Source organism: Squalius cephalus (assembly GCF_949319135.1).
Source record: "Squalius cephalus genome assembly, chromosome: 22".
NCBI classification, from domain to species: domain Eukaryota; kingdom Metazoa; phylum Chordata; class Actinopteri; order Cypriniformes; family Leuciscidae; genus Squalius; species Squalius cephalus.
The window spans coordinates 15,404,882-15,549,060 of NC_137143.1; the positions used below are offsets into that span (position 1 = coordinate 15,404,882).

The window sequence follows — 144,179 nt, forward strand, 5'->3', positions numbered from 1 at the left end:
ACACAATCCTGTAAGTAATCTCTGATATGACAGCTCTGGGCACCATCTCTCTGTGAAACCTCATGTCTGGGCTCTCCAGAGCTAAAGCTGACCGTAACGTGAGCAGGAATCCGTGAAGAGTGAAAAGATAACATGGTGAAAGTCGGGCCACATCCTGGAGAGCGTTGTAAAAGGATAAGGTGAGCTCTGCTATTTGATAAAAATCAACCATCAGGGGTTTGTGCTGATCTATCTCTTGAGATAGCTCCTTGATTTCTGTCTCAAGTTCAAGAGAGACACTCTGACATGTAAACACGTGTGGAAGGAACTCAGGGTCCTGGAGAAGTGGTGCAGATGCATGCATGACATACTCAAGGAAATCTGCAATCATAATAAAATTGAAGTTATGTGCTGTTAAGAATATTTCATAAAGCTTAGCTTTCCAAAAAAAGATCTAAACTTCTTGACCAGCCAAACTTGTTTTGAAAAAGTTTATGCTGAAGCATCTGTTTTTTTTTGTTTTTTTTTTGTTGTCTGTATTTGGTGATGTTGTTTCCACAGTTCTGAACACTCAGTCTGCATCAGTTCTGTCAAAATAAGGTCCCGAACTTCAGATGTGCTTGGAGAAAGATCAATCATTTGAACCTCCTCCAGGAAAGAAGTGTGAATTTCTTGCAGAAAATGTGGAAAATAGTTGATTAAAAGGCAACACCTTACAGCACGGGTTTTCAAACTAGTTCATTGGAAACCCAAAATGGTGCTGGGGGTCTATGTAAATATGTGAATGGGAAAAAAATACTTTTTTTTCTTTAGGGCTGTCAAAGTTAACATTTTCACTTAAGATATTAAAATACATGATTAACACATTTATAAAAAATTTGATTAATATCAATTTATTCTATTGATAATACCAGTTACTTAATAGTAAGAAATACATTTTGTGAAAAAAATATTGCAACTATGGGATGAAAGGCAATATTCTCTGTAGAACTGATTTTTGGACTATATTAATTGTGAAAACACTAAATATGTTGCTTTTCAATAATTTAATTAATATAATATAATTAATATAATATAAGGTTTAACTTTATTTTGATGGTCCCATTAAAACATTATCTTGACTATAAGTAGCATTGCACCTACATGTCTACTAACTCTCATTAGAGTGTTAGTAGAGTATTAGTAGACTGGTAGGATTAGGGTTAGAATAAGTTAACATGCAGTTGCAAAGTTTCTTATAGTCTGTAGGATGTCTGTTGGGGGAGCATCACAATATAGAAATTCTCTTAATATATCGATAAATGAAAATGTGGTAACACTTTACGGTAAGGGTACATGAATTACCATGAATTAATGTATAAATTCATGCATGAATTATGCATTCATTCATGCATTAATATCTCATGAATCATCAGGAACTAACACGAGTTCAACGTTTTTCATTCATGACTTCATGGATGAACAACATCTTAATTAAAACATTAACTAAGAGGAGTACATCATCATGAATTATGATTGATTACGCATGATCATGATGTTTTCTTTGTTCACAGTTATGCCACCATTAATATCACATCGTTCATCAGTGTTTCAAAGGACCTAGTCATCACTTTAGTTGAGGGGCCACATACATGATGAATTCATTGATAGATAATGCTTAGTTAATGATGACTAAGACAGACCCCAAAATAGACCAATCACAGCTCATAGCATACAAATTCTGTTGACATTCAAATACAGTAGTCATCATTAACTAAGCATTATCTATCAATGACTTCATCATGTGTGTGGCCCCTCAACTAAAGTGTTGACTAGGTCCTTTGAAACACTGATGAACAATGTGATATTAGGGTCATTCTATGAAAATGTCAATTTTTCTGTCCCTAGCCTTTACAGAAATATTACACTTAAAAAACAATTTAGGGTTACAATTTCTTTACATTTTAAAATAAAACAATATGTTATTTGAACAATTACACCTTCTTGAGCCATCAATGTGGCAATATTTGATTTTTATTATTATATAGAATTCCAAGCACCACAGAAGTGCTCGTCCCCACAGTCATGTACAGAGGGAAAATGCTTTATTTTGAGGTCAATAACAGATTTTTACACCATTTAAAATACAATAATGTATACATAACTATCAAATATATTATGTAAATGATATATATAAAAAAATGCAGAATGAATATTATCAAATTTATAATGAAAGTAGTGGTCCCCTGGAGTTGTCACTGGTGTTACCGTTAAACAAAAATCTCTTATTTTGAAATAAAAATCACACTGATGACATCACTTGACTTCCTTCTTCCAATTTCCTGAATATCTATGACTATGGCCTCTTTTCAGTTATCAAAAATCTTCTCATTTATCTCATGATTTCATATGAAGCTTTTAGTTGAAGTCACTGGTATGAGTTAGTATACCATGATTCAACAACATGTGGTTTGTTACCTTGCAGCAGCCATTTTGTAAAATGAATTTTTCATGAAAATTGTCACTGGTGTTACTGTCACTGGTGTCACCTTTCTTATGGGTAACACCAGTGACTCCCATTTATAGATAAACTTTATTCAGAGCTATTCATTTAGATTATATGCCAAATGTAACAATTTAGTCTCATCTACTTAATTATAGTTGAAGAATAATGATCTTTGGTCTTATGCACATAGACAGTATAAGAAGTGGACAGAGCCATCTCATTGGAACTCAGTTGAGACAAGTGAAGCCCATTTTTAGCGATTTTTTAGGACTTCCTGTTGTGTTTGCGAAGGACTCAATAATCACACCGTGTAGCTTTGTTTATGTTGCCGTTTATCAACTGACGTGAAACTTACAGTATACGACCATTGCCGTAAATCAATGCCATAAGCTTTAAAGGCACAGTAACCTGTCACTCGCAGTGCATAACAAAACATAGTCCAACGGGACTCAATGCTGAACATTTTCAGACATAACATTTTCCCCCCACCCCCCTGGAAACTGTAACATAACTTTTAGCCCACATTCCCCAGTGTCACTATCACCCTGTCACATAGTCCCCATGCCAGACAGGCGGGACCCTCATTCTCTGAGGGCGTGCTGGCCGTGAAACGGCGTCAAGCAATGCTGGTGGATTACCCCCCAACCGGTTAGCTCTTGGCATAGGCTGCCAACCCAGAGCCGCTGCTGTCGACAGAGGTGATGCAGGTGCTGAGGGAGCTGCGACTCTGTGCAGGCGGTTTGAGTGCCAACGAGTCCCATTCTCCAGTCTGTAAGTGGCCGGCCCCAACTGCTTAGTCACCCGCAGGGGCTCTGACCAGTATGACTGCAGCTTATTTTGGCGGTGGAGGTGTTTGATCCTGACCCAAACCCCTGGAGAAAGTGAGGGGATCTGCACTCTGTGCGTGGCATCAAACCTCTCTTTCATCCGAGCCTGCGAACCTTTTACCTGAGCTCTGGCTCCCTGGAGCCCTGGGCTCCCACGTGCAGGAGCTGGCTCAGCTCTCAAGCAGTCCAGTGGTCGCTTTAGTTCACGCCCAATCATGAGCAATGCAGGTGACACTCCCGTGGTGGAATGCTTGGATGCCCGGATGGTCAGGAGAGTTTGGTTGAGTGCGTCGCTGAAGGTCTTCCCTTCCTCCAGACAGGCTTGGATTCCATTTTTGAGAGTTTTATTCAGTCTTTCCACCCCCCCCATTACTCTCTGGGTGATACACTGCCGTCCTGATGTGCTTGATGGACCGTACCGTGAGGAACTCCGTAAACTCTCCAGACACAAATTGGGGCCCGTTATCCGTTGTGATGACACTGGGGAGGCCCCAGCGCCCAAACAGGTTGTCCAGGCGGTCGATGATGGAGTGAGCAGTGATGGAGCTCAGCTGAAAAACCTCTGGCCACTTCGAATGAAGGTCGTGCACAACCAGCAGGTAGCGAGCGTGAGCCGGTGCCCCGTGGAGTTCTCCACAGAGGTCGACCTGAATATGTTCCCAGGGTGAGGACGGCCAAGAGGTCGGGGTGAGAGGGGCTGTGGCAGGCTGACCAGTTTTCCCACTCAGGAGGCAGCAAGCGCAGTTACGTACCAGCTCCTCAACATCAGAGTCTATGTGGGGCCACCACACTGTGTCACGGCAGCGCTGCTTCACCTTGACCACCCCCAGGTGCCCCTCATGCGCCATGTGTAGCACTCTTGACCTGAGAATTTCCGGAACAACCGCACGGTGGCCACGGGCCAGGCACACCGCTCCCCAGCAGGAGAGCTCGTTGCGGAAACGGTAATAGGGGAGCAGCCTGTCATCCACTTTGGCAGGCCAGCCGTCCTGGACGTAGGTACGGAGAGTTGTGAGGGCCTCGTCAGCAGCTGAGGCCTGCTGCAGCTCCGCCAGAGTGACTACTGAACTGAGAGGCCAATGCAGGATGTGGACCCAGTCTTCGTCGCTCTCTGTGTCTGATGTCACCCCGCCTGTATCTTTCGTCACCGACACAGCTCTAGACAGGAGGTCGGCCACCGTGTTGGCCCGCCCAGGCATAAACTCCAGACTGAAGTTATACTGGTTCAGCCTGTCAGCCCACCTTAGCAGTCTCATGGGCTTGTGCCCCGAGCCTTGTGTCGCCAGCAGTGCCGTCAGTGCTTGGTGGTCTGTGCGGATGGTAAAAGGCCTCCCATATAGGTAAACATGCCAGCGTTCGCATGCCCACAGGCAGGCCAGGGCCTCCCTCTCCCCCACCGAATACTTCTGCTCAGCTGTAGTAAGTGCCCGGGAGGCGAAAGCCACCGGGCGTTCCACCCCCTCTTGAGTCTGGGAGAGCACAGCGCCTAGCGCCACCCCGGAGGCGTCGCAGGTGACCATGGTGGGCGCGGTCAAGCTGAAATGGGTCAGTGTGGGTGGGGACGTGAGCTGCCGTTTGATGATGCGCACAGCTTTGTGGCAGGCCGGGGTCCAGTCCCACGTAACATCCTTCCTGAGCAGCCGGCGCAGGGGGGCCGTTGAGTCAGAGTAGTGTGGCATGAATCTGAGGTAGTAGGCGGCCATCCCCAGGAAGGAAGACAGCTGGGATGGCGACTGCGGGTCTGGTAGGGACAGAATGGCCTCAGTGTGTGACATAATTGGGGCGATGCCCTCCTTTGAGAGCCTGAAGCCCAGGAACTCGACCTCCTCAACACCGAACATGCATTTCTCAGAGTTCAGTGTGACCCCATGCTGTTCGAAACGCTGAAAGACCTGCTCCAGGCGATCATCATGCAGTGTGGTCGAGGGCGCATGCACCACCACGTCATCTAGGTAGATGGAGACACCCTGGATACCAGCCAATATGAGTGACATTATCTTCTGAAAACAGCTCGGGCTGATGACAGTCCAAAGGCCATGCGTTTAAATCTGAAAACCCCCACGTGCGTGACAAACGCTGTAAGGTCCATGCTGGCCGGTGCTAGGGGAACCTGCAGGTAGCCGTTACGTAAGTCCATCTTACTGAAAACAATGGAGCCGTGGAAATGGCTAGTGAGCTCCTCAGCCGTAGGTAGGGGGTACTTATCAGGAATGATGGCTTTGTTAACGTCTGTGAGGTCGACACAGAGTCGCAGTCCGCCCCCTCTTCTCTTGGCTATCACCAGGTTAGACACCCACGGCGAGGCATCGACGGGCTCTATGACGTCCGCCTCCACCAGGCGATGCAGCTCGGCCTCCACCGCGTCACGGAGAGCCAGGGGAATGCGCCGTAGGGGCTGGATAACAGGGCAGACTGCCAGGTCAACAGTGGGCTGGTGTACAAATCCAGTCATGTGGCCCAGCCCATTGAATAGTTGTGGGTAGCGGTCAGACCAGGAGGCGGCGACCTGCAGGACATGCAGGCCCCTAGCATCACTCACAGTAAAACCCAGGGCAAGGAACAAGTCTAGGCCCATAATGTTAGCTCCCTTCCGGGTAATACAGAACTTGGTGGCAGGCGCACATTGTTGATCATATCTGACGGGAAGGCAGGCCACACCCAGAGTGGAGATGGGAAAATGGCCGTAGCCTAACAGGGGATTAGCCGCTGCTTCCAGAGGCACGTGACTGAAGAAGCGGTCATATGTGCATTTGTTCAGGATTGACACTTTAGCCCCTGTGTCCACGAGGAGTGGAATGAGAGCTGTGCCCACATGGCATGTGCAGAGCTTGAACGAAGGATGTGAGGTCTGTACAGTGTTTATGGTAACAGCAGCAGTATCATGGCAAGCTGGAGAGGAGCGACAGCAGCGTGCAAAATGGTTCAACTTGTTGCAGTTACGACAACGTTTTCCCTGGGCAGGGCATGACTGATCTCTGGTTGCATGTTTAGGGGAGCCACAGTTGCTACAGCTTTTGTGCCCACTCTCCCTGGGCCCCCTGTCCACTCTCTGTACGTCCAAACTGTCACTCACCCTGTCAGCCGCTGCTGCAGTCCCTGTGTGCTGAACTGACGGTGGTGATGACGTCACAGGCTCGTGCACAGCGCGGCCGAACTTGCGCACCTCCATTAGAGCCGTTTCCAACTGCTTCCCAATTACTAAAGCGTCCGCTAGTGTCGTGGAGTCTGGCTCTAGTAAAAGTCTCTCCCTCAGTTGGTTACATGACGTTTTCTCTATTAACTGGTCAACTATAAGTCCATCCTCCAAAGCCCCAAACTCACAAAGTCTAGCCAGCTCACGTAATGCTGATACATAGTGGGCAACGGTCTCACCCGGCATTTGTGTCCTCTGACGAAACTCAAAACGGTGCATCCGCCGGCTTCTTCCGGAGCTGAAGTGAGCCTTCAAGGCGGCCGTGGCTGTGACGTACTTATCATCCGATAAGGTGAGCGTGGCGAAGATTCGCTGTCCTTCCTGCCCGAGGCAATGGCGCAGAAGCGCGCACTTCCTCGCCTCCGCTAGATCCGAGTGTCCCAAAGCCAGCAAATAATCCTCAAACGACGTCAGCCAGCGATCCCAGGGAACAGCTGGATCACCGGGAACAGGTAGGAAAGGTGGCGGAGGTGGTAAGACAAGTTCAGACATCCTCGTTCGCCAATTGTTGTGTTTGCGAAGGACTCAATAATCACACCGTGTAGCTTTGTTTATGTTGCCGTTTATCAACTGACGTGAAACTTACAGTATACGACCATTGCCGTAAATCAATGCCATAAGCTTTAAAGGCACAGTAACCTGTCACTCGCAGTGCATAACAAAACATAGTCCAACGGGACTCAATGCTGAACATTTTCAGACATAACACTTCCGTTCCTGACGCGCAGACTCAAACAGAGCTTGACGACGTAGATGTGACGTGAGCAACCCGTCTGTCTTCTAGTGGCTGTGGCATTTGAAATCTGAATCATTCCCTTCCGAAACTTGCAGAGACGAAGAGTGTGAGTAGGAGGTGTCCATGAGCTTGGAGCAGGAGAACCTTTTGCTAAGTATTCTGATTAATTATTTTGTAATTTTGCCTCCACGTCTCCCCGATTGCCCGCGAGCTTCTCCTCCTGTCCATACGGTAATCTCTCTACTGTGCGACAGAGAGTCGCGTGGTTATGACGCAATTGTTAGCCTACTTTTACAAAAACTGCTTCTACGGGGCCATAACATAATCTACAAGGTAATGGAGCATTTTATACATTGTCGTGTTTCTTTAGAAATAAATAATGGACAAATGGAGTCTTCAAACGCCTCAGATGTAAAGTTATTCGCTGTCAAAGTGACGCCAAAATGAATGGGAGTCAATGGAATGCTAACAGCAGGTGAAGTTCTGCTACAAGATGGTGGCACGCGGCCGGCTTCAACTTCCGGTCGACTTCCTTCCCGCTTGCTTATGCATGCCATTGGTGATTCATTGTGTCACTGGTGTTACTGTCTTTTTTTCTGTCACATTAAATACAATGTCACATGTGACATAATAATAATTTTACATCCATTTAATTCTGCTACACTCAAAAGTTAAGATTTAAAGGATTGCATCATTACTTGATTTTAACTGGTTTTCAAATATTTTCATTGTTATAGCAAATAGATGGTAGCGCAGATGAACTAACCTCATTCAAGCACACTTTTAACAAACCTGATTAAAATAAATAAAACATAATCTCCTTATTTGTTGCATTATTATTATTTTTCGGTAACTCTGTCTACATGTGCTGAAAAAAATTAGAAATAATATTTCACAAAAAAATATTTCTTTAATATTGCCAAAGAAGTAAGGTAACACCAGTGACAAAAAAATGGTACATGCGGTCTTTAAATAAATGTACAAAAAATATAAAAAATAATTAAGCTGTCATTTATGCGTATTCATAAAGTCAAAGGGTAGTCTAATAATGTGGTGTAAGTTTAAATGTTAGAAAAAGAAATCAATTTTAAGACATCTTGCCATACCAAAAGTGGACGTTTCTGTAGAATGACTCATTAAAGGAGGCATAACTGTGAACAAAGAAAACATCATGATCATGCGTAATCAATCATAATTCATGATGATGTACTCCTCTTAGTTAATGTTTTAATTAAGGTGTTGTTCATCCATGAAGTCATGAATGAAAAACATTGAACTCGTGTTAGTTCCTGATGATTCATGAGATATTAATGCATGAATGAATGCATAATTCATGCATGAATTTATACATGAATTCATGATAATTCATGTACCCTTACCGTAAAGTGTTACCGAAAATGTAGATGCCTTTATTTTTTAGGAAGGGGGTCCTACAATCATCATATTTGGGGGTTCATAGTAGGAAACTTTTTGGAAAATTCCTGCTTTAGAGACTTCTAAAAGGATCATACAATGAGTATCCTGTCTGAATCAACACGTTATAACACATCCTAAATCACTCACCAATCACCATGTATCAGAGTTCGAACTCGAAGGGAAGTGCTCATTACAAGGTGAAAGTCAGGATAAGCATTCATTTTAACTGGGTGGCTCTGACCAGGAGAACTGGCTGGTGTAACAAACTCCTGAAGGATTTGTAGGTTTGATATTGCTTGTTCAATATGCATCACCAATACTCTTAGACCTGCAGAGGATGAAAGCAAGGTGAGATTAAAATTATTCACAGTGTAGATTTAAAAATGAAACTGAAGATCAAAACGAAGAAGACATCGCAGATGACTGATCTTTTTTTGCTCTGTGATTTAGTTTATCAAGTAACTCTGGGTTTCTCAAGTTACTTGATATTTTACTTTATCAAGTAAGTCCATATTTATCCTCCTTAAACCTTTTTCTTCACCTCTTGTATATCGACCTAAAAAGAAATTTCACTATAACTGAAAGATATTTCAAAGCAGTAAGACATATTTTAAAAAAAAGACAGATTTTCATACTGACCAGGAGGAAAACATGTCTGAGGTTTCTCATCTTTATGATGATCTGCTAGAAGAGGGCAGCGCTGAGCCCAAGCAACTTTGTTCCCCCAGTGAAGAACACTTCGAACCAGATCAGAGGAATCTCCATGGATGCGATGCAGATCTAGTCCATGTATTTGAAATGTCTTACTGATGGGAATGGCCACGTAGTGTTCACAAGTTGTGATTGGGGCATCATTGAAAAGTGCTGCACTTGGGTATTCCTGTTTCATTTGAATTTCACCAGTCAGACAAAGTTTGTGCCACTTCTGGAGCAGCTCTTGTCGAACATCAGGCCCGAACGGACCCAAGTAAGTAACAGCAGCTGCCAAAATCAGGGCGTCACCTGTAATGCATTGTTTAGCCAACTCTGCTTCCTGTAATACACCAAAATATTGAGTCAAATAATAAATAATGTCTTGTCTAGTTTCATTTGATCAATATGCACATTGCTTGAAAAATTCTGTTGAAATACCCATCGACAACTTTAGCTACCTTTCCTTCTGATGTGCAATATTTAATGTGATGTTCAACCAGTTCGAGAGCAGCACACGAGTCTCTCTCTCTTGAACCTCTGTGGTACTAAGCTGGGCCTTCAGCAACTCCATGTCTCGTCTGTGAGCTCCAGTTGTCTCACCAATTCAACTAGTCTGTCCCGCTCTGACTCCTCCTGCAGTCTCGTAACCTTCAACCACGCTAGACTCTCAGCCATGAGCTCATCTAAATTGCACTTTCTAGCCTTTTGAGGTGCCATGTGGCGCTGTACGCAAGTATACTTGTATACTGCTGTCACCCAGCGACACAAAGATTCACAAGCCCAGCTCACATCTCGCACAGAGCTTGGCTGAAAGGCTGGTGCCTGTGTTATATGACCCAACTTTTGAATCGTCTCATCAGTAAATTTAGAGCAGTCGAAAGATTCCAGTTCCTGTTGGAGCACAAGAGGGAAATGATACAAATCTCAAAACAAGTATTGCTTCAAACGGTTCAGTAAGGGATTATTTATTCCTGAAAGAAGCTGGATTGCACCAAAAGTTGTCTGCTACTCTCCCAGCCACATGGACGGTTGAATAACATGCATATTATGTCCACGACCATGACGACTCCATCAGGTGGCATCCTGTCCTTTCCAATGGTCCAATGTTCTGCTTAAAAATATCCATTTCTGCTGATATCGCTCAAATATATCAAGCAATTCATCTGTAGTTAAAGGCAAAAGAAAACAAGAAGTGAACATTTCTTAACACCCTCTACTACAATTGTTGACCCCAATGTTGATCTCAAGAATATACCTAGCTTGTGTAAAAGCAGCAGCCAGTGTTCAACCTCTCTCTGAAACTCAGCAACATGTGGCGAACGCAGCATATCAGATAAGGTCAGAACACTTTCCTTAGTCTGAGCCAAAAGATCAAAAATTGTATGTATGTAACTGTACGATCTGTATTAATAGTTGAGATTAGCTGTACATATAGAGTCTATAACTTACCAATAATGGTGAAGGTTCCACCATCACTAATGTGATGCTTTGGTGCATTTTGAGGTGAGACATAGAAAATGAAATGATTTTTCTTCTTTACATCACCTAGTGGAGGACTCTGCTGTTGCTGGACAGTAATAATGAACTTCGTATAATGGAATTCTGCCACTTCCCAGAGTCTCTGAAGTGCTCTGAATGTCTGTTCCATGTCTGCCTCAGCTTTGGCATCTATAGACCTGGAAGCAAATGCACATCCACACCCCATAGCTTATTATGATCGAAAAGTAGTTCTTGTTAAGTCTTCACATTACATGTTTACCAGTGTAAACAAATGTTACTGCACCTTGTTGATTTTACTTTGATCCCTCTGTAGCTCTTTGGACATGAGATCAGCCACCGTTACTTTCCATTCCCATATTGATTGGTTGGTTCCTAATATATATACAGTACCAGTCAAAAGTTTGGAAACACTACTATTTTTAATGTTTTTGAAAGAAGTCTCTTATGCTCATCAAGCCTGCAGTTAAAAAAAAAAAAAAAAAAAAAAAAAAACAGTAATATTATGAAATATTATTACAATTTAAAATAATGGTTCTCTTTTTTAATATACTTTAAAATGTAATTTATTTTTGTGATGCAAAGCTGAATTTTCATCAGCAAGTACTCCAGTCTTTGGTGTCTTATGATCCTTCAGAAATCATTCTAATATGATGATTTATGATCAATGTTGGAAACAGTTGTGCTGCTTAATATTTTTTTTATAACCTGAGATACTTTTTTCAGGATTATTTGATGAATAAAAAGTTAAAAAGAACTGTATTTATTTAGAATAGAAATCTTTTGTAACAATATACACTACCGTTCAAAAGTTTGGGAACAATAACTATTTTTTTTAAAGAAATTATTACTTTAATTCAACAAGGATGCGTTAAATTTATAAAAAGGTGATGGTAACGATTTATATTGTTAGAAATGTTTTTATTTTGAATAAATGCTGTTTTTATGAATAAATGCTGTTAACGTTTTACTCATCAATGAATCCTGAAAAAAGTATTCCAAAAAAATATATTAAACAGCACAACTGTTTCCATCATTGATAATAACTGAGTATCAAATCATCATATTAGAATGATTTCTGAAGGATCATAAGACACCAAAGACTGGAGTACTTGCTGATGAAAATTCAGCTTTGCATCACAAAAATAAATTACATTTTAAAATATATTAAAAAAGAGAACCATTATTTTAAATTGTAATAATATTTCATAATATTACTGGGTTTTTTTTTTTTAACTGCAGGCTTGATGAGCATAAGAGACTTCTTTCAAAAACATTAAAAATAGTAATGTTTCCAAACTTTTGACTGGTACTGTACATTCACCTAAAGGATTATTAGGAACAACATACTAATACTGTGTTTGACCCCCTTTCGCCTTCAGAACTGCCTTAATTCTACGTGGCATTGATTCAACAAGGTGCTGAAAGCATTCTTTAGAAATGTTGGCCCATATTGATAGGATAGCATCTTGCAGTTGATGGAGATTTGTGGGATGCACATCCAGGGCACGAAGCTCCCGTTCCACCACATCCCAAAGATGCTCTATTGGGTTGAGATCTGGTGACTGTGGGGGCCATTTTAGTACAGTGAACTCATTGTCATGTTCAAGAAACCAATTTGAAATGATTCGAGCTTTGTGACATGGTGCATTATCCTGCTGGGAGTAGCCATCAGAGGATGGGTACATGGTGGCCATAAAGGGATGGACATGGTCAGAAACAATGCTCAGGTAGGCCGTGGCATTTAAACGATGCCCAATTGGCACTAAGGGGCCTAAAGTGTGCCAATAAAATATCCCCCACACCATTACACCACCACCACCAGCCTGCACAGTGGTAACAAGGCATGATGGATCCATGTTCTCATTCTGTTTACGCCAAATTCTGACTCTACCATCTGAATGTCTCAACAGAAATCGAGACTCATCAGACCAGGCAACATTTTTCCAGTCTTCAACTGTCCAATTTTGGTGAGCTCGTGCAAATTGTAGCCTCTTTTTCCTATTTGTAGTGGAGATGAGTGGTACCCAGTGGGGTCTTCTGCTGTTGTAGCCCATCCGCCTCAAGGTTGTGCGTGTTGTGGCTTCACAAATGCTTTGCTGCATACCTCGGTTGTAACAAGTGGTTATTTCAGTCAAAGTTGCTCTTCTATCAGCTTGAATCAGTCGGCCCATTCTCCTCTGACCTCTAGCATCAACAAGGCATTTTCGCCCACAGGACTGCCGCATACTGGATGTTTTTCCCTTTTCACACCATTCTTTGTAAACCCTAGAAATGGTTGTGCGTGAAAATCCCAGTAACTGAGCAGATTGTGAAATACTCAGACCGGCCCGTCTGGCACCAACAACCATGCCACGCTCAAAATTGCTTAAATCACCTTTCTTTCCCATTCTGACATTCAGTTTGGAGTTCAGGAGATTGTCTTGACCAGGACCACACCCCTAAATGCATTGAAGCAACTGCCATGTGATTGGTTGATTAGATAATTGCATTAATGAGAAATTGAACAGGTGTTCCTAATAATCCTTTAGGTGAGTGTATATATATAATGATATTACAGGTTCCTACTAATTAAAAACTATTAAAAACTAACCTGACACTTATGTATGTTTATGTCATTTACCCTTTAAGATGTTTCTCCAGTGCTTTTGCTTCAGTCTGGTTGAACCCCTGAAAAATCTGTAGGGTTTTCTGCAAAGGATCATGGGAGGGTGTAACTTTTGCCTGTTGTAGCCATTCACTAACCTTGTCTTGGGTTTTAGCAACCACAAACTGCAAAGATGTAAATGCAGGTGAAGTTATATAAATGCAGGATCAAATGAACTGTTTGGTGTTAATAACTACATACCTTCCTGAACTTTAATAGCTTCTACCCTTGGATTTTTGAGGACGACATGCCCATTAGCTCCCAGAGCCCTTTCCTTGCTTCAATATTCTGCTGTGGTACAGTCACAAAAGTGAGGCCCAGTAGGTGACCTGAAAGAATAAATGAAACCCCTGACATGAAACCACTGCATTACTGGAAGAGAGGTGTTTAAGATCCTGAGCGCGTTATACCTCTCAGAATTTCGCTGGCTCTGCTCTGATCATTCAACTGCTCAGCAATCATATATTGACTGCACAATGGTTTTAGCTGGACAAGCATTTCTTTGCCATTCTGGTCAGGGTCGAGATATAGTCCAGAGGTGGCTCTGGAAACCAGGTTGTCTAATTTGTTCAGTAATGATGAAACATTACTGTCCAGTGTATCACGCATAGACGGAAGCTGCTGGGTAACTGTCTGCAGCTTTTTTCAGGAGTGGAACAAAGTCAACTACCTGCAGAAATAGTTGGTTGTTAGATTTTGCAACTGAGCAATATAAATTACGTATTTTCACATGTACCTGCTTCAATGAGAGAACGTTGTTTGAAGCTATATGAATATAATTCCTTCTCACAGTTTCTTGTAGAGAGTGGAGGTCTTCCAGCCTCTGCTGCATATCTCCTGACATTCTCTCACTGCGCTTTACTTGCATAAATATAATCATGTTGAATGTTTACTCCACAGTTTACACTGATTGACCAGTACGACACAGCAGTATGTCAAAGTTAATACCATGTTTGAAAACTGTGAACTTGTGAAAAGTATTTGGCTCAGACTGAGAAGTGAGATTCTTTCTCAGAGCGTATCTGCAAATCTTCACACAGTAGCTGTGGCACATCCTCGTCAATGGTGATTAACCTTAACACAAAAACAGGACAAGAAATGAACATATATATGCCTGATACCCATTCATAATCGCTTTGTTTGTTAAACTGCACAAGAGACTAACACTTCTGTATAGAAAAATCCCATTCATTTTCTTAATTGAGAAATAGACTTTGAGCAATAACATATAAACAATTTGAGACAAACCTACCATGAGCTCTGAGGATGTTAAGAAATGGTATATGCTTCTATACCAAGCATCCCAACCATAAACTTATTTTTAATCAATGATTTATAGTCAGTTTTATTAGTAGGCTATAATTGTGCCATTCACAATGCTTTGTGGAATGAGTCGCTAATTCTAAGTCTTTCCACTTTTCTTTTTTTTTTTTTTTACTGAGCACTCACAATGAATCCTGGGATTGCCTAATGTAACGGCTGTAACTGCATCATTCATCTAGCTGTTTTATCATTACTTAACATAAAATGATGCACAGAGATCACACATTTCATTATTCATTATATTATTGTAGATGTTTTGCAAATGACTGATTTTTAAAAGCATAAAATTGACAAGCCTATGATGCAGTAGGCATCTCAATTTGGTAAAAAGAGAGAAAAAAAGAAAACGCACAATTGGAATTTAGACTCTTGAAAACACACCGATATCCTTTTGGATGTTGGAGAACTCGACAGTGAACAACTTATTTGATGTAGTAAAGAATCTGAGGCATGCTGTGAACTTTGTCCATCCAAAAATGAAGTTTCTTGATTAGCTCCTCATATTTCAGAGGGGAACATCCACGCAAGGTCTCTAGAGAGGCTGAACCCCACTGACTGAAATGAACACCTATCAACCAAGAGTGGCTCTCACACAGCTGGTGCACTTCTCTAATGGCGTCCTACACAAGAGAATCATGGCATCAGAACTGCAATGTTTGTTTTGTGGAGTAGTAAAGCTTCTGAACATATTTGTCCTCTTCTAGGCATGGTATTTATTTGAATTTAAAGCTTACACAATGTCAAGATGGAAAAGTCACATACCTGTGCAATCTTTTCCTGTTTATTCTGAATCCCTTGTGCTCCGACGTGAGCTTTTAAGTTCCACTCCAGCAGTCTCCGTGGCAGAGGCTGATAATGGCCTTGCACTTTGTGCCTGAACTCTGAGAGAGATCATTTTGACTGGCACTACATTTTGGGGTGACATATCACGCTTCATTTGGGAGGCCTGTTACTTCACAACCTTTGGCTTTAAATTCTGAAAAGAGAATGCTAAATATGATAATATTATGCTATATTGGTCGTGCATGTTGATTGTTAAAGAAGGATGTTATTCTTATTTTTATTTAATGGTACATGCTCTGCTGAGTACCTGAAATGAGGTCTTCAAAACAACTGTTGGGAAAACAGCCTTTAGAGTCACATGACAAACTGCAGGAGTCACGTACCTGTGTGGATCACATCACCAGTTTAGCATTCCCTTGTGAAAAAGAAGTCTGCTTAATTGTATTGAATATGCCCGTGTTGTGTACTTCAAATTATAAAATTATTTTTTTAATCTGTACTTGCAGATAATATATTAATAAAATAAAAGACCACTTCACCCAAAAATGAAAATTCTGTCATTAATTACTCATCCTAATGTCGTTCCAAAACCCATAAGACCTTCGTTCATCTTCTCGTCTCTTCATAATATTAAGGCTGAACCACTGTGGTCACATGGACTATTTTAACAATGTCTTTACTACCTTTCTGGGCCTTGAAAGTGGTTATTACATTGCAGTTTATGGGGGTCAAAAAGCTCTCGGATTTAATAAAAAATATGAACAAAGAAAAGGTCTTATGAGTTTGGAACGACATGAGGGTGAGTAGCCTAATTACAGAATTTCATTTTTGGCTGAACTAACCATTTAAGTGTACTTAAAGAGAGTGAACTTTCAAGACGTTTCTTAACACACTTATACACTTTTAAAAAGTGCACTTGTAATAATGTCAAATTAAGTTTTACTTTAAAGTGAAATCATTGTTTTAATCTTTTTGTCAAGTACACATAATTTCATTAACATACACAAGTAAACTTGATTATAATTTTAATAGTGTGTTTTTCAAAATGTAATGTTAATATGTTCTAAATTGCAAACTCATCATCACAAATGTGTAATTACAAATATATTTAAATAGGCCTACATGACAAATGAGTTTCAATAGAAACTTTTAGGGTTTAAAATATTGCTGTGGACAATGGGGGCCATTTCAGTCAAAAAAGTTGAGATCCACTGCCTTGTCAGTATATTCGGTAGTACACTTTAACCATATTCAACATATAAAAACCCTCTAAATTCAGCTAATTGCATTTGATACATTTTCATTGAATTGCAATTAACATTTGTTAATTAGCTGTTCGAAAACATTACATTCAGTTGTTCTTTTAATATTCTTTTAAAGTATATAATATTAAACACTTCTTTTTTACATGGGTAAATTTGTCAATTACATGTGGTGAAAATAGTCCTTATTTGTAGCAGTAGACTAATACTAATAAAAAGGATTTAACACTGCTAGCACAAAGGTTACAGATAAATTAATAAGAATGGGTATGAAAATCATTTGTTGAATGAGAAATAAGTAAGTGTAAAATATGAGTTCTTTCTGCATTATAGCATTTTTCTTTGGCCAGCTGGTGACATCTCACCTGCAGGACAGTGTCTGCTACTGATAACACCGCTCCAAGCAAAACCTCTTGAAACAAGTGCAATGGAGGAAAAACAGTAAGCTGATCATCTGCTCCAAATATAATCTCTGCCTGAAAGACACCACGCTCAAACATGACAATCTGGGGCTCAGGTCAGGAAGCAGACAGACTGGTTTAACCGACTGTCTGCTAGCGGCCTCGCGTCACCAAGGTCAGATAAATCCCATCACATAGAGCCTCTTTCACCTAGATATCATCATATAGAGACTGTGTCTGTTCCCTGAATTTGGAAATCTGAAAAACGTCCAAACCCATCTAAGGTTAAAAATTTAATTGTTGCTCAACAAATAAAAAACAGCTATGATACAGATGAGCAAATGATAAAGCTTGGGTTGCTGAATATTAGATCCCTTACTCCAAAAGCAATCATTGCTAATGATATGATTTCAGATAATAACCTAGATATGCTGTGTTTGACAGAAACCTGGCTAAAACCAAACGATTATATTACTTTAAATGAGTCCACCCCGCAAGATTACTGTTATAAACATGAGCCTCGTCTGTAACGCAAAGGGGGAGGTGTTGCTGTAATTTATAGTAATATTTTCAAAACCACCAAGAAATCAAGTTTTAAATATACTTCTTTTGAAGTGTTAGTACTTAATGTAAAAATATATAGTATAAATGATAAATCACGTTTGAGATTTGTGCTGGCTACTGTATACAGGCCACCAGGGCACCATAAAGATTTTATCAAAGAATTTGCGGACTTTCTATCAGAGTTAGTATTGGCTGCAGATAAAGTACTAATTGTTGGTGATTTTAATATACACATCGATAATGAAAAAGATGCATTGGGACTGGCATTTAAAGACATTGTGAACTCTATTGGAGTTAGACAACTCGTGTCAGGACCTACTCATTGTCGTAATCATACTCTAGATCTAAAATTATCACACGGAATCAATGTTGATGCCATTGAAATTCTGCAGCAGAGCGATGACATCTCAGATCATTATCTGGTCTCATGTAAACTTCATTTAGCCAAGGCTGCAAAGCCGACTCCGTGTATGTTAGACCTATCACTTCTGCCACTAAAGATTGCTTTATTAATAATCTTCCTGATCAGTTTCATCATCTCAGCATCCCAGATAGCTTAGAAGAACTTGATATTGCAACAGAAACTTTTAACTCTCTCTTTTCCAGCACTTTAGACACAGTTGCTCCGTTGCGCTTAAAGAAGATTAAAAAAAATAGTCCAACGCCGTGGTACAACGAGCACACTCTGGCCCTTAAGAGAGCAGCCAGAAAAATGGAGCGCAAACTGGAAGAAAACAAAACTAGAGGTATTTCGGATTTCATGGAAGGAGAGCTCGATTACGTACAGAGAGCCTTTTAAAGCTGCTATATCTGCTTATTTTTCAAACCTATTAGAAGAAAATAAACATAATCCTAGGTATTTATTTGAAACAGTGGCTAAACTAACGAAAAATAAAGCTTCAAGCCCAGAAGTTTCCAAGCAACACAGCAGTAATGACTTTATGAACTTCATCACTTATAAGATTGATAATATCAGGGACAAAATTATAACTATGCAACCGTCTACTACAGTATCGCATAAGGCAGTGCATTGTAGTCTCCCTGAGGGAAAATTTGATTCATTCGTTGCTATAGGAGAGGAAGAATTTTGCAAACTCGTTAATTCATCTAAATCGACAACATGTATGTTAGACCCTATACCAACTAAGCTACTGAAAGAGATGCTTCCAGAGGTCATAGATCCTCTTCTTACTATCATTAATTCGTCTTTGTCTCTAGGATACGTACCAAAAACCTTTAAGCTGGCTATGATTAAACCGCTTGTTAAAAAAATGCAACTTGATCCTACAGAATTAGTCAATTACAGGCCGATCTCGAATCTACCTTTTCTGTCAAAGATATTAGAAAAAGCAGTATCCTCACAACTGTGTTCCTTTCTTGAAAGAAATGATATCTGTGAGGATTTTCAGTCAGGATTTAGACCGTATACCATAGTACCGAGACAGCTCTCATTAGAGTCACAAATGATTTGCTCTTATCATCCGATCGTGGTTGTGTCTCTCTATTAGTGTTACTTGATCTTAGTGCTGCATTTGACACCATTGACCACAACATTCTTTTAAATAGACTAGAAAACTATGTTGGCATTAGTGGAATTGCACTAGCATGGTTTAAATCATACTTATCTGACCGTTATCAGTTTGTAGCAGTAAATGAAGAGATGTCTTATCGATCACAAGTTCAGTATGGTGTACTACAAGGCTCAGTACTAGGACCGTTGCTCTTCACTCTGTACATGCTACCATTAGGAGATATCATTAGGGAACATGGAATTAGCTTTCACTGTTATGCCGACGATACTCAGCTCTATATTTCTTCACACCCTGACGAAACTTACCAATTCACCAAATTAACGGAATGCATAGCTGATATAAAAAATTTGGATGACTAGTAATTTCCTACTACTTAATTCTGAAAAAACAGAGATTCTAATTATTGGACAAAAAACTTCCTCACGTAATAATCTAGAATACTGTCGAACACTTGATGGCTGCTCTGTTAAGTCTTCGTCGTCGGTTAGGAACCTGGGTGTGCTCTTTGATACCAATCTTTCATTTGAAAGTCACATGTCTAGTATCTGTAAAACCGCATTTTTCCATCTTAAAAATATATCTAAATTACGCCATATGCTCTCATTGACAAATGCAGAACAATTAGTTCATGCGTTCATGACATCAAGGCTAGATTATTGTAATGCTCTACTGGGTGGTTGCCCCGCACGCTTAATAAACAAACTACAGCTAGTTCAAAACGCAGCAGCTCGAGTTCATACCAGAACCAGGAAGTATGACCATATTAGCCCAGTTCTGTCAACACTGCACTGGCTCCCTATAAACATTGTATACATTTTTAAATATTGCTGATTACTTACAAAGCACTTAATGGTTTAGCTCCGCAGTACTTGAGCGAGCTCTTAACGCATTATAGTCCTTCACGTCTATTGCGATCTCAAAATTCCAGCCAGTTGATAATACCTAGAATATCAAAATCAACTGCTGGCGGTAGATCCTTTTCCTATTTAGCACCAAAACTTTGGAACAGTCTTCCTAACATTGTCCGGGAAGCAGACACACTCTGTCAGTTCAAAGCTAGATTAAAGACACATCTCTTTGACCTAGCATTCACATAACACATTATAGACTTATATAATTCAATGTTAGACTGCATAGATTAGGTCAGCCGGAACCGGGAACACTTAATTCCCATAAATCCTGATGTACTTGTTACATCATAAGAAGAATGGCATCTATGCTAATTTTAGTGTCTTTGTTTATCCCGAGGTTTTCCCGCAGCCTGCCGGATCCAGGCCGTATACAGATCTGACGAGGGACCTTCGCCTGGAGTGGACCGATGGCAACGCAGTTCTGAAGTGCCAACTAGTCTCTCCCTATGGAGGATCCCTTTACCACTCCAGATAAAGCATTTTCGGGAATTTCGTTTCGCGTACCTACCCCGAAGTGATAAAATAAAATAATATTCTGTATCAAAATTTATAAGGAAAGACCAGTACATTGTTTAGGCTTGGTCTGTAGGGAATTCCAAACCTGCACACATATATTCAAACGCACTTAACTATAGAACCCTTTCTTAATGCGCATGTGAACGCCATCAGCGTTTCTCACAGGTTCGCGTTTAAAGTCTGTGTAGAGAGAATGGTGTCGTCTTAGCGGCCCCCAATTTAATAACAAATGATCGTTGTGACGGAAGCGAATCAATCAAAACTAACTTTAGCTGGAAAATAACTTTATTAAAGAACCGCTATAAAGCCAAAACAATCTCTGTTACCTTAAATTATAAGTTTATCTCTGTAAAGCTGCTTTGAAACAATCTACATTGTTAAAAGCGCTATATAAATGAAGATGACTTGACTTGACCCTGTTGCTCCCGTTCTCTCTGAAAGGTTTAAAAGAGAGAACATTTGTAAAGGAGAAAATTAATTCCTACATTACATTAAAAAACAGACTACATTTATTTCTCAAATTAAATCAAATCAAATTCAGAATTAAATCATTGTCACATACTTTTAAAACATTGTTCAGGAATGCTGTGATCTCACGCTTTGAGATGGTGACAAGGTCTTGAATAGTCATGTGGTCAGCTAGAGCAGCGAGGTTTCCAAGCGACTGTGGCTTGCTCTGCCTTACTGAGTTCTTTCTGTAGGGTTTTAAAGTATGTGAGCTGAAGGTATAGGGATGGACTGCTCTGGTAGAGCTTTATGTGTTCCACTTTCATCTGGAGCTCCTGATGTGCTCTGTAATTCTTATCCTTCACCTGCAATCATGTTAAGTGCATATTGTATATTTATTACATTAAACAGGGATAATTCACCCAAAAATGAAAATTGTGTCTTTATTTACTCACCCTCATGTCATTACAAACCCATCAGATTTTCCTTCATCTTTGGAACACAAATGAAGATATTTTTTGATGAAATCTGAGAGATTTCTGTCCCTCCATTGACAGTCTACGCAACTACCGATTTGACGCTTAAAAAAGTTTATAAAGAGATTGTAAAACTGAATCAGGCACTTTAGTCTAAATTTATATTGATAAATGTTTATAAGTGAATAAAAGTTTAAAAGTGGACTAAAACGCTCAATTCACATGGCTTAGTTTTTTTACTTTTTGAAGTGGTAGTTGCGTAGACTGTCAATGGAGGGATGAAAATCTCTCAGATTTCATTAAAAATATCCTTCATTTGTGTCCCGAAGACAAAAGTCTTACGGGTTTGGAATGACATGAGGATGAGCAATTTGACAGAATTTTTATTTTTGGCTGAACTGAAATGAAATTAAATGAAAATTCTACCCTCATTTCAACTCATTTGGATAAAAGCATGTTTATGCCAAGAACAATTACTATTCCAAAACGATAACTAAAGTGTCCACACCAATGCACGATATTGTTATGTTTATTCTAAGCGTTTGCTGCCGTTATGTCATCTACTGTTTTAAATGCTCAAGCTCTTTAAAGCAGTTTTTATCAATCATCAGCTGGGAAAAAATTGTTCTGAAAGTGATAACGATATTGTTGTCATCTTTATAGTTGTGGTGTGGACTCGATTTTTAGAACTATATCTTTATCATTATCGTTATAAGTCTGATGAGCAGTCAGACCTGTTTCCTCTTTTGCTTTGGGTGATCGCAGGTCCTGCAAATCCATTTCCTTGCGGTTCTCTCTTCGGTAATGACATTACTGATTGCACATTGAGCTTGTGAGGAAGTCTTCTTCAAGCCCATCTTCTGAAAAAACAGACACTGTTTCATGTTGTCCTCCTGCAACATGAATCAAATAGCAGTATCTGTCCAAATAATGAGCACAGATCAGTTTACACTGACCACTTAATACTGCATTACTACAAATAAAATGTCCATGACTACAGTACAATTAGCCTAGTAACTTATTTAGGCCCACAGTAGCCTACTTTTTAGAGAAAACTGAAATTTGTCTAAAATAATTAAAATGGTGTAACGTTAGTTGTTGGAACTCGAATCCTTACGAAATTTAACCATGCATGTTTTACTACCAATAAAAAACAAATAAACATGGTTAATATAGTTAAACCATGGTAACCACAAAGTAACCATGGTTTTGCCACACTAACCATAGTTTAACCATGGTATTGTAGTAAAACTGTGGTTATACAAATGGTAGCTAATCAATCCGCCAAAAAACATGGTTAGCCTATAGCACTTTTACTATAATGAACCATGGTTCATTGCAGTCCACAGGAGCACATTACATTAACGTAAAAGCATAGTACGGTATAAGTACACTACACTTGTTAATAGAATTTTTTTTTTTTTGTTGTTGTCATTTTCACAGTTTAAAGGCCTACTTTAATTTAATTACTAATGTTACTGAGGCAGTGTGTGTTGCTTGGATACAAAGAACGAGAAACAATCGCATAGTTTGTTGACCAAAAGTTTGTTGGTCAGACAAAAAGATAACAACTCCCTGTGGGAAATATACCTGGCTGCTTTTAGAGGGGTTTGGTGTTTGCTGAGAGACCGAATTACCAGGTATCCACAAGCATCATATGACATATATACACTCACCTAAAGGATTATTAGGAACACCTGTTCAATTTCTCATTAATGCAATTATCTAATCAACCAATCACATGGCAGTTGCTTCAATGCATTTAGGGGTGTGGTCCTGGTCAAGACAATCTCCTGAACTCCAAACTGAATGTCATAATGGGAAAGAAAGGTGATTTAAGCAATTTTGAGCGTGGCATGGTTGTTGGTGCCAGACGGGCCGGTCTGAGTATTTCACAATCTGCTCAGTTACTGGGATTTTCACGCACAACCATTTCTAGGGTTTACAAAGAATGGTGTGAAAAGGGAAAAGCATCCAGTATGCGGCAGTCTGGGCGAAAATGCCTTGTTGATGCTAGAGGTCAGAGGAGAATGGGCCGACTGATTCAAGCTGATAGAAGAGCAACTTTGACTGAAATAACCACTCGTTACAACCGAGGTATGCAGCAAAGCATTTGTGAAGCCACAACACGCACAACCTTGAGGCGGATGGGCTACAACAGCAGAAGACCCCACCGGGTACCACTCATCTCCACTACAAATAGGAAAAAGAGGCTACAATTTGCACGAGCTCACCAAAATTGGACAGTTGAACACTGGAAAAATGTTGCCTGGTCTGATGAGTCTCGATTTCTGTTGAGACATTCAGATGGTAGAGTCAGAATTTGGCGTAAACAGAATGAGAACATGGATCCATCATGCCTTGTTACCACTGTGCAGGCTGGTGGTGGTGGTGTAATGGTGTGGGGGATGTTTTCTTGGCACACTTTAGGCCCCTTAGTGCCAATTGGGCATCGTTTAAATGCCACGGCCTACCTGAGCATTGTTTCTGACCATGTCCATCCCTTTATGACCACCATACCCATCCTCTGATGGCTACTCCCAGCAGGATAATGCACCATGTCACAAAGCTCGAATCATTTCAAATTGGTTTTTTGAACATGACAATGAGTTCACTGTACTAAAATGGCCCCCACAGTCACCAGATCTCAACCCAATAGAGCATCTTTGGGATGTGGTGGAACGGGAGCTTCGTGCCCTGGATGTGCATCCCACAAATCTCCATCAACTGCAAGATGCTATCCTATCAATATGGGCCAGCATTTCTAAAGAATGCTTTCAGCACCTTGTTGAATCAATGCCACGTAGAATTAAGGCAGTTCTGAAGGCGAAAGGGGGTCAAACACAGTATTAGTATGGTGTTCCTAATAATCCTTTAGGTGAGTGTGTATATATATAGTAGCCTGTTTAGTCTCTTTCACAAGGGATTTCTCTGTGAAGGCCTGTGGTGTTTGTTCCATTAAGCTTATTAACCGGCATTAGATGGATTAATAGTTTAACAATGCACTGTCCTTTATAGGCTACTGTGGCTTAAGCTTTCAATTTTACACCGATCTATCTTGCAGAAAATTAACCTCTCCGGAAACGTATGCATTGTTTTATAAGTGCAGTTGTGCATCCAAATGGACTGAATCCTTAAAATAAACATTTGAATAAAAAAATTAATGAACCTGAATTAAAGGAATAGTTTAAATTCTGTCATCATATACTCACCCTCATGTTGTTTCAAACCTGTATGAATTTCTTTCTTCTGCTGAACAGGAAGGAAGGTATTTTTTTTTTGGCGTAATACTGTTTTTATTGCATTTTCTTAAACACTTACACAATGTACATCACATGTCTGTAACATCACATATAATGTACAAAAAAAAAACCAAAAAAAAAAAACCAAAAAAACACACAAAAAAAAAAAACACCGGGGCTCACATTACATGAAAAGTGCAATAGCACAAACCAACATTGGATAATAAAGTATGTACTTTGGAAGACAGAGTTAACAGTACACTGCAATCAATAATAGCCACAGATAAGATAAATTAAATAAAATAGGATTAGTGCAAAGTAAAATGTATTTTCAAATAAATATACCTAATCAAGCATTTTGTTCCTCCTCTATTATATTGTTCATGTCCTCTTGCTCAATAAATAATAAAAAGGGACTCCAAATCCTCTTAAATTGGTCTTCTTTACCCTTGAGAATATATGTTATCTTTTCCACTGCAATGCATGAAGATATTTCTCTTAACCATTGAGTTATAGTAGGCCTTTCAATCTTTTTCCAATAAATGGCGATGAGCCGTTTAGCATGTAGAATACACATATCTATCAATACTTGAGTATCCTTTTTAATTTTCCCGTTATCTGGATGAATACCAATAATGAAAAGCCCAGGATCCAGTGGCAATCTCACTGAGACTATATGCCATATCATATTATTAATTTCTTTCCAAAACTCTTTTATTTTATCACATTCCCACATACAATGAATCAACGTGCCTTTTGCACTGTTACATTTAAAACAAGTATCTGGTATGTTGCTATAAATTTTATTTAGTTTTACCGGAGTTATATACGTACGCATAAGCCAATTGTACTGTAACAGTTTTAGTCTGCTGTTAACTGTCTGTGTTTGAGCTTTTGTACATGTTTGCTCCCATTTTTCCTTATCTATCTTTAATCCAAGGTCTTGTTCCCACATGGCTAATCTGGATGTAGATGACTCCGGAGAACCTAACAATAGCATGTTGTATAAACAAGATATGTGTCCTCCACCAAGACCTGGTTTAGATACACATTTCTCTAGATTAGTTAGCTCTGGCTCAGCAAGTCCTTGTCCCCGGGCAGTACGTATAAAATTCCTAATTTGCAAATATTTATAATAATGTTTTTTAGGGATTTTGAACTTATCAGTAATATCAGCAAATGACATTAGAACACCATCTTTGTATAGATCCTTAACTTTCCACACACCATTCTGGGCCCAGAGTCGAAAGCCTAAATCCTTTCGACCAGGTATAAAATTATCATTCCCCCATATTGGGCTAAATACAGATAGAGACTCTTTCTCCTTTAGATAAATTCTTACTTTCCCCCAGACATTAATCATGTTCAGTACTATTGGATTAAATGATATTGCACTAAAATTTTTCTGTAGTATTTTTATATTGGCTGAATAAAGATACACGTTAAAAGGAATCTTCGATTTCACAAATAAATTTTCTATTTCTAGCCATTTAGGAGGAGCACATGCCGAAAAATGAAACATTATCACTCTTAACTGGGATGCCCAATAATATGCTTGAATATTTGGAAGTTTCAATCCTCCCCTATCGTATGGTAGGTAAAGCAAAGATGTCCGGACTCTCGGGTGTTTATTATTCCAAATAAACTGGATAAACATTCTTCGTAGAATGGTAAAAAATGAGGTAGTGGGCGGCAAAGGGATATTTTGGAAATAATAAATTATTTTGGGTAGTGTATTCATTTTTAATATATTAATGCGACCGATTAATGAGATTGGTAAACCTGACCATCTATCTACAGATTTAGTAATTGAATTTGTTAGGGCATTGTAGTTCAATGAGGTTATTTTTTCTATATCTGCCACAATCTGGAGTCCTAAGTATGTAAATGAATCTGTAACATTAAGATTGGAAGCAGGGACGTGCACAGACAATTTGAGGGGCAGGGGCTCAAGTGAAATAAAGGGCACTTCTCATAATTACGTATTTTTTTTTCTTTTTTTAAACAAAAAAGTATATATATGTACGCAACTCTAACTTCCTTTTTAAAAAATTTATTAAAAAAGTTAATTAATTTTATCTTCCTCAAACTCACGCAATTGTTTCATTTTCAAAAGATGTCTACAAAATAATCAGTTCACACAGAAACCATGGTCTCCTTAGTATTCACTAGGTTTATAGAGCAGCAAAGGAAACCATTCCACAATGTGCATGTTTTGAAAACATTTTCTATGCTACTAGTTTCAAGTATATATTTATTAATTGTTTAAATACTTTTTGTTTCACAAGCAAAATAACTTTTTAGCTTCACACAACCAAGCATCAGAATACTGAATTGCCTTAATGTTTTAATCAAATACATTAATATTATTATTGCTATGCATGTACACACACAGACACATACACAATAACTGATGGTGACTGACATGGACTTAGTTTCACATTTGAGGAGCAGGGAGGACTATCATCAAATAAAACCTTCAAAATCCACATTTAGATGGAGTTTGTTTTAAACCTACTACACTCTTAAAAATATTCTGTGGCTTAGTAAATATTACAGAAATATTTAACTTTATTAACTTAATAAAATCTCTGAAAATCTTACTTGATTGTTTGAATTAAACTTACCAAAATAATTGAGTAAAAATTCAATAGGCTAAAAGCCAATGTCATGTATGTATTTGTGGTTGTATGGAATACTATTTTATAAAGGTTTAGAGGAAATAAAAAAAAAGTTAAATTACACATAAATAAAAAGTTAATTTATAAATATTGTTATTTTTAATGTTTAATGTTAACTTATTTCTACTCAGTTTTATTTATTAATGTACCAGATGCAGTTACTCAGATTTACTACATTTTTTAGAGTGTATCCTCCATCTGTTTGCATCTGTAGATTTCTTCTAAATTCACCCATTTAGATTTCTAAATTTCAGGGGGAAAGACTCTTGATGTAAGTCTGGGGACTGGGGACGTTCTGTATGCAAATTAGGCATCAACTAGTTAAAATGCGCACATTTGCATCTAATTGACAGGGCAATGCAGGTAAATAGGATAAACAAAATAACTAAAGCATATCACCTGGTGGTGATATATGCTTATTTTATTACTAACTTATTTTATTACATATGGCTTGGTTGAATTCCAATGCATGATTTGCGGTGTGTTATTTCTTGATAACAGACTGCTGTGCGGAGTATAACAGACCGTTGGCATGAAAAACGTTGCGTTGCTATGGACTCTAACCGTAGAGACGGGGCGTACTATTTTCTTTAGCGGAAGCAATACAATCGGGTTTTAATCGGGAGAGAGAGAGAGAGGGAGCGCTTCAGAACTCCTGCCCTGATATTTAGATATACTATTCTTCAATAAATATATTTGTTTGACAGGGAAGCTGTGCGCAAAAAGGAATATATATTATTTTTCCAAAAAAAAAAAAAAAAAAAAAAAAAAAACACCCCAGAAAAAAGGGCACTTTCTCTCCAGGAATAAAAAGGGCAGGTGCTCAAGCCCCCTTTGATGTCTATGTGTGCACGTGCCTGATTGGAAGTTAAGTATGATAATTTTGATTTTTCCTCTTGATTGAGGAATAACAGAGGATTTAGACTGATTTATCTTATAGCCAGAAAATTTCCCGAACCTTTTTATGAGATTGAGTAAAGCTGGAATAGATTGGCTGAGCTCTGTAAGAAATAATAAAACATCATCTGCATATAGGGATATGCAGTGTGTTATTGAGCCGATCCTAATTCCACTAATGTTGCTTTCATCCCGTACTGCAATAGCAAATGGTTCAATTACCAAGAGAAACAAAAGTGGTGACAGAGGACATCCCTGCCGGGTGCCTCTGTTTACTTTGAAAGGCCTTGAAATTATTCCATTGGTCAGAACGCCTGCTGTAGGGTGTGTATACAGTAACTTAATCCATGAGCAAAATACTTCCCCAAAACCAAACCTTTGCAAAACCTCCCAGAGGAAAGGCCACTCCACCCTATCAAAGGCCTTCTCTGCATCTAAAGATATAATTGCTGTATCTGGAGAATCCTTTTTATGATGTAAAATATGAAACAACATCCGTACATTGTGAAATCCCTGACGGCCTTTCACAAATCCATTCTGATCACGGTCCACTATATTTGGTAAGACATTTTCTAGTCTTTTTGCCAATATCTTACTAAGTATCTTTGTATCAGAGTTTAGTAATGAAATTGGACGATAGGATTCACACTTTGTTTTTAATTTGTTGGGTTTAAGAAGGAGCATAATCAGTGCACCTCTTAAAGATGGTGGGAGTATACCTTGTTGGTGGAAGGAAGGTATTTAGAAGAATGTCAGTAACCAGGCAGTTTCTGGTCTCATTGACTTCCATAGTATATTTTTTTTCCTACTATGGAAGTCAATGGGACCCAGAAACTGCCTGGTTACTGACATTCTTCTAAATATCTTCCTTTCTGTTCAGCAGAAGAAAGAAATTCATACAGGTTTGAAACAACATGAGGGTGAGTATATGATGACAGAATTTTCATTTTAAAGTGGAGTATCCCTTTAAGTATCACATGCCATTATTTATGTGTTATCTGTTATTAGAGACCAAGTGATGGGCTATGAACATACAAATCAGTGGCATACAGTGGTGTTCTGAAATGAGGAGGGAAAGTCCTCCGTTTTTTTAATAAATCAAATGTAAATTCATGTCCCAGTTAAACTTAATATAGTCACATTTTCCTGGTTAAATAAATATTACTTTACATAAAAAAAAAAAGAAAAAGAAAAAAAAGAAACCAAATACAATTCTATTTTTTGTATTGTTCAATTTATTAAAACCAAATCTCATAAATGGTCACTCACAGACACGAAGATGTATCTTTAATTTCCCCAAGCTGTTTACCCGTCATCATGTTTTCAGGTCATTTCAAGTTTGATTTTGGGTAATATCTATGTGGCTGAGTTGTTTACTTTTTTTTAATTAGTCTTCCCATAATGCCATCACTTTGTTCATTCAGAGTGACACACGGGATTTTTTCATAAAACCCAATCATAGCACAATGGAGGCATTGCCTCCTCTCACGTGACTTGCATTCATTCTCAATTACCCCCCACCAAACCCTCCACACGCTTCAGGGGAACTGTTTAAACTCAATGGGCTCACGGGAGACTCAAGAGACGAGGCGTCCTGCTGTAACTTTACCTACTAGTGTTGCTGTTGGACAACGAGTGACTTGTACAATGTTTTAATGTAATATAATATTTGTATTGTTTTATTTTTATAAAATGGATTGGATTTATACAATGGCACTGCCTCCACTCTAAGATGCAATGATAAAAATGTATTTCACACATTCATCATCATGTAGAATTTTTTTTAATACCCAATAACTGTATTAATGTTTGATCACACTAAACAAAATTCCAAGTAACAGTATAAAAAAAAAAAAAAGACAGACTTGTTAGAATTCAGTCATTTTCTTATGTGTGTCTGCTTTCTTTTGCTCTCTCTGGATGGATTGTTCCTGAGCCTTAAGCTGCTCCAGCAACTTGCGGGAAGCAGCGAGCTTCTCCTCCATTCGACTGACCAATTTAGCATCCCTGAGAACAGAGAGAAAGGAAAGACTTAAAGAAACTGAGAAAGAGACAAAAAATAACAGTGTTGGGGACTAAAATTGAAAGGAGCAATACAGCTAACTTCACTTTTTCAGTAGTGTGACAATGGGTAATTAACAGCAGTTTACGCGATTTTTGGAAAACTATTATATGAGCAGCTTTACGACAGAGAAAACAAAGGTAATCAAACATGCTCTCCAAAAAAATTTTTTTTAAAGGGTCTGATTAATTTTAGTGGATTGGTTTGTTCAAACATAGATTGTGCAGCTGTTTGAGGTTTTTTCTCCGAATTCATTCAATATTCATATATTTATCGATGTCTAGTCAACCAGTTGGTTTGGACAACTCATTTAAATGGTTTAATTAAATGAATAGTCAAAATAATTCAATCAAATTGGTTCATTTGGACAACTTATAGCAAAAAAACAGTATGTGACAAAAGTAGTATGTCCAAATTCACAGTACTTATAAAACAGTTGACAAAAAGTACCTGGATGAACTTCTACTTCCGGCGAGATTTTGAGTGTGCAAACGATGGACACTTAAATATCCCATGAGGCCACAGGAGAGGATTTGTGATTGACAGTGAAGCGACGCAACTGACGCTGGTAGGTCACATGATAATATGGCGAATGTAATGCATCTGGATTACATCCATACTACACACATTCATACTATATAGAACGTACTGTTTTAGTGGTTGTGGAGTAATTACTTATTCAAAATAAATACCTACTCAAGAGAGTTAATTTGCTATAAGACAAACCATATGCAAATTCATAAGTCAGCAACATTGCTGAGTATTTCTCTTTAAAACTGCATTGAACCAAAGACAGTCTCAAAAACGAGGTTTGAATTCGCTGGTGTTTCTGACGTCACAAACTACCTTGTAACCAATCACGTCAACGAGTGGATCTCTGAGCTGAGTGAGTGAGTGGAGGCGGGGCTAATTTGCATATTCATAGAACCGCTTATACTAAATGAGGCAAGGGTGTAGAGTTACATTCAGATCAAAGATGAGTTTTAAGGGATAAAATTATTGACTACAGGGGGACTTTAAATGAAAGAAATGAGTCGTCAAACAGTCATAAAAATAGATTCATCTGGAAAACTCATTGAAATGATCTACATTAAAAAATTTGTCATCAGAAAGTCTGATTCAGCCAATTGGTTTGTTCAGACAGCTCATTTAAATAATTAAAATTCAGTTTAATGCTGCTGTTAATCACTATTTTCAACTCAATTATATAAATATGGTGATTTGGGAATTATTTAAATCAAACTAAATGATTTGTTCAATTGAAATGAGCAAAATAATTTGTATGTCTCCAAACAGCTTCAAATTTCAAAAGAGCAGACGGTAGCTGAACTGCTTCTGCAACGCTGATAAGGGTACTATTGAGAAAGAGGGGGTGATGAAAGGGAAAGAAAATGAGGAAAGCATACCTTCCATTTCGTTTTCTAAGAGACTTAGTGAGTTGCTGGATCTCCCTCTCCACTTGAGTGACTTTCTCGGTGGCCTGGAACAGACGAACATTCAGTGAACGTTTGACGCTCTTTCCGCCCCTGTAGGCCTCTGCACCAGTGACGGATGAGCTTGATGAATGAGATGCAGGCTGAGATCCATCACCAAGCTTAGAGTTCAGGAAATCAAAAACATTGTGGCGTGTTGATGTGGAGGCCTTCCTCTTCCTCTGTTTAGCCTTCGGTTTACGTGAGGCCGGGTTATCCTTAGCGATAGCGGCTGCAGTCTTTCTCTGAGTGAGCTCGGCACATATGTCCAATGAGCGGCCTTTGGGAAGAACCAGTGCCTGAACTGGCTCTACACGACCAGAGAGGGTTTTCCCCAAACCTATGAATACACAGAGACACTAGCTAGAAACGCATGCACATGGCAGAAACGTGTTTTGATGGTTTAGACTGACGTCTGTTATGGTCACCTACCTTTACCAAGCTCGTAACCCATTTTCAGCATAAGCTTGGAGCCAATGCCACGTGTGTGAGCCTCCCAACCGCAAAACTCTGCACTGTTTACCTGGGCCATATCCTCCCCTATTGATACTGTAATGAGATACAAAGTCAACTTGATTTCAACAATACCCTGTAAATGTATTGAATAGCTCCAGATCTATGCATCTGTATTTGTGTATGGGCAGTGAACCTGCACATCTGCTCTAATAACAGCTAAACTGCAGGTAGACATGTTAACGTGGGGTTAATTCATTTGACTCTTGAATTGAGCTGCCATTTTAATAATGATTCAACAAAAGGTCCATGTTGCTTTACTGGAAACAGTTAACATGCACACTGACATTGTTAATTGTAATCTGATCGTAGAAGGGTAAATCTCACAGTAATAAATCCAATTCACACTTTAAAGGGAACATAACAATTAGAAATTATAATTCTCATAAAGAAATGCTTATTTTAGTAACATGTGCGAATGACTCGAGCGCTTGAAAACAAGTCCTCTAGATCAGTGTTTCCAAACAGTGTTCCCTTATCTGACCCAGATATTTCTGGTCTTGGAGTCTTTACTGATGAGCTGATGCTGATATTCAACTATAAGGTGTGATTAGGAAGGGTTTGAAAATGTTCAGTGTTGTTGTGCCGCCAGGAACAGGGTTGGGAAACACTGCTCAAGATAATGCGCACACGTCGAATGTGTCTTTCTGCGCTCACGGGCAAGGGAGTATACTTTGAGAGCTTTGAACGGAGCAGAATGTGGAAAATTAAGTATTGGAGTGTTGGACCTAAGCTTTGAATGTTTAAATATAATTTAAGTGGAGCAAATTGTAACACTCCAAATGCACAAGTATTATTTTACATTATTTTATTTATTTTGTACTTTTATAACACAACTGCATGACCTTATTCTACATCTCTTAATCCTACCCCATACGTAAACTTAAGTCCCCCTGAGGTTAAATAAAAAAAGTTTTTAATGTTGTTTATATGTCTATGTGGTGTTTTTAATATGCTTTAAGACAAACCATGTGCAAATTCATGTCAACACCATTGCTGAGTATTTTCTCCTTAAATCTGCAGTCTCAAAAACACGGTTTGAAATCGCTGGTGTTTCTGACGTCACAAACTACCTTGTAAACAATCACGTCAACGTGTGATCGTCAATGAGTGGACCTCTGAGGTGGGGTGAGTGAGTGGAGGCGGGGCTAATTTGCATATTCATAGAACCACATACTAAATGGAACAAGGGTGTAGAGTTACATTCAAGCTATTTTAAGGCATGAAAAAAATAAACCAAGGAAAAAACGTTTAAATATGTAATTTTGGTGATCAAAGATGAGTTTTAATGGATAAAATTATTGACTATAGGGGGACTTTAACAACCTTTCAAACTAATTAGCAGAAATTAAGTGTTTATTGAGGGAAAAGTTATAGCTAATAGTTAGGTAATAGTGAGAATTGGACCCTAAAGTGTGACAATTTTTTCCTATTGTACCAAACTCATATCGAACTGCGAACTGTTGCCTTTTTTTAACCTTTTTTGCCAGTGGCTTTTGGCTTGCTTAGTTGGGGACATTAAATGTAACATTTACTTTAATATTCAACAATAATATTGATCTGCCTGCATTGACACCATTATCTGAGAACTGAACTGAGCTGGACATTAACATCACGGTTTTCTCCAGAGCGGCTATATATATATATATATATATATATATATATATATATATATATATATATATATATATATATATATATATATATATATATATATAAATTAACTAAACTAATAACTTTTTTACTTATTTGTTGTTGTTTTTAAGCAAAACATAATTTATTTTGTTTTTGAAGAGAAATAAGAAAACCTGGACAGTTCTTTCAAGAGATTCACACAGATATATTTTCCTTAGACTGTGTGCATTACAGTATATAATGTACATCCCAGGGAATGGTGTAATTACGCTTTAGCACCTTTAGCATAGCCGGCATCACACTGGTCAGTATCATCCTCAGAGTCCGATGAGGAAGAAGAGGAATAATCATCCTGACGAAGAGGAGGAATGATCCCATCAGCCTCCAGCACAGCCTCTTTCAACAGCAGCGAGTTAAATTTCACTGTGTAAAAACCACCTTCAATCCCTGGAAACAGAGAAGCACAATGTCTCATGCACGCTTGTAATGTCTTGCACTGTTTTACCAGATCGAGTGAATGTACTGTTGTGTTTTTGTACAGTCTATGTTTGAAGCTGCAATTTTCCATTTGATTTGCCCTTGGGGATCAATAAAGATTCTCTCTCTGTCGTGTAAATTGTGGGGAAGGTAACAAAAAAATTATATCATGTAGCAATATCTGTTCTTCCTTTTATTTTTTTTGTTGGTGGTCAAATAACTCGGTTTTGTACCTGATATTCTGGCTGGATACCAGATGCCATCTTCATGCTTGGCCAAACACGCAGAGCCCAACTCCATGTTACTGATGTCAGCCTCCAGGAAGTCTCTGAGCTCTGATACACACACCACCTCACCATGAGAGAACCTGATAAACACACACTCTGGTCGTGACAGTGTCAAGATCAATGCATTTCTTAAAATATCAGATAACATTTTATGAAAAGACAACTAGATTAGTGTTAAAATGTTATGTGGTGCAACTCCCCGCCCCAAAATGTAATTTTTTGAATGCAAATAATTATTAAATGTATGATATTAAAAAAAAATACTTTTACCTTGAAAAATAAATTGAAAAGTTTCAAATTTTTTTTATTTTATTTAGGTAATTATTAAATGCATGCTATTTATATATAAAACATATTTATATCAATATATTTTACCTTGGAACTATATATATTTTTTTTATTTAGGTAATTATTAAATGCATAATATTCAGAGAAAATACCTTGAAAATAAATATTAAAATTATGAAAATATACGTTTTAGGTAATTACTAAATATATTATTTATTTAAAAAAAAGTTTTACCATGAATTTATATATATATATATATATATATATATATATATATATATATATATATATATATAAATAAATGTATTAACATTGTATTAACATGGTATTTAATATGATATTTTACTTTGAAAATATAATTTAAAAGTTTTATGAAAATAAATATTAAGATGTGATTAAGATTAAGATGTGTAAGGATTTTATTTGTATTTATTTTTTTAAATGTGGACATTTTTATATCTGGCAGTAAAAAAAATCTAAACTGACTCCAAACATTATATACCAAGCTTACATTAAACGAATAAAAAAATAAAAAAAAGTGTGTATGTGTGTGTGGGGGCATAAAATGCAGCACCTGCAGTTGTCCATGAAACGGCACTTTCCTTCAAGGTAGAAGCCGCAGGGTTTCATAGATTTGTGTGTGGGATGAAGGTAAAGCACCCGGACTCGAGCCTCTTCTTCTTCTTCTGGCTCTTCATGGCAAACCACCATGGCGTTATGGTACTCTAGGGTTCCCCAAGAGGTACGGTAAGGCGCACATACCTTAGTTCCACTTATATCCTCCACTTCAGGTTCAGGTTCAGTGTTTTGTTTTACCTCAGCAGAGTTCTTTGACAGTTCCGCATTGAAAGCTGCAAACTCATCATCCAAAGCCGTCTCCTGAGTAAGCGATGTGGGATTTTGGTTTGTCGAGGGCTCCTCCAAAGAGGCCAGCAGTTGGCTTTTTCTGACAGACAGCAGGCTGGACTCTGTGAGCTCAATGAGCTGCTGCAGGTCCTCCTTCAGCTTCAGCAGGTCAGCCTGCTCCGCCGAGCCCAAGCCAGCAGATAAAGCCACCTCCACCTGCTGAAGCTGAGCGCTGTAGGTCTTGATGGCTTCTTCTAGACTGCTTTCATCCATGGTGAGGATCAGGCTCTTACATGACAGGAGCTCAGTCTGTGGCAACACTGCAGGAATAGAGCAAAGAAAGGGATCGTGCTAACGTCACACTATGAAAAACAGTATACTTTTTGCAGATTTCAAAATCAGCTCCTTATTAAGAAATTATCTGGTGTTCGTGTGTTGTATATATGGGATATCTCATGGGAAAATAATATAATGATGCCGGTTAGCTTTAAAGCTACGTTAGACAGCCCAATAGTTAGCACTCTCTAGCTAGTTTCCTTTCTATCGCAATTCAAATACAATACTTTACATTTGTACCTGTTACAATGGTTAAAAATCACAGACTTACATTTTTACTCTTCCGTTGATCGTGTTCATGACATTGTTTTGTTTCTGTTTGGACAGAGACGGTGAAAATTTCTTCCACCGGGAGTCACTCAACTTTGACCTCAGGTACGTCATCAGTCAGCGCTTACCTACATCCGATTTGTTGTAATTCGGACTGTACATTCATAGACATCATATATGATGTCTATGTGTACATTGACTATGTTTGTTTTAAGTGCAATTAAAAAAAAAAAAAAAAAAAAAAAAAAAAAAAAAAACATGGCAAAACAGCTTATTTACGTTTTTATTATAATTTTTTTTTATTAAGGACTAAAAATTATACATATACTAAAACTAAGCTGCGGTGTTTTTTTAAATGTTTATGTATTCTTTTTTTCTTTCTGGTGGCTTATGTTGTTAAAGATATGACTGTGTAATGCCTCTTGTTCTTGTTGCACTGAATAAAAACAAATCAGTGCATTTACTTTCCATTCAGTATTTTGTATTGAATTGCTCTATAAACGTACACAACTCACTGTGAAAAAGTTCTTATGAATTTTTTTTTTACAAAATATTACTCATTCCCAGACACTCCTTTTATTATTTTGAGTGTATCATATTTAAAGTAATTAAAACGCGTGCGCACACACACATGAAAACCAGGATGTTCAGGAAGACATTTTATTTGTCCTTAATTCATACTGTTTGTATGTATTTATTGTATAAATTTATTGCTTGAATAAAAACTTCTTTTTAGTTTAGTTTTTTGAAAACTAAAATAAAACTGTATATCCAATCAATTTTAACTTCTAAATTTTTTTAATGTTTTTATTTAAAAAAAAGCTGTACATTATTAATATTGATATTATCTTAGCATTGTACTTTGCATTATATTTTCCTGGCAATACTAAAAAAATGGCAATGAATCATTCATCCCAACTATACATTTTCCCTATGTGCTTTGTTTATATAACGCATTCAGGAAAATATATTTTCTCGGGAGAATTTATTTGAATCATTAAGACCAAAACAATAGTGCTACTTCACGGTACAGGGAAGATCAAATTGTCAGATGACTGAAATCACTCAAACTATTTTTCATTTCAAATTAATTTATTTTTAATATTTAACGTAAAGAATTGAATGAAAAGTGCATACATATGTCAGTTTCGTTTAATTAATTTATTTTTTAAATCAGTTAATTCATTTATTTTTTTAACATTCTCCTGCATAAATCTCTTCATGCATGATATATGGAAAAAATACAAAGATATTGATTCAATATCTCAAAGTCCTAGCAGCATTCACGAAAAGAAGGATGATATCTTGCTTTGAGTCTTTCCTGCAGATAACGGAGATGCTGTAAAGAAAAAGAAAAAGTATTAAGAATAATTAGAAAACACTTATCTACTATACCTGTTGCACAATATTTACATAAAATACCTTGATTTGGTGGACTTGATCCCATGTCTGAATCCTGGTTTGCTACAGAATCATTTCCAGTCAAGGCTTTTAACAGCTCACCGAACTGCTTCCTGTGCTGTGGTCGAATGAGCACAGATAAACCTAGAACAAACCGAACAAGTTCAGCCTCTTTCCCAACAGATATCGTTGATAGATTTTGATAAAGTAAAATGTTTATGATGAACCTAAAAGAAATTGACTAACGTTCTAGTAGAGCGATGTCCTCATCCCTCTCAGTCAATAAACTCACAACAGTTGACACCATCTGTTCATAATTGTTTGACGTTTTATACGCCTGCAAGGCTAAAAACATCTGACGGGTTTTTTCTGCACCGATGGCCTGTTTTATGTCTGACAGCAGAGAAGAGCATGACGGACCTTCTTTGATGGATGTTTGTGGCTTCTGGTCTTCACTTCTTACATTCACTGTTAAAAACCACACAAACTTAATCAGAAAATGTTCTAAATGTACAAATGTTTGCATTAAAAATTGAGGAGCAGGCCTTTTTAATAATAGTTACTATCAATAAGCTACAATATACCTCCAATTTGACCATCCCCTCCATTAAGTGCTACGGTTCCCAAGTGAGGACCACCTTGGTTCAGCTGTCGACTCGAGTTCAGCTGCTCGCTGGGTGGATTTACAGGCTCAATCTCGGCTTTCGCTACAAAAGCAACAAAACATTGTTAGTTATGATTATGGGGAGATAAAATAAGGCCCAAATGTTTCCTGTAACTGCTACACACTATTTAGTTAAATATTACCTGTGTTCTGCCCAAGAGCCTCTCGCTCCTCCCTGGACAGCGAATGCTCTTGTTTATAGCCACAACCTTCACCTGTTAACTCCAAGCAACGCTCATCAAAATCTTTCTTATGGTGTGGTCGGATGAACTGATAAAGACCTTAAGAAAAAGATCAGGGGAAGATCAGTTAAGATCAGAGGAAAAAAGGCCAACTTAATTTTATTCCACCAATTGTTTTGTTTTTAAATAATTGATAATGACACAAATCATTCTGGATAGACAAATAATCAACATATATTTAGAAAGCTAACACTTGAGAGTTAACTGACTGTTATTAATATGGAAATATAAGCTGAAACATAAAAACTAAAATAAAAAATGTATAAAAATATTATAGAAATGTGGTATAACAACTTATAACCACAATTAAATTGAAGCCACAAGTGTGGTTCATTTCAAATCTGAGGATTATATCTCTAAAACTCTAAAAAGACAATGTTATGTGTTTTTAGAGAAGGCTAATAAAAATGCTAATGACATTATTTATTGCCCCTATAACTCCCCTGCACTCTAATGTCTGGAGCGGAGAACTGCACATTCACGACTCTATTGTCCTCTCTCGACGAATGTTAGCACCTCTGCTGGTATGAGACTTCATTATTCTTTTATCATTATTCTTTTATTTTTATTCAGCCAATATTAGCCTTTATTCTGGCATTACATGGCTTGCCCATCAACACCACTTTCATCCTACATTCGTTAATCCACCTATTATATGAAGTCTTTATAAAAAATAAAAAAGGCTTATTCTTGGGACCTTAAGTGAATTCTTGTAACAAAATAGATGGTGAAATAGATATAGCTCTGGCGTAACAGGTGCATTAGAGCTAAAATTAGCATCAAGCTACATAACACAATTTAAAAGATTAATATTACGCTTTACCCAAAACTCACTTTAAACCACCAATGAGTGTTTGTAATAAATTCCGATTGCAATCGAATATGTTAAACGGCGAAGTTAAACTTTAAAAAAGCAGTGAAAACATAACTCGCATCACTCATGGGATGGATATGCTGAGATTCTGCACCTCTGAGCAGACTGTGTGTGTTGTGGTCTTGTATGAGGGGTTCAGCCACATTAGCCAGAAGGTTATTCAGGTCATCGGTTGTCTTGTACGACTGTAACGCCTCCATGATGAGCTTGAAGTTTTCATGACTCAGGCATCGTCTCAGCTCTATCATGAAAGCTTTGCCAGTTTTTGCAGTACAGGAAGCTGTTGTTTTCTGAAACATAGCCAGCAGAAAAGAGAATACATTTACTTTAATCAAAATGATCAAAGGAAAAGCATGGCATGTTCCTTTTAAAGGGATGGTTCGGAGCAATTTCAACCTAGGGTCCTTTGCACCATGACCTCGAGCCAAACACCCCCCCCAGAAGCTTTTTTTCCCTTGGTTGAACATTATTAAAGTTAGAGCTTATTTATAGATATCAGCCGGATGGCTTAGTGCAGGCGCTAATGGATCCAAGGTTGTATCTCGTAAATTACCCCACTAATAATGCCCGGAATGGTACCAAACTTCTACAGTAGTACAAATAGGTTCTGTACTCATAAAACGAGGCATTGGAAAGTTTGTAAGTACATCAGGAGTTTATTTAAATAACACTTGCCTGACGGCTCATGCTACCGCTAACCCGGATGTCGAGGTCACTTCCGTGATTTGGGAAAAGCACGAAAAAGTCCTGGCAGAAAGCGATGCATTTTTTATTATTTTTTCCGAGGTGTTGACAACTTGTTGTTGCAAACTGGTACTACCAACAAAATATTATATATATAATATATATAATATAACTGGGCGTCGTTACACTACATTCTTATGCATCGCATTCTGCCAGGACTTTTACAGGCTTTTCCCAAATCACCTTGGATCCATTAGCGCCTGCACTAAGCCATTCGGCTGATATCTCTAAATAAGCTCTAACTTTAATAATGTTCGACCAAGTGGAAAAAAGCTTCTGGGGGAGTGTTTGGCTCGAGGTCATGGTGCAAAGGACCCTAAGGTTGAATTTACTCCGAACCATCCCTTTAATATCCAATTCAATTTATTTTTGGTAATCTACTAAATTTGATGGTAAAGTGTAATATATGCATCACCAAATTTTGAACTGCAAAAATAGTGCCAGTTTGAGGAAACCTATAAACAGCACTACAATTAAAAAGTTTGGGTCTTTAAGATGTTTTTTTTTTTTTTAAATGAATACTTCTAATAAGCTAGGACGCATTAATTTGATCAAAAGTGACAGTAAATACATTTATAATGTTAGAAAACATTTCCATTTCAAATAAATGCTGTTCTTCTGATCATTTTATTGATCAAAGAATCAAATGCATCACAGTTTCCACAAAAATACTAAGCAGCGCAACTGTTTTCAACATAGATGAAGAAATTCTTCTTGAGCAAAAAATCTTTATATTAGAATGATTTCTGAAGGATCATGAGACACTGAAGACTGTAGTAATGGCTGCTGAATATTTATCTTTGCATATATATATATATATATATATATATATAATCCAGTTTCTGCATAGTCAAGTTATCAACATCATATTGAGGAAGTCGACACCAATGGAGCTCACAAAACTTCAATCAAGATGCCTCACCCGCTCTTGAACCACTTTAATTTTCCGTTTCCCACCCCTCGATTCATCATCCAGACGTTTGTCATGCTGGAGGGAAAGAGTAGACAAGCGACTCGCCTGCAGGGTCACAGACCAATAAGAGAAAGGGAAAATTAGCAAAAAGATTTGCTCACATAGTTATGTTACGGCATATGAGAAATTTTACAGACAATGAGCTAATCTGATGAAAGTAGAAAGATTTGAGAAACAGATAAAAAGGGATCAAAATTGTCATTCAAAACCCTGATCATGATTTATGAGGCAATTATTCACCATTCATATCTCATTTAGTCAGCAAAAACTCATTTTCTAGGTTATTCACTTCCAATTTCTCAGAGAAATTGTCTTGTGAATATACAAGTGTTTCTCACAGTAAGCTATCATGAATTCAGTAGATCTGGGAAATAGAACAAACTTCGCATGGGACTACTTCTTTATACTTTTTTTTTGGGACCATGGCAGTTTACATCATTAGGAAAAGAGCTGCTCTTATATTCGGCATTACATCACATTAGGTGATAAAACAGTAGAGAGAAAACAACACTGAGAGAACATTGTGCTTGGTATATTTTCGTCTTCAAACCGAACTTGGGTCTCCAGCCAACAAAGTTTAAATCCCGTCTGGCTAGTGCTTCCCATTAGTGATGGGTCGGTCATGAACGACTCATTTATTTTGAACAAATCTTTAATATGACTCGGGACTACCGAGTTGTCTCAGAGAGTGATTCGTTCATTTTGTGTTGACCGCGCATGCGCAACATCCTATAGGTTCTGTACTGGACACAGAATGATTAGTTCATCTCTCGAGTCTTACGGTTCGGGTCCGAGTCTTTCGTTCTTCCTGTCAGTCCCATAGAGGCTATGCAGCCAGTACTGGAAAGACAAATGATTAATTCACCTCTCGAGTCTTCAGGACTGATTCATCTGAGTCTTTTGTTATTTTGTCACGTGACGTGATGTGACAGCACTGGACACATATAGTAAATGAGTTAATAATTCCCAGACTTTCTCATAAACAAGTGCATAGTCAGTTTTTTTTAACAGTAACATGCTGCGTTTTTGGTCTCAAATTATAGCTTTTTTATTTCTTTCAATTTATAATTTTTTTCGAATTTCTGTTATGATGGTTCTTTTCCATATGAATGTGGTACTAAAGAGTAATGGTAATGCTTTAAACTATGCTAAAAGTAAAAAGTAAACTATGCTAAAAGTATAAACTAAAAGATAACTCATCTATGAAGGGGAAAATCACTTTTTTTTTTTAAAAGACGGTTTTATGTCACCTAACTGCATGTTGTTATTAGGCTATACTGTATATAGGTGCCTAATAACAACATGCAGTTAGGTGACATAAAACCGAACGACTCTAACCCGAAGACTCGAGAGATGAACTAATCAATTCTGTATCCGGTACCGACTGTATAGCTTCAGCCAATGGGACTGTCACGTGATGAACGAATGACTCGAACCAAAGACTCAAAAGATGAACTTATCAATTCTGTATCCGGTACTACAGACTGCATAGCTCAGTTTATGAAGATGTCATGGGATAAATTAATTAATTGTTTCTGTTTCTCATAATTTGGCCTTTTCCTTGCATTGCAATTTTTTTCTTATTCTAAATGCGATCAACATTTGATGTGTTTGGGGAATTTGGCTATTAACATGTAACATTTTAAAATACATTCTGCTGAAATTCATTTTGATGAACGAGATTCAAAAATCCGAGTCAGTAAAATGATCCGAACTTCCCACTACTACTTCCCATACTGTTTACACGTTACGCGTAAGGTCAGCAGGCGGTCTTTCATGGCTGTTTAAACACATTCGACCACATGATAGTCTACACTACAAAAGCTATCCGGTCAAATGCCTTTTCAACAACTTCTGGAAGTGGTCGAAAGTGGACAAGCTCAAAATGTTTTAGACCCCGTTTACACCTGAATTTAGTCAACTCGTCCACTTCTGATCCGATCAACCAAAACGCATTACCAGGTGTTAACAGGGCCTAAAAAATATTTCTTTCGCAATGTAATTCTTGTCTTACCCTTTCTTCCCCAACCATGGTGTCTCCCCTCCCTTCTTTGTTGGTTGTGTCATCCAGGGCGTCCAGCAGGCCGACTGGTTTCCTTTTACTTGTCATCTCCATCTCATATTGAATGCAAAGTCTGGCTGCGCCATCCCTTCCAGAATGCTCTTCTGACTCTAAAACAACACAATCATTTTTGCTGACTTGTCTTGCAATGAACTTGAGGCTCCAAACATTATCTAATGTTAATGTTTCATTTGTTAAACTGGGCTTTACTTTAAATCAATCTCAGAATGAGACCAAATTATAACTTATTGTTTAATTACTTGACTTTTATATTGATTACTGTTTAAAGTAATTAGGAAATCAATGGCGACATACACTTCCAAGACCTGGCATATGTGTCTTAATGAAAAACACATTCGTCCAAGAGCCCTCAGACCTCATAAAAAGGTGATCTCACCTAATTTTCTCCTTTTTAAGCTGGGGACGTGTGAGTCTAGAGTTTTGGCCTTTTGAGATGTGTCATTGAGCCAGACACTCTTAGCAGAACAGCTGGAGCCTGTGTTGAGCGGCCTGGTGTCTGCCTGATTCTCACTGCTCTCTGCTTTTCCTTTCCTAACAGGAACTGGTCTCTGACACACAAATCAACCATTAAATGTGCATGTCAGCTCTTATTAGTGTAAAAACTGCCTTGCAGATTTTCATGGTACAGGAATACATGAACAAGAAACAAACATACAGTTTTCTGCGCCGTCCGAAAGAATTGAGCCGCATCACGGACCATGGTCCCGAAGTTATCGTAAATCTTAACGTATGGCCTCACCCAAGAAGGAAGCTGATTACGGGCTTCGGTGCCTCTGAATCTGGATTACAATCCCAGAACATTAATATTGGAGAAGATGCTCTCAAGACAAATTGGGAATTGCTGTTGTAGTAGTTAGCGCTGACCTGTGATCACAGAGGAAGATGGCTCCGTAGTCTTCTCTGTGGCGGATCACTCTGCCAATGGCTTGATTCACAGCTCGAGAGGCCTGCTGTCTGTACCACTCCTGCCCAGACAGATACTGAACAACCACAGACCATAAGAATACACAAGAATTAAATATGTAATATGTATTAAATTTACAAAATATTTTAAGGTAATGGTAATTATTTTTTCATTATTAATACATAAATATCACTATATATTTGGGGAGTTGTACAACATGACATTTTACAACCTGAACTAGTCCTGCCATGTCAATAAAAGGTAATATCTGATAATTAAAGAGACTTCATCTCTATTATTATTAATATTCTACCAATAATATTTTATCACAATTTCAATCCGGCTTCAGGTCTAATCACTCCACAACTACTGCTCTACTTAAATTCACTAATGATGTGTTCTGTGCTTCAGAAAATGGTGAACTCACAGGTGCCATTTTTATTGATTTAACTAAAGCTTTTGATTTTGTTGATCATTATCTCCTTTTAGATAAGCTCCATGATATCGGCCTCTCTGAAAATGCAGTTTTGTGGTTTAATTCATACTTGCATAATAGAAAACAATGTGTAGTCCTACAGGGAAGTAAATCGGATTTTTTAATAACTGTTCTGTTCAACTTTATGCCGATGATACTGTCATATATAAATCTAAACCTAATCTACCACAACTTCAAGCTTCTCTTCAGTCTGACTTCATTATCCTTCAAGATTGGCTTGCCTTGTACATAATAAATTACTGCTTAATAAAACAAAGTCCTATTATATTATCTTTGGCACTAGACAAAACCTCAAATCAAAATGTGGTTCCTGTGTAATAACTGTAATGATGGCTCTTCTCTGCATAAAGTTGATAAGATCAAATATCTTGGTGTATGGCTTGATACTGAACTCTCATTCAAATTACACATCGAGCAAGTGTTACGTAAAGTGAACTTTGGAATCAATATTTTATATCATGCTCTGAATTGCTTTACGCGCAGTGTTCGTATAAAACTTGCCTCTCAACATCCTTCCAATTATTGATTATTGTGATGTTGTATACCAAAATGCATTTAACTCAGACCTTGCTCAACTTAACACAGTATTTAATGCTCTCAGATTTGCTCTTGGATGTCCTTACTCATCATTGTATAATGTATAGCCTAATGCACATAATTGGCCATCTTTAAGTAGTAGAAGACACACTCATTGGCTTCAACTTATATTTAAATATATTTACTTCAATTATCCTCCGTATTTAAAACAGTATCTTGTACCTTATACACCAAATTATGAGGTGCGGCACTCTACTCAAGTTTATTTATCGGTCCCGCGAGTTAAAAAAACAATTGCAAAAGAGCTTTTAAGTTTAAGGCTCCAGCAGATTGGAATAATCTATCTGTGGAAAAAAGATCAATTTCTTTACTTGGTTTGTTTAAACATGCCTTGTCTGCTCACTTTAGGATAAATTGCCTTTGGTACTAAAGATGCATACAATTTTCAGATCTACTGCGCATACCTAATTTTTATATCTGACTGTAGTTAAAAATTTACTCATACTCAACTGTTTACTCATTTACTTATTATTGACCATCTTGGCCTTTTGGTGGTTTGTAATTTTTTGATGAATATATGCACGTTTTTTTTTCTTTTTGCTGTTTGTTTTGTTTTGATTTTTCACTTCTCTGTGGTTATGCAATTATTGTGTCATATGTTGGGACCCCCTCGAAAACTAGATGATACATCTCAAGGGGTTTATCCTAGTAATCAATAAACTTTAGACACATTATATCATTATTACCTGTTTTATATTGCACCATATGACTTTGATTTGGTCGACAAATGTTTTTCAATTAGTTCAATATTTTGACAAAACAGTATTTTTGAGTAATAATCAAAGATTTCTTAGGTTTTTCTTTACAAGAATTTTATCATTTTTATGGGGGGATTTTCTTTATTATGATATCAGGATAATTGTACCATCATCCTGATATTTTTCACCTTATGCCTCAAATATCAAAATGAATGTCAGTTCAGGAATTAAAAACATGTTCACTGTAAAGGAGCTGCATTCATTGTCATTATATGTATGAATTTAATGTAATTTTGAATTGAATGATGAATTAATGATGGTTACACTTTTGTTTAAAGCCTTTATGTAATATATAATAATATCTAATATATGCAGTATACAGATATTCATAATGTATGTTATGATGCATTATACCTTTTCATAAATAATTGTAACCAAAGTTAAAATGCATTATAGTATTTGCAGATTCCTTGCTACATCTGAAATTGGTTATGTTAATGCATTATACTTTCTAAATGTGTAACGTCACAATGAATAGATAAGTATTATGTATTATAACGGTGGTTACAATTCTTCACGAGAACATACAATGCATCATTAGGTGCATCCTTAAGGCATAATATACTTTTACAATGTATTATACATAAGTGCTTTAAGTAAAGCTTAAAAACCTTAATGAATAATTAATTTATATATTAACTAGTGTTTAAAAGACTGGCATGGCTAAGACTTTTTGTTTATGAATGTTTTTTAAAAATGCAATTGCATTTACTGCAAACACATTTTATTTTATTTTCAAACACAGTAAAAATTACAATATTGTGAAATATTATTCAAATTTAAAATAACTGGTCAGAATTAATATTTTAAGAAGTAATTTATTCCTGTGATGGCAAAGCTAAATTTTCAGCATTCATTACTCCAGTCTTCATTGTCACATGGTCCTTTAGAAATCATTCTAAAATGCTGAATAAATAAGAATTCTAATTGTATTAAAATTACAATAAATTACCATGTTAATTGACAATCTAAATGTTATATATAATGTCAGCAGATGATATATAGTTACAATATCTGCATTCCATATAAAACCCAGTTGAGCATTTTGAAGAACAGGTACCTTCACTCCACTAATTTTATTTCTGCACATCTCGTCCAGATACTGCATTTTAAGCACCACTCTGGGGTCCATTCTGGGGGGAAAGGGAAGTCCAGTGATCACAACCCCTCGACCGTACGTGTCAGCAAAATCCAACCCTTCGCTTGCCTCGGGGAAAAATGGAAAGCAAAAAGAAATGTGTTGATATTACTGGTGTAGGTTCATAATATAGTATTTTTATTACATAAAATATTTATAGTCTCACCTTTCCTCTACATACAGCGAAAAAGCTTCCTCCGCTGGAGTTTGGGTCATTCACCTTGTCATAATAACCATCAATCACCTGCAAAAGAATCCAATTTCAGAGCAGCACTGACTGACAGCTTGTGCAGATCAAGCTATGCTGGCATTTTGTTAGCATCTATTTCAAATCATAATGAGTGCACAATTATTAAAATGACTGATACAAGTAGCATTTACCTCAGTAAAAGTGCTTTTTCCCCTCGGTTCTACAAACATGGGCTTCAGATTCTCAATGCGATCTGCATGCCCATTAGCCTGAGAGAGTGAAGGGAATTGGTGCATAGTCACTTAAATGCTAAAGTTGGCAAGAGATGAACAAGATAATCATGAATCTACATACAGTACATTTTAAACTTAGAAACTTAAAAAAAGTTCACTCGTAAAATAGTATTTTATTCATTTCGTAATAAACTTAGCAAGTGTGAGAAAAATGCTAACTCTTAAATTGTTTTGGTTCTCTTCAGTGAATCAGCTGAACCATTTCAAGAGCATTGCCCTGAGCATTTTTTCCAAATCAGTCTAAATCAAAATCAACTCAACTCTTGAACTTATCAACTTGTTTGAATTGGTTAGTCAGCTACATACTGTATCTTTAATGAGGTCAGACTGAACACGCTCACCCTCCAGAACTCCAGAGTCTTATCCATCACTGGATACGAGGGGAAGAACACCAGCAGTCCATGAGGCACCACCCGCGTCAGATTGACTGCAAACCCAATCATATCACACTGATAATTATGCTGATCATCAGATCATTATTGATAAGAGTTTAAGATCATATGCTGTTTCAGTGTAAAGAATTCTCACCAAGAGTGTTTCCCATAGACGACATGTTTTCAGGAACAAACCTTCAAAAACAAAAGAAAAACATTTACACATCTCCTAATGGCTCATATATCAAACACCTCACAATATAGCAAACGAGTCAATGAGTAATCACAATATAGTAAACGAGTCAGTGCTCCTCAACTGGTGGGTCGCAAGACTGAGTGAGTGGGTTGCAGATTGTTCAATCAAAGAAACAAAAACAACAAACGTAATTCTGTTTTTCTGTTGCAAGACTTTTATTTTGAAAGACATGCACGAAAGCTGTTGACTCTTTTATCAGACGCAGTTTAAAGGGGTGGTTGATTATGATTTCACTTTTCTAACTTTAGTTAGTGTGTAATGTTGCTGTTTGAGCATAAACAACATCTGCAAAGTTACAACGCTCAAAGTTCAAAGCAAAGGGAGAAAAAAATTATTTTTAAGGACTACAACAAACGGCTGGTAGGGACTACACGACATTCCTCCCAGGTTAGTGACATCACCAACCCTAAAATTTACATAAACCTTATTATCATGACAGAATATGCTAATCAATGACTAGAAGATAACTACAAATAAGCTACATAAATTCATCAATTAACCATTCAAATGTTGTCTACATGTTGTCACTTCTTCTTGAGTCTCTCCATCTGACTCCGGTTTGGACATAAAAGGCTAAACGTTTTTGAAATTTTCAGTGCATGTGTGTGCAAGGTAAAAAGACACAAGCTGTTGTAGCCCCCTGGGAGCAGCAGCTCATTTGCATTTAAAGGGCAGACACAAAAACGGTGCATTTTTGCTCACCTTCAAAAAGTGACAATTTTAACATACTATATAAAATTATCTGTTGGGTATTTTGAGCTATAAAACTTCACATACACACTCTGGGGACTTCAAAGACTTATTTTACATCTTGTGAAAAGGGCATTATACCACCCCTTTAAATAAAGCGTGTCTGAGATTTTTTTTTTTTTTTTTTCATTTAATCCACAGCCTCGGCAAATGGTCCTGAGCGAGTTCATGACGGTCCGGAGCGTGAGCGTCCTGCTGAATAATGACGTATACGCGGGAGAACACCAAGCGGCAACCTTCTGGTCTCTCTCTTGAATCCAACACGGAAGTGACTTAAACTGCAATTCACCGACTGGCCGCTAGAGACAGGCTCCAAAAGAGAGTCAATCCCATAGACCCCCATGTTAATATGCTCAACTTTACAACAGAAAAAAATATGTTTACAGCCTGGTACAAAAAACAGTTTTGGTCTATATAGCTAATTTTGCCCTTCATGACAACAGTGAGGAAGGTGAATTTTTTTATAGCTCATTCGTTTAAATTATATTAAGCCTTAAAGTTCTGCATAATTAAGGGCGTGGCCACTTGAGTGACAGGTGGATTGCTGCTGCTGTCACTACCAGCAGTTTGTCTGCTGTCTGTTAGCCATCACATCACCTCAACTAATCCCGCCTCTTTGCCCATTTTTGGTTATCTGGGAGTGACGCCAAGATGGCGACCGCTGGCTCCGTCCACTTTGGGCTTCAAAAATGCTCTTCAGAAACCTACGGATGACGTCACATACATATTTTTTTTACAGTCTATGGAGCAAATTCAAATGTGAGCTGGAGAGAGGGAAGATGTGTGTGTTGTTTTGTTCATAAAAATGGATGCCACAACCTACATAAAAAAAAAAAGAAGATTACTTTCGCTTTCCCAATCTCAATTGGGAAGATTCCCAACGTTTGACTCCAGACTGGACTCACAGAGGACCACGGCTTCAGCTAAAAATCTTCTTTACTGTTCTTCTAAAGAAAAAAAGGCACCTACATCTTGGATGGCCTGAGGGTGAGTAAATGTACATAACTTTTGCACTATCCCTTTATCAGTTCATGTTGGTATTGTGTATTTACCATGTTAACTGTTGTTTAGTTAACCCCAAAATACCACTTTATTTTCACTTTGTGTTATTTTTTATATTTTTGTATATATGACCTTGGTGGCTCATACCAACTTTATTGTATTAACAAAAACTAGTTTGAGACTGCTATTTTATAGCCTTACCTTATAGCAGGGGTCTCCAACACGTCGCTCGCGAGCTACCAGTAGCTCGTGGCCTGATTGGAGGTAGCTCGCCAAGGGCCGTTCACATATCGCGTCTTTTGCGCGCTCAAGTTCGTTATTTCAAATAATTGAAGCGACGCGCTCATTTTTTCCAGGCGCAGCGAGTCAACATGAAGGATGGGGGTGCACCCAAACACTACGGGTGTTTTTTTCTTCTCCGTAAATAAATCTTGTAGCAGAGCTACAGCAAGCGTTTTTCAGTGGTGGAAATCCATTAGCTATTAAAACTTTTGTCGTTGTGGAGAGCGCAGTGCATAGTTGCATAGCAACGACAGACGCCACGGGAAATCTTTTTTGACTCATTCTTTTTATAAAAAATGATTTAAAGGCTGAAATATGCGAGGTTTATCTTTTTATAAAAACTTTTTTGTCAAAACTTTATTTGAACTTGTACATGCTAGTAGATAACATGTTGCAAGACACTCCTTTAAATCTGGCCATCATTTTTAATGTTATTATTTTAATGTTTATGTAAACAAAAAGTGCATATTGATGCTAAGTTTATTTGTTATTTGCTGGTTTTCGACATAAAACTTGGTGAATTGATTTTATTGTGTAGTATTAGTACTTTTTGAACAGGATTCTGTGATAACTGATCATTTTGGTCACTATAATCATAAAATTAAATTTTCATGTCATTTCATCTCTAGTTATCATGCACTATAAAATCAACTATAATTATGTGTTTTTACAGTATAATATGCAAAGTACAATTTTCTATAATTTTTTTTATCTGATTCTGTTCTTTTCTCTGACATTTTAAGGGTGACATATATAGGCCTACAAAAACTATTTTATGTCTAAAACAGTTTGGATAGTTGTTAATGAGAGTTATGAGACATTATTTAAGTATTGTATTACATGAGTAGCTCTCGGCCACTTTCATTTTTAAAAAGTAGCTCTCAAATGAAAAAAGGTTGGAGACCCCTGCCTTATAGGCTACTGTTTATTCATCAGTATTTGTCATATTTTTACAATTTATGTGCATAAATTAGCAGCCTAATGACAATGGGAAAATGTGGGACCCATGGCCAAACCATTGGAGAACCACTTATCTAAACTACCTCTATTGTACTTTTTGGACCTTGACAGCCTACGGTTAATATAACTGACATTTTTCAGATTTAATTAATAGCACCTGGATTTAAAACAAATTGAGGGTGAATAAATAATGACAGTTCAAAGCAGAGGTTGTTGATGTGACTCACCTCCTGTCAAAGGCTGTGCTCAACTTCACGCCGTCCGGACCTTTTTCAATGATACTGACGAAGATCTGATCACGCTGGATGACATGAGGGTTCTCCAAGGATACGGGAAAAGGACTGCAGAAAATCAGCAGAGAATTAGCATCCAGCCAGCATCCACTCATAAACCTCAGCGGGGACAGCTAGAGGAGAAGAGCACGAACATTTGCATTTCACAGGTGAAGGATGAGAGCGGTGAGAGAGTTCCACTGGTCAGAATGATGCTGCGTACTCCCTGTCCGAGCAACTCCTGCATGCTGAACCCCGGAGAAAAACACCAGTAGCTCAGCACATTCCCTATAAAATATACACAACACCATTTCAATCCATTTCAGTTTAATGTGCAAGATCACGTTTTTCAGCATTTCATCGTGGAAGAGATTTCATGTCCATGTAATACTGAAGCAATAATACACATTATGGCCCGGTTTCACAGACAGGGCTTAGATTAAGCCAGGATTGGGCCTTAGTTCAATTAGGGCATTTAAGTAGTTTTTATAAACGTGCCTTAGAAATAAACATTACTGGTGTGCATCTTGAGACAAAACAATGGCACTGACATATTTTAAGATCAGTTCAAGTTGCTTTCAGTTAAAACAGCTCAAACGTGCATTTTACTCTGAGACTAGGCTTAAGCCTTGTCTGTGAAACTGGGGGAACACATTTCATATTCTCCATGACTAGAAAATTACATTAAAAAAAGAGAATGTGTGCTCCAGTCAATAGCAAGTTAGCAACTTCCCTTTGAAAACGTTTTGCTACACATGAGGTGTCTCATACCCTGTTTCTTGGTAGAGGAGGAAGCCCATACATCAGTCAGCTGTTTCTTCTTAAAGTTGCTGTTGTCTGGATGAATGTGGACCTGATATCAGACACAGATTTGGGAATCAGAAGCAGAAATGGGGGATGAAAGACAAGATTTAGAGGAACTATCGTCTGACATGCACTACATTGTTCGAAAGTTTGGGGTCAGTACGTTTTTTTTTTAATGCTTTTGAAAGAAGCCTTTTGTTCAATAAGGCTGCATTTATTTTATCAAAATAAAATATTATTAAATATTACAATGTACATTTTTATTATACATTTTAAAATGTAATTTATTTATGTAAAGCAGCCATTATTCCAGTCTTCAGTGTCATTCTAATGTGCTGATTTGGTGCTCAAAAAACTTTCTTTATATCATATATGTTTAAAACAATTGTGCTATTCTTTTCAGGATTCTTTGATGCACTGAAAGTCAAATAGAACAGCATTTATTTGAAATAAAAATCTTATAATTGTCTTTACATGTCTTTAAATCTTAAAATGTACACTTTTGATTAATTTTCTTTTACTATCAAATTTACAACATAACATTATCACTCACTACAACTAAAACCTGTAACAATGAACACAGCATGAATGTGAAAATAAATTGAAGCAAACCTTAAATTCCTTCATGTCGTTTTTCATCTGTGATTTCTTGCTGCCCTCTGTAGGTTCAGCCCCAAACACCAACTGGTTCAGGACAAACAGACAAACACAATAAAAATACAGAAAATGGCCAATTGATCTCTTTAACATGCTGTACACCTCTTACCTGGATTATATCTGCTACTTTCTGTAGTCCGCTGGTGTTCAGAAAGACACCAGGCCCTGCAAAAAAAAAATTTAAATACACATATGGGTAAATGTTGATACGCAGAAAAGGTCAATGAGGACCAGTTGTTAATACTCACTCCCTGCTAAATATCCTGTGATCTGCTCCATGGCTTCCACTACAGCGTTTTTTGTTTCAAAGTTCACATTAGCCGTTTGAAAAATCTCATATATGAAGCTTTAAAAGAAGAAGAGACAGAAAATTAGCAGTTCAGTTAAGCAGTTGTGCATGTAAAAATGGTGATTTAAAGTCAATATATTAAGGTCACTGATACACATTCCCAGCACCAAACGTTTTCCCAGCATGCTTCACTCACCTGCCGGGTTTGGTGATTCCCTGATTATTTGCTGGCATCTCAAAACCGTTAATGGAAGATTCCAGATCCATCAAAATTTCTGTAAGATTATTAAGTTGCACTCTCAGCTAAATGTTTTTCATTATTGAAAAATGGATTCCAAATAACTCCAGAAATCAAATATTGTATTAAAATAAATACATTTTAATATTTGAAGTGCAACCTACGTTTTATTTTTGCAATTGTGGTAATATCCAGTTTCAATCCTGTAAAATCATATATAGGATAAAAATAAGGGAGTTATTTATTGGGATATATACAGTACATTTAGTACCGGTAAAAAGTTTGGAAACATTACTCTTTTTAATGTTTTTTCTCATAAAAAGTCTCTTATGGTCATCAAGCATTTTTTATCAAAAATACAGAAAAAAACTGTAATATTGTGCAATATTATTAAAATGTAAAATAATGACTTTCTATTTGAATCTCCTTTAAAGTATAATTTATTTCTGTGATGCAAAACTGAATTTTCATCATTACACCAGTCTTCAGTGTCACATGATCCTTCAGAAATTCTAAAATGCTGATTTATTATCGATGTTAGAAATATTGCTTAATATTGTTTTATAACCTGTGATACCTTTTTCAGGATTCTTTGATGAATACAAAGTTAGAAAACAGCATTTATTTAAAATATAAATATTTTGTAACAATAACAATATACTATACTTCAAAAGTATTAATTTATTTGAAAAAAAAAGAAAGAAAAAGAAATTGCTGACCCCAAACTTTTGAATGGTAGTGTTTGTGTTGAATTGATACAAAGTGATAGTAAAGATTTATATTGTTAGAAAAGATTTCTATTTTTAACTTTTTATTCATCAATGAATCCTGAAAAAATTATCACAGGCTCCAAAAAAATATTAAGCAGCAAAACTGTTTCTAACGTTGATAATAAATTTGCATTTTAGAATGATTTCTGAAGGATCATGTGACACTGAAGACTGGAGTAATGAAGCTTTGCATCACAGGAATAAATTATTTTAAAGTATATTAAAATAGAAAACCCTTATTTTAAATTGTAATAATATTTCAGAATATTATTTCAGAATTTTAGATCAAATAAATGCATAAGAGACTTCTTTCAAAATATTAAAAATAGTAACGTTTCCAAACTTTTGACCAGTACTGTATATACACAAATATATAAACTATTATAAAATGATATTTAAAAAGCCAGGTTTTTGCCAAACTAACCTGACTTCAGTGATTCCACATTAAACTCTTCAGCGGAATCTGTTTTGCTGATGTCTGAGGCGTGTTCCCGCAGCTGTCGATCTACAGCGTCAATGGCAGAAATCAGGTCGTAAGGGGTGAGGTCAAACGAGGTGGACTCTTCACACATCTTCTCCTGAAAATGTACACAAATCGTTGATAGAATATAAAACAAACAACAATATAGAATGGCTATGAGGTCTCAAACAACATCAAAACACTTACAACATTATGAGCTTCATCAAAAATAATCACAGCTCCTTTCAGCTCTATGTTGTGTGCTCTTCGACTCTGTGAATCAACAGAAAACAAAATTGTGAATAAAATAAAAAAAGACTATCCTAGAACAATACATATTAAATAAAAAATATAATTATTTCAACAACAAAAAAATAAATAATAATAATAATAATAAACATATAAATATATATATATATAATACCATTAAAAGGTTAGGGGTCAGAAAGACTTTCATTTAGCAAGTGACAACAAATTATTTTAAAAATGTTACAAAAATTTCTATTTCAAATAAATGCTGTTCTTTTGAACTTTCTATTTCATCAAAGAAATGTATCGCACTTTCCACAGAAATATTAGGCAGGACAACTGTTTTCAACATTGATAATAATAAGAAATGTTTGTTGATCATCAAATCAGCATATCAGAATGAATGATGAATGATCATGTGACACTGAACACTGGAGTAATGATGGTGAAAATTCAGCTTTGATCACAGGAATAAATTACATTTTAAAATATATTAAAATAGAAAATGGTCTGCAATAATATTTCACAATATTATTGTTTTTTATTATATTTTCAAATCAAATAAATGCAGCCTTGGTGAGCATTAAGAACAGCTTTCAAAAACAGTAAAAACATTTTGAACAGTGGTGTATCTAAAGTGATGAGATGGGTAAGGTAAATGTCTCACCTTTGGGTCAAGCAGGTAGTTGTAAGGCATGAAGATGACATCAGCGTGTTGTTTGATTGAGCGGGACAGGTAGTACGGACAAACTCTATAGGAACAAACAGTCTGAGCAATGTCACTATTTACAAACCCTCAAAGAAAAGATTCCCAATGGAATCGAGGCGCTGCATCAGCAGTGCGAAGAAAAACACAATTTCTTTCAGTGCTTTGATCAAGCCCTTGAAACAACATGCAGAGCCTCACCTTTGCTTTTTGCCTGTTTTTACAAGATCCTCCACATCCAGGATAGAATTCATGATTTCTTTGTCAGTGCTTTTCTCTTAAAATACCACCAAAAAAAAAAAAAAAGTCAGCAAGTTCTTGTAGAGTAGCACATTAACAACTAAAGCCATTATAATAGACCTTATTCACAGCAGTGCCATCTTTGATTTTTAATGGGAATGAAAGCGAGGCTGTGAGGGACAGACATGCTTCTCCACAATGGGCTGTACAGTTATTAAATGTGTTTTTGGATTGTTCTGCTCATGAAACACTGGAAAAATATCTTTCCAAGAAATTTCAGTTGACAAAAAACTCCCGACAATATAAGCTGTGGAAAATTGTAAGTAATCTAGGAGCTTTATCCAGCTTTTTACAGCGGATGCCATTGGAAACAAGGCAAGACTATCCCTCACAGCCTCACTTTCATACCTGTCATGGCGCTGCTCTGAATAAGGTCTATTGAAACTCTTTTATGTAATAAAGTTTCAAATCTCTATTGACAGGTCACCAATGTTAGTCTCATACCATCAACATTGTTGTAGAAGGGACAGGAGTGGGACGACACTTTTGCTCTGCACATGTGGACCTTTGAAATAAGCCATAATGCCTCCATTAATATGGTGTTGAGATACAGCGCTGGTGTTTCAAGCGTCAGTTGTGTCACACATACTGCCAGTGAGGTACTGATCAACATACCTTAATGTGGTTACTCTCATGACGCATCACTTCCGGGTTTATGCAGAGCTGTTCTCTAGATCCCAAAACACAAATTTTTGGCCTATAATAAAGAACAATACGATCTGTTAGTAAAAAACAAACAAAAATAACAACAAAAAAGTACACTACTTAATTTTTTTATTATTATTAGTTTTAATTAGCAAGGATGTATTAAAATGATAAAAAAAAAAATTACAGTCAAGACATTTATAATGTTACAAAAGATTTCATTCCAATAAATGCCATTCTTTTTGAACTTTCTATTCATAAAAAATCCACAAAAATAAAACCATATTATTTAACATTGATAATTAAAAAATAAATGTTTAATGAGCACCAAATCAGCATATCAGAACGATTTCTTCTTTTGTGATCAGTTGTTTTTACAAAAAATAATAATTTATGAATGCAGATAGCATAATAATGCTTTATGAAGGATCATGTAACATACATTTTAAGACATATTCAAAATAGAAAAAAAGTTATTTTAAATTGTAATAATAATTCACAATATTACCGTTTTAACTGTATTTTTGATCAAATAAATGCATCCATGGTGAACATTAGAGACTTCTTTTAAAACGGTAGCGTATGCATTATAGAATATGCTGAAAAACATTTTGGTAGGATGTAATCATGTTTTCATATTCTCAATGATCATGAATGGCTGACTGTACAACATCCCTTAAATATGTGAAGTTAACTCATATAGCTGACCTGTATGATGTGTTCTTGAGCTCGTTTATGACCTGTGTTAGCTGGGAATGGGTTCTGGAAGCATATATGATCTTGGGGATGTCTGTGTAATAAGCTAGAAAAAAAGAAAAGAAAAGGAAAAGACAAAAATCATGAAATATATGGTTGCCCAGAATTGAATCAACTGTCAATATGATTTGGCTTATAATTCATACAACAATGTAGCCTTTGAAAACACGAGAAATGTTTACAAATGATATTGAAAATAAATCAAAACGACATTGAATCAATAAATGAAGGACACTACTTGGAGCGTCTCCGTCGGTGGCTGCTGTTCCCCATGATGACATTGGTCTGTCAGGGAAGAGCTCCGCGCCGCCCATTCTCTCTGCTATCTTGCGGGCAGAGATGGTGTCTTTAAAGTTCTCTCTCCAGCCCAGCGCTGAACACAGCAGACAGAGCGTTTTACCAGTGCCAGTGGGACTTTCAAGAACACCATTGACTTTCTGAAAGAGTACAAGTGCATGTCATTCTTATTACGAGGAAATGAATAGAACAAGGTGACCTTACAAGAAGACTTTAACATCTTTATTGTATAGATTAAAGCGCCACAGTCTTTATGTTACACATGAATCAAAGGGGAAGTAAAACAAAAATGTCATTCTACCTTCAGTAAAATGTCATTCTGCCATTGCATTTTACCTCTATTGGAAAAAGTGATTGAACTTAGAAATTATCAGAAAGTGGCAGACTTTTGCCTTTGTCGACTATAAACTTTAAAGCCCCTGAAACTTTCAAAGTAGTTGGCAAATTGAATTAAAGGCTGTTTCAAAGACTATAAAGAAATATTGCTGCAGTACATGCAAGGGTTGTGTATGGTGTCTGGGTTTCTCACTTTCTGCAGGCACTCGATGACTTTGTTCATGTAGTCCTCCTGGCACGGGTATGGAGTGAAGGGAAAGTCCACAGTGACTCCTCTCAACTTAATATGAGGCATTTTCAACCAGAACACAATGAACACATGTAAAGAAACTATAAAAGTCACCCACTCTTAAGTCTAACCCCAGAGACAACCACAATCTCTTAACAAAACTCGAAGAAATAAAGACTCATTTTGGTCGGCTCTTTTTGAATATAATACAACGATGTTAAATGCATTAAAATATAACATCTAAGCCAAGTGACAACTCCAGTAGCGCGCGATTTGTTTCTCTCTTCTTCTTTTCCGCTTTACCAGTAAACTAGTGCCGCGAGAGTGATCCTGCCACCTCCAGGCCTCGCTGGAGAAGTGCAGCCGGTAACGCACAGCAGGTCATGTCGCAGCATACAAAAAAACAAAAACAACATAACATTTGCTTTCCTGTTGCTGAGTTGCTTACCTGCCTTCTCGCAATTTCAGAATAAATGCGATAAGTTAAAATTGTACAGTTGTAAATCATATTCAAATTGAAATATCACTGTAATTAACTAATTAACTGTTTGAGTGCTGCATTACACTGTGTTTACAAAACCCCATTTGGCACACGGGTTTCTCATAACAACTGAAATGAAGGAAATTATTATTATGAAATTATATTAAGTATCTAAAAATATGGCCATAAAATACGATTTAAAAAAAACAAAACTAAATGGTCTATGGCTCAACTTGCCCCATACATGACATGTTAGGGGTAAGTTGAGCCAAGTCAAGATGTTAAGCATTCTAGTAAAATAAAGACTGAACAATTAACTTTGATAGGGAAAACATTGAGATATAAAAAGTTTTAAAATACATTAACAAATAATAATTTTCCATTCAAATCCCATTTTTGCTATCTTCATTCGTATTATGAAAAACACATATTTATATATGTATATTAGAAAACATTTCAGCCAAATGCAGGAAATAGCAATAAGTTGGTTATATAATTAGTGTTTCGTCTGTTCTTTATAGACTAGAGCACTGAAGTATCCATCAGAGCTCCATGGGAATGAGAAAAAATGTGCAGTCTGTCTTAAATTTTGAAAGTTTAATCCACGGTTAAAAATAAGATGCCTATCTACATTTACTGTATGTGAATGTATAATAATAGGATACATGAGAAGTGAACGTGTGTGAGTTCAGGTGTGCGATACGCTGCACTTAAAGCATGTCAAAATAAAATAACAAAATGAAATAATAGCAAAATTAATGACTGGTTGGATTTTTTTTTTCAATAAAGCTTTTTGTATATATAATAAATATGTTTGACTTGATTTTTATTTGTGTTCATCCAGTCTGAGTTGCCTTTATTTTCACTTCTCAGTATTTCGTCACAACATGGCGACGCACTCAGATGCCAGGCTCGAATTAAACACTGAAAACACACAGGTACCGTACCTCAACCTGCTCACTGTTGAGCATTTATTTAAGATATAACATCATTAACATGTCTAACGCTATGAAAGATTTGCTACACGCACAGGAAGGGAAACTGTCGTCATAAATGTGTGTTATTTACGAAGGAAGTAGCTTTAGCCCGCTAACCAGCAGACAAGCCAACTTAAAAAAAGCACTTTCAACTTACGCTATCAAAACATCAAGGCTAACCATTGCGATGTACAATAGCGAAGTGTTTTACTTTTAGCGCTGACATAAGAGTGACGGTATGGATTTTCATTTTGAATCAGTGATAAGATAATAAATGTGTTGAATGCACGCGCATGTGTGATGAACAGGGTAAATGTGGAGTTAGCGAGTTAGCCTGAGGTTTACAGCTTTACTGATTTCACGACAGTATTATTTTTAGTGTTAATATTTTATCTGAGCTTTGATACCCTTAATAAATTGACATTTTAAACTCTCAACCCAGGGAAATTGATGAATATGAGGCTCGTTTGCCACTCATTTAGGGGCTTGCCATAAAATTTAACATGATAATTAATTATATTTCTAAATAAACAATATAGACTGCTAGTATATGTTAGGAAAGCTACGTACGCTTGAATTTTAATCATTTAATATTCATGTAATTGTCAGTGTTGACGCATTTTCTGTTGCACAGATTATTAGTTGGCACGTGCTTTGAATAAATGCCTCATTGGTCTCATTTGTTCATGTCTTAACCCGTTCCCTCGAATTTTGCTTGTTCTGGTTATAATATAACTTTCTGGCTGTGGCTCAAAGTTAAACCCTTGTGAGGTGAGCTTCTTTTCAGACGTGTGAGAGATGCCCCCAAAAAGCTGCCTATGTAGGGAGCTCACTGGGATTTGAGACAGCCAGATTCGCGTGAGCCTGTGCAGTCTATGCAGCACGTGTTCATCTGTCTGTTCCTGTATATACTGAGTTTGTTTGCACTTGGCTTTGTTCGCAATAAAAATCTTGGCCAATGTACTAGAACAGGCATCTTTGTATTGGATGCGCAATATGTCACTTAAATCAACTTAAATGCAGTGAGTCAGGGGTTAATGTCAGTGTTAGCTTGGTTAACTTAAATTCATTTCAAAAGTTTTTTTGCATTTACACCATCAGGGCACTAAAGTCATGGACGAAATCATCGGGGTCTGCGGTTTAGAGGCCAGGGGACACGTTGAAGGGAGCAGTTCACCTCTGGATGTGGAGACTCCATCCCAGGATAACATGGAAGATTTTGTGGGGCTGGTGAGCAGTGAGGAGGAAAGAGGGGAGACGCCAGGAAGGGAAGATAGCAACCCTGACCCCCTCGATGGGGAGTTGGACCCTAACGCTGAGAAAACCAAGGACCAAAAATCCTTCGGTTAGTATTCACCATTAAAGGAATGTTTCAGGTTTCATGCAATAAATAAACAGGGCCCCAAATGACTTTAAGCCATAGATTTTTTTAAAGTTGTGATAGGATGACTCATTTTAACAGGTTATTCTATGCTTTATTCTTCCCTTTTTGTCGTAGGCAAAGAGGTTTTGTTGCTGATGCAGGCGCTTCATACTTTAGCCACCCCAGAAGAGAAACTTGCTGCCCTTTGTAAGAAATATGCAGACCTGGTATGTATTTGGGGTTAGAGAAATGATATTGCACAACAATAGACATATTTCATAATTAATGTCTTTACAGAGAGGGTTCACTCAGAAAACTAAATTTGCAATCCAAACACGTATGATTTATTCTCCAAGTATTATACAATTCATGTATATGAAATAGTAATATGACGTGCTGAAATGCATTTTTTAGTGAAACAAAATGTACGTTTTAATTTAGCTGAAAACTGAAAATAAGGTTTTGGTAATTAAATTTGGTTAATTGTGTAATTACATTTACGGATTTGGCAGATGATTTTATCCAAAGTGACTTACATTTAAGGATACATTTTCTTTATCAGCTCACGCATTCCCTGGGAATCGAACCCATGACCTTGGCATTGCTAGCACCATGCTTTACTGTTTGAGCTAGAGGAATCTTTTAATTGAATTTGGTATTCAAATTCAGGATACTTCAGGATATCGTGTTCCCTGGTGATAAATTAAAAACAATTTTTTTCTAGTTTTGCTACTTTAGAAATAGGCTAGACGTTGAATCCTCATTGTGTGCATGAAATAGACATTGAAACAGTCAATTCATTTCGGCTGAATATTTTGGGTTGCTGAAATTTCAGTGCATGATGACTAAATACTAATGTGTCTTCCTGGGACAGCTGGAGGAGAGTCGCAGCATGCAGAAACAGGTGAAGGTGTTGCAGAAGAAGCAGAACCAGGTGCTGAAGGAGAAGATCCACTTGCAGAGCGAGCACAGCAAGGCTGTCCTGGCACGCAGCAAACTGGAGAGTCTTTGCAGGGAGCTTCAGCGCCATAACAAGACCCTGAAGGTAGAGCCCACATTTGATTTAAAGATTCATGTTGGTCTTAAGGCCGGGACACACCAAGCCGACGGTCAGCGAGCCTCTGTCGGGCTAGTTTTTGCGGTGTGTTCCACTCGTCCGCTGTCGTCAGGCTCAAGTCGGTGGCAGTTTGCCCGATTCAGCATGTTGAATCTGCGTTGGGGCCATTGGTGAGAATGGGAACTATGATTAGATATTCAGTTTAGCGAACGAGTCAGTGCACGAGAATTAAAGGCCCACTGAAGTGCCTTGGAACAAGCAGTTTTGTATGATGCATTGATGTAATTTCCACTGAAACTGGAAGCTAAGGTGGGACATATTGAATGGCTCCTCCCCCTTTTCAAATAGCCAATAGCGTTTAGTTTACCTCACAGACTGCAATTCGTACTTGACAGCACCATGGAAGCGAATCCGAACGCTGATGATACGTTGGATTCAATAGTAGAGGTGTGAATAAATTCTAGACAATTAATTTTTAACCAACATACAGTTGGAAAACTGAATAAAACTTGAGCGTTTGAGCAACTGAACACACATCTCCAACCCGTATTGCTCCGTGACTTGTTAAAGATAGTGATGGGTCGGTCATGAACGATTCGTTCATTTTTGTGTTGACCACGCATGCGCAACATCCGATAGGTTCTGTACTGGAAAAAGAAATGATTAAGTTCACATCTCGAGTCTTCGGGTTCGGGTTTGAGTCTTTCGTTCTTCCTGTCAGTGCCATAGAGGCTATGCAGTCAGTAACGAAAAGACAAATGATTAGTTCATCTCTCGAGTCTTTGGGTCTGAGTCTTTCGGTCTTTTATCACGTGATGAACGAATGACTCGAACCCGAAGACTCAAAAGATGAACTAATCAATTCTGTATCCGTTACCGACTGCATAGCCCAGCCTATATGGGGCTGTCACGTGATGAACGAATGACTCATACCTGAGGTCGATAGACTCGAAACGTGAACTAATCAATTCTGTATCCGTTACTACAGACTGCATAGCTCAGTTTATGAAGATGTCCCGGGATAAATGAAAGACTCAGATCGGGAGGAGAGGTAATCTAACGGACTGCATAGGCTGAAGACCCAGATAAATGAATTAATCGTTTCTGTTTCTCATAATTTGGCCTTTTCCTTGCATTGCAATTTTTTTCTTATTCTAAATGCGATCAACATTTGATGTGTTTGGGGAATTTGGCTATTAACATGTAACATTTTAAATACATTCTGCTGAAATAAACGAAATGACTCGAAAAAAGATTCGTTCATTTTGATGAACGAGATTCAAAGATCCGAGTCAGTAAAATGATCCGAACTTCCCACTACCAGTCAAAGATCGCTTTGGCCAGGTGGTATTTATAGCATAAGGGGGCGGGACACTTTAGATTCTAGAGAGCATTTGATTGGACAGAAGATGTGATGAGAAGCTGAAGACCGCAATGATGTCATAAAAATACGTGATCCATTTTAGCGGAAGCGAGAGACTGTAAGTTTTGAATGCTTATATCTCCTAAATGCGAATTTTGAAAACATTTTTGGAACACACCAGCTTATTCATAACCTAAGGGAAACATATTCATACTACAAGCTAAAAAAATCATAATTTTGATTTCAAGGGGCCTTTAAAGCGAAAGAGAGCAAGAAAGTCAAGACAGCACAGACAGAAGGCTGATCTATTGTAACCTATCTGAGCATTCCAAAACGCTATTATTTTCATAACAACATGAGCTGCTTAAAATGAAGAAAGTTATCAATATAACTGATATATTGGTGTGTCCCAGGCTTAAGTTTAACCAGATAACCATTGTGATAACAGGAGGAGAACGCTCAGCGGTTCAGGGAGTACGAGGAGCGGCGGAAGGAGGCGACGTTGCACTTCCAGATGACGCTCAATGAGATTGAGGCCCAGATGGAGCAGCACAACTTGCATAACAGCAAACTGCGGCAGGAGAACATGGAGCTGGCTGAGAAACTCAAGAAGCTCATTGAGCAGTACGAGCTCCGGGAGGAGGTGAGGCAATATCTGTCAAATATGTAAAATGGCTGTTATGCTCTGGTTAAGTCCTCAGAGAATTATGAGGTGCAGAGGTTTCATTTGTTCTGTACTCTGTAAATGTTGAGATGTTTTATTCATTCATATTGCTTCTGAGATATGACATTTCAGTAGTCATGGCTGGTTGGGTTGGTGGACATGTGACAGCCAAGAATATTTGCTGCTGTTTCATTTCATGGTTTTACATTATATTTGCTTAATTCTAAACGTGTTCCTCAGACATGCAGTGTCTGAGGATGTTTTGCATGTTGAGCTCATACCAAATGTGCAACCTCAAATGAAATCATTATGATGCAGCTGGTGTTCACTGAATAAACACATAATCACATCTATGTATGCAGGATTATGCGTAACGTACATTGCCGGTGATTTAATGTTTTTGAAAGAAGTTTCTTATGCTCACAAGGCAGCATTTATTTAATCAAAAATACAGTAAAAACATTAATATTGTTTTCAACATTTATAATAAGAACCATTATTAATAGAGCAGAAAATCAGCGTATCAGAATGATTTCTGAAGGATCATGTGGCACTGAAGACTGGAGTAATGATGATGAAAATGCAGCTTTGCTGTCACAGGAATAAATGTCATTTTAAAGTGTATTAAAATAAAAAAAAGTTTTTTTAAATTCGAATAATATATTTATCACAATATTACACAGCAGCTTTAAGAAATATTGATTATTCCAAACTTTTAACAGGTAGTGCAAATGATCACTTTATCAGGCTTTAATGTGGATTCAGAAACATGTGAGTTTATCACAAATAAAGATAATACTTTAAAATTGGTCATGGCGTTTCAGGCTTTGAATAACAGCTGAGCAGATTTTTCAAAATTCACATCAGTTGACCATCAGCATGCGCCCTCTAGAGTTTTATTACTGATAATTAATGATTTGCACTACGAATCAGTGTGTTTATGATTACAATGAATTAAAAATATAGATGCAAGCAGCAGTTAACAGGGTTCAAGTGTTTTAAGCACATGCAAAAAAAAAAAAAAAAAGTATAACGTTTTATTTAGCAAGCCTGTAACCACCTACATTATAGATGGAATATATGGTTTTTTAAATCTTTTTAACAATTATAGCGCCACTATTGTCCGATCTCATTGGCTACAGCATTTCGCACTTGAACCCCTAAAAATCCCTACAAAAACAATAGTTTCAGCGCATTGCGTTTGAACCCCTAATTGTATGACAACAAATACTAGTTTGCAGTATCAAGCAGCATAATGGACTGTTTTTCTATAGCTAAAATATCTAGAAATGGATGGCACTGGAATCCTTGCACATCTTTTGAAGAATAATATGAATGTGACATTTGTCTTTACCCAGCACATCGACAAGGTGTTCAAACACAAGGAACTGCAACAGCAGCTGGTGGATGCTAAACTCCAGCGGACGGCTGAACTGATGCGAGAGGTGGAGGAGAAACAGCAGAGAGAAAGAGAGTTTGTGAGTATCCTTGTAATAATCCTAATCCTGTTTTTGTGCTGGGCTTAATCCTGAAGGATTGGTACTTCAAACCAAGGAGATCTATAATATGTGGCTAAAGCTTTAGCATTCCCATTCATAACAATGGCAGTTGCTTGGTTGACGTGAAACCACCTAAAGTATGAGACATGAAATCTGGCATGTTTGGTCACTTCTGCAACCAAGTTTATTTGAGCTAATCATTTAAGCTATAAATAACATGTGACTAAGGCTGCACAATTAATCGCAATAAAACCGCACGCGATTTGGCAAAGGCTGCGATTATTTTGATGCGTGCTGCTTTTTCAAATGCACGTTATGCGTGACTCAAACCCAGTGCTTTCAGATGGAGCAGCGTTTACAGAGCCGTACATCAATGACAAACTGCGCATAAAAAATAATCGCAGCCTTTGCGATTTCAAAATCGCGATAAGTCAAATCAGTTTAAGTGCGATTACATGGAAATTGCGATTAATGGTGCAGCCCTACATGTGACTAAACAGAAGGGTTGGGAATCAAAAATCGATTCCAATTCTGTAGGTCAGGAATCGGATAATTGTTATAAAATTTTCATTTTGATTCCTCTTATCGATTACTTTGTGTGCATTTTAATATGACTTTAAACCATTCAAGCGCAAGAAGACCCATGCGCTGTTTTCTGTGCTGCACACATATCCAAAAACGTGCACACAAAAAGCCACCTCTCATACTGTATAATGCGCAATACTCAACTGAGTTTTCTTCCTTCCTTTTCTTTCTTTTTTGCACTTGAATGGACAAATACACTCAAAAATATGTCAAAATATTCTCGTAACAGTCAGTTAACTGTCGTAACTGTCGTAACTGTCTTGAGTGAACATAAACGGTTGATAAAGAAAACGCATGTGTAACAGTATATTGGATCCATGCAGCTCTTAAAGTGACAGCAGCCTCAAATTCCTGCTGCCGTCTCCATTACAACGTTAATCAAACAACAAAAGACAAAGACAATATTCACTCGGTGTTCTTGACTGAATAACTTTTGTAACTATATTTGTAATGTACATTTCATTTTAGGGCTGCATGATATTGAAGAAAAATGCGATGTGCGATAACTAATTAAATAATGCGATATGCGATACGATAATGCTTAAAGGGATAGTTCACTTTGAAATTAAATTTTGGTATGTTTTAGCTTACCTCAAGGGCATCCAAGATGTAGGTGTCTTTTTTTCCTCAGTAGTTTCAATTTTGATATTTTTAGGTCAAACCGTTCTTGTCTGACAGTCATATCATGCAGGTCTATGGTCACGGTCTCAAAGAGCATGCACAGAGTCCAAATTATAACAATTCCCCATCGTCCAAATTAAACAATTCCCCATCGTTAGTACACATTGATGGCCTAAGACACGAAACGAGCGGTTTGTGTGAGAAAACGAACAGTATTTATATCGTTTTTACCTCTTACAACACAACCACGTCCAAATGATCTGAGGGCGCGAGCGCATCCTGCTGTGTGTCGTGTGCGCAGACTGGTGCATAGATATATACACTAGATGTCGCCTTGGCTACGGCAGTTCATTGGAATGAATGTCTTTAATGCGTTTTGTTTAAATTTATATGCATTTAAATTTAATTTATATGCATATTGCGATATATACATTTGCGATATTTAGATAATTTCGATATATTGTGCAGCCCTATTTCATTTATAAAATGCAGTGTTATTTTACATTTGAACACAGTTTCTGTACCTGAATACCTGCAAATCTTAAAACACTGTTTATTTTAAGTGTTTGTTCAGTTGTTTTTTATTTGTGCGATTGCTAATTTGTTTATTTGTTCTTTTTTAGTTACTGAGTCTTTTTTTTTTTACTTTATTGCAATCGAAATTGGGTATATATAAGAATTGGAATCGATAAACAGAATCGTAATTGTTAAAATTCAAGCGATACCCAACCCTACTAATCACTCTTGTCATCATAATGCTGATTGGTTGATCTATATTCTCTGTTCAGCTTCTGAAGGATGCGACTGAGTCGAGACATAAATGTGAGCTGATGAAGGAGCAGGAGCATCAGTTAAAGCAGCAGCTCACTCTGTACATGGACAAGTTTGAGGAGTTTCAGACCACCCTCGCTAAAAGCAACGAGGTCTTCACCACCTTCCGACAGGAGATGGAGAAAGTGAGTGTGCAGGAACTGTGAAGTCTCAGCAGAAGTTTCTTGTGCTCACCAAGGCTGCATTTATTTGATAAAAAATACAGTAAAAACAGTAATATTGTAAAATAATATTACAATTTAAAATAACTCTTTTCTATTTCTAATATATTTTAAAAATGTAATTTATTCCTGTGATGCAAAGCTGATTTTTTTAATGCCCGGCTTCAATGTCACATGATGTTTTAGAAATCATTCTAATATGATGATTTGTTGCTCAAGAAACATTTCTTATTAATAGTGTTGAAAACAGTTGAGCTACTTTATTTTGTGAAAACTGGTACATTTCATTTGGTTCTACATTTTCACATTATTCCAAACATAAAGCTTTCGGACAATGAAGTGATTAGTACTTATTGTTTAAAAGACAATCAAAGAAATGCTTGAAAAATATGATGTTATAATTATTTTATGGAAAGGCATGATTTGCATAAAAAAACTATTTTCTGTGACTGATCAGATGACAAAGAAGATCAAGAAGCTTGAGAAGGAGACCACGCTATGGAGGACCAAATGGGAGACTAACAACCAGACTCTACTGCAGATGGCAGAAGAGGTGAGAGGAATAATAGAGCTGTTGTGTTTTTTAAACCCGCAGCATATACTAAAGGTTTGTGTTCAGGGAAGGAGGCGGCGGGAACCGGCGAATGTTAAACATAACTTTAATAATAAAATAAACATAGAGAACAAAACGAAAGTAAAGCAGCAGCAGCAGCTCCTCATGGACCACTGCAGCATTAACTAAAATAAAGCGGCAACATAAAGTCCAGGCCTGGTCCTCTCTCCTCCTTCACTGTCGTCACTCCTCCTTTTATCCTTCCGGTGCTCCTCCATGGGACTTGAGACCGGTGTGGTGCACAGGTGATGCTCATTAGCACTCGCGCCACCAACCTCGCTCCATTCCCACTGCTCTTGGCCCCGCCCTGCTTGCAACAAAGTTGTAGAACAAAGTTGTTTCTTCCCTTTTATGTACTGTACTGTACTGTAAATCTACAAGTAATTTTAATTACAGACTCAGTGACACATTCTCCTTCAGAAATCATTCTAAAATGCTGATTTGATGATCAAGAAACATTTCTTATTTTTATCTGTTGAAACCTGCTGATTAATGTTTGTGGAAACCATGATTTGTTTTGTTTGAATAGAAAGTTCAAAAGAGCAGCGTATATTTGTGATTAATTGATTTGATCTTTTGCAACATTATTAATGTTTACGGTCCCTTTTGATCAATTTAATGTGCCCTTGCTGATTGCTGAAATTGCTACTTTCATTTGTCTCGTAGAAAACAGTGCGGGACAAGAATTACAAGGCCCTCCAAGGCAAACTGGATCGTCTGGAGAAGCTTTGCAGGGCCCTGCAGAGAGAACGCAACGACCTGAACCAGAAACTCCTGGCCCTTCAGGTCCCAGCGAAAGATCCTGAGGAAGAAGGTACAGGGCCTCCTGACCCCCAGCCACAAGTGCTCTCCAACCCAGAGATGGAGAGAGAGGTGGAGGGAGAGATGGAGGGTTTGGTGCCTGAAACAGAGAAACTTGGGCTTCAGCCTGAGGAATCAGGCACCACCTCATCCAGACAACTCATTGACGACTGAGCCTGGCCTTCTGGTGCCCTTTCTTTTCTTTTCTTTTTTCTTTGTGGAGGTATATATTTTTGTCTAACAATTATTATCATAAAATATGTGAGAAAAAAGCAGGACATTAGTGAAGACGCTGACTGCTCTATACGTTGGTAATCGAGCACTTTTTACTCCCTGTTTTTTATCACATTGTATTTTCGTAGGAAATGGTCATGTGGTCCAAGGCGGCCACCATGCAGCTTTGTTTCGTATATATATTTTTTTCTTTTTTCTCCACCCTCGCCTCCCCCCAATCTGTTTCCAGCCCTTTCCTGTTCAGCTGTGCTGTGGTTGCACATCTTTCGTTTCTCTTTAATAAAATGTAGCTCTTCGCTCTGACCTCTAGAATCTGAATAAATCATTTTGGATGCATATAATGTTTAATATTGCTATAATAACCGTACATAGTCAACTAGCCAGTCCAGCTCTAGATGACCAGATAACCTTGAGACTGGAGAAACAGGGCATTAATAATAGAGGTGAGATACATTAACACACACTTACCTTCTCATTGGCACTTTGAGTCAGAGCCAAGACTTATTCATGACAAGTCACGCTTCTATTGCTTTGACTAAAATGGACATGAAATGGACTTTTAAAGGAAGATACATGTCTTATAAATAAGAGAGGGGTCAAGACTTCTCACCGCCTGTGACTGGTTTTCATATGAGAATCTGATTAAGGGCTAGTTTGGCTTTGAAAAAGGCTGCTACATCTCCAACAATTATGTGAAATACTAGGGTCAAACAGTCTCTCTGAAATTTCTACGATAGGGACTTTTTTGTTGTATGACAGATGAAGAGAAACGCATTACCAACAGAAAATGTAAAATGCCACGTGCATTTATATTACGTTAAAATTCACTTCAACTTTGCAAACCCATTTATGTAAGAAACAGGGTAGTTTTTATTGAATCAGGGTTTCCAAGCCACTTCAAGCCAGTTGGATGTTTTTTTGTTTTTATTAATTGGTTGATTTTTTTTTTCTTTTCTCTTCTTAATACTTAAGATTTTTTTGAATAATGGCATATTGTTTGCTGAAAGAACAAGATTAGTTGATAATCTCCTTCCTGTGGTTGGTTTTATTATCCTGATTCTGCTGTTGATTAGTCCTAATAATAGCTTTTGTTTTAATTGGATTTTTTATTTTTGTTAAAAGGGTATTTCATCCAAATATCATAATTTATTTGCCCTCATGTCTGGCTAAACCTGTATGACGAAATTTTTTTTTCCCAAAGATTTTCAACTGTTTTTGTCCATATAATGAAAGTTAATGATTGACTTTCATTGTATGAACAGAAAAAAAAAAAAAATTCAAAACCTTTTATGTCAAAGGTTTGGAACAACATGAGGGTGAGTAGTTATTATTATTTTTTAGTCTAACAACGCAAAACTTTCTCATTTTAAAAGGGGCCTTGACACATTTGATACTGAATATTCTGAATGTGATTCTCTTTTTTGGACTTTCTAATGAACAACTATAAAATGTCTGTTATTCAATTCTTTACATTCAATGCTAAAGTGTTCTGAAGAGCTGCAAACATTCTCAATATTGCTAATGTGAAACTATATGTCGAGAACTGAACTTATGAATGTAGAAGTTGCCAATTTCCTGTCTAAACTAACAGCCTCACAGCCCTTTAAGATCTCGGTGGTGTTTCTCAAAAAAATCGTGAGCTAAATTGATTTGTGGAAGCAATTATCTATATGCTTACGATGCTTTTGGGAAACCCAGCACTGGTCATTATCACGTCGAGGACACAGGGTCTAGAAACATTTGCCTCTTCAGGTCCATTATAACATTTGCTTCTGTTCATGTTCTGATCTGAACCTCACACTGGCCAGTACATTCCTCAACACTGAATCCAACAAAACTCATACAGCATTTTCATTCAGTGCTCATTGAACATGATAATCTACTTTTAGTTGAACTAACCACATATGTGTTTTGTAACCTAATGGATGATTGCAAAGTCACATAAGTTTAGAAGTGCAAGATGTTTTCTGCAAAAGTTGGCTGACAGGTCTGAATGTGTTTAACTTGCCAAACTGTAAAACTCAACAATGGAAATGTAGATCTTCACCAGCTTCCATCACTTCTGTTTTTGTTCTCTATATAAAAATCCTGTATTTTTTTTTTTTTTTTTTTCATTATCTAATCTCAAATTTTGGATAAGAATGTTGATTTTTATTATAAGAACAGCACTTGATTTGTGTAGATTTCCTTGATGTAAGTTTCACCTCAGTCAAATATTTTCTCACCTGCAGAAGTCTGTGAGCTATTATTTTGAGACATACATCTGTATTTGGGGTCATGCTCATTCTAAATTTGTGGAGTTGTTGGTAGTCATTTGTATCGCTACTGCTTTCTTTTTGGCACTGCAGATTCTCAGGTTATGCAATAAATCTACCTCTTCAGGTAAAGACATACTGTGAAAGAAGCTCGAGAGCTTTTCTTTCTCCCCCAGCTCAGCCCGTGACCCCTCTGAGATTGTACAACGCTCTTGTAGTTCTGTCTTGCTTTTCAATAAAACAGTTTTGTAGAATCTTCCTTCGTCATGCCTTGTTTCTCCTCATCTTCACGTGCCCAGACACAGTAGTACTATGTAACTATTTAATTACTATAAAAATTAGCATTCACACAAAATATGTAGCTTCAGATGTCCAAAAAATAAAAAATCCAACAGTTGATCTGTAGTTTATTTTCATAAGTGAATTAAGTACAGAAAATTATCAACAATTTAGGAATACAAAATCATTCTAAAAGTTATTACAAAAGATTTATTGCAAATTGACACCAAGGTTTATGCACAAAAACAAATTTGAATTGTGATGAGCCACACCAGGCCGTAACTTCTCAGAAGTGATTGAACAAGTGGTGCAGTCTTTCTCCAAACCATCTGAGGACAAACTTCTCTACTGGGTGTGGGCTGAACCTTTTAGTCTACAGAAGGACCCTGTGATGGATAAAGTATCTGCTATGTATGGAGTAGAAAGTAAGAGGATGGATTTTACTGAATAATGCTGAAAAGCAAAAGCTGGAGTAAGAAGCCATGAAAGGGTTGTAGATTTTTAATGAGATCAGTTATGACGCCTGTCCCTCCAGCTCCGACGCGGGGGTGTCTGGCTCTTCATCGTTGTAGATGTTCTCAGCCTAAACGAGAGAAGTTTATGATATCAGTGCAAAGTCCTAATATCAAATACATAAAAAAAAAAAACATCCTCAAAATAAATGGAAATCTTAAGAATCTACAGTTTTGCTGTACTTACCATCTGCCATACTTGCATAATGTTGTCCTCTGACACAGAACAGATTACCCAGGGTTCATTTGGGTTCCAGGAGAAATCTGAGATCTTAGCTGTATGCCCACCATGAATGAACTGCCAAAACAAACAAAAGTGGATTATTAGACTGTCAAAATTGGCTCTTTGATACCAAGCAGAAAAAATAAAAAAGTTTGTACAGGATCAGTAGTACCGTATACGTTGTTCATTATAATGGAATTTCTAACTTCGAAACGATACCTTGAAATATATCAATATTGCATACCATGGGGGGAAATTATTTACATGTATACTGCCATATAGATATTTTCAATATTATCTCACAATTTTTGTACATGCATTGAAATTCTATCAATATTTTCAAGCTTCAAAAATGATACACATCAGGTAAGAAATACTACAGAAATTGAAGTAATCAAATGTAAAATAACACTGGATAGTCTTCATTGTAAAAAATAAATACAGATTAATCCTTACAATTAAAGTAAAAAGTTATTCAGCGAGTGATTTTCTCTTTTCTTTTGTTCATTGATTAACAGGAATATATTAGGCTGCTGTCACATTAAGACCGAATGCATGGATCCAATACACTGATACACATGCGTTTTCCTCGGTTTACCTTCAATCAAGACACTGTGTTTATGTAAATACTCGCCAAGACGAGCATTTTGACAATTTTCTCAAGCGGTTTAAGAGGCAACTTTATGTGTGTGCGCTTTGACTGTGACTGTGAAATCTGAGTAGTAGTAAAATTATGCGCTATACCCACAATCCCACATTGAAATTCATGCCCTATAACACCAACACTATCAGAGTGCATTGAGACGAGTGAGTGTGTGTGTGTGTCAACTCGCTGTCGGAGAGAACAGAGAGCAATAAAGCGCAGATGGTATCGATGTATTGATTTAATATTGGACCCCATTTACCTTGAGTTAAATTTACCATTTCTGACAACACTACTCAAGATATTATTACTTTTATTCAGAAAGGATGTATTAAATTGATCAAAATTGACAGTAAATACATTTCTTACAAATATTTCTATTTTAAATAAATGCTTTCTTTTGAACTTTCTATTCATCAGAATGATTCTCTCCATTTAGAATTTATATTCAATCAGAATCCTTAAAAATGCATCAGTTTCCACAAAATTATTAAGAAGCACAACTTTTTTCAATATTGATAAAAATGATTTTTGAAGGATCATGTAACTCTGCAGACTGGAGTAATGATGATAATTTCAGCTTTGCTATTCAGGAATGAATTGCATTTTATATTAAATAGAAATCTGTTATTTTAAATTGTAATATTCCACAGTATTACTGTCAAAAACTGTATTTTTGATCAAATAAATACAGCATTGATGAGCATAAGAGAGTCTTTCAAAAACATTACAATCTTACAAACCCCCCAAAAATGTAAAATATATAATCCTATATTAATTATCAATTAATATATATTAATTAAATATGTTATGTACACTTGTATTCAACTTTATACTAAAATAGAGTGTGATCAATAGTGTGTTTTTTGCTGTGGTATTGAAATAGTTATCAATAATCATATCATTATAGCTCTATCTGTCACAATAAATATTTTCAGCAAATCTATCTCGACTCACCAGCAGCTCAGGTGGCCCGTCCTCGGCGTCCTCCGCAGACTGCTCTTCTCCAATTTTACTAAAGGACATAAATGTAACGATGCTATCAATATATGATAAAAGCATTTGTGGATACAGTTAGCACAAATGAACGGTTCAAATTAAACCAGGAATGAGCATCAAGAAAGAAAAAAAGTATATTTTCAGGATCAATTATAAAAGAGTATTAATGCCATACCTCAGGTCCCAAACATTGAGGCGTCTGTCTGTGCCACTGGAGGCCAGGATGGTCTCGTTATGAGGAGACCACTGGACCTGTCAAGAGCATCAGCATTATTATTATTATAACTACACTATTGCTTACGGATTGCATGTTGTTATATTGTAACAGAATCTTGAGTTACCTGGAAGATTTCATCCTTATGTGACTCAAAAGAGTGAAGCTTCAACTTCAGGTTGCGCAGATCCCACAATGCAACAGTCTACAGCCATAAACAAACAGTGAGCATGTCATTTTTTTTTTTTAAACCATTTTGTTATTTTTTTCTGAATCATGCACACTATTAAATACATAGAGTATACTTTAAAAGTTTATGCATTAGGCTGTATGCATACATCAAAACTGATGTGTACTTTGGGCTTAAACAGATAGTTCACCCAAATATGAAAATTCTGTTATTAATTACTCACCCTCATGTCGTTCTAAACCCATAAGACTTTCGTTCATCTTCAAAGCACAAATGAAGATATTTTTGATGAAATCTGAAAGATTTGTCTGCACAACTACCACTTTGATGTTTCAAAAAGTTTATAAAAAAGATTGTAAACTAATCCATATGAATTGAGCGGTTTATTCCAATTTTAAAGGGATACTCCACTTTTTTTGGAAATAGGCTCATTTTACATCTCCCCCAGAGTTAAACAGTTGAATTTTACCGTTTTCGAATCCATTCAGCCGAACTCCGGGTCTGGGGGTCCCACTTTTAGCATAGCTTAGCATAATGAATTGAATCGGACAAGACCATTAGCATCTCTCTCAAAAAATGAACAAAGAGTTTCGATATTCTTCCTATTTAAAACTTGACTCTTCTGTAGTTACATCGTGTACTAAGACCGACGGAAAATGAAAAGTTGCGATTTTCTAGGCTGATATGGCTAGGAACTATACTCTCATTCCTGCGTAATAATCAAGAAACTTTGCTGCCGTACCATGAGTCCAGCAGGCGTAATGATATGACGCAGCACCTCAGGCGGCATGCACTGCGTCATATCATTACACCTGCTTCACCCGTGGTACGGCAGCAAAGTTTCTTGATTATTACGCAGGAATGAGAGTATAGTTCCTAGCCATATCAGCCTAGAAAATCGCAACTTTTCATTTTCCGTCGGTCTTAGTACACGATGTAACTACAGAAGAGTCAAGTTTTAAATAGGAAGAATTTCGAAACTCTTTGTTAATTTTTTTGAGAGAGATGCTAATGGTCTTGTCCGGTTCAATTCATTATGCTAAGCTATGCTAAAAGTGGGACCCCCAGACCTGGAGTTCGGCTGAATGGATTCGAAAACGGTAAAACTCAACTGTTTAACTCTGGGGTAAAATTAGCCTATTTCCAAAAAAAGTGGAGTATCCCTTTAAGAGACTCGATCGCTTTATATGATAAACAGATTTAATTTAGGCTTTATATAAACATTGATCAGCAAACACAAACAGAAGCTCAACCGAACTTGACATGCGAGAATGAACCTCATTGTTTCTCGCATGTCAAACGAACATGCTTGAGCTTCCGTTTACCACAACTGATGTGTGAGTTGATGACTGTTTATATGTGAATAAAAGCCTAAATTCAGTCTGTTCATCATATAAAGCGATCAAATCTCTTCAGAACATTTGGACTAAACCATTCAATTCATCTGGATTCATTTTACGATCTCTTTATTAACTTTTTAAAGGGTCAAAGTGGTAGTTCTGTAGACTGTCAATGGAGGGACAGAAATCTCTAAGATTTCATTAAAAATATCTTAATTTGTGCTTTGAAGATGAACGAAAGTCTTATGGGTTTGGAACGACATGAGGGCGAGAAATTCTATTTTTGGGTGAACTAACTCTTTAAGGGGATTGTGTCCCCTCCGCATGAGGAAGGATCTCTAAAGCAAATTCTTCCTACAGATGAGTGTGCATGTGTGATTATGTAGATCGCAACATGTACAGACCTTGTCTGCTGAACCACTGGCCAGAATAAACTCGCTGTATGGGTTGAAGGACAGGCAGTTGACTTCGGCCGTGTGGGCGTCCACAGAGTGACTGGGCTTTGATGTGTTATTGGATCGTGTGTCCCAGCTGCAGAAGACAGACATTTCATCGTGTAAGCCACTGAAATCACTTGGACTATTTTAAAAATTGTCTTTACTAACTTTCTGGGCCGGCAAGTTTCAATAACATAGAAGTCAATGGAGAAGTGAGACAGCTCTCAGATTTAATCAAAAATATCCGAAGATGAACGAAAGTCTTACGGGGTTGGAACAACATGAGGGTGAGTAATTACTGAATTAGTAATTACTAATTACTTCTCTTTTTCTAAAAAAAAAAAAAAGTCCTACAGTTTCACTGATTCCTGCACAGCAGAGGGAGACCAGTACGCTTTGCTTACTCACATCATGAGTTTCTGGTCATCAGCCACAGAGCCAAACAGCGATTCATGTAGAAGGTGCCAGGACACATCCTCCACCACAGCTGTGTGCCCTGTGAAGATGGTCTTGGCATCTACTATCTTCCCCTCCTTTGGAACAGCACTGATATCCCACAGACAGATTGTCTAAAGTTGAAGAACAACACATGATCCTACATCATACAAGTTTGTTTGAGTTAAACAGACTTTTAATGCTGGAGGGAATCTCGCCCGTGAAAGCGATGTTGCGGGATGCGCATCAACACACTTTTGTGCTGCTCTGCATTAAAGCTTTTCATGATAGTTGTGTGCAATAAAAGATAATAGTTAGCCTATTTATTTGTTTTATCATATCTATCATGTTTGTTGTCCTATTAAAAATCTGCACCGTACATTGTGAAGAAATGCTGTTTATAGTGTGTATAGCCTATATTTATGTAATTGCAAGGTTTTTTTAATTAAAGGTAATTAAAGGTGACCCATTAAGCAAAATTCAGATGATAATCAAAACCAAACAGATGTTTTTGTCAGAGTATCTGAGGCACAAGCTGTAGTGGCTCCGCCCTCTTCTGGAAAGCAGCAGCTCATTTGCATTTAAAGACACAGGCATGAAAACAGCATGTTTTTCCTTCCACTCAAAAATGCATTTACAACATGGTATAATAAATTATCTGTTGGGTATTTTGAGCTGAAACTTCACAGACACATTCTGGGGACACCAGAGACTTATATTACATCTTGTAAAAAGGGGCATAATAAGTCCCCTTTAAGATTTTAACAGGTATAGATTTTATAAACTGATCAAGAAAAAAACACTGTAATGAGTATCTGCCGATACCTCTACCAATCCAATACCAAGCTTGCAGTACCGTTACTGGTATTGGACATGGAAAAAGTGGTATCGAAATATGTGAGGTCAGTTTGAATTTGAGATCACTCACATGGTCGTCTGATGCACTAAGTAAGTTTCCACTCAGGTTGGGGTTCCAGGACAAACCGTATCCCTCCTTCTGATGTCCCCGCAGTCTCAGGTCTGGACTACACTCTCCACTGGGGTCTGCAAATGGACAACTCAGACATATTAATCAAAGCAAGCGACTTCACAAATGATTTAATATAGGGCTGCAACAACTAGGCTAATCGATAATAATAGACTAATCGGATTATTGATTAATCGCGTTGCTGTCCGACAGTCACGTCACTTTACAGCAGTGAATAACAATTTTCTTAACAAAAACGCACCTGAAAAATAATGGAGGCCAGAGTGTTAGCTGATGCGGGACCAAAGTTGTCCTAGACATGAGCTTAGAAGCTTCAAACAAACTCAGTATTTAACACGCTGTGTCCAGTTTAAGAGCTCAGCATAAAGTGTGAGGTGTTCAACTAAGGCTGCATGATATATCATTTTTGATTTTGCGATATTGCGATGTGTGTATCCGCCATAGTCTCATCGCAGGATGTGCAATGTCAAGTATAGGGATCGCAGTTGATCGGTTCCAGTTCGGAATGCATGTGATTCGATTAATTGCTAAGTTTAACCATCATAGATTGAAAGTTTATCATTTGCATATGTTTTTAAGTCCTGTCAGTTCAAACATCAAGCGCAAGAAGACTGTAACTCGCGCACTGTTTTCTGTGCACGCACACAGAGCCACGCAAACAGCGCGTGAGCACCGAATTCAGGTCTCTTTCTCTTCTTTTGAGCTTGAACGTACACGCAAAATTAAGTCAAAATGCCCGTCTCTGTGAGTATCCTCGTAAACACAGTCGGTTATGAGTTGTAAACAATTGAGAAAGAAAACAGATGTGAATCATTATATCGGATCCATGCATTCATCTTAAAGTGACAGCAGCCCAATATACCCGCAGCAGTTTGTGTCGCCAACGTAAATCAAACAACAAAAGAGAAAGCTTAAGAGAAATAATTCTGATACATTTTGTATATAAATTTTGTTAGATTAAACATGCAGTTTGTTGGACTTATTTCACATGTAGCATTTTAAACATACAAGTACTTGTATTTTCATGAGTGCAGTAACTGTGCGCAAGTTTTACCACTTAATTTTAAGTTTTAAACCCTTTTTTTGCAAATAATGTATATCATAGTCCACATAGTTTCATTGCTTTCAATTTGCATGTTTTAAAGGACAACATTGGGAAGAATAACTTACTTTTAAATAAAATTTGGCTCTTTTTATCTGATTTATCGAAGACGCAATCAACCAATTAATCGATAATTAAAAATCATTATTAGTTACATCCCTAATTTAAAGATACACTGTCACTTTTTTGTTCCAAATGAACAAAATTTAGATAATGAGTCAATACACCATCAGTTCTTCTTCCAAAACCTGTTTTTGTCTTACCCTGATTAACTATAGTAAGCCTATTATAAGTGTTCATATTTTAAACCTGGTGGGATGGTTTTCATTGGAAATAGCGTACATACGTCACTCACCCATGCATGTCTCGTCATATCCGTAAATAGAGAAAAGTTGCTCTGGCTACTTTGACGCGCCGCGTATATGGTGTGAGAGTGGCATAGGTTAGTTGTCACAACGGGTGAGAAATATTTACATAAAGCAGCTAAATCTCGAACCTCCGGGGAATCACCCGTTTAAAAAAGAAATGCAGAACAGAGGAGAGTCTGCTGGCAAAAAGAGAACTCGTAATAAAACAAGAATCAGCATTGCCTTGGCTTTTCAGAGATAGTGAGAACTGAGGGATTTGAAATGTTGTAAAAGTGTGTAGCTTTGTGTAGCTGTCTAACAGAGTTCATTGTAAAGCATTATCTACTGTGAAGGGTCAATTCATTATGGGTTGTTGTAGCTGTGCTGAATTTATTTTCAAGAAACCGTGTCTGGGTTATAATTATTAATGGGTAAAGCTACAGTAACGTCTTCAGCTAGTCAGCTTGAGATCCTTTCCATCTAAACTGGTAATATTTCTTTTAAGTCTAGAAGTGTATATTCATCCGTAGTCACACAAAACTGAAGCCCAACTAAAACAATGTTCTTCCGCAAAATGCATGCAGGTTTTTTTAACCACTAAAGGGCCAAAAGTTAGAGAGTGTACCTTTAAAATATATCAGGGCTTCTTTGAATCAACTGAAAGCCACTGACCTGGTTTAGATGGGTGTTTGGTGTAGTCAAACACCAGCACGTCAGAGGTGGGGGTCTTGGTGGCGATGATGCAGGGGTTTTGTGGCATGTATCTGGCTCTGTTCACTTCTCCTTCATGGTTGATCTTAATCTCAATCTCAATCTTTCCACTCACTGACCCAAACCCTCCAAACTCTGGAGGGGAAAAATTATATACAATCATTATCGTCCAACGTCTGATCTCTGTCCTAGTTTGATCAGCTTTATTTGTGAAAAGTATCAGTTTCAAGCATTCAACTAAATAAAAAATTTACTTTCAAATTCATTGGCCCAGTTTACACTTGGTATTAAAGGGTTAGTTCACTCAAACCTGAAAATTGTCTCATCATTTACACATACTCATGTCATAAACCCATAAGACTTTCATTCATCTTTGAAACACAAAAGATATTTCTAATTAAACCTGAAATCTGTATGATTCGAGCGGTTTAATCCAAGTTTTCTGAAGAGACACGATTGGTTTATATGATGAACAGATTTAATTTAGTCTGCACATATAAACAGTGATCAACCGTGTCTGCCTTTCATTTGGATTACTTTTACAGTGGCTTCATATACTTTTTGAAGCTTGGCATTTTGGTTAAATTTTACTTTCAATAGAGGAAGTCTTAAATATTAAAAATATCATAATTTGTTTTTTCAAAAATGAAAAGTCTTATGGGTTTGGAACAACAAGAGGGTGAGTAAATGAAGACAGGATTTTACATTTTCAACTTAACTATCCCTTTAACACCCATATAAACACTAAATACATGTATAAAAAAGATCCATCACATTCTGAAGTTGTCAAAAATGCATGTGGTCGCATCATATTTGTGGAAAGAACTGAATCTGGATTTCCCCCCAACGTCCTGACCATACCTGCTGAAGAAACACATACACAAAATTGATTTTAGTATAATGACTTCAACACAAAAAATACAAAATTAGCATTCATTTATAGTCAGATCAGCTCTAACCTCCTTTCTCGCTGTCGTAGTGGGACGCGTCAAACTGAGCATCGTCATTAGGGATCTGGACACTGGCGATGACTAAGTGGTTCTGCTCATCCGAAGTGTGTGTGCCCAACACCAGCCGATGAACCGCATAGTCCTTTCCCTCAGGCCTGCACAATGATAGACATTGATTTGTCGAATGCTAGTCATCTGTTATGTTTCAGAAGGTGGACAGGCTTGTTATCGGATTACCTGTTCACATCAGGAAGCCACTGCACCGTTAAACTCGGCCACTCGAGTGCATGTGTCATGACAAGATCGTACAGGAACGGGGTGTTTTTCTTCCAGATCTTGTATTCCTCATTTATTACTCTCTCCTCCACAGCATCATCATACACTGAGAAGAGAGAACAGAAGGATAGATTCAGGCCAAATGCATTCAAATGAACATTTCTCAATAAATGCATTGTGGGAGTGCAGTGGGCAGCAAAAGGTTGCTGTATTCTAATAAATGAGCAGAAACTGAAGTTTAACATGGTAAAGTTCCTCAACTTATAGTTAAACTGCAGCTTATGAATGATGGAGGGAACTTGGAGAACAACAGCATTTCGATCTGATTTGAGAAACCATTATCTGTATTATTCAAGTTAGTAGAATCATTTATCAATGCCAGAGGCTTTAACCAAAGTCAACCGTGAGTACTTGGTAAAAACGTGCTTAGGTTGTGACACTCATTCATTCTTATGTTAAAATGTGGGTCACATCCATTAGCACTTTAGGCTAAAGCTAGCAAACTCTGCCAAAGAAAAAAAATATGCACGTAAATCACAACGAAAAAAGTTTACCTTCTTTGTCTGCCATTTTGGCGTGCTTTTCTGCGGGTTAGCCACTGAATGAATTGTGAGGTTTAAAGCCAAAAAGCAGAAAAAAAACAGGTTTTTAGGGTTTTGCGCTCACGACTCCGTCACTTACAACACCAGCTCGCACATCCCAAAAGCGCAAAATCTAGCTGGTGCTGTCCGATTCACTAGCGAGTCGTTCTTCTGAACCGACTCTTATTTATGATTTGGTCAAACCGATTCACAAAGAGCTACTAAATCACTTACAGATGGCCTTGGGTGGCGTTTAACTAGTGATATAAAAATTAGTATTTAATTCAATTATTATAATTGCTGATTATTATATTCATGAAGTCAAATGGAATATACCTATGTTTTAACGATTTAAAACGTACCTGTCTTGTTTGTACAATTTGCTTGGTTCTCAAAAAATGCTTGAATGTCCAAAAGCAAATGGCTTTGAGTAGGAAATTCTGAATTTGAAATTCATATGAATTATTATTATTATTAATAATAATACTGGGAACAATAAAGGAAATGATGAAACCAAAAAACAGTGAACAATTGATTCAATTAATTTCAGTTCATTCAATAGATTCAAAATTCAATCGAACAGGTTAATTGAAACGAGCCATTCATATGAACCGATTCGCTGAAATGAATTGACCGCCCAATGCTAATCTGAGCATGCGCGTTTACACGCGTTTAGAGTACGACAAAAAAAATGTGATGTCATCTTTGCGCGCGCGTTCTTTGATCGGTGTAAAATGTGTTGCCTACATAGAGAGCATTTGCTGCTGTTGTTGTCTACGTAATGTGTAAATAGTGGTTTAAAATGACGGATAATGATTGTTGCTCGTTGCAGACAGACCCGTCAGAGACGCAGGACTCTGAGAGTCGCTTAGATGAGTCTGAAACTGCTGCTCTTATGCTCAGGTGTTGTATGGGCTTTTTATTCTGTAGCTATGTTTAAATTATTATCAGAATTTTTTTTTTATTGCTATTTATTTATAACTGTATAAACTCATTTTTAGTCAAAAACAACGACGAGCTGTTCTTAAACGAGAGAGAAGGAAAAGGAAACGTCAAGCTCTTGCTAAAATAAGAGAAGGTAATTTATTTTAATGTTTATTTGAGGTGTGTGTGTGTATGTATATATATATATATAATATGTATGTGTGTATATATATATATATTAGGGGTGTAACGGTACACAAAAATCACGGTTCGGTACGTACCTCGGTTTTAAAGTCACGGTTCGGTTTATTTTCGGTACAGTAAGGGAAAGAAATGCAAACATTAAACTGCAGGTTGTTTATTACTATAAACTTTTTTTTAACAATTTGTTTACACTTTTTTAAACACTTTTTAATAAAATATAATAAAATAGATATAAAATAAAAAAAAAAGAATAAGAAATAAAATACTGCTGCAAAGTTCTCCACTAAATAAAATACTCTCAGTCTCAAACCAATATCACATAATAAGATATAATGAAAAATATAAATAAATAACTATGATTACAGTGCAGCATTACCAATCCCAGCTTGTAGGCCTGCTCCATGGCCGTAGCCAGCTATGAGGTCACCGAGGTCTGGACCTCGGTCATTTTTTTATATTCAAAAATAAAATTTCAAGCTCTCTGAATGATTAATTAGCCGTTTAAACCGCGTCATATGTGTGTTTGCAATTTATGTCGCTGCGAGAAGGTAGATCAGTGAACGGGGCTTGAGAGCGTGTAAAAATGCGGCAGAGCGCTTTATGTCACTTTATTATAATTTGTAAATAAAGCGCAAAAGAAACTACAAGCATGATGCAACAACATATAGTTGATGTCAATTTGTAATTCATGAAATGACCAAAAAGTGCCAATAAACTTTTTTTTTCTTTTACATTTCCGATAATGGAGCGTAATTTGCACTAAGTGCCTGTCTTTTTAGCAAAAAAAAGACACCTTCTACTAAATAGCTACAGTGGCATGGGTCGTTGGGCGTGCGTGAGGTGCTTGAAACTCAGTAGCTTTTGAAGCGTTCGACTCGAGTTCGAATCCGCCTTTTGCCGAACTCGCTCTTCTCCCTTTTCCCAATACACATGAGATGTAAAATGTATAGCCTAACATAAAGGTCTCTAGCGTTATATTTTGCCAACGAACTAATATCGAAACCGTGATATGGTTTTGTGCTTTTATAAAACAGCACAAGACTTTAAGTATCCTATATAGGCATTATGTTTGTGCTGCGTGATTTAAAGAAAAGTGCGCACTTTGCTCACGCGATCAAAGAGATTATTTCTTGCAAGTGAAGACATTAGGACAAAAGTATTGTAATTTTCCTATAGTGTAATGTAAAGTATACTTTTGAAATATTCATTTTCATTATAGGCTATATGGATTTTAAGTAATAGGAATAATTATCTAAATCATTATTATATTATTATTATACTAATTGTTTGGCATACTAAAACACCAGTTATAATGTAATGTAGACTGAAACTCCATATCATAACTAAAAAATATGTTTGAGCCCCCTTTAATGTCCAGGTACAAGTCAATGTTTTTTCTTTGTGCACAGTTCATGGGTTGAAGCCCGTTGAAGCTCTTAATTTTGAGCTCTCAAAGACCACCAGATTGATGCATTTAACCTTAAAATGTACAAAATTTTCTTACGGGGGAGCATGCCCCCGAACCCCCCTAGAGGAACAGAGGTTTACCCAACATAGTTTTACAAAATCCTATGGGAAAGATCGATCATTTATGAACTTTACTCCAGCATAGTACAACAAAGTTCCTTTTAAGTCAGTAAACTAAAACTCTTAATGCAAAATTAAAATGTCCTTGGACAAACTATACAATTGGCCTACCTAAAGGGGGGCCTACAAGACATTGATTGTGGCCAGGGGCCTCTGAATTCTTAATCCGGCCCTGCACCTCACCCCGGACCTCACTAATTTTCAAACCCTGGTTACGGCCTTGGCCTGCTCATATTTAAAAATTAAGGCTGGGAATCGATAAAAAAAAAAAAGAACTAATTAATTGCACAATTTGCTGTAATTAATTGCAATTCCTCCAAGCTTGTAATCATCAATAATTAAACTTATAATCACCTAATTAAATGAAACACGGGGAAAAAAGGAACAGAAAATAGCCCTATATTAAAATAATATTAAACATAAATATATCAATGTATTATTATTTTTCAATAATCAATCAACATAATCAATTTAAGAATTTTTTTTTTTTTCACTTTTTTAATAATTATCAAAATAAAATATAGTCCAAAGCTATTATTACCAGAGCTTGTGATCAGAGCAGGTCATTTTACCATTTTTGCCAGCATAACTAAACCAGCTCAGCAAACAGAAGTGTACTACTGAGAAATTTCACCTGTTTTGGGTGTTTTGAGTGTTTGGGCCGTTAACGACAGAGCAGAACGCGCAGCGCAAACACGGACTCGAACATTGAGCAGAGAGCGCAGCGGGCCGACACACACACACACACACACACACACACACGAAACGGAGAGTGCGGCGGCGCACACGGAGCGGAAAAGCTTTTTTTCGCCCTGCAGTCTATTTTATTGGTTTAGGTTACAGTGACGACGGGTAAAACACTGGTAAAACATTAGAATCAGCTGCAGGGCGGGATTTGCGCTGAACGCGGAGACTTCCGCCACTTAATATGTTCGTGTAGAAACACGAAAATGTACCTATGTTCCGCACACAAAATATTGCATGCAGTCATTCGGTACACACGTGCACCGAACCGAAAGCCCTGTACCGAAACGGTTCGGTACGAATACACGTACCGTTACACCCCTAATATATATATATATATATATATATGTATGTGTATATATGTATATGTATGTATATGTATATATATATGTATATATATATGTATATATGTATGTATATATGTATGTATATATGTATGTATATATGTATGTATATATATATATGTATATATGTATGTATATATATATGTATGTATATGTATATATATATATGTATGTATGTATATATATATGTATGTATGTATATATATATATATATATATATATATATATATATATATATATATATATATATATATATATATATATAGCAGCACGTAATTTATTCCTTTCTCACACTTACTTAGTTTTAGGTAACACCTGTCTATGCAAACATAAGCCTGATTTACACCTTAGTAGCTTTTGTTGTCAGCTGTCAGTAACAAACGCATCTTTCTCAACTGTAGGTCATTCACAAAATAAAGAGAACCAAGAGTACAAGTCTGAAGATGAGGAAGAACAGAAGGCTGATGAGGAGAGGTTTGTCATCTTAAGTTCAGTACGATACGCTAATATTAATTGGACAAAATACAAACTATGTCACACTGTTTTACAATACCAGTGAGCGATTACACCAGGATTGGATGGAGAGAGAAAAGATTGCACAAGAAGAATTTAGGCTGAAGAAGGAGAAAGAAGATGCAGCGCGAAAGAGAAAGGAGGAAGAAGAGGTGAGAATTTTCTGGACCACATTTATATATATAATTGCAAGAAAAGTCCAATTGCTAACATTAAATCCTTGACATTCTGCAATGGCCTGGACAAATCTCAATTAAAATACATATAATGCTCCAATATCTTGTTTTTCTGTAACCAAAGCGGAAAATAAGAGAAGAATGGGAGGAGCAGCAAAAGAAAGAGAAAGAGGAGCAGGAGAAGAAGGAACAGGAGAAGAAACAGAGAGAGGTGATCCCTGCACTGGGAGGATAAAGAGGCTGATGTCTACATATATCCTCTATCAGATATCAAAACGTTTCATGCTACGGGCAACAAATCAGCCTTTAAAATTTCAAGCTGTTTGCCAATCACGGTTTTACATACACACCACATTCCAGAAGTCTCTGTTTCATGTGTACATTTTGTGATTTTGTTTGTTTAGCAAACTATTGTCTTCATTTCCTTAACTAAGATACACAAAATCGATTTAAAATGCAGCAAGTGTCCACTTCCAATGAAGAACATGTATCTTTTCGTGTCAGCTGGGTGTAGTGATAATGTTGCTTACTTATGCTACTATAAAGAACATGTGCTGTGAACAGTCAAATTTGAACTACAAAATACTGATAATATCAGTCCATAATGTACAAATTATCTGCCAGATTGTCTTAACCAATTCTAACAGACATGTGCTTGCACACCACACAATTTCACCCGCCATACTGTGTATGTTTGCACCATTTATAGGAAGCGGTACAGAAAATGCTGGATGAAGCAGAGAGTCAGGTAACATCTTGCTTTCCATGTCAAATGCATGTTGGAAAATGCAGTTCTGTTTGCAATAATCTCATTATTTTGTTGCATTTAGCTGGAAAATGGTGTTCCTTGGAAAAACCCTGATGCCCCAAAGGATTACGGGACTGAAAAGGACAGGGCAAACTGCCCCTTCTTCCTTAAAACGGGTGCTTGTAGGTTTGGAGACCGGTAAGTGTTTGCAAGGTTTTGACTGACAGTCAAAAGTGCAATTTCAGGTTCTAGATGATGATTTTTTTTTACTGTGCGTAATGAAGGTGCTCCCGAAAACACGAACACCCAACATCCAGCACCACTCTGATGGTGAGGGCGATGTTTGTGACGTTCGGGATGGAGCAGAGCAGACGTGATGACTACGACACTGATGCCAGTCTTGAGTACTGCGAGGAGGAAACGCAACAGCAGTTTCTGGATTTCTATGAAGACGCTCTGCCAGAGTTCAAGAACGCAGGGAGGGTGGTGCAGTTCAAGGTAAATAAAATAAAAAACTAAAATAATCAACATTAAAAAAAAAATTATTCAAATGTATCAGTCTGGTTTGGTGCTTCTGTGTCATGGAGAGCAATTTAGGAATCTATTGTTTATCCGTATGAATTGAAGCATCTTGCTTTTTAAGGAGTCGCTGCTTTGGCAGTGGAAATCACAATTTGGTCCTATTGTAACTCATTTCCTCTCCACATGGAGGATAATCGAAAGGCGATTGCAACAAGTTATATAATCTGGCACTGGCATTGGCCTATTTTTCACAATAATCATTTTTTGTTAGGCAATGTTCCCTTTCACTGGCCGCAATGGGTGCATAACAAAGGAAATACTATCTTTGATGATAGTGGTCTGAAATCCTTTCAGAACATTAAAGCCCAATATTATTTACCAGGTATCTCTTTTTTATGTTTTTGCATATCAGATAGGCCCTTCGGGAATATGGGGTGCCTTGGGATTCCATATTACCTATTCACCTTTTGCGCAAAATAATTCTTCCTTCTGAGAAATGTCCCTCTTCTGTTTCAGTTATTTATCTTTATCCTCTTAAACATTCCTATAAACTGTTATCTAGTACAACTGTTCAGGCCTAGGATCTTAATGAGGATGTGCATGATTCTGATGAGGTATGGGGGATGTTTAAGCGGTCTTCAAAGAACCCTAATCATCAAATGATACACTGGAAATTACTACATAGCGTTAACATAACTCCTCTGAAGCAATACTATGTGAATATGTCCTCCTCTGCTAAGGCCCTGTTTACATCTGGTATTAAGATGCGTTTTGGACAATCGGATCACAGTTAGACGAGGGAGACACATTCATATTCATATTCATTCTTTATTGTCCTCGATGGAGGAAATTTGTTTTCACAGGCTGTACCAGAAGCAACATTCAACACGCATAACATGCACACACCACACAGAGTTTTGTACACATAAATAGACATATTGCAGACACAAAAAAAAACAAAAAAAATGCTCTTATAGGTGAGATTACAAAAGTTTCCCCTAGCCGTGATTATTTTATGGGTTAGCTGTCTGTATCTGCGGTCTGAGGGAAGAAGGGTGAAACTTGAGTCAAGAGGCTGGCTGGGATTTTGTACAATGGTGTTTGCTCTACGAATGGTAGCTGTGTCAGTGAGAGCCGACAAGTTGGGTGTGGGAAGACCAATTATTTTTGAGGAAGTGTTAGTGATTTTAAGGAGCTTGTTTCTATTAGTGAGAGAAAGTATAGTGAAATAGCAGGTGGCACAATACAGGAGGATGGGTTCAATGATACTACGGTAAAAGAGAAGAAGGTGTGGTTTGACTGAGAAAGTCCTGAGCTTACGTATGACAAATAGTCTCTATGAATGTCTGTGATGTGATGGTCAAAACTCAATTTATTGTCCAAAATAATGCCAAGGTACTTGAAAGTGTCAACAATGTCTTGCCATTGATGGAGAGTGATGGCAGTGAGCGGTGGAGAGTTTTTGGCGTGTGTCCAGGATAAGTTCCTTTGTTAAGGAGGAGATGACTATCTGTACACCATTGGGTGAAATGGGGAACAGATTGGTGGTATGCTGTTACTGATTCTGTGCCGGTGAGGAGGGCGAGTATGGCTGTGTCATCCGAGTATTTGAAGTACTACGGCTGTCGTTAGTATATTCTTCAAACCAAATTTGGGTCTTCAGCCGATAGAGTTTAAATCCCATCTGGCTAGCGCGCTTCCCATCATTTTTACGCATGAAGTCAGTAGGCGGAGAGTATGCGGTCATTAATGGCTGTTCAAACACATTCGACCACATGTGCGTCTACACTACAAAAGCTATCCGGTCAAATGCGTTTTCGACAACCTATGGAAGTGGTCGAAAGTGGACAAGCTCAAAACGTTTTAGACCCCGTTTACACCTGTATTTTGCATCTTCGACTTGTGATCCGATCGACCAAAATGCATCTTGATACTAGGTGTAAACAGGGCCTAAGTGTAATCTATGTTCAGGGCACATACTTGTGCTTCTTCTGGGAGTGTCCCTGACTCTCACCTCACCTCACTCCTATCTGTTAGGCACTGATATATGTTTGACTCCATGTCATTTCTTTTTGAATGAATTTGGGGATCTTACCTTATCCATTCAATAAAGATGTTTACTGTTAGCTGCACTGTTAAGCACTGAAATCCTCCTCACACAATAGACAGACGAATGTGGACTGTGTCTTTGTTGGACATTGTCAATGGAACTCTCTATCTTTCTTTCGTATACATGGATCCCCACATCAAGACTGTGAATATATGGCATGCTGCTTTTGATATTTTCAACTTTTTTTATCTTTGTTGATCTGTATTCTATTTGTATTCTATTTCTATATTCTTGAAGTCTTTCAGGGGTGGGTTCTAGGTTTGTATAGTTGCTTTTTGCTTTCTATTCTTGTTTTTCTTTGTCTGTAAAAATGGAAACTCAATACAACGGTTGTCTAAAAAAAAAAAAAAAAAATGTATTGTTTAAATGTAATTTTATAATTTAATAATAATTTAACATTTTTGAAATTTGAATGTAATTTATATTTAATTAATAAAGAATAATTCAAATTAACAATATTATTTCCCCATATTTTAATAGGTGAGCTGCAACTTTGAACCTCACTTGAGAGGAAACGTTTACGTTCAGTATGACACGTAAGTCCCGTATTATTAGCCATTGCTGTAGAAGGAGAAGTGTTGTAAATATTATTTTATTTTTGATATCTCTGTTATATATATACCTGCAGAGAGGAGCAATGCAAAGAAGCTTTCATGATGTTCAATGGCCGCTGGTATGCTGGAAAACAACTGCAATGTGAATTCTCCCCAGTAACTAGATGGAAAACAGCCATATGTGGTAAGAAAAAGAGAAGTTTCTTCGTAATTACTTTAAGTCTTTCTTTAGTTATCATTTATAATATGCCTATATTCTTTTTCTTATATGTTCTCAGGACTTTTCGACAGACGAAAATGTCCGAAAGGGAAGAACTGCAACTTTCTTCATGTCTTCAGAAATCCAAGCAATGAATTCTGGGAGGCAGACCGTGATCTTCATATGTCCCCTGACCGCGGTGGAGGCTTTTCTAGTCGGCATTCAGGCAGCAGAGATGGAATGTGGTCCCAGCGTGGAAATAGCCCTGAACGATCCCAGCGCAGGTGGACGGATCGAACGAGTGACAGCCGTGAGCGGTACAGTTACAGGGGAAGGCGGAGCCGCAGCAGAGAAAGGCACAGTCGAAACAGGGAAAGGTGGAGTCGTAGCAGAAGCAGAGAGAGAAGGAAGCCAGAGCAATCAACAAGGAGATCTCAGAGAGAGCAATCCAGGAGGAGCAGGAGTCGATCCCACAGCAGAGACCGGTTAAAGCAGAGCGAAGATTCATCAGCAGACTCGAGAAGAAAGAGGTCAAAATCAAACACTCCGGACCACGTGTCCAAAAACGGGTCTGTGAAACGGAGGGGTCACAGGAAGGAAAGCCAAAGCCCAGAAAACTCTGACCGAATGGATACACATCATCACAAGCACTCTAAAAAGAGCAAGAAGAAGAAAAAGGGTAAAAAGAAACACAAAAGAAAGAAAAGTAAATCACGCAGCTTGAGCTCGTCTGCTGGATCTGGCGAAGATTCCCACAATGAGGAGGGTAGCAAGACGCCGTCTAAATCTGAAGCTCCTGCTGAAGAATGTACAGCTGTGGCATCCAGCGCAGGTTCGCCAGAAGATAAAGTGGAGACCGCAACTTCGGGGTTTTGTCATCCTGATGAGGAGATCCAGTGCACGCTTACAGACTCTACCAAATCAGATAGCATCACACAGTCTCCATAGATTACACAAAAATACATGAACTGTTTCTGTTGTCTTAAAGCAGCTGTTGTTCTTTTAGTTTGCATAACAAAATGTCTAGTTTTTACGATTTTTGCTGATGAATACATTGCCCTGTACATTTGTAATTAAATCTAGCATTTTCTGAAATCTTGTTGAAAGTGTTGGTGGTAAAAAAAAAGAATTCATTTTCAGTTTTGGTGCTCAGACATTACATGGGTAAGCTGTTCTTGGGGATTATTATTGCCATTTTATTTTAAGTTGCGACATAACAGAAGTAGAAGCCATTTTGATTAAAAAGTACGGGCTCAAAAAATATGATCTCAAATAATAATACAAAATGAATTGTATGCATTAATTAATTGTTCTCAATAAGATCAGGATGCATTTAGATCAGAGGTTCTCAACAAAGGGGCCTACTAGAGGCCCTCAGCAAACATTCAGAGGGGCCTCAATAAGTCTAAAAATGTCATTAAATGAACATAATTTTAATTAAAATGCTGGGGAAAAAATACACTAAAATAAAGATGACATTGTGTAATCTGACATCATATTATGAATTTATTTTTATTACAACAGAAGTACCAGAGGGAGGGAGGGTCAAGAAGGATGAGACTGCTGATTTAGATGCATTTTGTTGCCAACTACAAGAAAAAACTACTATACATATCAAATTATGTTCTTTATTAGTAAGAGATCGTCAAAGATTTGGACAACACGCTGCAATATCTGACTTTATTCATCATTTGTTTTTGTTTTTATGCTTCAAAAGACATTTTTTTCAAGAGTAAGTCTGACAAACAGTCCAATACAATAGCATAGAAAGATGATTTTATGGGGGAAAAAAAGGCATGAAGATGGTGAAACAAATTCTTTGGCATTAGAAATTAAACAACTAATGAATGGCAAATGCCTGATATGCCTGAACCAATTAAGTGTTCACAGGAACCAATCATTACAGTGTTTTTGGTCAGGAATTCACTAATACTGGTGTTTACTTGTGCCTTAGCTAATACAATCATTGAATTTATGCCAAAAAATTCTGAATGTCTAGTTTACATTATCTCTGTTCCCCCGTCTGAATAAGAATGTTTGGTCCGTAACACTTCAGCAAGTCTTGGTCTTGAACCTCTGGCTTCTACTGGATCTACTGAGAGTTGCAAAAAATACTAGCAAACTGTGTGTGAGCTGGAAAAGAGTGTTTTAAGGCAGCTGAAGGTAAGAGGTAATGTTTTAATACAGAGAAGACGTCATGGGAAAAGTGGGGATGCTGACACTAATCTTTGCTACACATGTACTGATCCAAACCTGAATTCAAAGTCAAACACTGGGAAATTTGCATAACTGCTAAGATAGTGGCACAGGTGATCTTTTCGATGAGCTCGATTCCCTCAGATGTTTGGCAGTAGAAATGCAGGCATCAATACCTTACCAGGAAGTGCTGATTATTTTAAACACTATTTTGTATGATAACCTAAAATACAGACATTTTATAGAGAGAATGCCCACAGAAAAAAAGAAAAGAATATGTGTGTTAGTGTTTTGGTAGGTTTGTTAGTCCTCAACATTTATGTCAGTCCGATCTCCTCCAGAACGCTACGTGGCGTCTCGGCTTCCTATTAGAGGTACAAATCAAAGAAAATCCATTCATATACTAAAAAAACTGCCAGTATTTTTCCCAAGCATGATTAGAATGAGAAGTGTATGCATTCCTCACCTCCTGCAACATGTCAGCCTGCTCTATGGCCTTCAGAACATTCTTCTTCGATGTCTCTTGGGCTTCACCACCCAGGATAAACTCATCCAGTATGTAATAGGCTTTCTCAAAGTTGAAGATAATGTCCAGTTCACACACCTGGTTTTCAAACACACAGTGAGTTTAACAATGAGTGGTTGCAAAAGTTTTATCCGAAACTGTTAAAATATAGCAACGGATCTGGTCATTGGTTTAAAGGAATAGTTAGTTGAAAATTCTGACATTATTTACTAAAAACCTTTCAAAACCTCACTTTCTTTTATTTTGCTCAGCTGCTCTTTTCAATACAATGCAAGTTGAATGGTCAAATGTCATTATTTTCCTCACACAATGCTATCATTAGGCTTCAGAAAATTTGAAATCAAGCTATATGGACTTGTTTATTATGTTTTAATGGGGATCTTTTGTACTTTTTGGAGTCGTTTAGTCATACAGCTTTGAAAAAACATGAGGGGCAAGTTGTCATTCTTTGGGTGAATTATTACTAAAGTAAGCATGAAACGGAAGTTGCGATAGTCTTTTTTTCTTCCCTGTTGTGACATACTGAATATCCGACTGAAGAGACATGCGTCATGAAGATTTTGATTAAAAGATATGAATTTTATTAAAATAATGATGTGCATGGATTTATAATTTATAATAAGCACTGCAACATTATGTAAATTAAAATAAGAATTGCCAATTTTGATGTCATGGTGACTTTAACAAGCCAAAAACAACCAACTCTTTTATAGCTCCTTAAGGCTGAAAAGCAAAAGCTGACATAAATCTTAACTCACACTGCCAAAATATTTGTCCAGCAGTTCCACGTATCTGTGGATGATCTCCAGGGTTATCAACTCGTTTTCTTGGTCTTCCACAGCACAGCAAAAGTACAGGCTGGCATATCTGAAATGCAAAATAAGCTCACCTCATAAATAGGCTACTAACAGTACAAAGAAAGTGAAACGCTTTTCTCTGTTCCTCTTTCTGTCAGGACACAGTACAAAGTTACACATTGTTGCAAAATATCAAAAACAGGATCTTTTTGTTCTAAGCAGTCTTTCTTATTTACCTTGTTGACAATATCACAGATATATGACTGTTACTCTCTTATATACTGTAATTAAAGTAGCACTAGGCAATAAAATACACCGAAAGTTGAGATTTGACTGAAACAAATTACATTTGCGTTAAATGTAAATATAAAAAATAAACTCAACCACAGGAAATGGCACTTTCCACAAATAAAGAACCAAGTAATAAGGACAACTGTATGTGCCTCTAAATACAATCATATTATATAATATACAATCATAATACTTTCATTCACAATGCTTTATGGGATTGTGAAGTTTTTAGGACACAGTCTTGTACCTTTTTCTTTTTCAGCAATTTTCAAAAAATTTTTGCTTCGAATCCAAGTTTGTATTATTCAACTTGTAGCTGGTTGGTTTGGTTGGCTTAACTCTTTAACGATAAATTATTATTTTTTTAAATCCCAGGATACAAGGATTTCTACTATGAAATATTAGTAGAAATATTTCAAGAACCAAGGCCGCTGAAAAAAGTGGACTCTAATGAAATAAATGTAATAAATAAATGCTTCTTTACTACAATGAACTGAACATACTTCTTGTTTTACTTGCTGAATACAGTTGAGAAGGTCAGGATCTCTAAGACGGGATGGACCATGTTCACCATTTTAAGGGGGATATACAGACATTTGAAGGGTTTAAAACTAGCTACTTTTCTTGCTAGGTTGATTTATGTCAGATAATAGTTTATCAAATATGCCTCACAACACAAAAGACATGGGAGTTGTGCCTTTAATATCTATAAAAATAAAATAATAAAAGTCAGGGAACACCCAAGTCTACCATATCATGGAAAGTGCCAAATACAATGGATCTGCAGTTCCGTCCATGCAGTCCTTGTCATTCAGTGTCGTTTTCTAACCTTTTATAGACTATTTTCAGATCCCTCCATTCCAGGAAACTGCACATTTTGGGTTTGCGTGCCAGCACCATCTGAATAACCTCACGAGAGATCTTTTTCTTCTGTACGTCAGACAGCGGCACGTACCATTTCTGAAGACGTAGCTTCCCCTGCCTGCTAAAGAGCAGCATAAACTGCATCTGAAAAGAAATATAAACAAAAATGAGTCTCAAACCCAGACATCGTGTTTGTGCATCACCATATGTGCCTAGTCAAGCCAAGCCAAAATAGATCCCAGCTCTTCCGCATGGAAACGTTCGTCGTGTCGCTTATTTCAAAAGTCAGTAACGTTACATAAAACGACCAAACCGAAGCGTTGTCGTGTTTCGTGAATTACTTCTGTTTGTTGCAACAAAAGAGGAAGGGTCGCGTTAGCAAGAAGGCTACGGCCGTGTAAATGATACATTTATAAACTATCCACACCATTCACCCATAAGTATTTGCACCAGCAAGTCCAAATAACCAAATAATGTCCATCAATGCAAGAGATAAAATTGAGCTTTTACCTTAAAGTTTATATTACACTCGGTTCCGCGAGCATGGGCTTTGTGGCTGATGGCAGTAAACGCAGATGTGAGGAGTCCCGTTACATGGACGGACGCATCTCTCTTTCGCTAGATCACTGAATCGTGTCCTTTCATTGGCTTCGAGACTCACCGATGACACTCTGTATTGGTCCAGACTCGAGTCGAGCGGGATGGGTGAAGCTCTGCCTGAGACGGAGGTTTTTGTTATGCAGTGAAATTTATCATGAAAATCGTGACTCTGTCATAGAAAAAAAAATAGATACATTATAAGATCCCATCTGAGATTCATCGTGCTGGTGATCTTTTTTTAATAACAAAAATTAGTTCCCTGTGACTTTTTTAGAAACACTCTATTAGACTTTTTTTTGTTTGTTTTTTTGTGGGCGTCCTGTCAGTAAAAGTGATAATAGGCATATTCATTTTTTTTTTTAACAAGATATTCTTTTTTGCAGTGTTTCTTCAGTCCGACTAAATGTATAAAGTAAATTTCATTTGTTGTCTGAATGAAAATAAGATTTTAGATGCTATATTAGATGTCGCACTGGACATAGATCTATAGCATATAAAATTGATATTGAGTTGGCCTATTGATATTGATATTGAGTAACACTGAATAACATAAAAATGACACATTGAGAAAGTGTTAGTGTTTTTTGTCCAAATTGACATTCACACAGAACACGTTTTTCCATTCAACTGCGATTCTTTTCCATTATTTTTCAATGAATTATTTTTAAAAAAAAAGTCCTTGCGCTTTTTTCGTTCTCTTGTGAGAGGTTCTCTCGTACTGCGTAACATCTTACGCTATGGGGAAATCTCTTTTCCGCGAGATATTGAAGCCAAAAATTATATCTTAATTTTGAAATAATGTAAAACGCATTGCGGCAGCATGCAGGCATAGGCAAGACGGCTCGCGTGCCTATTGGCTGCCCTGCGGCAACTGCAGCAGCCTATCGAGAGAGGCCCCCGTGACGTCAGATCCAATGGGGCGCTTCGCGTCATGTCCCGCCGAAACTCACGTGCGTGGGCCTATAAATACAGATGGACAGGCTGATTACACTGGTTTTTCATCACTTCAGCTTAGCTCACGCATCGCTGGATCCTGAGAGAAAGAAGTCGCGCCGTCAGAAAAAGCCTTTTCAGCGGGACGAGCCACTGCATCTGAAGCCGCTGGCCGCGCCACCTTCAGTCGCCGTTCCTGCTGCGCTATCCGGCATTATATCCTTTTCTCCTCTACTGTGTTTTGTATGTGTGTGTGCAACACACACTCTCATTGCACTAAAAGAGCTGGGCGTCTTTTTCGAGATGCCCCTTTCCTGTGGCTCGTGCCGAGCCCCACTCAGCGACGGGGACGGCCATGTCATCCGCGTTTCCTGCCTAGGTGAGAAACGCGCAGCTCTCGTGCTCGCCGACGGCGGCTGCCCTCACTGCGAGCTAATGCCCATGGCGACTCTGAGGACTCGCCTGGCATCTTTCGTCGAGACTGCACCTCCACCAGCTTCGCCGCCTGCTTCGCTCGAGTCTCTCACTGACGGACAGCGGCCGCCGTCTGCCACCGCTTCCGTCATAGATGACGACGAAGAAGCCACGTTTATGGAGGATTACAGCTGCTCTATCCTGGCGTCCGAGCAGTAAGGAATGGTCGTCCCTCTCCCTCTGTTCGAGCCGCGCAAACTGCGCCGCTCGCAGGGGATGTCAGAAGCAGACGGTCACACGGCTAGCTCTCGTTACGTCACAGGAGAGCTTTCCCGCCCCCGCCCTCAGCTCGCGCGCGTCACTCACCGGCGAAAGGAGAAAAGAGTGTTTTAGTCCCGCCGAGGCCGGACCAACCTCCATTTCTCACACATTTCTCAGTTCCCTCCTAAGTTCAGGTGACTGGAAATGTCAATATTGCAGTGAACGAGCCTGTTGTAATACACGCACGCCTGCAAACGAACGCCATCACAAGACATGATGACGCTCTCTGGATGGATGTTTTCCTTCAAAGGGGTTAGTTTTTCTTTACGTTACAAGAAAACTACCCCGCCCCTCCTAGGAAAACGACGGTGTTCAAGTCCCGCTGCGGCCAGACTTCCACCAAAACTTCTCGCTCGTTCAGTTCCAGAAAATGCGACTGTTCCAGTGTATTTTGCAGAAAACAAGCCGGTACCACAGCCCGTTTGCCTGCACACAAACGCCGTTTTTACGTCGGCCCAGATAAATCTCATAAAGAGTGTATTTCTGGTATTCCGGCCACGGCTGATGGTGTTATGAGTGTAGTAAAAATGCCCACTGCCCAGTGCTCATTCCTACACACAGGCACAGCCTGCCCCACAGGGCTCGCGCACTTAAAATCGACTCATGTCGATTGCGCACTAAATGTAGTGAATGTGCCCACGACCCAGTGCCCACAAACACTACACACTGCATGTCTCTCGGTTTCTGTAAAAACGAAACCAACACACATACAGTCAGCTCAAGCCGACGGTGTTTTCAGTGTAGTAAATTTGCCCGCTGTCCCGCACCCACATTCACTCACAGACATGACGAGCCCCACGGGGTCCCCCCCGCTCGCTCTCTCTCAGCTACCCGCCATAAGAGAGTCGAGTGCGGGCAGGCTGCCCGCTGTGTTCAGCGCGCCCCCCACCTCGAACGGTGCAAGCGCGGCGTCTATGTTACAGCATACCGAAGCTCTCCGGCCGCCACTATGTCACTGCCAGAGCCCAGATCTCATTCAACCCCTAGCTATTCATGCAAAAGCGTGGGCAAAGCTTCCCGGGGTATCAGAATGGGTGCTGAACATTATAGAAAGAGGCTATTCGCTACAGTTCGCTCGACGCCCCCGCCGTTGTGCGGCGCGAATCGAAACCAGCGGTAGAAAAGGAAGTAGCACATCTACTTCGAACCGAAATTGCGAAACTGTTGAGCAAAGGGGCCATAGAGCCTTTATCTCAAGCTCAGAGCGAAGGGGGTCTGTACAGCAGATATCTTCTGGTACCGAAAAAAAGACGGGGGTCTCAGACCCATTCTAGATCTAAGACGGCTGAACAAAGCGCTTTCGAAACGGCGGTTCAGAATGCTCACAACCAGGAAAATCCTCTCGCAAATTCGTCAGGGGGACTGGTTTGTGTCAATAGATCTGAAGGACGCGTATTTCCAAATACAAATAGCGTCACGTCACAGGCGATTTTTGAGATTCGCCTTCGAGGGCCAGGCATATCAATACACAGTCCTACCATTTGGCCTGTCCCTAGCACCCCGTACATTCACGATGTGCATGGACGCGGCCCTCGCTCCCCTGAAACCTCGGGGAATGCGAGTTTTTGAACTACTTGGACGATTGGCTGGTCCGAGCTCAGTCACACTCAGAGCTCATAGAACACAGGACCATATTACTCGAGCATCTCGAGAATCTGGGTCTCAAAGTCAATTGGGCGAAAAGTTCACTGTCTCCCAGTCAGAGAATATCTTTTCTGGGCACAGAACTGGACTCGCTGTCTATGACAGCTCAGCTATCGCCACAGCGCAGACTGGATATTCAGCGCATGACGGAAACCTTCCGCTGCGGCGCTATAGACACGCTCAGAAAGTTTCAAAGGATGCTGGGTCTCATGGCCTCAGCATCATCAGTACTTCAGCTGGGTCTGGTTCGCATGCGCCCACTGCAGTTCTGGCTAAAAGCAAGAGTACCGTGCCGAGTGTGGACCTCCGGTCTTTTTCGCCTCAAGGTCGATCAGAAATGCGTCTCAGCTCTGAAACCTTGGAGAGCGATCGACTGGTACCAGTCAGGTGTAAGCCTGGGGACTTCCTCGAGTGTGAAGGTGGTGTCTACGGACGCCTCCACCTCGGGATGGGGAGCGCTGCTCGAGGGCAGACCGTTCTTCGGCCAGTGGTCAGAACGGGAAAAGCTTCTACACATAAACTGCTTGGAAATGATGGCAGTCGACAACGCGCTGAGGCGCTTTTGTCCCCAGATAACAGGACACCACGTCTTGGTCCGTTCGGACAACATGTCAGTGGTGGCCTATATAAATCGCCAGGGAGGTATCAGGTCCCGAAACCTTTACAGGCTGACGGAACGCCTCCTGGTCTGGGCTCAGCACAATCTGCGTTCGTTGAGAGCAGCGCACGTGCCTGGCCACCTGAATGTGGGACCAGACAGACTGTCCAGGAACAATGTTCCAGCAGGAGAATGGTCTCTACACCCGCAGACAGTCCAGCTGCTGTGGGAGACATTCGGCAGAGCGGAAGTAGACCTGTTTGCGTCTCAAGAAAACGCTCACTGTCCGGAGTTTTTCTCCAAGAGCAGGGATGCGCTGGCCCACGTCTGGCCCCGCTGCCCGCTCTATGTTTTTCCCCCAGTCGCACTCCTACCTCAGGTGTTAGAGCGGATCAGGGAAAACGGATGCTCAGTGTTACTAGTGGCTCCGTTCTGGAAGAACCAGGCTTGGTTCCCAGTTCTGATGCAGCTGACAAGCGCTGCCCCATGGCCGATACCAGTGAGGAGGGACCTCCTCTCTCAGGCCAAGGGTTCGATCTGGCATCCTCGCCCGGAGCTTTGGTCCCTACATGCGTGGGCCAACAACGGGTACCCGCTAACCTCCCGGAGGGAGTGTTAAACACGATCATGCAGGCTAGGGCCCCCTCTACGAGACAGCTCTATTCCTCAAAATGGTCTGTGTTCTCTAGCTGGTGCACAGCCCGTGGCTTTTCACCCCCAAATTGTGGGGTGACGGAGGTTCTCTCCGTCCTGCAAGAGCTACTGGATGAGGGCAAAACCCCCTCCACGCTCAAGGTTTACATGGCGGCTATAGCAGCGTTTACTAAACCGACGCTCAGCCAGTCACTTGGAAGGAACGATCTGGTCATTCGCTTCCTTAGAGGAGCTAAGAGGTTAAATCCTCCCAGACCTCCCTCAGTTCCCATGTGGGACCTTTCTACGGTCTTGGAGGCCATGAAAGGTGCCCCATTCGAGCCGATCTAATCAATAGATATCAAACACTTGTCTTTCAAGACAGTGTTTCTTCTGGCTCTCGCTTCAGTAAAGCGTATAGGGGACTTACAAGCGCTCTCAGTGAGCGCGACATGTATGGAGTTTGGGCCAAATGACTCGAAAGTCATACTCAAACTGAGGCACGGGTACGTTCCTAAATCCCTCAACACACCGTTTAGGGCTCAGGTGATTTCCCTGTCTGCCCTGCAGGTCCCTAACGAGGAGAAGGACGCCAGCTTCCTTTGCCCGGTCAGGGCATTAAGGGCTTATGTGTCTCTCTCGTCTGTCTTCAGACAGACAGAGCAGCTCTTTGTCTCGTTCAACGGACATTCTAATGGACAGGCCATGTCAAAACAGAGTCTATCCAGATGGATAGTTGATGCTATATCGCTGGCTTACGCCTCTAAGGGCTCGCAGTGCCCATTAGGTGTCAGAGCGCACTCCACAAGAGGCATGGCCTCGTCGTGGGCTTGGTCTAGTGGGATTGCCTTGCAAGATATCTGTATGGCGGCAGGCTGGGCCTCCCCGTCTACATTTATAAGGTTTTAAAACCTAGAGGTTCCCGCTTTGCAGGCTAAGCTGCTTTCGGTCTAATAAATCGGTATTGTCTGCCCCGATGCTTTCGGCCCAGAATACTGAAACTGCTTGAGCAAACGCTCGCTGATCGATCACGCAGCTCTATGGGCAGTGTGTAAGACCCATTATATTCATCAGACCAGGCCAAGTTTGTTCGCCCTGGCTGTGTGGAACACTATCAATATAATTGCTCCTTATAGGATGCTATTTATGACGGGAATGATGCTATTCTAGCCCCTCTTCCTGGACTCTCTGTGAGTCCCTGATGATCATGTACTATATGAGCCCCAGGCACTTGCCCTTGGGACTTTGGTATTGGATCTCAGTATGCACGCCGTTTTACACTGTGTTCCCCATAGCGTAAGATGTTACGCAGTACGAGAGAACCTCTCGTAAGAGAACGTACTCGGTTACTAACGTAACCTCGGTTCTCTCTAGAAGAGGGAACGAGTAGGGCCTACTGCGTATCTTTGCCGTGCCTGCAACACGCTCTGGTTCGCTTCGGCGATGAAAAACCAGTGGAATCAGCCTGTCGAAAACCAGTGGAATCAGCCTGTTCCAACCAGTGGAATTTATAGGCCCACGCCACGTGAGTTTCGGCGGGACGTGACGCAGTGGGCGCAAAGCGCCCCCATTGGATCTGATGTCACGGGGGCCTCTCTCGATAGGCTGCTGCAGTTGCCGCAGGGCAGCCAATAGGCACGCGAGCCGTCTTGCCTATGCCTGCATGCTGCCGCAACGCGTTTTACATTATTTCAAAATTAAGGATAATTTTTGGCTTAAATATCTCGCAGAAAAGAGATTTCCCCATAGCGTAAGATATTACGCAGTACTCGTTCCCTCTTCTAGAGAGAACCGAGGTTACGTTAGTAACCGAGTACGTTCTACAGACCTGCGTCTCGCATTTTTAGCGGCAAAAACACTTTCTGTGTCAACCGGGCTACACTTCCAATAGGCTATAAGAAAAAAAAAATCCCCATTGCCCCTTTTTCTCACGCTTTCTTGTCAAGAAAAAATTATTTATTAAAATAAATTATAATGATTTATTATTTATAATTATATAAATAATATTAATTATTATTATTATTTATAATTATAATTATAACAAATATGTTAAAATGAATGAGAACAGATTAACATATAATCTTATGCAAAGGCTAGATGAAAGTTATGTCTTGAAAACTTTGGCTATGTGGTTAAACGGTTACTGTGTGATTTTGTGTATTGTGCTAAAACAAAGTGAGGCATCAGTTTTTTTTTTTTTTTTTTTATGCAATTTTGAAGACACTTATCTCTGACAAAAAAGTTACAAAAGAGAAAAGCTTCAGTTCACCCTGCTTACATAGTCTAACAGTCTGCTTTCATATAAGCCATTATGAATAAATACTCTTATATTAATTGCATAATGAAAGGCAATAACTCTTGATGAAACTTATGGAAATCTTAAATGTGGTAAAACAGCTATTGTGTGTGTTATTGTGTTGTGCTGAATCAACTTGAAGCATGAATTTGACAACAAACAATTATAAAGAAAATATACCACTTACCTTAAAAAAAAAAAAAAAAAAAGCCGCCAAGGAGATTTCAAAAAGCTTCAATAAACACTGTCTTATTGTAACCTAATCATCTGTTTTCATGCACTAGATGTCGCTGTGAGCCACTAGATTCAGTTTCAGCGCTGATTCTTGCAGCTCTCGCCGGGTGCAGTGGCGCGCGCCTGTAATCCAAGATACTGGGAGGCTGAGGCTGGAGGATCGCTTGAGCTCAGGGGTTCTGGTCTGTAGTGGACTATGTCGATCGGGTGTCCGCACTAAGTTCGGTATCGATATGGTGCTCCTGGGGGAGCCCGGGACCACCAGGTCGTCTAAGGAGGGTTGAACCGGCCCAGGTCGGAGACGGAGCAGGTCAAAGTCCCCGTGCCGATCAGTAGTGGGATCGCGCCTGTGAATAGACACTGCAGTGCAGCCTGAGCGATACAGCGAGACTCTGACTTTTATGTTCACAGTTATAACCAGTGTCAAATAAATTTTAATTACAACAATTCATTATTTTTAATTATAGGCTTTCAAGATTAATTAGATGTCAATATTTTGCATTTAGCCTATAATAATACATATATTTAACAATCGAAAAACAAACTCTGAAAATCTATACATATCCTATAGCCTAGTAAATTATTCATTTATTAAACTGTAAATCAATTTGATTAAAAATAATAATCAAATATTTTAAAATGAATGAGAACAGATTAACAAATAATCTTATGCAAAGGCTAGATGAAAGTTATGTCTTGAAAACTTTGGCTATGTGGCTAAACCGGTTAAACGGTTACTGTGTGATTTTGTGTATTGTGCTAAAACAACCTGAGACATCAGTTTTGTTTTTAAAAAAAATGCAAATTTGAAGACACTTATCTCTGACAAAAAAAGCTACAAAAGAGATAAAAGCTTCAGTTCACCCTGCTTACATAGTCTAACAGTCTGCTTTCATATAGGCCAGCCCATTATGAATAAATACTCTTATTAATTGCATAATAAAAGCCAATTACTCTTGATGAAAGTTATGGAAAACTTAAATGTGGTAAAACAGCTATTGTGTGTGTTTTTGTGTTGTGCTGAATCAACTTGAAGCATGAATTGGAAAACAAATAATTATGAAAAAATATATATAGGCTACTTAAAAAGTAAAAAAAAAGCTACAAAGGAAATTTCAAAAAGCTTTAATTCACCCTGCCTTATTGTAACCTAATCATCTGTTTTCATGCACTAGATGTCACTGTGAGCCACTAGATTCAGTATCAGCGCTGATTCTTGCAGCTCTCGCCGGGTGCAGTGGCGCGTGCCTGTAATCCAAGATACTGGGAGGCTGAGGCTGGAGGATCGCTTGAGCTCAGGGGTTCTGGGCTGCAGTGGACTATGTCGATCGGGTGTCCGCACTAAGTTCGGTATCGATATGGTGCTCCTGGGGGAGCCCGGGACCACCAGGTCGTCTAAGGAGGGGTGAACCGGCCCAGGTCGGAGACGGAGCAGGTCAAAGTCCCCGTGCCGATCAGTAGTGGGATCGCGCCTGTGAATAGACACTGCAGTGCAGCCTGAGCAATACAGTGACACTCAGTCTTTTATGTCCACAGTTATAACCAATGTCAAATTAATTTAATTGCAATGATTCCTTATTTACATAGCCTAGCAAATGATTAACTTATTAAACTATAAATCAGTTTGATTAAAAAAAGAATCAGCTGTGTTAAAATGAATGAGAACAGATGAAGATAAATATGGTAGCCCATGTGCGTTATGAATGGCTAGATGAAAGTTATGTCTGGAAAAATTTCAACTATGTGGTCAAACGGTTATTGTGTGCTTTTGTGTGTTGTGCTCTAACAACCTGAGGCATCAGTTTTAATTTTAAATGCAATTTTGAAGACATTTACCTTTGACAAAAAAAAAGCTACAAAAGAGATTGTAAAAATCTTCAGTTCACCGTGCTTACGTTAGTCTAAAAGTCTGCTTGCATATAGGGCGCTATGAATGAACAGTCTAATGCTAATTGCATAATGAAATGCAATAACTCTTGATGAAAGTTATGGAAAACTTAAATGTGGATAAACAGATGTTGTGTTTTTTGTGTTGTTGCTGAATCCATTTGAAGCATGAAATTGATAAACAAATAATTATAAAGAAAGTAAAGCTGCAAGCAGCATTTACCGGGGTTCAAGCAGTTATGGCATTTAAGGCCTTTAAGCACAAAAGCATCAAAAGTTATTAAGTTTTATTTAAGCAAGCATGTAACCACTAACATAATAGATTGAAAAGACCATTTACAGCCAATACAGGCAATGTACCATGTATATGGTTTTAAAGCTTTTTAACAGTTATAGCGCCACCTATGGTCCGATCTCCATGAAACTCTGCATGCTTCTTCACCATGTTATGACACATATGCTCATCAATTTTCGTGAATTTCTTAGTTTTCCTTTAGGATTTATAGGCTTTTGAGAGTATTTTGTCACGACCTTTTTCTAAATGACCCTGTTACAGCCACCCAAATGCAAAAGTACAACTTTTTTTTCCGATAATTATTGATCTAGAGAGTCCAGAGAATTGTCCTAGACTGGTTTGGTTCCGATCGGGCGATAAACCAGGGACTAGTTTGCAAATGTATGTTTCGGACAAAATTTGACATAGCAGAACATTTTTGCTGCCTAAATTGAAATTGGAGATACACATTTTGTCCGCCTTGAGCCAGGGATCACGGTGTAAGACACTGGAGTCTAGGACAAACGGTCTAGATAGGTGTATAGGTGTAGTGCCACCTATGGGCCAATCGGGGTCATACTCTGATAGGTTGTCCCCAAATTGAGGCCTACCATCTGGCCAGGTTTCAAGTCTCTAGGCCTTACAGTTTGGCCTGCACGATGCGTTTTACAAATCCTTACAATTACAATAGGGTTTCAGCATTTCATGCTTGAACCCCTAAATATACCACTTACCTTTAAAAAAAAAAAAAAAAAAGCCGCCAAGGAGATTTCAAAAAGCTTAAATTAACACTGTCTTATTGTAACCTAATCATCTGTTTTCATGCACTAGATGTCGCTGTGAGCCACTAGATTCAGTATCAGCGCTGATTCTCGCAGCTCTCGCCGGGTGCAGTGGCGTGCGCCTGTAATCCAAGATACTGGGAGGCTGAGGCTGGAGGATCGCTTGAGCTCAGCGGTTCTGGGCTGCAGTGGACTATGTCGATTGGGTGTCCGCACTAAGTTCGGTATCGATATGGTGTTCCTGGGGGAGCCCGGGACCACCAGGTCGTCTAAGGAGGGATGAACCGGCCCAGGTCGGAGACGGAGCAGGTCAAAGTCCCCGTGCCGATCAGTAGTGGGATCGCGCCTGTGAATAGACACTGCAGTGCAGCCTGAGCGATACAGTGAGACTCAGTCTTTTATGTCCACATACCCAGTGTCAAATAAATGTAATTACAACAATTCATTATTTTTAATTATAGGCTTTCAAGATTAATTAGATGTCAAAATTTTGCATTTAGCCTATAATAATACATATGTTTAACAATCGAAAAACAAACTCTGAAAATCTATACATATCCTATAGCCTAGTAAATTATTCATTTATTAAACTGTAAATCAGTTTGATTAAAAATAATAATCAAATATGTTAAAATGAATGAGAACAGATTAACAAATAATCTTATGCAAAGGCTAGATGAAAGTTATGTCTTGAAAACATTGGGTATTTGGTGTTGTAAAGTTTTCTTTCATCGAAGCAGAGACCAGGAGACAGTTGGGATCGCGTTCAACAGAAGTTATTCTTTATTGAGAACTCCGCTGTACGTCGCTGCAGTACTTCCAACATGATCTAAAGTATATACATTTACATGGTGTCTTATAGGCATTTTAGGAGGAGGGACTTTTGAAGGTGGAGACAAATTCAAACAAAGCATGTAAATGAGTATACAGGTTAAGGAACCCGCCCCAGACCGGCAGTCTCAATTTAATCAGCATAACCACTCAAATGCATATGTGCTAATCCAATCAGCCAAACGATTCAACGTCTGGACTGTGGCTCTTGCTCCAAGAGCCATTAAAGACAATAGGTTAGCGTCTCCGTGATCTGACTCCTTTAACTTACAAAGGAAAAACCGGTCGGGCAGGAATATCTTGCTGTAAACTCAATAATCATTTTCTCAGTTTATATACTATCTAAATTATAACCTCAAATGCTAAAATCAGTATTCTTCACCGTGATGTTATGTAAGGAAGCATATCTGAAATAGATTCTTAAATTTGTAACCCTTCAGTGGTTAAACGGTTACTGTGTGATTTTGTGTATTGTGCTAAAACAACCTGAGACATCAGTTTTGCTTTTAAAAAAATGCAATTTTGAAGACTCTTATCTCTGACAAAAAAAGCTACAAAAGAGATAAAAGCTTCAGTTCACCCTGCTTACATAGTCTAACAGTCTGCTTTCATATAGGCCAGCCCATTATGAATAAATACTCTTATTAATTGCATAATAATAGGCAATTACTCTTGATGAAAGTTATGGAAAACTTAAATGTGGTAAAACAGCTATTGTGTGTGTTTTTGTGTTGTGCTGAATCAACTTGAAGCATGAATTTGAAAACAAATAATTATGAAAAAAATATATACTTAAAAAGTAAAAAAAAGCTACAAAGGAAATTTCAAAAAGCTTTAATTCACCCTGCCTTATTGTAACCTAATCATCTGTTTTCATGCACTAGATGTCGCTGTGAGCCACTAGATTCAGTATCAGCGCTGATTCTAGCAGCTCTCGCCGGGTGCAGTGGCGCGCGCCTGTAATCCAAGATACTGGGAGGCTGAGGCTGGAGGATCGCTTGAGCTCAGGGGTTCTGGGCTGCAGTGGACTATGTCGATCGGGTGTCCGCACTAAGTTCGGTATCGATATGGTGTTCCTGGGGGAGTCTGGGAACACCAGGTCGTCTAAGGAGGGGTGAACCGGCCCAGGTCGGAGACGGAGCAGGTCAAAGTCCCCGTGCCGATCAGTAGTGGGATCGCGCCTGTGAATAGACACTGCAGTGCAGCCTGAGCGATACAGCGAGACTCAGTCTTTTATGTCCACAGTTATACCCAGTGTCAAATAAATGTAATTACAACAATTCATTATTTTTAATTATAGGCTTTCAAGATTAATTAGATGTCAATATTTTGCATTTAGCCTATAATAATACATATATTTAACAATCGAAAAACAAACTCTGAAAATCTATACATATCCTATAGCCTAGTAAATTATTCATTTATTAAACTGTAAATCAGTTTGATTAAAAATAATAATCAAATATGTTAAAATGAATGAGAACAGATTAACAAATAATCTTATGCAAAGGCTAGATGAAAGTTATGTCTTGAAAACATTGGGTATGTGGTATTGTAAAGTTTTCTTTCATCGAAGCAGAGACCAGGAGACAGTTGGGATCGCGTTCAACAGAAGTTATTCTTTATTGAGAACTCCGCTGTACGTCGCTGCAGTACTTCCAACATGATCTAAAGTATATACATTTACATGGTGTCTTATAGGCATTTTAGGAGGAGGGACTTTTGAAGGTGGAGACAAATTCAAACAAAGCATGTAAATGAGTATACAGGTTAAGGAACCCGCCCCAGACCGGCAGTTTCAATTTAATCAGCATAACCACTCAAATGCATATGTGCTAATCCAATCAGCCAAACGATTCAACGTCTGGACTATGGCTCTTGCTCCAAGAGCCATTAAAGACAATAGGTTAGCGTCTCCGTGATCTGACTCATTTAACTTACAAAGGAAAAACCGGTCGGGCAGGAATATCTTGCTGTAAACTCAATAATCACTTTCTCAGTTTATATACTATCTAAATTAAAACCTCAAATGCTAAAATCAGTATTCTTCACCGTGATGTTATATAAGGAAGCCTATCTGAAATAGATTCTTAAATTTGTAACCCTTCAGTCCCCTCTTTGAGAGTTCTTAAAAACTCTCACAAAATACAAATTTAGACACTTAAAAGTTCATTCTTGTAACTTGAAAAAATTACAGGCTGTAAGGACCACCCATTGGCCCAACGACGGAAACCAACGGCCTGGCGAAGGTTTAAAGCGTGTATGTCTTTTCAGCGCTCCAGTGAAGTTCACTTAATCTATTGGAACTTAGTTTTAGTATTACTTTAGCTCTATGCGTAATCTGACTCCAATTTCAAATGATAATCAAATTTAGATCGTATTTCTGATTAGAAAATAATCATAAATATTGATTATGAATTAATTTAGATCTTTGATTATTCTGATTATCCCATACTTTCAATTATTCGTTCATTACGGACCTAGTGTCGCTTTGAGACGTCACGTCGCGACTGCGCGCTCACGATCACAAACTAGCCAGTCCTGAAATAGTCAGAGGGTGCAGTGCAAGTATTTTACCCTATGCAGTCGCGCACTACAGACTCATAGGCGTAATTTTTTTATAATATTTGCAGCATACAACATGCTAAGTCAGGAGATAGTCAGAAATCAGAAGGTTTTTCCTAAGATGTGCTCCATGCTCCATTCATAGTGCCTTCAGTTTGATCTATCCTGGACAAAGATTTGCAGAAACACCAGACTACACATTAATCTACTGGAAATAATGATTTCAGAAGAATGCAGAATAAATCAAGGTTAACATTTATTTGTCAGGTAAAAGTGTATCATGCCAATTACAGAAGTAAATTATAAAAAGCCAATTCAAAAATACCTGACATCATTTACTCAAAGATGACTCTAAAAGTAAGTAATGTTTTCCTGACAAAGACACAGTAATGTGTCAGGACCTTCCAACGGGAAAATACTGAAACATTACTGTGGGGGAAAGATCCTGGTAAAAGATTCCCAAAGTGTGTTCTATTCCCCCGCCTTAAATACCAGACCAGAACAAAAAGGGTTAAACAAATGTTGTTTAGAGTTGGTTGGGCCAATCCATGTACCCCAGGGGGGTAACACCTGGTTTCTTGAGATATCGTAAAGAGATATCAGCCAGAGAGGAGATACAGGATTCTCCTAAGTTCTCAATCTTTTTCATTAAACCAATGACTGCAATGAAATTAAGACCATTTTACCAATCGCACTGAGACACTTAAAATGATACCAAACATGAAAAGGAAAAAACAACACATTCACAAGATACACCATATGCGATATATAGACATTCTTAATTTAACTTTCAGTGACTTGAGGAGGGAGAAGAGGAGGGAGAGGGGGGATGAGTTGAAGTCAAACAAAGGGACAAGGAGATAAGTTTGGGCAGGACAAGGTTCTGTGCTCTGTCTTTGCTATCTGCTGTCCAGGGGGCATTTTATGGCGTTATTGCAGGGTGAGTTTTGTTTTAACAGGAAAATCAGTTCTTACAGGCACATATAACTTATTCTGTGTTGTGTCCTTGATTTACAGGAGTGTCATAGTTCTTCTCAAAACCATAACTGTTGACACATATGACGCAGGGTGTGAAATGTCGTATAAACTACATGATTACACAGAAAACCATGTAACATAAGAGTGGAAGTCTTGAAAGTCCATGGCGCCTGAATTGCTGTGAAGTCTGTTTCCTGTAGAGTCCATTTCGCACGTAGAGTCGCTCTGATGACTTTTCCCTCATGAGGCTTGTTCATGGAAATCTGAGGTGATGCTTTACACCAGGTTTCTGCTTGCGAAGACATCAACACATACGAGTAACACAAGAAAACAAAGAAACAGCAGAACAGCAATATTCATGCATAGACTTCATCCTTCCATAAGTCATTTGATCGTATAGTGGTTTTAAGTCTAACTTTTATCAAAGTACACTTAAAAGTTCATTCTTGTAACTTGAAAAAGTTACAGGCACAAGCAGGATCTGTGTTGTTCATCTGTAATTGCATGCTGACACAGAAACATAACATGCAACTAGGGTCCATGAAGTCCTTACGAGTAATAGTCTTTTCTGGTTGAAAACTGTTATTTCCTTGTGCTGGACGTGAGTCATTTGTGGGTTGACACACTTGATACTAACAGGTTTCCGAACCATGAAAAGTTATCTTCAGTCATATTAACCAGGTGCAGCACTCAGATAATGGTGCAGGCTTGTAGTCTTGATCATATCGATGGATGACTGAAGGTTTTGTATCTCTGCGTTGTTGTTTTTTTTGTTTTTTTTCTTTTGTGATTGGCTCGTTCAGCAGTGGGTGTAGTTGTCTTCTTGAGGTTATGGCTTCATATGCAGATGAGACGTCGTTGCATATGGATTTTTTGGAACAGCCATCAAGTGTTTATCTGCACAGAGGAAGAAAGAAAACAAAACAGAACAGTATTTCTTCAAACACTAGAGTTGTATGGTTTTTTAGAGTCTGCTGTTGTTGTTTCATTCTTTCCCTATTTCTTAATTTATTTGACACCTATGGACCAGTGAGGTAAGGATGGACTAAATCGGGAAAGGCCTATGAGGTAGCGTCTTCACCCTGGGTTCACCCCCGAAGCCTGTTGCGTTCAGTTCTTCCTAGGGCACCTCACTTGTCCGTGTGTCCTATTCTGTCCCTGTGTTGTGTACACACTGTACAGTGTGTGAGAAAATTGGCACATTTCCATTCTCCAGTGAAACATCAGTCCTAATAAACATCATTAACAGAGGATGGTGTCTGATTGTAATGTTCTGCAGTATAACATTTAAGGCTGTGAGTATACTGAATGTCCCCCAAACAAAGGCTGTGACAGTCAATAAGTCTTTCATCTTTGTTGTAAGTTACTGGGGAGATTAAGCAATCACAGCCCAAATGGTTAACACCTCAAAAAGCTTACCCACGAGTCCAATGACGAAGGGAGGGGTTGCTTCAAAGTAGAAAACAAATGTAGTAAAATCTGCATAACATTGTTAACTTGTCTTAAGTTATTTTTGTTTTTTCTACATTCTTTTCCAAAATGTCCGTGCTTGCCACAGTAAGAACAACTGGCTTCTCTAGGACTTTTGCGTTTCTGTTTCTCTGAATTGATCTTAAAGGATGCTGCTGCAATTTTTACTCTTGCCTTGACATCAGAGTCTCTTTCCCAAGTAGCTAACCTGTCCAAGTTGTTTTGCAGGGTTCTATTTGACCATGTAAGATCTAAGAAAGGCAATGCATTTCTATGTTCTGACAAAAGACCATCGGACCATGCGCGAACTAGAGGACCATTATGACCTAACACCTTCTCTGGAGTGTAGGCAATTCCGCTGTAAACGGCAGCGGTCAGGCAAAATCTTTCTGTGTACTCACATACATTTTCACCCTTCTTCTGTACCAAACTAGTGATATTTGACCAGTCCATGTTCGGTCCAACAATGTTCGTTAACATTTTCAAAACACCTTCTCTCAAATCACCTTTACTGGCCTGTTGCAGTTCAGAATTGCTTACAGCACTATCAAAATCATTGAATTCTGACTCAGTCAAGATCTGTGATATTAGCTGAGTGACTTCAGCTAGAGACATATCGTAGAGCCGCATCTTTTTGGACAACTCTCTCCTAAACTCAGAAAAATTTCTTTGCACTGATGGCAAACTTTCAGCAATTCTCTCAATATCTTTAGGACCTAAAGATGTTTTGACTGCTTGTGGCTGCAGTATGGGGGTTGCAAATGAAACTGTATTAACACCTTTTCCCTGAGGCTTTTGTCTAGCTACGCACACTTCAACTAAATTTACATCTGCATTGACATTGTCCTCTATTATTCTATCAAAAGACTGTAAATCAGGATAGCTTTCATCTGACTGTTGGTCTTCTAAATCACATTTGGTTGAGGCTTTGTTATGGCCCACCTTTGTCTTGAGACAGGACATGTGAGTCTGCAATTGTTTGTTCTGATCGTTTAACTTAGCAATACACAGAGCTTGTTCTTGTGCAATGGATAAGCTAAATTCTCTGTGACAACAGATAATGCCTTTCACATTTTTCTTCCTGATACATGCACCCAACACTTTCTTGCAATCTTCAGTTGACCATACTTTGTCTGCATCAATGTCAAATTTCTTTGTTAAATTCAATCTGACTTTCTCAGTCACGATTGTGTCCATGTGCTCTGATAACAAAGACTTAAACTCATTGTCTGTCCATAACGGTGTAGCTCGTCCAGCTTTTTCAGTTGTGGGAAATAGTCTTGCATTCCTTCTAACCATTTTGTGAGTTCCTTTGTTACTTCACAATCACAAAACACTAAAACTTCTCTCTACTGTCTTACAAACAGAGGGTACAATCTTGTTAACACAGCTTAACTATTGTTAACTTTCCAAATTACTGCACTTAACTTCCCTGCTGACAAGAACAGAGGATCAACAGAAATAACTAGCACGTAAAGCTAATTCTTCTCTGCCTAAAGCAAAGGATACCAACTATTAGCACTTGATGCTAACTTCTCTAGCAAGAGCATACACACAATATTAACATGTAACTGTTAATCTTCCCTGCCAACAACAGAGGATAAATTTCATCTCTAAAAGAAAAACATTTTTAGAGGCTTATCTTTAGTTAACCAAACTCTACAGCTGTTTGTTAACTTCTTCTCTGAACGGCGCAGAGGAAAAAACACATTTGTACTGGTCTGCATTGGTTCTTTGAATGGAGTGAAACTCGCCGAATCGTTGGTTGTACAGAAAAATTTCGTCTGGAACTCAGTCAGCTTTGTTGAGATCTTTGAGCTTGAAGTTTCAAGATTCAGTCTGGAACTCAGTCAGGCATTGAGATCTTTTTGGAGCTTGAAGTTTTCAATCTGGAGGAAGCTGGAAAGATTCAGTCTGGCAATCTTTGTCAGGTCTTTTGTTGAGCTTGAAGTTTCAAGATTCAGTTCTTTGAGCTTAAAATTCTTTGAGTTTCCTTCTTCTCCATCCGGGTCACAGGGCACCATCTGTTGTAAAGTTTTCTTTCATCGAAGCAGAGACCAGGAGACAGTTGGGATCGCGTTCAACAGAAGTTATTCTTTATTGAGAACTCCGCTGTACGTCGCTGCAGTACTTCCAACATGATCTAAAGTATATACATTTACATGGTGTCTTATAGGCATTTTAGGAGGAGGGACTTTTGAAGGTGGAGACAAATTCAAACAAAGCATGTAAATGAGTATACAGGTTAAGGAACCCGCCCCAGACCGGCAGTCTCAATTTAATCAGCATAACCACTCAAATGCATGTGCTAATCCAATCAGCCAAACGATTCAACGTCTGGACTGTGGCTCTTGCTCCAAGAGCCATTAAAGACAATAGGTTAGCGTCTCCGTGATCTGACTCATTTAACTTACAAAGGAAAAACAGGTCGGGCAGGAATATCTTGCTGTAAACTCAAAATAATCACTTTCTCAGTTTATATACTATCTAAATTAAAACCTCAAATGCTAAAATCAGTATTCTTCACCGTGATGTTATATAAGGAAGCCTATCTGAAATAGATTCTTAAATTTGTAACCCTTCAGTGGTTAAACGGTTACTGTGTGATTTTGTGTATTGTGCTAAAACAACCTGAGACATCAGTTTTTTGTTTTTTTTTTAAATGCAATTTTGAAGACTCTTATCTCTGACAAAAAAAGCTACAAAAGAGATAATCTTCAGTTCACCCTGCTTACATAGTCTAACAGTCTGCTTTCATATAGGCCAGCCCATTATGAATAAATACTCTTATTAATTGCATAATAAAAGCCAATTACTCTTGATGAAAGTTGTGGAAAACTTAAATGTGGTAAAACAGCTATTGTGTGTGTTTTTGTGTTGTGCTGAATCAACTTGAAGCATGAATTTGAAAACAAATAATTATGAAAAAATATATATACTTAAAAAGTAAAAAAAAGCTACAAAGGAAATTTCAAAAAGCTTTAATTCACCCTGCCTTATTGTAACCTAATCATCTGTTTTCATGCACTAGATGTCGCTGTGAGCCACTAGATTCAGTATCAGCGCTGATTCTCGCAGCTCTCGCCGGGTGCAGTGGCGCGTGCCTGTAATCCAAGATACTGGGAGGCTGAGGCTGGAGGATCGCTTGAGCTCAGGGGTTCTGGGCTGCAGTTGACTATGTCGATCGGGTGTCCGCACTAAGTTCGGTATCGATATGGTGTTCCTGGGGGAGCCTGGGACCACCAAGTCGTCTAAGGAGGGGTGAACCGGCCCAGGTCGGAGACGGAGCAGGTCAAAGTCCCCGTGCCGATCAGTAGTGGGATCGCGCCTGTGTATAGACACTGCAGTGCAGCCTGAGCGATACAGCGAGACTCTGACTTTTATGTCCACAGTTATACCCAGTGTCAAATAAATGTAATTACAACAATTCATTATTTTTAATTATAGGCTTTCAAGATTAATTAGATGTCAATATTTGGCATTTAGCCTATAATAATACATATATTTAACAATCGAAAAACAAACTCTGAAAATCTATACATATCCTATAGCCTAGTAAATTATTCATTTATTAAACTGTAAATCAGTTTGATTAAAAATAATAATCAAATATGTTAAAATGAATGAGAACAGATTAACAAATAATCTTATGCAAAGGCTAGATGAAAGTTATGTCTTGAAAACATTGGGTATGTGGTTAAACGGTTACTGTGTGATTTTGTGTATTGTGCTAAAACAACCTGAGACATCAGTTTTTTTTTTTTTTTTTTAATGCAATTTTGAAGACACTTATCTCTGACAAAAAAAGCTACAAAAGAGATAAAAGCTTCAGTTCACCCTGCTTACATAGTCTAACATTCTGCTTTCATATAGGCCATTATGAATAAATACTCTTATTAATTGCATAATAAAAGCCAATTACTCTTGATGAAAGTTATGGAAAACTTAAATGTGGTAAAACAGCTATTGTGTGTGTTTTTGTGTTGTGCTGAATCAACTTGAAGCATGAATTTGAAAACAAATAATTATGAAAAAATATATATACTTAAAAAGTAAAAAAAAAGCTACAAAGGAAATTTCAAAAAGCTTTAATTCACCCTGCCTTATTGTAACCTAATCATCTGTTTTCATGCACTACATGTCGCTGTGAGCCACTAGATTCAGTATCAGCGCTGATTCTCGCAGCTCTCGCCGGGTGCAGTGGCGCGCGCCTGTAATCCAAGATACTGGGAGGCTGAGGCTGGAGGATCGCTTGAGCTCAGGGGTTCTGGGCTGCAGTGGACTATGTCGATCGGGTGTCCGCACTAAGTTCGGTATCGATATGGTTCTCCTGGGGGAGCCCGGGACCACCAGGTCGTCTAAGGAGGGGTGAACCGGCCCAGGTCGGAGACGGAGCAGGTCAAAGTCCCCGTGTCGATCAATAGTGGGATCGCGCCTGTGAATAGACACTGCAGTGCAGCCTGAGCGATACAGTGAGACTCAGTCTTTTATGTCCACAGTTATACCCAGTGTCAAATTAATTTAAATGCAACGATTCCTTATTTACATAGCCTAGCAAATGATTAACTTATTAAACTATAAATCAGTTTGATTAAAAAAAGAATCAGCTGTGTTAAAATGAATGAGAACAGATGAAGATAAATATGGTAGCCCATGTGTGTTATGAATGGCTAGATGAAAGTTATGTCTGGAAAATTTCAACTATGTGGTCAAACGGTTATTGTGTGCTTTTGTGTGTTGTGCTCTAACAACCTGAGGCATCAGTTTGAATTTTAAATGCAATTTTGAAGACATTTACCTTTGACAAAAAAAAAGCTACAAAAGAGATTGTAAAAATCTTCAGTTCACCGTGCTTACGGTAGTCTAAAAGTCTGCTTGCATATAGGGCGCTATGAATGAACAGTCTAATGCTAATTGCATAATGAAATGCAATAACTCTTGATGAAAGTTATGGAAAACTTAAATGTGGATAAACAGATGTTGTGTTTTTTGTGTTGTTGCTGAATCCATTTGAAGCATGAAATTGATAAACAAATAATTATAAAGAAATTAAAGCTGCAAGCAGCATTTACCGGGGTTCAAGCAGTTATGGCATTTAAGGCCTTTAAGCACAAAAGCATCAAAAGTTATTAAGTTTTATTTAAGCAAGCATGTAACCACTAACATAATAGATTGAAAAGACCATTTACAGCCAATACAGGCAATGTATATGGTTTTAAAGCTTTTTAACAGTTATAGCGCCACCTATGGTCCGATCTCCATGAAACTCTGCATGCTTCTTCACCATGTTATGATACATATGCTCATCAATTTTCGTGAATTTCTTAGTTTTCCTTTAGGATTTATAGGCTTTTGAGTGTATTTTGTCACGCCCCTTTTCTAAATGACCCTGTTACAGCCACCCAAATGCAAAAGTAAAACTTTTTTTTTCGATAATTATTGATCTAGAGAGTCCAGAGAAGTGTCCTAGACTGGTTTGGTTCCGATCGGGCGATAAACCAGGGACTAGTTTGCAAATGTAGGTTTCGGACAAAATTTGACATAGCAGAACATTTTTGCTGCCTAAATTGAAATTGGAGATACACATTTTGTCCGCCTTGAGCCAGGGATCACGGTGTAAGACACTGGAGTCTAGGACAAACGGTCTAGATAGGTGTATAGGTGTAGTGCCACCTATGGGCCAATCGGGGTCATACTCTGATAGGTTGTCCCCAAATTGAGGCCTACCATCTGTCCAGGTTTCAAGTCTCTAGGCCTTACAGTTTGGCCTGCACGATGCGTTTTACAAATCCTTACAATTACAATAGGGTTTCAGCATTTCATGCTTGAACCCCTAAATATACGACTTACCTTTAAAAAAAAAAAAAAATTATGTAAAGAAAAATTATGTCTTATTGTAACCTAATCATCTGTTTTCATACACTAGATGTCGCTGTGAGCCACTAGATTCAGTATCAGCGCTGATTCTCGCAGCTCTCGCCGGGTGCAGTGGCGCGCGCCTGTAATCCAAGATACTGGGAGGCTGAGGCTGGAGGATCGCTTGAGCTCAGGGTTTCTGGGCTGCAGTGGATATGTCGATCGGGTGTCCGCACTAAGTTCGGTATCGATATGGTGTTCCTGGGGGAGCCCGGGACCACCAGGTCGTCTAAGGAGGGATGAACCAGCCCAGGTCGGAGACGGAGCAGGTCAAAGTCCCCGTGCCGATCAGTAGTGGGATCGCGCCTGTGAATAGACACTGCAGTGCAGCCTGAGCGATACAGTGAGACTCAGTCTTTTATGTCCACAGTTATACCCAGTGTCAAATAAATGTGATTACAACAATTCATTATTTTTAATTATAGGCTTTCAAGATTAATTAGATGTCAATATTTTGCATTTAGCCTATAATAATACATATATTTAACAATCGAAAAACAAACTGAAAATCTATACATATCCTAGTAAATTATTCATTTATTAAACTGTAAATCAGTTTGATTAAAAATAATAATCAAATATGTTAAAATGAATGAGAACAGATTAACAAATAATCTTATGCAAAGGCTAGATGAAAGTTATGTCTTGAAAACTTTGGCTATGTGGTTAAACGGTTACTGTGTGATTTTGTGTATTGTGCTAAAACAACCTGAGACATCAGTTTTTTTTGTTTTGTTTTAAATGCCATTTTGAAGACACTTATCTCTGACAAAAAAAGCTACAAAAGAGATAAAAGCTTCAGTTCACCCTGCTTACATAGTCTAACATTCTGCTTTCACATAGGCCATTATGAATAAATACTCTTATTAATTGCATAATAAAAGCCAATTACTCTTGATGACAGTTGTGGAAAACTTAAATGTGGTAAAACAGCTATTGTGTGTGTTTTTGTGTTGTGCTGAATCAACTTGAAGCATGAATTTGAAAACAAATAATTATGAAAAAATATATATACTTAAAAAGTAAAAAAAAGCTACAAAGGAAATTTCAAAAAGCTTTAATTCACCCTGCCTTATTGTAACCTAATCATCTGTTTTCATGCACTAGATGTCACTGTGAGCCACTAGATTCAGTATCAGCGCTGATTCTTGCAGCTCTCGCCGGGTGCAGTGGCGCGCGCCTGTAATCCAAGATACTGGGAGGCTGAGGCTGGAGGATCGCTTGAGCTCAGGGTTTCTGGGCTGCAGTGGATATGTCGATCGGGTGTCCGCACTAAGTTCGGTATCGATATGGTGTTCCTGGGGGAGCCCGGGACCACCAGGTCGTCTAAGGAGGGATGAACCGGCCCAGGTCGGAGACGGAGCAGGTCAAAGTCCCCGTGTCGATCAGTAGTGGGATCGCGCCTGTGAATAGACACTGCAGTGCAGCCTGAGCGATACAGTGAGACTCAGTCTTTTATGTCCACAGTTATACCCAGTGTCAAATAAATGTAATTACAACAATTCATTATTTTTAATTATAGGCTTTCAAGATTAATTAGATGTCAATATTTTGCATTTAGCCTATAATAATACATATATTTAACAATCGAAAAACAAACTGAAAATCTATACATATCCTATAGCCTAGTAAATTATTCATTTATTAAACTGTAAATCAGTTTGATTAAAAATAATAATCAAATATGTTAAAATGAATGAGAACAGATTAACAAATAATCTTATGCAAAGGCTAGATGAAAGTTATGTCTTGAAAACTTTGGCTATGTGGTTAAACGGTTACTGTGTGATTTTGTGTATTGTGCTAAAACAACCTGAGACATCAGTTTTTTTTTTTTTTTTTAAATGCCATTTTGAAGACACTTATCTCTGACAAAAAAAGCTACAAAAGAGATAAAAGCTTCAGTTCACCCTGCTTACATAGTCTAACAGTCTGCTTTCACATAGGCCATTATGAATAAATACTCTTATTAATTGCATAATAAAAGCCAATTCTTGATGAAAGTTATTATGGAAAAGTTAAATGTGGTAAAACAGCTATTGTGTGTGTTTTTGTGTTGTGCTGAATCAACTTGAAGCATGAATTTGAAAACAAATAATTATGAAAAAATATATATACTTAAAAAGTAAAAAAAAAGCTACAAAGGAAATTTCAAAAAGCTTTAATTCACCCTGCCTTATTGTAACCTAATCATCTGTTTTCATGCACTAGATGTCACTGTGATCGAGCCACTAGATTCAGTATCAGCGCTGATTCTCGCAGCTCTCGCCGGGTGCAGTGGCGCGCGCCTGTAATCCAAGATAGGCTACTGGGAGGCTGAGGCTGGAGGATCGCTTGAGCTCAGGGTTTCTGGGCTGCAGTGGATATGTCGATCGGGTGTCCGCACTAAGTTCGGTATCGATATGGTGTTCCTGGGGGAGCCCGGGACCACCAGGTCGTCTAAGGAGGGATGAACCGGCCCAGGTCGGAGACGGAGCAGGTCAAAGTCCCCGTGCCGATCAGTAGTGGGATCGCGCCTGTGAATAGACACTGCAGTGCAGCCTGAGCAATACAGTGAGACTCAGTCTTTTATGTCCACAGTTATACCCAGTGTCAAATAAATGTGATTACAACAATTCATTATTTTTAATTATAGGCTTTCAAGATTCAGAGGTGGGAGTAAGTCACACATGTGCAAGTCACAAGTAAGTCTCAAGTCTTAACCTTCAAGTCTCAAGCAAGTCCAAGTCAATTTTGTGAAAAGCAAGTCAAGTCAAGTCAAGTCACAGCTTTATGTCAAGCAAGTCAAGTCAAGTCGTAGCTTGGGTCACAAGTCACGGCAAGTCATACAAACGTTTGATGATTTCACAGAATTTATATATTAAAATAAGTTAAAACTACATAAGTTGTGGACTATGGTTTTATTTGCAACATTTTTTTAAATATACATTTCCACATACAGCTGAGTGGTTAAAAATCTAAAAAAGAAATACAATTTCAAACTACATAGCCTAAAATGTAAATGTAACTGAAATTAGGCCAACATTAAAGCATGAAAAATAAATATGCCTCAAACATTGCAGTAGACCATTAAAAGATATTAAACAATTCACAATTCAAGTATAATGGTTCCTATGCCACCAAATGGCATTCTTCAAACTGGCATCCCCTTTATGGAACATGAACACATCCTTAACAACAAGTTAGATCTTTCCTTTTTAACAAAAGAATAACAAGAAAAAAACAGTAATAATTGAATTGACACAAACCTTAAACCTGTCAATCAGGTGGGTTGACTATTGTACATTATTAATCTGTGTGAGTGAGTGATTTATTAATATTTGTGAATGTGTGTGCATGTGTATGAGTGAAAGGTGTATTGTTTGCATGTCCATGGCTGTGTTTGACTTTCTCTGTGTGTGTGTGTGTGTGTGTGTGTGTGTGTGTGTGTGTGTGTGTGTGTGTGTGTGTGTGTGTGTGTGTGAGAGAGAGAGAGGTGATTTGATTGAGTGTGAATTGATTCATTAATATTTGTGAGTGAATGTGTGTGCGTGTGTATGAGTGAAGAGTGTATTGTTTGTTTGCATGTGTGCATGGTTGTGCTTGCAAGTTTGAATTTTTGTTTTGTTTATTTGTGTATGCATGGTTCGGTTCGAAAGTCTGTATGTTTTTTTTTTTCTTTGTGTGTAGGTGTCTTTTTACAATCTTTTATGTGCATCCCCCAAAACTATCCAATTATTAGACACTGTACACATGCTATTATGCTATTAAAGGACAACTCCGGCGCAAAATGAACCTGGGGTGTAGGCCTAATAACACATGGGAACCGAGTCGACCGTTCTCTGGGATTTGTTTTCATGATAATCGAATGTAAAGAGTTTTATAAAAACTGATTAGCTTATAACGCTAGTATATGGGGCATAGAGTAAGTAAAAAGAAATCGCTAGTTAATACCACTAACAAGGCTTAAAATAGCCCCACACTAACACGGTAGCATAATGAGGGTGCTTGTTAGTGGTATTAACTAGCGATTTCTTTTTACTTACTCTATGTAAAAGAGTGTTTCTTTTAACATTCAAGTCAACCCTGGGATAGCAGACTATATTGGTAGCATATAACTAGACAGTACAAAGGGATGTATGCAGGTAAGAAAAACTGGAATATGGCATATTTTAACATATTTTAACCCGATTTTAATTTTCAAGAAATGTTTTGTTTTTCGCTGTGCTTTTGTATGTAAGGGATTATTCAGATCATAAAAAAATCATTAATCCAAGGCACTCGAATATTATTAAAAATATATAGAAAGCCTTTATTTCATCATGGCTTTAATATTTTAAAATCAGGTGACAAGTAGCTACTTGCACCTATGCGTTGCGGATGAGCCTTCGTCAGGGTGTGTGACCTTAAGCCCCTTTCACACAGATATTCCGGAAAATACACGGATAAAGTGAGCCGAGATTTGACTCGGGTTAGTTTGATTTACTGTAGGTTCATTCACACTGCCAGTGATTTTCCGGAATAAGAGAGTGCGTTCACACACAACCCGTAAAAATCCCGTAAAGACACATGACATTGATGTGACTTTAATGTCTCAGCAGCGTCTTAAGTTTGCTTATGAGCTGCGATTTCTCTCTCGAGAAACCATGCTTCTGCATTTTTTTCTCTCTGATTCGATCATAAACTTGCGCATTACATAATACATACCGTTTCACAGCTGGCGAACGATCCCGCGCTTCAGCGTCATCACTACGACAACGCGGCTTTCACACAGCCCGTCACGTGATTGTTGCGGTGCGTTCAAATACAGATATTTATTTTTAAAAAGACAAGTTATTTCGAGTCATTTACCTCAAGTCCGAGTCAAGTCTCAAGTCATGAATATCAAGTCAAAGTCAAGTCAAGTCTTTTATTAATATTTGTCAAGCAAGTCTCAAGTCCTAAAATTTGCGACTTAAGTCTGACTCGAGTCAAGTCATTGACTCGAGTCCCCCATCTCTGTCAAGATTAATTAGATGTCAATATTTTGCATTTAGCCTATAATAATACATATATTTAACAATCGAAAAACAAACTGAAAATCTATACATATCCTAGTAAATTATTCATTTATTAAACTGTAAATCAGTTTGATTAAAAATAATAATCAAATATGTTAAAATGAATGAGAACAGATTAACAAATAATCTTATGCAAAGGCTAGATGAAAGTTATGTCTTGAAAACTTTGGCTATGTGGTTAAACGGTTACTGTGTGATTTTGTGTATTGTGCTAAAACAACCTGAGACATCAGTTTTTTTTGTTTTTTTAATGCCATTTTGAAGACACTTGTCTCTGACAAAAAAAGCTACAAAAGAGATAAAAGCTTCAGTTCACCCTGCTTACATAGTCTAACATTCTGCTTTCACATAGGCCATTATGAATAAATACTCTTATTAATTGCATAATAAAAGCCCATTACTCTTGATGACAGTTGTGGAAAAGTTAAATGTGGTAAAACAGCTATTGTGTGTGTTTTTGTGTTGTGCTGAATCAACTTGAAGCATGAATTTGAAAACAAATAATTATGAAAAAATACTTAAAAAGTAAAAAAAAGCTACAAAGGAAATTTCAAAAAGCTTTAATTCACCCTGCCTTATTGTAACCTAATCATCTGTTTTCATGCACTAGATGTCGCTGTGAGCCACTAGATTCAGTATCAGCGCTGATTCTTGCAGCTCTCGCCGGGTGCAGTGGCGCGCGCCTGTAATCCAAGATACTGGGAGGCTGAGGCTGGAGGATCGCTTGAGCTCAGGGGTTCTGGGCTGCAGTGGACTATGTCGATCGGGTGTCCGCACTAAGTTCGGTATCGATATGGTGCTCCTGGGGGAGCCCGGGACCACCAGGTCGTCTAAGGAGGGGTGAACCGGCCCAGGTCGGAGACGGAGCAGGTCAAAGTCCCCGTGTCGATCAGTAGTGGGATCGCGCCTGTGAATAGACACTGCAGTGCAGCCTGAGCGATACAGTGAGACTCAGTCTTTTATGTCCACAGTTATAACCAATGTCAAATTAATTTAATTGCAATGATTCCTTATTTACATAGCCTAGCAAATGATTAACTTATTAAACTATAAATCAGTTTGATTAAAAAAAGAATCAGCTGTGTTAAAATGAATGAGAACAGATGAAGATAAATATGGTAGCCCATGTGCGTTATGAATGGCTAGATGAAAGTTATGTCTGGAAAATTTCAACTATGTGGTCAAACGGTTATTGTGTGCTTTTGTGTGTTGTGCTCTAACAACCTGAGGCATCAGTTTTAATTTTAAATGCAATTTTGAAGACATTTACCTTTGACAAAAATAAAGCTACAAAAGAGATTGTAAAAATCTTCAGTTCACCGTGCTTACGGTAGTCTAAAAGTCTGCTTGCATATAGGGCGCTATGAATGAACAGTCTAATGCTAATTGCATAATGAAATGCAATAACTCTTGATGAAAGTTATGGAAAACTTAAATGTGGATAAACAGATGTTGTGTTTTTTGTGTTGTTGCTGAATCCACTTGAAGCATGAAATTGATAAACAAATAATTATAAAGAAATTAAAGCTGCAAGCAGCATTTACCGGGGTTCAAGCAGTTATGGCATTTAAGGCCTTTAAGCACAAAAGCATCAAAAGTTATTAAGTTTTATTTAAGCAAGCATGTAACCACTAACTTAATAGATTGAAAAGACCATTTACAGCCAATACAGGCAATGTACCATGTATATGGTTTTAAAGCTTTTTAACAGTTATAGCGCCACCTATGGTCCGATCTCCATGAAACTCTGCATGCTTCTTCACCATGTTATGATACATATGCTCATCAATTTTCGTGAAGTTCTTAGTTTTCCTTTAGGATTTATAGACTTTTGAGTGTATTTTGTCACGCCCCTTTTCTAAATGACCCTGTTACAGCCACCCAAATGCAAAAGTAAAACTTTTTTTTTTTCGATAATTATTGATCTAGAGAGTCCAGAGAATTGTCCTAGACTGGTTTGGTTCCGATCGGGCGATAAACCAGGGACTAGTTTGCAAATGTAGGTTTCGGACAAAATTTGACATAGCAGAACATTTTTGCTGCCTAAATTGAAATTGGAGATACACATTTTGTCCGCCTTGAGCCAGGGATCATGGTGTAAGACACTGGAGTCTAGGACAAACGGTGTAGATAGGTGTATAGGTGTAGCGCCACCTATGGGCCAATCGGGGTCATACTCTGATAGGTTGTCCCCAAATTGAGGCCTACCATCTGTCCAGGTTTCAAGTCTCTAGGCCTTACAGTTTGGCCTGCACGATGCGTTTTACAAATCCTTACAATTACAATAGGGTTTCAGCATTTCATGCTTGAACCCCTAAATATACGACTTACCTTTAAAAAAAAAAAAAAAAATATGTAAAAAAAAATTATGTCTTATTGTAACTTAATCATCTGTTTTCATACACTAGATGTCGCTGTGAGCCACTAGATTCAGTATCAGCGCTGATTCCCGCAGCTCTCGCCGGGTGCAGTGGCGCGCGCCTGTAATCCAAGATACTGGGAGGCTGAGGCTGGAGGATCGCTTGAGCTCAGGGGTTCTGGGCTGCAGTGGATATGTCGATCGGGTGTCCGCACTAAGTTCGGTATCGATATGGTGTTCCTGGGGGAGCCCGGGACCACCAGGTCGTCTAAGGAGGGATGAACCGGCCCAGGTCGGAGACGGAGCAGGTCAAAGTCCCCGTGCCGATCAGTAGTGGGATCGCGCCTGTGAATAGACACTGCAGTGCAGCCTGAGCGATACAGTGAGACTCAGTCTTTTATGTCCACAGTTATACCCAGTGTCAAATAAATGTAATTACAACAATTCATTATTTTTAATTATAGGCTTTCAAGATTAATTAGATGTCAATATTTTGCATTTAGCCTATAATAATACATATATTTAACAATCGAAAAACAAACTGAAAATCTATACATATCCTATAGCCTAGTAAATTATTCATTTATTAAACTGTAAATCAGTTTGATTAAAAATAATAATCAAATATGTTAAAATGAATGAGAACAGATTAACAAATAATCTTATGCAAAGGCTAGATGAAAGTTATGTCTTGAAAACTTTGGCTATGTGGTTAAACGGTTACTGTGTGATTTTGTGTATTGTGCTAAAACAACCTGAGACATCACATCAGTTTTTTTTTTTTTTTTAAATGCCATTTTGAAGACACTTATCTCTGACAAAAAAAGCTACAAAAGAGATAAAAGCTTCAGTTCACCCTGCTTACATAGTCTAACAGTCTGCTTTCACATAGGCCATTATGAATAAATACTCTTATTAATTGCATAATAAAAGCCCATTACTCTTGATGACAGTTGTGGAAAAGTTAAATGTGGTAAAACAGCTATTGTGTGTGTTTTTGTGTTGTGCTGAATCAACTTGAAGCATGAATTTGAAAACAAATAATTATGAAAAAATATATATACTTAAAAAGTTAAAAAAAGCTACAAAGGAAATTTCAAAAAGCTTTAATTCACCCTGCCTTATTGTAACCTAATCATCTGTTTTCATGCACTAGATGTCACTGTGAGCCACTAGATTCAGTATCAGCGCTGATTCTCGCAGCTCTCGCCGGGTGCAGTGGCGCGCGCCTGTAATCCAAGATACTGGGAGGCTGAGGCTGGAGGATCGCTTGAGCTCAGGGTTTCTGGGCTGCAGTGGACTATGTCGATCGGGTGTCCGCACTAAGTTCGGTATCGATATGGTGCTCCTGGGGGAGCCCGGGACCACCAGGTCGTCTAAGGAGGGGTGAACCGGCCCAGGTCGGAGACGGAGCAGGTCAAAGTCCCCGTGTCGATCAGTAGTGGGATCGCGCCTGTGAATAGACACTGCAGTGCAGCCTGAGCGATACAGTGAGACTCAGTCTTTTATGTCCACAGTTATAACCAATGTCAAATTAATTTAATTGCAATGATTCCTTATTTACATAGCCTAGCAAATGATTAACTTATTAAACTATAAATCAGTTTGATTAAAAAAAGAATCAGCTGTGTTAAAATGAATGAGAACAGATGAAGATAAATATGGTAGCCCATGTGCGTTATGAATGGCTAGATGAAAGTTATGTCTGGAAAATTTCAACTATGTGGTCAAACGGTTATTGTGTGCTTTTGTGTGTTGTGCTCTAACAACCTGAGGCATCAGTTTTAATTTTAAATGCAATTTTGAAGACATTTACCTTTGACAAAAATAAAGCTACAAAAGAGATTGTAAAAATCTTCAGTTCACCGTGCTTACGGTAGTCTAAAAGTCTGCTTGCATATAGGGCGCTATGAATGAACAGTCTAATGCTAATTGCATAATGAAATGCAATAACTCTTGATGAAAGTTATGGAAAACTTAAATGTGGATAAACAGATGTTGTGTTTTTTGTGTTGTTGCTGAATCCACTTGAAGCATGAAATTGATAAACAAATAATTATAAAGAAATTAAAGCTGCAAGCAGCATTTACCGGGGTTCAAGCAGTTATGGCATTTAAGGCCTTTAAGCACAAAAGCATCAAAAGTTATTAAGTTTTATTTAAGCAAGCATGTAACCACTAACATAATAGATTGAAAAGACCATTTACAGCCAATACAGGCAATGTACCATGTATATGGTTTTAAAGCTTTTTAACAGTTATAGCGCCACCTATGGTCCGATCTCCATGAAACTCTGCATGCTTCTTCACCATGTTATGATACATATGCTCATCAATTTTCGTGAATTTCTTAGTTTTCCTTTAGGATTTATAGACTTTTGAGTGTATTTTGTCACGCCCCTTTTCTAAATGACCCTGTTACAGCCACCCAAATGCAAAAGTAAAACTTTTTTTTTTTCGATAATTATTGATCTAGAGAGTCCAGAGAATTGTCCTAGACTGGTTTGGTTCCGATCGGGCGATAAACCAGGGACTAGTTTGCAAATGTAGGTTTCGGACAAAATTTGACATAGCAGAACATTTTTGCTGCCTAAATTGAAATTGGAGATACACATTTTGTCCGCCTTGAGCCAGGGATCACGGTGTAAGACACTGGAGTCTAGGACAAACGGTCTAGATAGGTGTATAGGTGTAGTGCCACCTATGGGCCAATCGGGGTCATACTCTGATAGGTTGTCCCCAAATTGAGGCCTACCATCTGTCCAGGTTTCAAGTCTCTAGGCCTTACAGTTTGGCCTGCACGATGCGTTTTACAAATCCTTACAATAGGGTTTCAGCATTTCATGCTTGAACCCCTAAATATACCACTTACCTTTAAAAAAAAAAAAAAATTATGTAAAAAAAAATTATGTCTTATTGTAACCTAATCATCTGTTTTCATACACTAGATGTCGCTGTGAGCCACTAGATTCAGTATCAGCGCTGATTCTCGCAGCTCTCGCCGGGTGCAGTGGCGCGCGCCTGTAATCCAAGATACTGGGAGGCTGAGGCTGGAGGATCGCTTGAGCTCAGGGTTTCTGGGCTGCAGTGGATATGTCGATCGGGTGTCCGCACTAAGTTCGGTATCGATATGGTGTTCCTGGGGGAGCCCGGGACCACCAGGTCGTCTAAGGAGGGATGAACCGGCCCAGGTCGGAGACGGAGCAGGTCAAAGTCCCCGTGCCGATCAGTAGTGGGATCGCGCCTGTGAATAGACACTGCAGTGCAGCCTGAGCGATACAGTGAGACTCAGTCTTTTATGTCCACAGTTATACCCAGTGTCAAATAAATGTGATTACAACAATTCATTATTTTTAATTATAGGCTTTCAAGATTAATTAGATGTCAATATTTTGCATTTAGCCTATAATAATACATATATTTAACAATCGAAAAACAAACTGAAAATCTATACATATCCTAGTAAATTATTCATTTATTAAACTGTAAATCAGTTTGATTAAAAATAATAATCAAATATGTTAAAATGAATGAGAACAGATTAACAAATAATCTTATGCAAAGGCTAGATGAAAGTTATGTCTTGAAAACATTGGGTATGTGGTTAAACGGTTACTGTGTGATTTTGTGTATTGTGCTAAAACAACCTGAGACATCAGTTTTTTTTTTGTTTTTTTTAAATGCCATTTTGAAGACACTTATCTCTGACAAAAAAAGCTACAAAAGAGATAAAAGCTTCAGTTCACCCTGCTTACATAGTCTAACATTCTGCTTTCATATAGGCCATTATGAATAAATACTCTTATTAATTGCATAATAAAAGCCAATTACTCTTGATGAAAGTTATGGAAAACTTAAATGTGGTAAAACAGCTATTGTGTGTGTTTTTGTGTTGTGCTGAATCAACTTGAAGCATGAATTTGAAAACAAATAATTCTGAAAAAATATATATACTTAAAAAGTAAAAAAAAGCTACAAAGGAAATTTCAAAAAGCTTTAATTCACCCTGCCTCATTGTAACCTAATCATCTGTTTTCATGCACTAGATGTCACTGTGAGCCACTAGATTCAGTATCAGCGCTGATTCTCGCAGCTCTCGCCGGGTGCAGTGGCGCGCGCCTGTAATCCAAGATACTGGGAGGCTGAGGCTGGAGGATCGCTTGAGCTCAGGGGTTCTGGGCTGCAGTGGACTATGTCGATCGGGTGTCCGCACTAAGTTCGGTATCGATATGGTGCTCCTGGGGGAGCCCGGGACCACCAGGTCATCTAAGGAGGGGTGAACCGGCCCAGGTCGGAGACGGAGCAGGTCAAAGTCCCCGTGCCGATCAGTAGTGGGATCGCACCTGTGAATAGACACTGCAGTGCAGCCTGAGCGATACAGTGAGACTCAGTCTTTTATGTCCACAGTTATAACCAATGTCAAATTAATTTAATTGCAATGATTCCTTATTTACATAGCCTAGCAAATGATTAACTTATTAAACTATAAATCAGTTTGATTAAAAAAAGAATCAGCTGTGTTAAAATGAATGAGAACAGATGAAGATAAATATGGTAGCCCATGTGCGTTATGAATGGCTAGATGAAAGTTATGTCTGGAAAATTTCAACTATGTGGTCAAACGGTTATTGTGTGCTTTTGTGTGTTGTGCTCTAACAACCTGAGGCATCAGTTTTAATTTTAAATGCAATTTTGAAGACATTTACCTTTGACAAAAAAAAAGCTACAAAAGAGATTGTAAAAATCTTCAGTTCACCGTGCTTACGGTAGTCTAAAAGTCTGCTTGCATATAGGGCGCTATGAATGAACAGTCTAATGCTAATTGCATAATGAAATGCAATAACTCTTGATGAAAGTTATGGAAAACTTAAATGTGGATAAACAGATGTTGTGTTTTTTGTGTTGTTGCTGAATCCATTTGAAGCATGAAATTGATAAACAAATAATTATAAAGAAATTAAAGCTGCAAGCAGCATTTACCGGGGTTCAAGCAGTTATGACATTTAAGGCCTTTAAGCACAAAAGCATCAAAAGTTATTAAGTTTTATTTAAGCAAGCATGTAACCACTAACATAATAGATTGAAAAGACCATTTACAGCTAATACAGGCAATGCCATGTATATGGTTTTAAAGCTTTTTAACAGTTATAGCGCCACCTATGGTCCGATCTCCATGAAACTCTGCATGCTTCTTCACCATGTTATGATACATATGCTCATCAATTTTCGTGAAGTTCTTAGTTTTCCTTTAGGATTTATAGACTTTTGAGTGTATTTTGTCACGCCCCTTTTCTAAATGACCCTGTTACAGCCACCCAAATGCAAAAGTACAACTTTTTTTTCGATAATTATTGATCTAGAGAGTCCAGAGAATTGTCCTAGACTGGTTTGGTTCCGATCGGGCGAAATCCAGGGACTAGTTCGCAAAAGTAGGTTTTGGACTAAATTTGACATAGCAGAACATTTTTGCTGCCTAAATTGAAATTGGAGATAGGCCTACACATTTTGTCCGCCTTGAGCCAGGGATCACGGTGTAAGACACTGGAGTCTAGGACAAACGGTGTAGATAGGTGTATAGGTGTAGCGCCACCTATGGGCCAATCGGGGTCATACTCTGATAGGTTGTCCCCAAATTGAGGCCTACCATCTGGCCAGATTTCAAGTCTCTAGGCCTTACAGTTTGGCCTGCACGATGCGTTTTACAAATCCTTACAATTACAATAGGGTTTCAGCATTTCATGCTTGAACCCCTAAATATACGACTTACCTTTAAAAAAAAAAAAAAAAATAAAGCCGCCAAGGAGATTTCAAAAAGCTTAAATTAACACTGTCTTATTGTAACCTAATCATCTGTTTTCATGCACTAGATGTCGCTGTGAGCCACTAGATTCAGTATCAGCGCTGATTCTCGCCACTCTCGCCGGGTGCAGTGGCGCGCGCCTGTAATCCAAGATACTGGGAGGCTGAGGCTGGAGGATCGCTTGAGCTCAGGGGTTCTGGGCTGCAGTGGACTATGGCGATCGGGTGTCCGCACTAAGTTCGGTATCGATATGGTGCTCCTGGGGGAGCCCGGGACCACCAGGTCGCCTAAGGAGGGATGAATCGGCCCAGGTCGGAGACGGAGCAGGTCAAAGTCCCCGTGCCGATCAGTAGTGGGATCGCGCCTGTGAATAGACACTGCCGTGCAGCCTGAGCGATACAGCGAGACTCAGTCTTTTGTGTGCAGTTATTCCGTGTGTATTTATATTGAACAAACATCAATAACAAAATGAACACAAAATGTTATTGATAGTAAATTAATTCATTGTTTGCTTGTAATGAAATTAAGAAGATTCAACATTCATAGCAGAAGACTAAATCATAAAATCAACACTTTTTAATTTAATTTTCACGATCTCCAATTTTGCTCTGTGCTTACAAATTTAGCCATCACAATTTATTGCTATAAAATATGACAAACAGTGAAATAAATTGTAACAGTGTGACTTCATCAAGCTTATAAGATTGACTAGTTATACATTTAAGAAAAGCACATAGAACCTGTTAAAAAAAAAAAAACAGGTGTGTTAGAGCAGGGTTGTTTATAAACTCTGAGTTGATTAGGAGCTGAGTTTGACACCTCTTATTCTTCGAGAAATAACTCATTTTTAATAATGTGACAAATGATGTGACAAACCATTGTTCAGTTGCGACAATCATTACATATTTTGTGTCATTTGAATGAGTTATCACTTCTGACACTTTACAGTAAGTTGCTGATGGTCATCTTAGCAGAATGAAAAGCAAAAAATATGATTATAGCAACAGAAAGTGAGCAAAGAACGCTTGCTTTAGTCAGAGCTGTAAGGCTCTGAAATCAGTGCGAGCTCACAGTTCTGCAGAAACTCTAAAGTTATATTCAAAGACGCTGACTACTGCATGTAAGGCTGTAAAAACTGGAACAGAGGGCAACTCTCTGAGAGAACAAAGGAAATTAACATTTGAACTCTCTCTTGTGAAACTAGCACCGTCATTCGAGACAAGTCTCACCTAAGCAATCCTAATCTACATCTTTTTCCCTTGACCCCCCATTCCTGTGTTCCCTCTTTCTATCATGCTGAGATCACCTGAAATTTACCCAAAAATCTATATGGTTTAATGTGAATAATTATCATACAGTATTACACATGTTTGGTATAATTTGAAATGTCTCAGTTCGACTGGTACAAAGGTCTCATTCCCAAAAAAGTAAACCAAAAGGTAGAGATGAATCGCACACAGAGGAGAGTGGGTCTTCCAGGCAAATGGCCTCCTGCTCCCGAAAGGTGTGAACTCCAAATGCAAATTCTCATTGTTAGCAAATGTTTCCTTGTGAAAAGAAGTTTCTGTCTATATAATGAAATGCAACAATAGACTCCGATCAGATCAGCCAATGATGTTGAGAGCGGCCGAGACTCTCAGCGTCATGTAGGCTACTTTCTAATGTCGGGTTCGCATCTCTTCTCTTTTTCCAGAGCATTTGATGTTTTGCATTGATTATATTTGAACTGATTATGTAATTGGCATGATACTTTTACCTGACATAATACATTTGATTAAACATTTGATTTTATTCTAACAGACTCGGACATTATTTTCAGTAAAGAGTTAAAAAGAATAGTCAAACATCTGCTCACATTTAATGATGCACAGATATCATTAAAACCTTTTCATTTATGGAGTCAGATGAAATAACGAGAAAATACATATGAGAAAATGTGTTTCATTTAATCAAATTACTTTGCCTCGAGGAGAGACAGTAGCGCGCAAAAACCTTCACCCGCTGACCGGATGCCTCCGTTGGGCCGATCGAGTCGGGCTTACTGCACAATGAATCTCTTACTTACATTGTGTCTGTGTCTGTGGAAGACTTTCTGGATAAGCTCATGCATGTAAATCCAAGAGCCATGCAAAACAGTACAAAGACTTTGTCCCACAGCTCTTAAAGATGACTGTTCTATACCATTTGGAGAACTTCATGAATTAGCTGAGAATGATGGTTTGACCTATACAATGAGATTCTTGAAAGGTGTTTGAGGATTTGTGGATCACATATGCTCAGTGGAAGCTTGTTGAACAGAAGACAAAGGGACATCAAGGATCTGGTACACCTACAGATGAGGCAGGATAACTGCTTCCAAGTTTGGTATATACCGAGAGTCAGCAAAGTTTAAAACTGCAGCCAACAAGGAATGATTCATTTATTTTAAGTTTAAAAGTTATCTTTCAGTAAAGGATGGGAAAGATGAAACTATTGAAATATAATATATTTATGCACCCACTAACTCTGTGTTTTATTAAATATTTCCAGGTGGGGCATTCAGAAGGAGACCGAGGCAAATGAGGCAAGACCATGTCATCAAAACACCACAATTTTGATGAACCTGTACTGGACTTTGTTTGTGAAGACATGAGCAATAGAAGATCAATATTTACTGGTGTGAATATGTACTGGTGTGAAATCTTAGCTGAATGCAAACTTTAAATCTGCAGTATTGCAGTTGAAGAGGGTGGAGTGGAATCCACTCCTGCTTCAATGTATATGTAATGAGTAATTATAATCAAGGTATTAATCAATATTTTTCCTTCTAAATATCACATGGGTTGAATTACTTCACTGGAGATTTTATTTTGTTATTGAAGTTACCAGTGTGATTACTTAAAATGTTCTTTTCATGTATTCTTTTTAATGTCTGTACTTGATGTCTGAATGCAGTAACAGTGCTTGCCTATTATCCCAGCTTCCAGAAATGAAATAGGGACTGGTTTTGTGTTTGAGAAAGGTCTTCAACGTGTTAAAACATATAGGGGTCATTGAGTTTAAGGGACCATTTCTCAGTTAAAGCCTTATTTTCCATTTAGACTAAAGTGTCCTATATCCTTGAGAAAAAATAACTTATCTTGTTGTTTTGAGACGAGACTCCTGTTTATAGTTAGAGCCTAGCCAAATCCAACCTTGAGAAAGCTGTGTGTCGGTGTGTGTTAGTCTTCTTGGTTACAGGTTAAGGAACCACTGGCATTTGACTGAGATTGACTGAGTTGTTGTTCGGGACATGCTGGTGCCCAGCAACCCAAATCTGCAACCAGGAAGGTCACGACGTGCCTGACTTCAGGGTCGGAGTGTCAGCTGCATAATCTATGGAGATATGCTTCAGTCTATCTGTATATGTGTGGAAAATTACTATATTTATCCATTTCTTAGCCAATGAGAATCATTCAACCTGAAGCAATGACGTAGCTTAGACCTTGGAAATGGTATAACTGCTGTGATCTTTGTAACTGTAAGTGGGGCGGCCTACGAACTCCTGTGTGAGTGAAGCTGACTTCTGCTGATGAAACTGCAAACTATCTTCAGTAAAACTTTTCATCAATTTTTTATGATTCTGACTCCGTGTCTTCTTTCAAACATCTGGTCCTTGGGTCCCTAACTGTTAACCCCTAATACAGTAGATAGTATATTTTTACATTTCGGTTGAATTATATGTTGAACTGTTTTTAAACAAGATGACAGTTGCAGTGCCCGTTCAAATTTTTCATGCTCAAAGTCTAGTCTGACCGCTGCATTATTAAGACCATCTTTATTAAGACCAAGTGTGTTCCCAGAATTGTTGGGAAAATGGTTTACACGAAATGTAGTGCTGAATAATTAGCACATCTAAACCACTTTGATGGTGTAAAAACTAGTGAAATAGTCAAAACTGTAGAAGAAAAGTCTCTGCACACCATAATGTGGAGTAACATTTTTATTTGACAAGCTTGCTTTACAAATATCAATCTCAGTCTTCATCAGAGATGCCATTTGCCAATCACACAAAAAATGCAAAACTATTATACACATAATTACTGTGAAATAACAAGAATATTTACAAAATGTACAAAATGTCTAATATTGATGAAATAAGTAACCCACTACATTCGGCAAGGTGTCTCAAACTACAGCATTGACGTCTGCTTACAAATCAGGTGAAATGCAGTCAATTTCTCCCCACTAAGAAAAAATTGTGATTAAGCTAACATAAAAAAAAAAAAGTAAATCTGACACACGTTGTGTTCTAAACTCACAGCACAGGATGGGGTTTGTGTGAAATGGCATTTACCTGGAGTTTACGATTAAAAAAAAGCAACTAGCGTTTTTTTAACGCTAATTAAGGCCTTCATTTTACATTAAGGAATTAAAGGCTCCGTGGACATGTATCCAACGTCGAAGAATTCTTGATACCGTTGACTGATGAATCCTGAAGAGCTGACCTAAGAATTCCTCGGACAGTTTGAGGTGCAGCTTCATCAGAGTAAGAAGAAGTTCCTGAGTAGGCTTGAGCGACTGTTTTGCACTAATAGGAACAACTGATGACACAGAACTGAACAATAGCATGAAAGTCTGTAAATTGGGTAGTCCTGTGAATATTTTCATTTTGCTGTCATCAAAATGTGACGGATCGAGAGAATTAAGTTTTAAGTCACTTTCTAATCCGTAAACTTTTTCTCTCAGTAATTGGCATTCAGTGTTTAAAGATTTGATCTGTTCATGTAAAGAGGAGATGTCCCTGTGTGTTTCATCCGTCTGGACCTCAGTGCCTTGGACTTCAACCGCCTGGACCTCAGTGTCTTGGATTTCAACCGTCTGTAGCTCTTTCTTTAAAGCAGAATTTTGATGCAGGTTCATAAGAGCTGTTGCAGCTAGCTCTTTACTTGTGTTGGCACTGACAAATTTTTTCACAGAAACTTCTCGAAATCGTTGATATCTTTCCAGGTTGTTGACAGCCCGAATTCGATCAGCGGTGGGTGTGAAACTGAATAAACTTGGCACATAGTCAGGGTGTAGAGGATCATCACTCTTTTTTCCTGAAAGAAACAAAAAATGCTTTACTAGTAACAACATTTGGACTAAATTTCTCGCTAGGTGACTAAATAATCTCTATTGTTAGCCACTGGCTAATAAATGGTTAGATTTTATTCGCCACACTGTAAAAAAAATAATTGCTGCCTTAAATGTTTAAGTACAATCAACTTGGATGTTTAAGTTGAAATGACATAAATATCCAAGTTGATTGTACTTACTTTTTTTTACAGTGTGGCGAATAAAATCTAACCATTTATTGAAAATTATATAATCAATAAGTTATGACATGTTTTTGTATTGCTTAACTTATTTTGATGAGCCAAAGCAATGCAAAAACATGTCATAACTTATTGATCATATACTTTTTACAGTGCAGTGTTCGAGTTACAGGCAGCGACTAAGTTTAGCACATATATTTTCACTCACCTAAATTTGACCACTCTGAGCTTTTGTGACTTTCACTGTCTGTGTCTTTCCAGCAAGCGCACTACCTATATTAATATCAACAGATGCGCTGAGTATTTGACGCATAAACTCTAGTGTGTAGACGTCCGACTCACCGTCACTTGTCTGAGTGTGCTCTGTTTCTCTCACACATGCAAAGAGAGAGAATTGACATGTTACATGTAAATAATATATATTTTTTTTTTATCGAGACTAATCAGAAGCCACTAATGGTGTTCTGAAATATTTCATATAATAGTTTAAAATAGTTTCCTTCTTTGTGTTAAAGTGAAAATATTAGTGAGTGCTCTCTGGAGCACAGACACTTTCAAAAAGGTAATTACATCAGCGTCGAACAAAGTTAAGAATATATAATTGTTTATCTATGCACATAATTGTATAGATTATGTTGTGTGTTTAAAGATTCATAACATGTATCGATAGGATATGCTAAAGGTAAATGGGCCAACAGCTGTTATACAAACTTATAACAAACATTTAATAGTGAAATTACAGCAGGGTTACTTATTTTAATTGACCAACACACATTTGATAGTTTCATCAGAAATTTTCTAACCATAGTGACTCCTATCCACTAAATATCTCGTTTTGGAGAAACAATATTAGGAATGTTTATACACCATTCATGCGTGTGAAAAACTTTAAACACTTCGCTTTGTGATTAAAAGCCTTTTGGAATAGATTAAATGAGGAAGAAATTAAGGACTGGCAAAAAATAGTAAACAAAATGAATTTACTCATTTCATAAAATTAAAATAGAATTGAAAGGAAAACAAAATTAACCGTTGCTTCTCTTATAAAGTAACATTTACATCGTCTTAATTTCAAAATAAAGCTCACTACAAAATGAATATTTAATAATAGTAAACACGTTGTGGAGATGTTATTGGAGAGAATGTCAGTTCATAAAGTGAAAACCCCAAACAGTTTTTACACCAGCAAACATTGACTTCAAATGAACAAACTGACATCAGTGGGATTGAATAGGTGTTAAAGATAGAGGTCAAACCGTCGGGATCTCCTGGGAGGTGTGATCCCAAAATTCACCATACCTGACACAAAATGGCAACTGCAAATCCACGTTTCGCTGCCTGGATTCCAGTTGTTTCTGCAAAGTGCAGCGATCCATTTGGTTCTCTTTTCTTTTGCTTTCGGCAGTCTGTAAAAAGACAGATTCGATGTCTTGTTGAATCTGTTTTTACAGTCAATCGCAGAACAGCTCTTTCCCATTTTTGTGTTGTTTTTTTCTGCTTTCAAGCTGAACACCATAGACAGTATATAGCTGAACACAGCACTGCCACTCAGTGGGTTAAGCAACCACAGTGACTTCCGCCTATGACGTCAAGTGCAGCATCGGGTACGGTGGCCGAGAGAACTCAAAGCACTGCAGAAAACGCATGCATATAGAGAGGACGCCAGCAAATAGGGCTGTCTACACGACACCGTTTTCAACTAAAAACGGAAGACTTTTTGTGCGTTTTGGCCGTTCATTTAACATTGGGGGCGTCATTAACATTCTATGACTGCACTGTAGTGAAATAATCAGGGGGGCAGGGTTTCATATTATTTTGAAGTTTCCCCGGGCGCCGCCATTGATTAGCAGACCATCACCTGCTGTTAGCATCCCATTGACTCCCATTCATTTTGGCGTCACTTTGACAGCGAATAACTTTACATATGAGGCGTTTAAAGACTCCATTTGTCCATTATTTATTTCTAAAGAAACACGAAAATGTATAAAAGGCTCCATTACCTTGTATCTTACGTTATGGCCCCGTAGAAGCAGTTTTTGTAAAAATAGGCTAACGATTGCGTCATAACCACTCGACTCTCTGTCGCACAGTAGATAATTACCGTATGGACAGGAGGAGAAGCTCGCGGGCAATCGGGGGGACGTGGAGGCAAAGTGACAAAATAATTCATCAGAATACATAGCAAAAGTTTCTCCTGCTCCTAGCTCATGGACACCTCCTACTCACACTCTCCGTCTCTGCAAGTTTCGGAAGGGAATGATTCAGATTGATCTTGGCACAGCTACTAGAAGACAGACAGGTTGCTCACGTCACATCTACGTCGTCAAGCTCAGTTTGAGTCTGCGCAGTACGCTCGACCATCAGGAAGTAAGAGCTTCTAATTGACTTCACTTGTCTCCGTTGAATCCAATGGGGTCGCTGTGTCCAGTTAAATAATGCATATGTGCGCAGGCGCGTAGTCTTTCTTTACAAAGTGACATAGCCAACCAGACTTGTCTGGCATTAGAGCTTATATTCTCTGCGGGTCGGGCCGATATTTCCCGCCACTATCCTCGGGCCGGGCCGGGCCCTTGATCAAGCATTTGTGTTAAAAAATGCAACACTTTGTGTGTCATGCGCAGCGTCTCCTCCACTCGCACGCATCACACCGGCCCGAGATAATAGGCTTTAAAATTATTTATTTTGTTTAAAAAATATTCTATATTCTAAAACCTTGTTGAATTATATTGAGTAGTAGGCCTCCTAGGTCATCCAAAGTTCATTCTTGTTCATTTTCTGTATTCATCATTGTTGCCATTGCGATCCATTCCATTCTGAATAAACAAACAACTTTACATGCTTCCTCCTTGTTGAATTATTCCTTAAGATAATAATTAATAAATGCACACACAATTATCCGTGAACTTGATAAATGTTGCAGATATGTTTTACTATGCACAAACAAATGCCTTTCAACTTATGTGTGCAAAATTCAGAATTAAATGAATGTGCAGCCATTTGTACAAATAGAGAGTCTGTAGGCCTACTTTACGTGTTGTAGCCATTAAATAAGCGCATTTAGTTTCATATTTGTTAAAATATTATAATGTTATTTTTTTCCATCTAGGCTATGTTGATTATGAAAAGTGAACAGCATGAGTAAGATAGGATGCGCAATATATCGGGAGACATGGAGTGGGTCAGACATGATTTTGACCACTTCATTAAAGGGATACTCCACTTTTTTCGGAAATATACTCATTTTACAACTCCCCCAGAGTTAAACAGTTGAGTTTTACCGTTTTAGAATCCACTCAGCCGAACTCCGGTTCTGACGGTACCACTTTTAGCATAGCTTAGCATAGATCATTGATTCTGACGAGTCCAGTAGCATTTCTTTCAAAATGACCAAAGAGTTTCAATATTTTTCCTATTTAAAACTTGACTCCTCTGTAGTTAAACCGTGTACTAAGATCGATGGAAAATGAAAAGTTGCGATTTTCTAAGCCTATATGGCTAGGAACTACTCTCATTCCGGCGTAATAATCAAGGAACTGTGCGGCCGTACCATGGGTGCAGCAGGCGTAATGATATGACGCAGCGCCTGAAAATAGTCCCCAGCTCGGTAACTTCTTCCAACGTGACCGGGACTAAGTTTGTCTAACCTATTAGAACTATTTTCAGGCGCTGCGTCATATCATTACGCCTGCTGCACCCATGGTACGGCCGCACAGTTCCTTGATTATTACGCCAGAATGAGAGTAGTTCCTAGCCATATAGGCTTAGAAAATCGCAACTTTTAATTTTCCGTCGATCTAAGTACACGGTTTAACTAGAGAAGAGTCAAGTTTTAAATAGGAAAAATATTGAAACTCTTTGGTCATTTTGAAAGAAATGCTATTGGACTCGTCAGAATCAATGATCTATGCTAAGCTATGCTAAAAGTGGTACCGTCAGAACCGGAGTTCGTCTGAATGGATTCTAAAACGGTAAAACTCAACTGTTTAACTCTGGGGGAGTTGTAAAATGAGCATATTTCCGAAAAAAGTGGAGTATCCCTTTAAGTTTCGTTTAGCCTTTCTTTAAAGTGAATTTCGTTTTGTATAATTGTATCTTAATTTTGATCAGTTTTTCATCAACCAATTGCCTGGATTTAATAAATAAGCAGACAATATAATCATGACATGGAGACGCAGGTGCACCACAGTCACTTGCACGTGAACTGCATCTCATCATAAATTAACCGAAACTCAGTGTATGCCTCACAGACATGAGAAATAAATCTAAAGAAAGCTTGAAATGTCTTTAAACGAAACAATTCAAAACGAAAAGAAATATGCTACTCTCTGATTATGAAATCAATGATGTGCATTTCTCTCTATAGGCACGTTCATGGAGATGGCAATCGTCAACTTCATCTTTGCAGCCGACACTGACAAAAAAAACACTAGTTTATTAATAAAAATCAATGCACTGGATTTACAAATGCACATCTTGCTTGTTGCACGCACACAAATTATGTCGAAATAATGAGATATTGTGTTGAAATAACATTATTAATACTAATACATATTTAAGAATATTTGTTTGAATGCTGAATGTTGTGCTTGTTCAATTTAATAAAAATTAATACTTTAATTGTGACAATTAAAATAATTGAATATGAAATATTAAGTGGCCAATTTTAGTAATAGTATTTAGGCTATAATATATAGCACCCCCTCTGGCGCCGCCCCATAACGCCCCAAGTATTAAAAAATGGTCGGGTTTATATCGGGCTCGGGTAGTTGTTTTTGACAGATCTGTGTGAACGGGGATAACGTTGTCATCTGTAGAAAGAAAAAAAACTTTCTGTTTTCAGCACATAGGCCTAGTTGTCTGTAAACATACCCTCAGAAAACATCTTCATTAGTTTGACAACACATGTGCTGCAAATACTCACAATGCATCTGATGTTTAAAAAAAATCACCTTTCAGGTCATTGACAAAATAGTCGTCTCCTATGAATATTGGATGTCTTCAGTTCATTATAAGCAAACAATCAATTAATTTACTATCAATAACATTTTGTGTTCATTTAAAAATTTACATCGAAATTACATTTGTGATACAGTATGAAAAAACATAGGCCAATGCATTGGTGTAAATTTATAGCGAGAACAATAGATAGGTCTACTTTATAATAATAATAAAGACTGGACTAACTTAAGGTTTGATCAATAAGGGCTTTATTGTGTTCAGATGTTGTTGCAGTTTATTAGATTTCCATAAAATAAACTGTTCACACAAAAGACTGAGTGTCGCTGTATCGCTCAGGCTGCACTGCAGTGTCTATTCACAGGCGTGATCCCACTACAGTCGGCACGGGGACTTTGACCTGCTCCGTCTCCGACCTGGGCCGGTTCACCCTTCCTTAGACGACCTGGTGGTACCGGGCTCCCCCAGGAGCACCATATCGACACCGAACTTAGTGAGGACACCCGATCGACATAGTCCACACTGCAGCCCAGAACCCCTGAGCTCAAGCGATCCTCCAGCCTCAGCCTCCCAGTATATTGGATTACAGGCGCGCGCCACTGCACCCGGCGAGAGCTGTGAGAATCAGCGCTGATACTGAATCTAGTGGCTCACAGCGACATCTAGTGTATGAAAACAGATGATTAGGTTACAATAAGACAGTATTAATTGAAGATTTTTTAAATCTCCTTGAAATTTTCTTTATAATGATTTGTTTTCAAATCCATGCTTCAAGTGGATTCAGCAACAACACAAAAAACACAACATCTGTTTATCCACATTTAAGTTTTCCATAACTTTCATCAAGAGTTACTGCATTTCATTATGCAATTAGCATTAGACTGTTCATTCATAGCGCCCTATATGCAAGCAGACCTTTAGACTAAACACGGTGAACTGAAGATTTTTACAATCTCTTTTGTAGCTTTTTTTGTCAAAGATAAATGTCTTCAAAATTGCATCTAAATTTAAAACTGATGCCTCAGGTTGTTAGAGCACAACACACAAAATCACACAATAACCGTTTGACCACAGTCGAAATTTTCCAGACATAACTAGCCATTCATAACGCACATGGGCTACCATATTTATCTTCATCTGTTCTCATTCATTTTAACACAACTGATTCTTTCTTAATCAAACTGATTTATAGTTTAATAAATTAATCATTTGCTAGGCTATAGGCTACCTAAAGATTTACAGGTGTTGTTTTTAGATTGTTAAATATAAATATAAATGCAAAATATTGACATCTAATTTACAATCTTGAAAGACTATAATTAAAAATAAGGAATTGTTGCAATTAAATTAATTTGACATTGGTTATAACTGTGCACACAAAAGACTGAGTCTCGCTGTATTGCTCAGGCTGCACTGCAGTGTCTATTCACAGACGCGATCCCACTACTGATCGGCACGGGGACTTTGACCTGCTCCGTCTCCGACCTGGGCCGGTTCACCCCTCCTTAGACGACCTGGTGGTCCCGGGCTCCCCCAGGAGCACCATATCGATACCGAACTTAGTGCGGACACCCGATCGACATAGTCCACTGCAGCCCAGAACCCCTGAGCTCAAGCGATCCTCCAGCCTCAGCCTCCCAGTATCTTGGATTACAGGCGCACGCCACTGCACCCGGCGAGAGCTGCGAGAATCAGCGCTGATACTGAATCTAGTGGCTTACAGCGACATCTAGTGCATGAAAACACAATACTAGAGAACAATTAGGCAGGGTGAAGGCATTTTATTTTGTGGTATGGTTAAGATCAGTGTGGCACAAGTTTGTGTTTACAATTTAGGACTGAATTCACTCCTTACTCAGAAAATATAGAACACTCAGAGATGTTACACAAATGCTTAGAATTATGCAGAGCACACATCCAACAACCAATCAGAAACAAGACTTACAGTAAGTGAAAGTGTATCCTGGATTAAACTCTTCAGTGTTGTGGACATCACACCGGACAGGGAACTTGACCTTCTGAAGTCAAGTTGGTCTTGGCATCCTTATTGGCTGAAGATCTTGTGAGTTTAGAAACAATAAACTTCAGACAGTTTTGATTATGGGTTCCCTAGTTGAAATAAACTCACTATACTAAGACATCATGAACTTAAAGGGATAGTTTCATTTTCAAAAAATACAAATTCTGTCACCATTACTCACCCTCAAGTTGTTTCAAACCTGTATGCATTTCTTTCTTCTGATGAACACAAAGGAAGGTATTTTGAAGAATATGGGTAACCAAGCAGTTGATAGACCCCATTGATTTCCATAGAATGAAAAAGAAAATAATATGGAAGTCAGTTGGTCCGATTTGTCTGTTTAAATTGCCTGTTTGATACACCTTGTTTGTGTCATGTTTTATGCAGAAGTCTGATTATCACCCAAATTAAAAGTTAATCATATATACGCCAAAGTTAGCAATTACCTTAATGATTGCCCTGTAGCACTCACTCATGATGTGCTTTTAGAGCTTGTCATGACCAACATCATTGCCACTATCCCAGCCACACTGGACCCCTTACAGTTTAGATTCAACACTGCAGATGCCATATCACATGTATGTCATCTTCAGCCTGCTCACAATAAAAACACTTACATCAGATTACATCACAATAAAGA

General features: G+C 38.2%; 7 protein-coding genes across 10 annotated transcripts; 2 read left to right on the forward strand and 5 right to left on the reverse strand.

Moving 5' to 3' along the window:
• Window positions 1-29,147: 29,147 nt before the first annotated feature.
• zgpat (zinc finger, CCCH-type with G patch domain) lies at window positions 29,148-36,813 on the reverse strand. Its single transcript, XM_079856524.1, has 7 exons — window positions 36,696-36,813; window positions 35,817-36,408; window positions 34,901-35,034; window positions 34,470-34,637; window positions 32,475-32,591; window positions 31,977-32,382; window positions 29,148-30,515 (listed from the first exon to the last, which is right to left on the reverse strand). Exons 2-7 carry the CDS (start codon window positions 36,359-36,361, stop codon window positions 30,377-30,379), a joined length of 1,509 nt encoding a protein of 502 aa, XP_079712650.1. The 5' UTR covers window positions 36,362-36,408; window positions 36,696-36,813; the 3' UTR covers window positions 29,148-30,376.
• A 959-nt stretch (window positions 36,814-37,772) lies between these two features.
• On the reverse strand, window positions 37,773-59,000 carry rtel1 (regulator of telomere elongation helicase 1). 2 transcript variants are annotated; one of them, XM_079858190.1, is made up of 33 exons: window positions 58,648-59,000; window positions 58,060-58,258; window positions 57,774-57,867; window positions 57,036-57,117; window positions 56,865-56,925; window positions 56,322-56,397; window positions 56,082-56,166; window positions 55,373-55,438; window positions 55,130-55,283; window positions 54,100-54,138; window positions 53,894-53,972; window positions 53,657-53,754; window positions 53,518-53,573; window positions 53,364-53,435; window positions 52,719-52,800; window positions 52,103-52,235; window positions 51,903-52,016; window positions 48,580-48,620; window positions 48,393-48,478; window positions 47,950-48,027; window positions 47,735-47,812; window positions 47,491-47,637; window positions 44,540-44,655; window positions 44,331-44,454; window positions 44,052-44,223; window positions 43,607-43,764; window positions 41,542-41,637; window positions 39,970-40,165; window positions 38,903-39,040; window positions 38,680-38,802; window positions 38,342-38,563; window positions 38,117-38,239; window positions 37,773-38,033 (listed from the first exon to the last, which is right to left on the reverse strand). In XM_079858190.1, exons 1-33 carry the CDS (start codon window positions 58,747-58,749, stop codon window positions 37,978-37,980), a joined length of 3,546 nt encoding a protein of 1,181 aa, XP_079714316.1. In that variant the 5' UTR covers window positions 58,750-59,000; the 3' UTR covers window positions 37,773-37,977. The 2 variants fall into 2 exon arrangements, with proteins under 2 accessions (XP_079714316.1, XP_079714317.1); XM_079858191.1 differs by having other exon boundaries at window positions 37,778-38,033; window positions 41,542-41,607.
• Window positions 59,001-60,034: 1,034 nt separating this feature from the next.
• Window positions 60,035-71,869, forward strand: txlng (taxilin gamma). Of its 2 annotated transcripts, none has more exons than XM_079856801.1 (9): window positions 60,035-60,102; window positions 61,243-61,486; window positions 61,640-61,731; window positions 62,379-62,549; window positions 64,373-64,567; window positions 65,947-66,066; window positions 68,082-68,249; window positions 68,743-68,838; window positions 69,565-71,869. In XM_079856801.1, exons 1-9 carry the CDS (start codon window positions 60,052-60,054, stop codon window positions 69,871-69,873), a joined length of 1,446 nt encoding a protein of 481 aa, XP_079712927.1. In that variant the 5' UTR covers window positions 60,035-60,051; the 3' UTR covers window positions 69,874-71,869. The 2 variants fall into 2 exon arrangements, with proteins under 2 accessions (XP_079712927.1, XP_079712928.1); XM_079856802.1 differs by lacking the exon at window positions 60,035-60,102 and adding an exon at window positions 60,305-60,377.
• Window positions 71,870-72,277: 408 nt separating this feature from the next.
• Window positions 72,278-82,577, reverse strand: rbbp7 (RB binding protein 7, chromatin remodeling factor). The gene is made up of 12 exons (XM_079856803.1): window positions 82,389-82,577; window positions 81,796-81,940; window positions 81,568-81,713; window positions 80,570-80,743; window positions 78,389-78,504; window positions 77,434-77,594; window positions 76,993-77,119; window positions 75,186-75,263; window positions 75,020-75,096; window positions 74,803-74,860; window positions 73,167-73,277; window positions 72,278-73,050 (listed from the first exon to the last, which is right to left on the reverse strand). Exons 1-12 carry the CDS (start codon window positions 82,402-82,404, stop codon window positions 72,982-72,984), a joined length of 1,278 nt encoding a protein of 425 aa, XP_079712929.1. The 5' UTR covers window positions 82,405-82,577; the 3' UTR covers window positions 72,278-72,981.
• Window positions 82,578-83,096: 519 nt separating this feature from the next.
• zrsr2 (zinc finger (CCCH type), RNA-binding motif and serine/arginine rich 2) lies at window positions 83,097-93,465 on the forward strand. 2 transcript variants are annotated; one of them, XM_079856894.1, is made up of 11 exons: window positions 83,097-83,318; window positions 83,417-83,493; window positions 86,620-86,692; window positions 86,775-86,883; window positions 87,032-87,118; window positions 87,617-87,655; window positions 87,738-87,853; window positions 87,940-88,153; window positions 90,768-90,823; window positions 90,916-91,025; window positions 91,120-93,465. In XM_079856894.1, the coding sequence occupies exons 1-11, from the start codon at window positions 83,218-83,220 to the stop codon at window positions 91,986-91,988; spliced, it is 1,851 nt and encodes a 616-aa protein (XP_079713020.1). In that variant the 5' UTR covers window positions 83,097-83,217; the 3' UTR covers window positions 91,989-93,465. The 2 variants fall into 2 exon arrangements, with proteins under 2 accessions (XP_079713020.1, XP_079713019.1); XM_079856893.1 differs by having other exon boundaries at window positions 83,125-83,318; window positions 86,614-86,692.
• On the reverse strand, window positions 92,720-96,470 carry ap1s2 (adaptor related protein complex 1 subunit sigma 2). The gene is made up of 5 exons (XM_079856895.1): window positions 96,225-96,470; window positions 95,680-95,858; window positions 94,521-94,629; window positions 93,703-93,840; window positions 92,720-93,601 (listed from the first exon to the last, which is right to left on the reverse strand). The coding sequence occupies exons 2-5, from the start codon at window positions 95,856-95,858 to the stop codon at window positions 93,554-93,556; spliced, it is 474 nt and encodes a 157-aa protein (XP_079713021.1). The 5' UTR covers window positions 96,225-96,470; the 3' UTR covers window positions 92,720-93,553.
• Window positions 96,471-135,239: 38,769 nt separating this feature from the next.
• On the reverse strand, window positions 135,240-138,138 carry LOC307150376 (uncharacterized protein). The gene is made up of 2 exons (XM_079857550.1): window positions 137,863-138,138; window positions 135,240-136,347 (listed from the first exon to the last, which is right to left on the reverse strand). The coding sequence occupies exons 1-2, from the start codon at window positions 138,077-138,079 to the stop codon at window positions 135,665-135,667; spliced, it is 900 nt and encodes a 299-aa protein (XP_079713676.1). The 5' UTR covers window positions 138,080-138,138; the 3' UTR covers window positions 135,240-135,664.
• Window positions 138,139-144,179: the final 6,041 nt, after the last annotated feature.

Coding starts and splice junctions, on each gene's coding strand:
- zgpat (XM_079856524.1), bottom strand. CDS start 36,361: ATGGATGAAAGCAGTCTAGAAGAAGCCATCAAGACCTACAGCGCTCAG. Junction 32,592..34,469: donor TGATGCCGGCTATGCTAAAG/GTGCTAAAGCGT, acceptor ATCTCATTACAG/TATCAATAGGGGAGGATATG. Junction 32,383..32,474: donor GGGTTACGAGCTTGGTAAAG/GTAGGTGACCAT, acceptor GTGTATTCATAG/GTTTGGGGAAAACCCTCTCT.
- rtel1 (XM_079858190.1), bottom strand. CDS start 58,749: ATGCCTCATATTAAGTTGAGAGGAGTCACTGTGGACTTTCCCTTCACT. Junction 52,236..52,718: donor CTCCTCTACCAAGAAACAGG/GTATGAGACACC, acceptor TATATTTTATAG/GGAATGTGCTGAGCTACTGG. Junction 44,224..44,330: donor TTCGGACGGCGCAGAAAACT/GTATGTTTGTTT, acceptor TTTGTGTGTCAG/AGACCAGTTCCTGTTAGGAA.
- txlng (XM_079856801.1), top strand. CDS start 60,052: ATGGCGACGCACTCAGATGCCAGGCTCGAATTAAACACTGAAAACACA. Junction 61,487..61,639: donor CAAGGACCAAAAATCCTTCG/GTTAGTATTCAC, acceptor TTTTTGTCGTAG/GCAAAGAGGTTTTGTTGCTG. Junction 62,550..64,372: donor GCCATAACAAGACCCTGAAG/GTAGAGCCCACA, acceptor TTGTGATAACAG/GAGGAGAACGCTCAGCGGTT.
- rbbp7 (XM_079856803.1), bottom strand. Junction 81,714..81,795: donor TGGCTTCCTGATGTGAACAG/GTAATCCGATAA, acceptor ATCATTGTGCAG/GCCTGAGGGAAAGGACTATG. Junction 73,051..73,166: donor TTATGCAAGTATGGCAGATG/GTAAGTACAGCA, acceptor TCTCTCGTTTAG/GCTGAGAACATCTACAACGA.
- zrsr2 (XM_079856893.1), top strand. CDS start 83,218: ATGACGGATAATGATTGTTGCTCGTTGCAGACAGACCCGTCAGAGACG. Junction 87,656..87,737: donor TGGATGAAGCAGAGAGTCAG/GTAACATCTTGC, acceptor TGTTGCATTTAG/CTGGAAAATGGTGTTCCTTG. Junction 91,026..91,119: donor ATGGAAAACAGCCATATGTG/GTAAGAAAAAGA, acceptor ATATGTTCTCAG/GACTTTTCGACAGACGAAAA.
- ap1s2 (XM_079856895.1), bottom strand. CDS start 95,858: ATGCAGTTTATGCTGCTCTTTAGCAGGCAGGGGAAGCTACGTCTTCAG. Junction 94,630..95,679: donor CTGAAAATAGTCTATAAAAG/GTTAGAAAACGA, acceptor TTTGCATTTCAG/ATATGCCAGCCTGTACTTTT. Junction 93,841..94,520: donor TGGACAAATATTTTGGCAGT/GTGAGTTAAGAT, acceptor TTTGAAAACCAG/GTGTGTGAACTGGACATTAT.
- LOC307150376 (XM_079857550.1), bottom strand. CDS start 138,079: ATGGTGTTCAGCTTGAAAGCAGAAAAAAACAACACAAAAATGGGAAAG. Junction 136,348..137,862: donor CAGTTGCCATTTTGTGTCAG/GTATGGTGAATT, acceptor TGTTTCTTTCAG/GAAAAAAGAGTGATGATCCT.